This window comes from Electrona antarctica (genome assembly GCF_951216825.1).
Source record: "Electrona antarctica genome assembly, chromosome: 10".
In the NCBI taxonomy this organism is placed as follows: Eukaryota; Metazoa; Chordata; class Actinopteri; order Myctophiformes; family Myctophidae; genus Electrona; species Electrona antarctica.
Genome location: NC_136791.1, coordinates 45,631,980 through 45,776,158, shown reverse-complemented (window position 1 = coordinate 45,776,158; position 144,179 = coordinate 45,631,980).

Below are 144,179 nucleotides of genomic sequence, written 5' to 3'. Positions count from 1 at the left end.
ATGAAAAACAAGGATTTGAAAAAAAGACGAAAATGACTCCGAGACGATGGGCTATAGCCCATGGTCTCGGAGTCATTTTCGTCTTTTTTTCAAATCCTCAAAAATTATGGAAAACGGCATGCTATAGTATGCCGTTCGAGACCATGGGCTATAGCCCATCGCCATGGTCATAAATGATGAAAAACAAGGATTTGAAAAAAAGACGAAAATGACTCCGAGACGATGGGCTATAGCCCATGGTCTCGACTCGAAGTGATTTTCGTCTTTTTTTCAAATCCTCAAAAATGATGGAAAACGGCATGCTATAGTATGCCGTTCGAGACCATGGGCTATAGCCCATCGCCATGGTCATAAATGATGAAAAACAAGGATTTGAAAAAAAGACGAAAATGACTCCGAGACGATGGGCTATAGCCCATGGTCTCGACTCGGAGTGATTTTCGTCTTTTTTTCAAATCCTCAAAAATGATGGAAAACGGCATGCTATAGTATGCCGTTCGAGACCATGGGCTATAGCCCATCCCCATGGTCATAAATGATGAAAAACGAGGATTTGAAAAAAAGTCGAAAATGACTCCGAGACGATGGGCTATAGCCCATGGTCTCGGAGTCATTTTCATCTTTTTTTCAAATCCTCAAAAATGATGGAAAACGGCATGCTATAGTATGCCGTTCGAGACCATGGGCTATAGCCCATCGCCATGGTCATAAATTATGAAAAACGAGGATTTGAAAAAAAGACGAAAATGACTCCGAGACGATGGGCTATAGCCCATGGTCTCGGAGTGATTTTCGTCTTTTTTTCAAATCCTCAAAAATGATGCAAAACGGAATACTATAGCATGCCGTTCGAGACCATGGGCTATAGCCCAGATTCGCCATGGCCATAAATGATGAAAAACAAGGATTTGAAAAAAAGACGAAAATGACTCCGAGACGATGGGCTATAGCCCATGGTCTCGACTCGGAGTGATTTTCGTCTTTTTTTCAAATCCTCAAAAATGATGGAAAACGGCATGCTATAGTATGCCGTTCGAGACCATGGGCTATAGCCCATCCCCATGGTCATAAATGATGAAAAACGAGGATTTGAAAAAAAGACGAAAATGACTCCGAGACGATGGGCTATAGCCCATGGTCTCGGAGTCATTTTCATCTTTTTTTCAAATCCTCAAAAATGATGGAAAACGGCATGCTATAGTATGCCGTTCGAGACCATGGGCTATAGCCCAGATTCGCCATGGTCATAAATTATGAAAAACAAGGATTTGAAAAAAAGACGAAAATGACTCCGAGACGATGGGCTATAGCCCATGGTCTCGGAGTGATTTTCGTCTTTTTTTCAAATCCTCAAAAATGATGGAAAACGGCATGCTATAGTATGCCGTTCGAGACCATAGGCTATAGCCCATCGCCATGGTCATAAATTATGAAAAACGAGGATTTGAAAAAAAAAAGAAAATGACTCCGAGACGATGGGCTATAGCCCATGGTCTCGGAGTGATTTTCGTCTTTTTTTCAAATCCTCAAAAATGATGCAAAACGGCATGCTATAGTATGCCGTTCGAGACCATGGGCTATAGCCCATCGCCATGGTCATAAATTATGAAAAACAAGGATTTGAAAAAAAGACGAAAATGACTCCGAGACGATGGGCTATAGCCCATGGTCTCGGAGTGATTTTCGTCTTTTTTTCAAATCCTCAAAAATGATGAAAAACGGCATGCTATAGTATGCCGTTCGAGACCATGGGCTATAGCCCATCGCCATGGTCATAAATGATGAAAAACGAGGATTTGAAAAAAAGACGAAAATTACTCCGAGTTCATGGGCTATAGCCCATGGTCTCGGAGTGATTTTCGTCTTTTTTTAAAATCCTCAAAAATGATGGAAAACGGCATGCTATAGTATGCCGTTCGAGACCATGGGCTATAGCCCATGCCATGGTCATAAATGATGAAAAACAAGGATTTGAAAAAAAGACGAAAATGACTCCGAGACGATGGGCTATAGCCCATGGTCTCGGAGTGATTTTTTGTCTTTTTTTCAAATCCTCAAAGATGATGCAAAACGGCATGCTATAGTATCCCGTTCGAGACCATGGGCTATAGACCATCGCCATGGTCATAAATGATGAAAAACAAGGATTTGAAAAAAAAAGACGAAAATGACTACGAGACGATGGGCTATAGCCCATGGTCTCGGAGTGATTTTCGTCTTTTTAACAAATCCTCAAAAATGATGGAAAACGGCATGCTATAGTATGCCGTTCGAGACCATGGGCTATAGCCCATCGCCATGGTCATAAATGATGAAAAACAAGGATTTGAAAAAAAGACGAAAATGACTCCGAGACGATGGGCTATAGCCCATGGTCTCGACTCGGAGTGATTTTCGTCTTTTTTTCAAATCCTCAAAAATGATGGAAAACGGCATGCTATAGTATGCAGTTCGAGACCATGGGCTATAGCCCATCCCCATGGTCATAAATGATGAAAAACGAGGATTTGAAAAAAAGACGAAAATGACTCCGAGACGATGGGCTATAGCCCATGGTCTCGGAGTCATTTTCATCTTTTTTTCAAATCCTCAAAAATGATGGAAAACGGCATGCTATAGTATGCCGTTCGAGACCATGGGCTATAGCCCATCGCCATAAATTATGAAAAACGAGGATTTGAAAAAAAGACGAAAATGACTCCGAGACGATGGGCTATAGCCCATGGTCTCGGAGTGATTTTTTGTCTTTTTTTCAAATCCTCAAAGATGATGCAAAACGGCATGCTATAGTATCCCGTTCGAGACCATGGGCTATAGACCATCGCCATGGTCATAAATGATGAAAAACAAGGATTTGAAAAAAAAAGACGAAAATGACTACGAGACGATGGGCTATAGCCCATGGTCTCGGAGTGATTTTCGTCTTTTTAACAAATCCTCAAAAATGATGGAAAACGGCATGCTATAGTATGCCGTTCGAGACCATGGGCTATAGCCCATCGCCATGGTCATAAATGATGAAAAACAAGGATTTGAAAAAAAGACGAAAATGACTCCGAGACGATGGGCTATAGCCCATGGTCTCGACTCGGAGTGATTTTCGTCTTTTTTTCAAATCCTCAAAAATGATGGAAAACGGCATGCTATAGTATGCCGTTCGAGACCATGGGCTATAGCCCATCCCCATGGTCATAAATGATGAAAAACGAGGATTTGAAAAAAAGACGAAAATGACTCCGAGACGATGGGCTATAGCCCATGGTCTCGGAGTCATTTTCATCTTTTTTTCAAATCCTCAAAAATGATGGAAAACGGCATGCTATAGTATGCCGTTCGAGACCATGGGCTATAGCCCATCGCCATAAATTATGAAAAACGAGGATTTGAAAAAAAGACGAAAATGACTCCGAGACGATGGGCTATAGCCCATGGTCTCGGAGTGATTTTCGTCTTTTTTTCAAATCCTCAAAAATGATGCAAAACGGAATACTATAGCATGCCGTTCGAGACCATGGGCTATAGCCCAGATTCGCCATGGCCATAAATGATGAAAAACAAGGATTTGAAAAAAAGACGAAAATGACTACGAGACGATGGGCTATAGCCCATGGTCTCGGAGTGATTTTCGTCTTTTTAACAAATCCTCAAAAATGATGGAAAACGGCATGCTATAGTATGCCGTTCGAGACCATGGGCTATAGCCCATCGCCATGGTCATAAATGATGAAAAACGAGGATTTGAAAAAAAGACGAAAATGACTCCGAGACGATGGGCTATAGCCCATGGTCTCGGAGTCATTTTCGTCTTTTTTTCAAATCCTCAAAAATGATGGAAAACGGCATGCTATAGTATGCCGTTCGAGACCATGGGCTATAGCCCATCGCCATGGTCATAAATTATGAAAAACAAGGATTTGAAAAAAAGACGAAAATGACTCCGAGACGATGGGCTATAGCCCATGGTCTCGGAGTCATTTTCGTCTTTTTTTCAAATCCTCAAAAATTATGGAAAACGGCATGCTATAGTATGCCGTTCGAGACCATGGGCTATAGCCCATCGCCATGGTCATAAATGATGAAAAACAAGGATTTGAAAAAAAGACGAAAATGACTCCGAGACGATGGGCTATAGCCCATGGTCTCGACTCGAAGTGATTTTCGTCTTTTTTTCAAATCCTCAAAAATGATGGAAAACGGCATGCTATAGTATGCCGTTCGAGACCATGGGCTATAGCCCATCGCCATGGTCATAAATGATGAAAAACAAGGATTTGAAAAAAAGACGAAAATGACTCCGAGACGATGGGCTATAGCCCATGGTCTCGACTCGGAGTGATTTTCGTCTTTTTTTCAAATCCTCAAAAATGATGGAAAACGGCATGCTATAGTATGCCGTTCGAGACCATGAGCTATAGCCCATCACCATGGTCATAAATGATGAAAAACGAGGATTTGAAAAAAAGTCGAAAATGACTCCGAGACGATGGGCTATAGCCCATGGTCTCGACTCGGAGTGATTTTCGTCTTTTTAACAAATCCTCAAAAATGATGGAAAACGGCATGCTATAGTATGCCGTTCGAGACCATGGGCTATAGCCCATCGCCATGGTCATAAATGATGAAAAACGAGGATTTGAAAAAAAGACGAAAATGACTCCGAGACGATGGGCTATAGCCCATGGTCTCGGAGTCATTTTCGTCTTTTTTTCAAATCCTCAAAAATGATGGAAAACGGCATGCTATAGTATGCCGTTCGAGACCATGGGCTATAGCCCATCGCCATGGTCATAAATTATGAAAAACAAGGATTTGAAAAAAAGACGAAAATGACTCCGAGACGATGGGCTATAGCCCATGGTCTCGGAGTCATTTTCGTCTTTTTTTCAAATCCTCAAAAATTATGGAAAACGGCATGCTATAGTATGCCGTTCGAGACCATGGGCTATAGCCCATCGCCATGGTCATAAATGATGAAAAACAAGGATTTGAAAAAAAGACGAAAATGACTCCGAGACGATGGGCTATAGCCCATGGTCTCGACTCGAAGTGATTTTCGTCTTTTTTTCAAATCCTCAAAAATGATGGAAAACGGCATGCTATAGTATGCCGTTCGAGACCATGGGCTATAGCCCATCGCCATGGTCATAAATGATGAAAAACAAGGATTTGAAAAAAAGACGAAAATGACTCCGAGACGATGGGCTATAGCCCATGGTCTCGACTCGGAGTGATTTTCGTCTTTTTTTCAAATCCTCAAAAATGATGGAAAACGGCATGCTATAGTATGCCGTTCGAGACCATGAGCTATAGCCCATCACCATGGTCATAAATGATGAAAAACGAGGATTTGAAAAAAAGTCGAAAATGACTCCGAGACGATGGGCTATAGCCCATGGTCTCGGAGTCATTTTCATCTTTTTTTCAAATCCTCAAAAATGATGGAAAACGGCATGCTATAGTATGCCGTTCGAGACCATGGGCTATAGCCCATCGCCATGGTCATAAATTATGAAAAACGAGGATTTGAAAAAAAGACGAAAATGACTCCGAGACGATGGGCTATAGCCCATGGTCTCGGAGTGATTTTCGTCTTTTTTTCAAATCCTCAAAAATGATGCAAAACGGAATACTATAGCATGCCGTTCGAGACCATGGGCTATAGCCCAGATTCGCCATGGCCATAAATGATGAAAAACAAGGATTTGAAAAAAAGACGAAAATGACTACGAGACGATGGGCTATAGCCCATGGTCTCGGAGTGATTTTCGTCTTTTTAACAAATCCTCAAAAATGATGGAAAACGGCATGCTATAGTATGCCGTTCGAGACCATGGGCTATAGCCCATCGCCATGGTCATAAATGATGAAAAACAAGGATTTGAAAAAAAGACGAAAATGACTCCGAGACGATGGGCTATAGCCCATGGTCTCGAATCGGAGTGATTTTCGTCTTTTTTTCAAATCCTCAAAAATGATGGAAAACGGCATGCTATAGTATGCCGTTCGAGACCATGGGCTATAGCCCATCCCCATGGTCATAAATGATGAAAAACGAGGATTTGAAAAAAAGACGAAAATGACTCCGAGACGATGGGCTATAGCCCATGGTCTCGGAGTCATTTTCATCTTTTTTTCAAATCCTCAAAAATGATGGAAAACGGCATGCTATAGTATGCCGTTCGAGACCATGGGCTATAGCCCATCGCCATGGTCATAAATTATGAAAAACGAGGATTTGAAAAAAAGACGAAAATGACTCCGAGACGATGGGCTATAGCCCATGGTCTCGGAGTGATTTTCGTCTTTTTTTCAAATCCTCAAAAATGATGCAAAACGGAATACTATAGCATGCCGTTCGAGACCATGGGCTATAGCCCAGATTCGCCATGGCCATAAATGATGAAAAACAAGGATTTGAAAAAAAGACGAAAATGACTACGAGACGATGGGCTATAGCCCATGGTCTCGGAGTGATTTTCGTCTTTTTAACAAATCCTCAAAAATGATGGAAAACGGCATGCTATAGTATGCCGTTCGAGACCATGGGCTATAGCCCATCGCCATGGTCATAAATTATGAAAAACGAGGATTTGAAAAAAAGACGAAAATGACTCCGAGACGATGGGCTATAGCCCATGGTCTCGGAGTGATTTTCGTCTTTTTTTCAAATCCTCAAAAATGATGCAAAACGGAATACTATAGCATGCCGTTCGAGACCATGGGCTATAGCCCAGATTCGCCATGGCCATAAATGATGAAAAACAAGGATTTGAAAAAAAGACGAAAATGACTACGAGACGATGGGCTATAGCCCATGGTCTCGGAGTGATTTTCGTCTTTTTTTCAAATCCTCAAAAATGATGCAAAACGGAATACTATAGCATGCCGTTCGAGACCATGGGCTATAGCCCATCGCCATGGCCATAAATGATGAAAAACAAGGATTTGAAAAATAGACGAAAATGACTACGAGACGATGGGCTATAGCCCATGGTCTCGGAGTGATTTTCGTCTTTATTTCAAATCCTCAAAAATGATGCAAAACGGCATGCTATAGTATGCCGTTCGAGACCATGGGCTATAGCCCATCGCCATGGTCATAAATTATGAAAAACAAGGATTTGAAAAAAAGACGAAAATGACTCCGAGACGATGGGCTATAGCCCATGGTCTCGGAGTGATTTTCGTCTTTTTTTCAAATCCTCAAAAATGATGGAAAACGGCATGCTATAGTATGCCGTTCGAGACCATAGGCTATAGCCCATCGCCATGGTCATAAATTATGAAAAACGAGGATTTGAAAAAAAGACGAAAATGACTCCGAGACGATGGGCTATAGCCCATGGTCTCGGAGTGATTTTCGTCTTTTTTTCAAATCCTCAAAAATGATGCAAAACGGCATGCTATAGTATGCCGTTCGAGACCATGGGCTATAGCCCATCGCCATGGTCATAAATTATGAAAAACAAGGATTTGAAAAAAAAAAGAAAATGACTCCGAGACGATGGGCTATAGCCCATGGTCTCGGAGTGATTTTCGTCTTTTTTTCAAATCCTCAAAAATGATGCAAAACGGCATGCTATAGTATGCCGTTCGAGACCATGGGCTATAGCCCATCACCATGGTCATAAATTATGAAAAACAAGGATTTAAAAAAAAGACGAAAATGACTCCGAGACGATGGGCTAAAGCCCATGGTCTCGGAGTGATTTTCGTCTTTTTTTCAAATCCTCAAAAATGATGAAAAACGGCATGCTATAGTATGCCGTTCGAGACCATGGGCTATAGCCCATCGCCATGGTCATGATGAAAAACGAGGATTTGAAAAAAAGACGAAAATTACTCCGAGTTCATGGGCTATAGCCCATGGTCTCGGAGTGATTTTCGTCTTTTTTTAAAATCCTCAAAAATGATGGAAAACGGCATGCTATAGTATGCCGTTCGAGACCATGGGCTATAGCCCATGCCATGGTCATAAATGATGAAAAACAAGGATTTGAAAAAAAGACGAAAATGACTCCGAGACGATGGGCTATAGCCCATGGTCTCGGAGTGATTTTCGTCTTTTTTTCAAATCCTCAAAAATGATGGAAAACGGCATGCTATAGTATGCCGTTCTAGACCATGGGCTATAGCCCATCGCCATGGTCATAAATGATGAAAAACAAGGATTTGAAAAAAAGACGAAAATGACTCCGAGACGATGGGCTATAGCCCATGGTCTCGACTCGGAGTGATTTTCGTCTTTTTTTCAAATCCTCAAAAATGATGGAAAACGGCATGCTATAGTATGCCGTTCGAGACCATGGGCTATAGCCCATCCCCATGGTCATAAATGATGAAAAACGAGGATTTGAAAAAAAGTCGAAAATGACTCCGAGACGATGGGCTATAGCCCATGGTCTCGGAGTCATTTTCATCTTTTTTTCAAATCCTCAAAAATGATGGAAAACGGCATGCTATAGTATGCCGTTCGAGACCATGGGCTATAGCCCATCGCCATGGTCATAAATTATGAAAAACGAGGATTTGAAAAAAAGACGAAAATGACTCCGAGACGATGGGCTATAGCCCATGGTCTCGGAGTGATTTTCGTCTTTTTTTCAAATCCTCATAAATGATGCAAAACGGAATACTATAGCATGCCGTTCGAGACCATGGGCTATAGCCCAGATTCGCCATGGCCATAAATGATGAAAAACAAGGATTTGAAAAAAAGACGAAAATGACTACGAGACGATGGGCTATAGCCCATGGTCTCGGAGTGATTTTCGTCTTTTTAACAAATCCTCAAAAATGATGGAAAACGGCATGCTATAGTATGCCGTTCGAGACCATGGGCTATAGCCCATCCCCATGGTCATAAATGATGAAAAACGAGGATTTGAAAAAAAGACGAAAATGACTCCGAGACGATGGGCTATAGCCCATGGTCTCGGAGTCATTTTCATCTTTTTTTCAAATCCTCAAAAATGATGGAAAACGGCATGCTATAGTATGCCGTTCGAGACCATGGGCTATAGCCCATCGCCATGGTCATAAATTATGAAAAACGAGGATTTGAAAAAAAGACGAAAATGACTCCGAGACGATGGGCTATAGCCCATGGTCTCGGAGTGATTTTCGTCTTTTTTTCAAATCCTCAAAAATGATGCAAAACGGAATACTATAGCATGCCGTTCGAGACCATGGGCTATAGCCCAGATTCGCCATGGCCATAAATGATGAAAAACAAGGATTTGAAAAAAAGACGAAAATGACTACGAGACGATGGGCTATAGCCCATGGTCTCGGAGTGATTTTCGTCTTTTTAACAAATCCTCAAAAATGATGGAAAACGGCATGCTATAGTATGCCGTTCGAGACCATGGGCTATAGCCCATCGCCATGGTCATAAATGATGAAAAACGAGGATTTGAAAAAAAGACGAAAATGACTCCGAGACGATGGGCTATAGCCCATGGTCTCGGAGTCATTTTCGTCTTTTTTTCAAATCCTCAAAAATGATGGAAAACGGCATGCTATAGTATGCCGTTCGAGACCATGGGCTATAGCCCATCGCAAAGTCAGTATTTGACTTTTGAAAAGTCAAACGGTGACTTTTCCCGTGGTCTGTCAAAAAGTCGAGGTTTGACTTTTAATTGTGATACTGGGCTGCCCATCGCCATGGTCATAAATTATGAAAAACGAGGATTTGAAAAAAAGACGAAAATGACTCCGAGACGATGGGCTATATATAGCCCATGGTCTCAGTGTGATTTTCGTCTTTTTTTCAAATCCTCAAAAATGATGGAAAACGGCATGCTATAGTATGCCGTTCGAGACCATGGGCTATAGCCCATCGCCATGGTCATAAATTATGAAAAACGAGGATTTGAAAAATAGACGAAAATGACTCCGAGACGATGGGCTATAGCCCATGGTCTCGGAGTGATTTTGTGTATTTTTTTCAAATCCTCAAAGATGATGCAAAACGGCATGCTATAGTATGCCGTTCGAGACCATGGGCTATAGCCCATCGCCATGGTCATAAATTATGAAAAACAAGGATTTGAAAAAAAGACGAAAATGACTCCGAGACGATGGGCTATAGCCCATGGTCTCGGAGTGATTTTCGTCTTTTTTTCAAATCCTCAAAAATGATGGAAAACGGCATGCTATAGTATGCCGTTCGAGACCATGGGCTATAGCCCATCCCCATGGTCATAAATGATGAAAAACGAGGATTTGAAAAAAAGACGAAAATGACTCCGAGACGATGGGCTATATATAGCCCATGGTCTCGGAGTGATTTTCGTCTTTTTTTCAAATCCTCAAAAATGATGGAAAACGGCATGCTATAGTATGCCGTTCGAGACCATGGGCTATAGCCCATCCCCATGGTCATAAATGATGAAAAACGAGGATTTGAAAAAAAGACGAAAATGACTCCGAGACGATGGGCTATAGCCCATGGTCTCGGAGTGATTTTCGTCTTTTTTTCAAATCCTCAAAAATGATGAAAAACGGCATGCTATAGTATGCCGTTCGAGACCATGGGCTATAGCCCATCGCCATGGTCATGATGAAAAACGAGGATTTGAAAAAAAGACGAAAATTACTCCGAGTTCATGGGCTATAGCCCATGGTCTCGGAGTGATTTTCGTCTTTTTTTAAAATCCTCAAAAATGATGGAAAACGGCATGCTATAGTATGCCGTTCGAGACCATGGGCTATAGCCCATGCCATGGTCATAAATGATGAAAAACAAGGATTTGAAAAAAAGACGAAAATGACTCCGAGACGATGGGCTATAGCCCATGGTCTCGGAGTGATTTTCGTCTTTTTTTCAAATCCTCAAAAATGATGGAAAACGGCATGCTATAGTATGCCGTTCTAGACCATGGGCTATAGCCCATCGCCATGGACATAAATGATGAAAAACAAGGATTTGAAAAAAAGACGAAAATGACTCCGAGACGATGGGCTATAGCCCATGGTCTCGACTCGGAGTGATTTTCGTCTTTTTTTCAAATCCTCAAAAATGATGGAAAACGGCATGCTATGGTATGCCGTTCGAGACCATGGGCTATAGCCCATCCCCATGGTCATAAATGATGAAAAACGAGGATTTGAAAAAAAGTCGAAAATGACTCCGAGACGATGGGCTATAGCCCATGGTCTCGGAGTCATTTTCATCTTTTTTTCAAATCCTCAAAAATGATGGAAAACGGCATGCTATAGTATGCCGTTCGAGACCATGGGCTATAGCCCATCGCCATGGTCATAAATTATGAAAAACGAGGATTTGAAAAAAAGACGAAAATGACTCCGAGACGATGGGCTATAGCCCATGGTCTCGGAGTGATTTTGTGTATTTTTTTCAAATCCTCAAAGATGATGCAAAACGGCATGCTATAGTATGCCGTTCGAGACCATGGGCTATAGCCCATCGCCATGGTCATAAATTATGAAAAACAAGGATTTGAAAAAAAGACGAAAATGACTCCGAGACGATGGGCTATAGCCCATGGTCTCGGAGTGATTTTCGTCTTTTTTTCAAATCCTCAAAAATGATGGAAAACGGCATGCTATAGTATGCCGTTCGAGACCATGGGCTATAGCCCATCCCCATGGTCATAAATGATGAAAAACGAGGATTTGAAAAAAAGACGAAAATGACTCCGAGACGATGGGCTATATATAGCCCATGGTCTCGGAGTGATTTTCGTCTTTTTTTCAAATCCTCAAAAATGATGGAAAACGGCATGCTATAGTATGCCGTTCGAGACCATGGGCTATAGCCCATCGCCATGGTCATAAATTATGAAAAACGAGGATTTGAAAAAAAGACGAAAATGACTCCGAGACGATGGGCTATAGCCCATGGTCTCGGAGTGATTTTTTGTCTTTTTTTCAAATCCTCAAAGATGATGCAAAACGGCATGCTATAGTATGCCGTTCGAGACCATGGGCTATAGCCCATCGCCATGGTCATAAATTATGAAAAACAAGGATTTGAAAAAAAGACGAAAATGACTCCGAGACGATGGGCTATAGCCCATGGTCTCGGAGTGATTTTCGTCTTTTTTTCAAATCCTCAAAAATGATGGAAAACGGCATGCTATAGTATGCCGTTCGAGACCATGGGCTATAGCCCATCCCCATGGTCATAAATGATGAAAAACGAGGATTTGAAAAAAAGACGAAAATGACTCCGAGACGATGGGCTATAGCCCATGGTCTCGGAGTGATTTTCGTCTTTTTTTCAAATCCTCAAAAATGATGAAAAACGGCATGCTATAGTATGCCGTTCGAGACCATGGGCTATAGCCCATCGCCATGGTCATGATGAAAAACGAGGATTTGAAAAAAAGACGAAAATTACTCCGAGTTCATGGGCTATAGCCCATGGTCTCGGAGTGATTTTCGTCTTTTTTTAAAATCCTCAAAAATGATGGAAAACGGCATGCTATAGTATGCCGTTCGAGACCATGGGCTATAGCCCATGCCATGGTCATAAATGATGAAAAACAAGGATTTGAAAAAAAGACGAAAATGACTCCGAGACGATGGGCTATAGCCCATGGTCTCGGAGTGATTTTCGTCTTTTTTTCAAATCCTCAAAAATGATGGAAAACGGCATGCTATGGTATGCCGTTCGAGACCATGGGCTATAGCCCATCCCCATGGTCATAAATGATGAAAAACGAGGATTTGAAAAAAAGTCGAAAATGACTCCGAGACGATGGGCTATAGCCCATGGTCTCGGAGTCATTTTCATCTTTTTTTCAAATCCTCAAAAATGATGGAAAACGGCATGCTATAGTATGCCGTTCGAGACCATGGGCTATAGCCCATCGCCATGGTCATAAATTATGAAAAACGAGGATTTGAAAAAAAGACGAAAATGACTCCGAGACGATGGGCTATAGCCCATGGTCTCGGAGTGATTTTCGTCTTTTTTTCAAATCCTCATAAATGATGCAAAACGGAATACTATAGCATGCCGTTCGAGACCATGGGCTATAGCCCAGATTCGCCATGGCCATAAATGATGAAAAACAAGGATTTGAAAAAAAGACGAAAATGACTACGAGACGATGGGCTATAGCCCATGGTCTCGGAGTGATTTTCGTCTTTTTAACAAATCCTCAAAAATGATGGAAAACGGCATGCTATAGTATGCCGTTCGAGACCATGGGCTATAGCCCATCGCCATGGTCATAAATGATGAAAAACAAGGATTTGAAAAAAAGACGAAAATGACTCCGAGACGATGGGCTATAGCCCATGGTCTCGACTCGGAGTGATTTTCGTCTTTTTTTCAAATCCTCAAAAATGATGGAAAACGGCATGCTATAGTATGCCGTTCGAGACCATGGGCTATAGCCCATCCCCATGGTCATAAATGATGAAAAACGAGGATTTGAAAAAAAGACGAAAATGACTCCGAGACGATGGGCTATAGCCCATGGTCTCGGAGTCATTTTCATCTTTTTTTCAAATCCTCAAAAATGATGGAAAACGGCATGCTATAGTATGCCGTTCGAGACCATGGGCTATAGCCCATCGCCATGGTCATAAATTATGAAAAACGAGGATTTGAAAAAAAGACGAAAATGACTCCGAGACGATGGGCTATAGCCCATGGTCTCGGAGTGATTTTCGTCTTTTTTTCAAATCCTCAAAAATGATGCAAAACGGAATACTATAGCATGCCGTTCGAGACCATGGGCTATAGCCCAGATTCGCCATGGCCATAAATGATGAAAAACAAGGATTTGAAAAAAAGACGAAAATGACTACGAGACGATGGGCTATAGCCCATGGTCTCGGAGTGATTTTCGTCTTTTTAACAAATCCTCAAAAATGATGGAAAACGGCATGCTATAGTATGCCGTTCGAGACCATGGGCTATAGCCCATCGCCATGGTCATAAATGATGAAAAACGAGGATTTGAAAAAAAGACGAAAATGACTCCGAGACGATGGGCTATAGCCCATGGTCTCGGAGTCATTTTCGTCTTTTTTTCAAATCCTCAAAAATGATGGAAAACGGCATGCTATAGTATGCCGTTCGAGACCATGGGCTATAGCCCATCGCAAAGTCAGTATTTGACTTTTGAAAAGTCAAACGGTGACTTTTCCCGGGGTCTGTCAAAAAGTCGAGGTTTGACTTTTAATTGTGATACTGGGCTGCCCATCGCCATGGTCATAAATTATGAAAAACGAGGATTTGAAAAAAAGACGAAAATGACTCCGAGACGATGGGCTATATATAGCCCATGGTCTCAGTGTGATTTTCGTCTTTTTTTCAAATCCTCAAAAATGATGGAAAACGGCATGCTATAGTATGCCGTTCGAGACCATGGGCTATAGCCCATCGCCATGGTCATAAATTATGAAAAACGAGGATTTGAAAAATAGACGAAAATGACTCCGAGACGATGGGCTATAGCCCATGGTCTCGGAGTGATTTTGTGTATTTTTTTCAAATCCTCAAAGATGATGCAAAACGGCATGCTATAGTATGCCGTTCGAGACCATGGGCTATAGCCCATCGCCATGGTCATAAATTATGAAAAACAAGGATTTGAAAAAAAGACGAAAATGACTCCGAGACGATGGGCTATAGCCCATGGTCTCGGAGTCATTTTCGTCTTTTTTTCAAATCCTCAAAAATTATGGAAGACGGCATGCTATAGTATGCCGTTCGAGACCATGGGCTATAGCCCATCGCCATGGTCATAAATGATGAAAAACAAGGATTTGAAAAAAAGACGAAAATGACTCCGAGACGATGGGCTATAGCCCATGGTCTCGGAGTGATTTTCGTCTTTTTTTCAAATCCTCAAAAATGATGGAAAACGGCATGCTATAGTATGCCGTTCGAGACCATGGGCTATAGCCCATCCCCATGGTCATAAATGATGAAAAACGAGGATTTGAAAAAAAGACGAAAATGACTCCGAGACGATGGGCTATATATAGCTTATGGTCTCGGAGTGATTTTCGTCTTTTTTTCAAATCCTCAAAAATGATGGAAAATGGCATGCTATAGTATGCCGTTCGAGACCATGGGCTATAGCCCATCGCCATGGTCATAAATTATGAAAAACGAGGATTTGAAAAAAAGACGAAAATGACTCCGAGACGATGGGCTATAGCCCATGGTCTCGGAGTGATTTTTTGTCTTTTTTTCAAATCCTCAAAGATGATGCAAAACGGCATGCTATAGTATGCCGTTCGAGACCATGGGCTATAGCCCATCCCCATGGTCATAAATGATGAAAAACGAGGATTTGAAAAAAAGACGAAAATGACTCCGAGACGATGGGCTATATATAGCCCATGGTCTCGGAGTGATTTTCGTCTTTTTTTCAAATCCTCAAAAATTATGGAAAACGGCATGCTATAGTATGCCGTTCGAGACCATGGGCTATAGCCCATCGCCATGGTCATAAATTATGAAAAACGAGGATTTGAAAAAAAGACGAAAATGACTCCGAGACGATGGGCTATAGCCCATGGTCTCGGAGTGATTTTTTGTCTTTTTTTCAAATCCTCAAAGATGATGCAAAACGGCATGCTATAGTATGCCGTTCGAGACCATGGGCTATAGCCCATCGCCATGGTCATAAATTATGAAAAACAAGGATTTGAAAAAAAGACGAAAATGACTCCGAGACGATGGGCTATAGCCCATGGTCTCGGAGTGATTTTCGTCTTTTTTTCAAATCCTCAAAAATGATGCAAAACGGAATACTATAGCATGCCGTTCGAGACCATGGGCTATAGCCCATCGCCATGGCCATAAATGATGAAAAACAAGGATTTGAAGAAAAGACGAAAATGACTACGAGACGATGGGCTATAGCCCATGGTCTCGGAGTGATTTTCGTCTTTTTTTCAAATCCTCAAAAATGATGCAAAACGGCATGTTATAGTATGCCGTTCGAGACCATGGGCTATAGCCCATCGCCATGGTCATAAATTATGAAAAACAAGGATTTGAAAAAAAGACGAAAATGACTCCGAGTTCATGGGCTATAGCCCATGGTCTCGGAGTGATTTTCGTCTTTTTTTTAAAATCCTCAAAAATGATGGAAAACGGCATGCTATAGTATGCCGTTCGAGACCATGGGCTATAGCCCATGCCATGGTCATAAATGATGAAAAACAAGGATTTGAAAAAAAGACGAAAATGACTCCGAGACGATGGGCTATAGCCCATGGTCTCGGAGTGATTTTCGTCTTTTTTTCAAATCCTCAAAAATGATGGAAAACGGCATGCTATAGTATGCCGTTCGAGACCATGGGCTATAGCCCATCGCCATGGTCATAAATGATGAAAAACAAGGATTTGAAAAAAAGACGAAAATGACTCCGAGACGATGGGCTATAGCCCATGGTCTCGACTCGAAGTGATTTTCGTCTTTTTTTCAAATCCTCAAAAATGATGGATTACGGCATGCTATAGTATGCCGTTCGAGACCATGGGCTATAGCCCATCGCCATGGTCATAAATGATGAAAAACAAGGATTTGAAAAAAAGACGAAAATGACTCCGAGACGATGGGCTATAGCCCATGGTCTCGACTCGGAGTGATTTTCGTCTTTTTTTCAAATCCTCAAAAATGATGGAAAACGGCATGCTATAGTATGCCGTTCGAGACCATGGGCTATAGCCCATCCCCATGGTCATAAATGATGAAAAACGAGGATTTGAAAAAAAGTCGAAAATGACTCCGAGACGATGGGCTATAGCCCATGGTCTCGGAGTCATTTTCATCTTTTTTTCAAATCCTCAAAAATGATGGAAAACGGCATGCTATAGTATGCCGTTCGAGACCATGGGCTATAGCCCATCGCCATGGTCATAAATTATGAAAAACGAGGATTTGAAAAAAAGACGAAAATGACTCCGAGACGATGGGCTATAGCCCATGGTCTCGGAGTGATTTTCGTCTTTTTTTCAAATCCTCAAAAATGATGCAAAACGGAATACTATAGCATGCCGTTCGAGACCATGGGCTATAGCCCAGATTCGCCATGGCCATAAATGATGAAAAACAAGGATTTGAAAAAAAGACGAAAATGACTACGAGACGATGGGCTATAGCCCATGGTCTCGGAGTGATTTTCGTCTTTTTAACAAATCCTCAAAAATTATGGAAAACGGCATGCTATAGTATGCCGTTCGAGACCATGGGCTATAGCCCATCGCCATGGTCATAAATGATGAAAAACAAGGATTTGAAAAAAAGACGAAAATGACTCCGAGACGATGGGCTATAGCCCATGGTCTCGACTCGGAGTGATTTTCGTCTTTTTTTCAAATCCTCAAAAATGATGGAAAACGGCATGCTATAGTATGCCGTTCGAAACCATGGGCTATAGCCCATCCCCATGGTCATAAATGATGAAAACGAGGATTTGAAAAAAAGACGAAAATGACTCCGAGACGATGGGCTATAGCCCATGGTCTCGGAGTCATTTTCATCTTTTTTTCAAATCCTCAAAAATGATGGAAAACGGCATGCTATAGTATGCCGTTCGAGACCATGGGCTATAGCCCATGCCATGGTCATAAATGATGAAAAACAAGGATTTGAAAAAAAGACGAAAATGACTCCGAGACGATGGGCTATAGCCCATGGTCTCGGAGTGATTTTCGTCTTTTTTTCAAATCCTCAAAAATGATGGAAAACGGCATGCTATAGTATGCCGTTCGAGACCATGGGCTATAGCCCATCGCCATGGTCATAAATGATGAAAAACAAGGATTTGAAAAAAAGACGAAAATGACTCCGAGACGATGGGCTATAGCCCATGGTCTCGACTCGAAGTGATTTTCGTCTTTTTTTCAAATCCTCAAAAATGATGGATTACGGCATGCTATAGTATGCCGTTCGAGACCATGGGCTATAGCCCATCGCCATGGTCATAAATGATGAAAAACAAGGATTTGAAAAAAAGACGAAAATGACTCCGAGACGATGGGCTATAGCCCATGGTCTCGACTCGGAGTGATTTTCGTCTTTTTTTCAAATCCTCAAAAATGATGGAAAACGGCATGCTATAGTATGCCGTTCGAGACCATGGGCTATAGCCCAGATTCGCCATGGCCATAAATGATGAAAAACAAGGATTTGAAAAAAAGACGAAAATGACTACGAGACGATGGGCTATAGCCCATGGTCTCGGAGTGATTTTCGTCTTTTTAACAAATCCTCAAAAATTATGGAAAACGGCATGCTATAGTATGCCGTTCGAGACCATGGGCTATAGCCCATCGCCATGGTCATAAATGATGAAAAACAAGGATTTGAAAAAAAGACGAAAATGACTCCGAGACGATGGGCTATAGCCCATGGTCTCGACTCGGAGTGATTTTCGTCTTTTTTTCAAATCCTCAAAAATGATGGAAAACGGCATGCTATTGTATGCCGTTCGAAACCATGGGCTATAGCCCATCCCCATGGTCATAAATGATGAAAACGAGGATTTAAAAAAAAGACGAAAATGACTCCGAGACGATGGGCTATAGCCCATGGTCTCGGAGTCATTTTCATCTTTTTTTCAAATCCTCAAAAATGATGGAAAACGGCATGCTATAGTATGCCGTTCGAGACCATGGGCTATAGCCCATCGCCATGGTCATAAATTATGAAAAACGAGGATTTGAAAAAAAGACGAAAATGACTCCGAGACGATGGGCTATAGCCCATGGTCTCGGAGTGATTTTCGTCTTTTTTTCAAATCCTCAAAAATGATGCAAAACGGAATACTATAGCATGCCGTTCGAGACCATGGGCTATAGCCCAGATTCGCCATGGCCATAAATGATGAAAAACAAGGATTTGAAAAAAAGACGAAAATGACTACGAGACGATGGGCTATAGCCCATGGTCTCGGAGTGATTTTCGTCTTTTTAACAAATCCTCAAAAATGATGGAAAACGGCATGCTATAGTATGCCGTTCGAGACCATGGGCTATAGCCCATCGCCATGGTCATAAATGATGAAAAACAAGGATTTGAAAAAAAGACGAAAATGACTCCGAGACGATGGGCTATAGCCCATGGTCTCGACTCGGAGTGATTTTCGTCTTTTTTTCAAATCCTCAAAAATGATGGAAAACGGCATGCTATAGTATGCCGTTCGAGACCATGGGCTATAGCCCATCCCCATGGTCATAAATGATGAAAAACGAGGATTTGAAAAAAAGACGAAAATGACTCCGAGACGATGGGCTATAGCCCATGGTCTCGGAGTCATTTTCATCTTTTTTTCAAATCCTCAAAAATGATGGAAAACGGCATGCTATAGTATGCCGTTCGAGACCATGGGCTATAGCCCATCGCCATGGTCATAAATTATGAAAAACGAGGATTTGAAAAAAAGACGAAAATGACTCCGAGACGATGGGCTATAGCCCATGGTCTCGGAGTGATTTTCGTCTTTTTTTCAAATCCTCAAAAATGATGCAAAACGGAATACTATAGCATGCCGTTCGAGACCATGGGCTATAGCCCAGATTCGCCATGGCCATAAATGATGAAAAACAAGGATTTGAAAAAAAGACGAAAATGACTACGAGACGATGGGCTATAGCCCATGGTCTCGGAGTGATTTTCGTCTTTTTAACAAATCCTCAAAAATGATGGAAAACGGCATGCTATAGTATGCCGTTCGAGACCATGGGCTATAGCCCATCGCCATGGTCATAAATGATGAAAAACGAGGATTTGAAAAAAAGACGAAAATGACTCCGAGACGATGGGCTATAGCCCATGGTCTCGGAGTCATTTTCGTCTTTTTTTCAAATCCTCAAAAATGATGGAAAACGGCATGCTATAGTATGCCGTTCGAGACCATGGGCTATAGCCCATCGCAAAGTCAGTATTTGACTTTTGAAAAGTCAAACGGTGACTTTTCCCGGGGTCTGTCAAAAAGTCGAGGTTTGACTTTTAATTGTGATACTGGGCTGCCCATCGCCATGGTCATAAATTATGAAAAACGAGGATTTGAAAAAAAGACGAAAATGACTCCGAGACAATGGGCTATATATAGCCCATGGTCTCAGTGTGATTTTCGTCTTTTTTTCAAATCCTCAAAAATGATGGAAAACGGCATGCTATAGTATGCCGTTCGAGACCATGGGCTATAGCCCATCGCCATGGTCATAAATTATGAAAAACGAGGATTTGAAAAATAGACGAAAATGACTCCGAGACGATGGGCTATAGCCCATGGTCTCGGAGTCATTTTCGTCTTTTTTTCAAATCCTCAAAAATTATGGAAAACGGCATGCTATAGTATGCCGTTCGAGACCATGGGCTATAGCCCATCGCCATGGTCATAAATGATGAAAAACAAGGATTTGAAAAAAAGACGAAAATGACTCCGAGACGATGGGCTATAGCCCATGGTCTCGGAGTGATTTTCGTCTTTTTTTCAAATCCTCAAAAATGATGGAAAACGGCATGCTATAGTATGCCGTTCGAGACCATGGGCTATAGCCCATCCCCATGGTCATAAATGATGAAAAACGAGGATTTGAAAAAAAGACGAAAATGACTCCGAGACGATGGGCTATATATAGCCCATGGTCTCGGAGTGATTTTCGTCTTTTTTTCAAATCCTCAAAAATGATGGAAAACGGCATGCTATAGTATGCCGTTCGAGACCATGGGCTATAGCCCATCGCCATGGTCATAAATTATGAAAAACGAGGATTTGAAAAAAAGACGAAAATGACTCCGAGACGATGGGCTATAGCCCATGGTCTCGGAGTGATTTTCGTCTTTTTTTCAAATCCTCAAAAATGATGCAAAACGGAATACTATAGCATGCCGTTCGAGACCATGGGCTATAGCCCATCGCCATGGCCATAAATGATGAAAAACAAGGATTTGAAGAAAAGACGAAAATGACTACGAGACGATGGGCTATAGCCCATGGTCTCGGAGTGATTTTCGCCTTTTTATCAAATCCTCAAAAATGATGGAAAACGGCATGCTATAGTATGCCGTTCGAGACCATGGGCTATAGCCCATCGCCATGGTCATAAATGATGAAAAACGAGGATTTGAAAAAAAGACGAAAATGACTCCGAGACGATGGGCTATAGCCCATGGTCTCGGAGTCATTTTCGTCTTTTTTTCAAATCCTCAAAAATGATGGAAAATGGCATGCTATAGTATGCCGTTCGAGACCATGGGCTATAGCCCATCCCCATGGTCATAAATGATGAAAAACGAGGATTTGAAAAAAAGACGAAAATGACTCCGAGACGATGGGCTATAGCCCATGGTCTCGGAGTGATTTTCGTCTTTTTTTCAAATCCTCAAAAATGATGCAAAACGGAATACTATAGCATGCCGTTCGAGACCATGGGCTATAGCCCAGATTCGCCATGGCCATAAATGATGAAAAACAAGGATTTGAAAAAAAGACGAAAATGACTCCGAGACGATGGGCTATAGCCCATGGTCTCGACTCGGAGTGATTTTCGTCTTTTTTTCAAATCCTCAAAAATGATGGAAAACGGCATGCTATAGTATGCCGTTCGAAACCATGGGCTATAGCCCATCCCCATGGTCATAAATGATGAAAACGAGGATTTGAAAAAAAGACGAAAATGAGTCCGAGACGATGGGCTATAGCCCATGGTCTCGGAGTCATTTTCATCTTTTTTTCAAATCCTCAAAAATGATGGAAAACGGCATGCTATAGTATGCCGTTCGAGACCATGGGCTATAGCCCATCGCCATGGTCATAAATTATGAAAAACGAGGATTTGAAAAAAAGAGGAAAATGACTCCGAGACGATGGGCTATAGCCCATGGTCTCGGAGTGATTTTCGTCTTTTTTTCAAATCCTCAAAAATGATGCAAAACGGAATACTATAGCATGCCGTTCGAGACCATGGGCTATAGCCCAGATTCGCCATGGCCATAAATGATGAAAAACAAGGATTTGAAAAAAAGACGAAAATGACTACGAGACGATGGGCTATAGCCCATGGTCTCGGAGTGATTTTCGTCTTTTTAACAAATCCTCAAAAATGATGGAAAACGGCATGCTATAGTATGCCGTTCGAGACCATGGGCTATAGCCCATCGCCATGGTCATAAATGATGAAAAACGAGGATTTGAAAAAAAGACGAAAATGACTCCGAGACGATGGGCTATAGCCCATGGTCTCGGTGTCATTTTCGTCTTTTTTTCAAATCCTCAAAAAGGATGGAAAACGGCATGCTATAGTATGCCGTTCGAGACCATGGGCTATAGCCCATCGCAAAGTCAGTATTTGACTTTTGAAAAGTCAAACGGTGACTTTTCCCGGGGTCTGTCAAAAAGTCGAGGTTTGACTTTTAATTGTGATACTGGGCTGCCCATCGCCATGGTCATAAATTATGAAAAACGAGGATTTGAAAAAAAGACGAAAATGACTCCGAGACGATGGGCTATATATAGCCCATGGTCTCAGTGTGATTTTCGTCTTTTTTTCAAATCCTCAAAAATGATGGAAAACGGCATGCTATAGTATGCCGTTCGAGACCATGGGCTATAGCCCATCGCCATGGTCATAAATTATGAAAAACGAGGATTTGAAAAAAAGACGAAAATGACTCCGAGACGATGGGCTATAGCCCATGGTCTCGGAGTGATTTTGTGTATTTTTTTCAAATCCTCAAAGATGATGCAAAACGGCATGCTATAGTATGCCGTTCGAGACCATGGGCTATAGCCCATCGCCATGGTCATAAATTATGAAAAACAAGGATTTGAAAAAAAGACGAAAATGACTCCGAGACGATGGGCTATAGCCCATGGTCTCGGAGTGATTTTCGTCTTTTTTTCAAATCCTCAAAAATGATGGAAAACGGCATGCTATAGTATGCCGTTCGAGACCATGGGCTATAGCCCATCCCCATGGTCATAAATGATGAAAAACGAGGATTTGAAAAAAAGACGAAAATGACTCCGAGACGATGGGCTATATATAGCCCATGGTCTCGGAGTGATTTTCGTCTTTTTTTCAAATCCTCAAAAATGATGGAAAACGGCATGCTATAGTATGCCGTTCGAGACCATGGGCTATAGCCCATCGCCATGGTCATAAATTATGAAAAACGAGGATTTGAAAAAAAGACGAAAATGACTCCGAGACGATGGGCTATAGCCCATGGTCTCGGAGTGATTTTTTGTCTTTTTTTCAAATCCTCAAAGATGATGCAAAACGGCATGCTATAGTATGCCGTTCGAGACCATGGGCTATAGCCCATCGCCATGGTCATAAATTATGAAAAACAAGGATTTGAAAAAAAGACGAAAATGACTCCGAGACGATGGGCTATAGCCCATGGTCTCGGAGTGATTTTCGTCTTTTTTTCAAATCCTCAAAAATGATGCAAAACGGAATACTATAGCATGCCGTTCGAGACCATGGGCTATAGCCCATCGCCATGGCCATAAATGATGAAAAACAAGGATTTGAAAAAAAGACGAAAATGACTACGAGACGATGGGCTATAGCCCATGGTCTCGGAGTGATTTTCGCCTTTTTATCAAATCCTCAAAAATGATGGAAAACGGCATGCTATAGTATGCCGTTCGAGACCATGGGCTATAGCCCATCGCCATGGTCATAAATGATGAAAAACGAGGATTTGAAAAAAAGACGAAAATGACTCCGAGACGATGGGCTATAGCCCATGGTCTCGGAGTCATTTTCGTCTTTTTTTCAAATCCTCAAAAATGATGGAAAACGGCATGCTATAGTATGCCGTTCGAGACCATGGGCTATAGCCCATCGCCATGGTCATAAATGATGAAAAACGAGGATTTGAAAAAAAAAAGAAAATGACTCCGAGACGATGGGCTATAGCCCATGGTCTCGGAGTGATTTTCGTCTTTTTTTCAAATCCTCAAAAATGATGCAAAACGGCATGCTATAGTATGCCGTTCGAGACCATGGGCTATAGCCCATCGCCATGGTCATAAATTATGAAAAACAAGGATTTGAAAAAAAGACGAAAATGACTCCGAGTTCATGGGCTATAGCCCATGGTCTCGGAGTGATTTTCGTCTTTTTTTAAAATCCTCAAAAATGATGGAAAACGGCATGCTATAGTATGCCGTTCGAGACCATGGGCTATAGCCCAGATTCGCCATGGCCATAAATGATGAAAAACAAGGATTTGAAAAAAAGACGAAAATGACTACGAGACGATGGGCTATAGCCCATGGTCTCGGAGTGATTTTCGTCTTTTTTTCAAATCCTCAAAAATGATGCAAAACGGAATACTATAGCATGCCGTTCGAGACCATGGGCTATAGCCCATCGCCATGGCCATAAATGATGAAAAACAAGGATTTGAAAAAAAGACGAAAATGACTACGAGACGATGGGCTATAGCCCATGGTCTCGGAGTGATTTTCGTCTTTATTTCAAATCCTCAAAAATGATGCAAAACGGCATGCTATAGTATGCCGTTCGAGACCATGGGCTATAGCCCATCGCCATGGTCATAAATTATGAAAAACAAGGATTTGAAAAAAAGACGAAAATGACTCCGAGACGATGGGCTATAGCCCATGGTCTCGGAGTGATTTTCGTCTTTTTTTCAAATCCTCAAAAATGATGGAAAACGGCATGCTATAGTATGCCGTTCGAGACCATAGGCTATAGCCCATCGCCATGGTCATAAATTATGAAAAACGAGGATTTGAAAAAAAGACGAAAATGACTCCGAGACGATGGGCTATAGCCCATGGTCTCGGAGTGATTTTCGTCTTTTTTTCAAATCCTCAAAAATGATGCAAAACGGCATGCTATAGTATGCCGTTCGAGACCATGGGCTATAGCCCATCGCCATGGTCATAAATTATGAAAAACAAGGATTTGAAAAAAAGACGAAAATGACTCCGAGACGATGGGCTATAGCCCATGGTCTCGGAGTGATTTTCGTCTTTTTTTCAAATCCTCAAAAATGATGAAAAACGGCATGCTATAGTATGCCGTTCGAGACCATGGGCTATAGCCCATCGCCATGGTCATAAATGATGAAAAACGAGGATTTGAAAAAAAGACGAAAATTACTCCGAGTTCATGGGCTATAGCCCATGGTCTCGGAGTGATTTTCGTCTTTTTTTAAAATCCTCAAAAATGATGGAAAACGGCATGCTATAGTATGCCGTTCGAGACCATGGGCTATAGCCCATGCCATGGTCATAAATGATGAAAAACAAGGATTTGAAAAAAAGACGAAAATGACTCCGAGACGATGGGCTATAGCCCATGGTCTCGGAGTGATTTTTTGTCTTTTTTTCAAATCCTCAAAGATGATGCAAAACGGCATGCTATAGTATGCCGTTCGAGACCATGGGCTATAGCCCATCGCCATGGTCATAAATTATGAAAAACAAGGATTTGAAAAAAAGACGAAAATGACTCCGAGACGATGGGCTATAGCCCATGGTCTCGGAGTCATTTTCGTCTTTTTTTCAAATCCTCAAAAATTATGGAAAACGGCATGCTATAGTATGCCGTTCGAGACCATGGGCTATAGCCCATCGCCATGGTCATAAATGATGAAAAACAAGGATTTGAAAAAAAGACGAAAATGACTCCGAGACGATGGGCTATAGCCCATGGTCTCGACTCGGAGTGATTTTCGTCTTTTTTTCAAATCCTCAAAAATGATGGAAAACGGCATGCTATAGTATGCCGTTCGAGACCATGGGCTATAGCCCATCCCCATGGTCATAAATGATGAAAAACGAGGATTTGAAAAAAAGACGAAAATGACTCCGAAACGATGGGCTATATATAGCCCATGGTCTCGGAGTCATTTTCGTCTTTTTTTCTAATCCTCAAAAATTATGGAAAACGGCATGCTATAGTATGCCGTTCGAGACCATGGGCTATAGCCCATCGCCATGGACATACATTATGAAAAACGAGGATTTGAAAAAAAGACGAAAATGACTCCGAGACGATGGGCTATAGCCCATGGTCTCGGAGTGATTTTTTGTCTTTTTTTCAAATCCTCAAAGATGATGCAAAACGGCATGCTATAGTATGCCGTTCGAGACCATGGGCTATAGCCCATCGCCATGGTCATAAATTATGAAAAACAAGGATTTGAAAAAAAGACGAAAATGACTCCGAGACGATGGGCTATAGCCCATGGTCTCGGAGTGATTTTCGTCTTTTTTTCAAATCCTCAAAAATGATGCAAAACGGAATACTATAGCATGCCGTTCGAGACCATGGGCTATAGCCCATCGCCATGGCCATAAATGATGAAAAACAAGGATTTGAAAAAAAGACGAAAATGACTACGAGACGATGGGCTATAGCCCATGGTCTCGGAGTGATTTTCGCCTTTTTATCAAATCCTCAAAAATGATGGAAAACGGCATGCTATAGTATGCCGTTCGAGACCATGGGCTATAGCCCATCGCCATGGTCATAAATGATGAAAAACGAGGATTTGAAAAAAAGACGAAAATGACTCCGAGACGATGGGCTATAGCCCATGGTCTCGGAGTCATTTTCGTCTTTTTTTCAAATCCTCAAAAATGATGGAAAACGGCATGCTATAGTATGCCGTTCGAGACCATGGGCTATAGCCCATCGCCATGGTCATAAATGATGAAAAACGAGGATTTGAAAAAAAAAAGAAAATGACTCCGAGACGATGGGCTATAGCCCATGGTCTCGGAGTGATTTTCGTCTTTTTTTCAAATCCTCAAAAATGATGCAAAACGGCATGCTATAGTATGCCGTTCGAGACCATGGGCTATAGCCCATCGCCATGGTCATAAATTATGAAAAACAAGGATTTGAAAAAAAGACGAAAATGACTCCGAGACGATGGGCTATAGCCCATGGTCTCGGAGTGATTTTCGTCTTTTTTTCAAATCCTCAAAAATGATGAAAAACGGCATGCTATAGTATGCCGTTCGAGACCATGGGCTATAGCCCATCGCCATGGTCATAAATGATGAAAAACGAGGATTTGAAAAAAAGACGAAAATTACTCCGAGTTCATGGGCTATAGCCCATGGTCTCGGAGTGATTTTCGTCTTTTTTTAAAATCCTCAAAAATGATGGAAAACGGCATGCTATAGTATGCCGTTCGAGACCATGGGCTATAGCCCATGCCATGGTCATAAATGATGAAAAACAAGGATTTGAAAAAAAGACGAAAATGACTCCGAGACGATGGGCTATAGCCCAAGGTCTCGGAGTGATTTTTTGTCTTTTTTTCAAATCCTCAAAGATGATGCAAAACGGCATGCTATAGTATGCCGTTCGAGACCATGGGCTATAGCCCATCGCCATGGTCATAAATTATGAAAAACAAGGATTTGAAAAAAAGACGAAAATGACTCCGAGACGATGGGCTATAGCCCATGGTCTCGGAGTCATTTTCGTCTTTTTTTCAAATCCTCAAAAATTATGGAAAACGGCATGCTATAGTATGCCGTTCGAGACCATGGGCTATAGCCCATCGCCATGGTCATAAATGATGAAAAACAAGGATTTGAAAAAAAGACGAAAATGACTCCGAGACGATGGGCTATAGCCCATGGTCTCGACTCGGAGTGATTTTCGTCTTTTTTTCAAATCCTCAAAAATGATGGAAAACGGCATGCTATAGTATGCCGTTCGAGACCATGGGCTATAGCCCATCCCCATGGTCATAAATGATGAAAAACGAGGATTTGAAAAAAAGACGAAAATGACTCCGAGACGATGGGCTATATATAGCCCATGGTCTCGGAGTCATTTTCGTCTTTTTTTCAAATCCTCAAAAATTATGGAAAACGGCATGCTATAGTATGCCGTTCGAGACCATGGGCTATAGCCCATCGCCATGGTCATACATTATGAAAAACGAGGATTTGAAAAAAAGACGAAAATGACTCCGAGACGATGGGCTATAGCCCATGGTCTCGGAGTGATTTTTTGTCTTTTTTTCAAATCCTCAAAGATGATGCAAAACGGCATGCTATAGTATGCCGTTCGAGACCATGGGCTATAGCCCATCGCCATGGTCATAAATTATGAAAAACAAGGATTTGAAAAAAAGACGAAAATGACTCCGAGACGATGGGCTATAGCCCATGGTCTCGGAGTGATTTTCGTCTTTTTTTCAAATCCTCAAAAATGATGCAAAACGGAATACTATAGCATGCCGTTCGAGACCATGGGCTATAGCCCATCGCCATGGCCATAAATGATGAAAAACAAGGATTTGAAAAAAAGACGAAAATGACTACGAGACGATGGGCTATAGCCCATGGTCTCGGAGTGATTTTCGCCTTTTTATCAAATCCTCAAAAATGATGGAAAACGGCATGCTATAGTATGCCGTTCGAGACCATGGGCTATAGCCCATCGCCATGGTCATAAATGATGAAAAACGAGGATTTGAAAAAAAGACGAAAATGACTCCGAGACGATGGGCTATAGCCCATGGTCTCGGAGTCATTTTCGTCTTTTTTTCAAATCCTCAAAAATGATGGAAAACGGCATGCTATAGTATGCCGTTCGAGACCATGGGCTATAGCCCATCGCCATGGTCATAAATGATGAAAAACGAGGATTTGAAAAAAAAAAGAAAATGACTCCGAGACGATGGGCTATAGCCCATGGTCTCGGAGTGATTTTCGTCTTTTTTTCAAATCCTCAAAAATGATGCAAAACGGCATGCTATAGTATGCCGTTCGAGACCATGGGCTATAGCCCATCGCCATGGTCATAAATTATGAAAAACAAGGATTTGAAAAAAAGACGAAAATGACTCCGAGACGATGGGCTATAGCCCATGGTCTCGGAGTGATTTTCGTCTTTTTTTCAAATCCTCAAAAATGATGAAAAACGGCATGCTATAGTATGCCGTTCGAGACCATGGGCTATAGCCCATCGCCATGGTCATAAATGATGAAAAACGAGGATTTGAAAAAAAGACGAAAATTACTCCGAGTTCATGGGCTATAGCCCATGGTCTCGGAGTGATTTTCGTCTTTTTTTAAAATCCTCAAAAATGATGGAAAACGGCATGCTATAGTATGCCGTTCGAGACCATGGGCTATAGCCCATGCCATGGTCATAAATGATGAAAAACAAGGATTTGAAAAAAAGACGAAAATGACTCCGAGACGATGGGCTATAGCCCAAGGTCTCGGAGTGATTTTTTGTCTTTTTTTCAAATCCTCAAAGATGATGCAAAACGGCATGCTATAGTATGCCGTTCGAGACCATGGGCTATAGCCCATCGCCATGGTCATAAATTATGAAAAACAAGGATTTGAAAAAAAGACGAAAATGACTCCGAGACGATGGGCTATAGCCCATGGTCTCGGAGTCATTTTCGTCTTTTTTTCAAATCCTCAAAAATTATGGAAAACGGCATGCTATAGTATGCCGTTCGAGACCATGGGCTATAGCCCATCGCCATGGTCATAAATGATGAAAAACAAGGATTTGAAAAAAAGACGAAAATGACTCCGAGACGATGGGCTATAGCCCATGGTCTCGACTCGGAGTGATTTTCGTCTTTTTTTCAAATCCTCAAAAATGATGGAAAACGGCATGCTATAGTATGCCGTTCGAGACCATGGGCTATAGCCCATCCCCATGGTCATAAATGATGAAAAACGAGGATTTGAAAAAAAGACGAAAATGACTCCGAGACGATGGGCTATATATAGCCCATGGTCTCGGAGTCATTTTCGTCTTTTTTTCAAATCCTCAAAAATTATGGAAAACGGCATGCTATAGTATGCCGTTCGAGACCATGGGCTATAGCCCATCGCCATGGTCATACATTATGAAAAACGAGGATTTGAAAAAAAGACGAAAATGACTCCGAGACGATGGGCTATAGCCCATGGTCTCGGAGTGATTTTTTGTCTTTTTTTCAAATCCTCAAAGATGATGCAAAACGGCATGCTATAGTATGCCGTTCGAGACCATGGGCTATAGCCCATCGCCATGGTCATAAATTATGAAAAACAAGGATTTGAAAAAAAGACGAAAATGACTCCGAGACGATGGGCTATAGCCCATGGTCTCGGAGTGATTTTCGTCTTTTTTTCAAATCCTCAAAAATGATGCAAAACGGAATACTATAGCATGCCGTTCGAGACCATGGGCTATAGCCCATCGCCATGGCCATAAATGATGAAAAACAAGGATTTGAAAAAAAGACGAAAATGACTCCGAGACGATGGGCTATAGCCCATGGTCTCGGAGTGATTTTCGCCTTTTTATCAAATCCTCAAAAATGATGGAAAACGGCATGCTATAGTATGCCGTTCGAGACCATGGGCTATAGCCCATCGCCATGGTCATAAATGATGAAAAACGAGGATTTGAAAAAAAGACGAAAATGACTCCGAGACGATGGGCTATAGCCCATGGTCTCGGAGTGATTTTCGTCTTTTTTTCAAATCCTCAAAAATGATGGAAAACGGCATGCTATAGTATGCCGTTCGAGACCATGGGCTATAGCCCATCCCCATGGTCATAAATGATGAAAAACGAGGATTTGAAAAAAAGACGAAAACGACTCCGAGACGATGGGCTATAGCCCATGGTCTCGACTCGGAGTGATTTTCGTCTTTTTTTCAAATCCTCAAAAATGATGGAAAACGGCATGCTATAGTATGCCGTTCGAGACCATGGGCTATAGCCCATCCCCATGGTCATAAATGATGAAAAACGAGGATTTGAAAAAAAGACGAAAATGACTCCGAGACGATGGGCTATAGCCCATGGTCTCGGAGTGATTTTCATCTTTTTTTCAAATCCTCAAAAATGATGGAAAACGGCATGCTATAGTATGCCGTTCGAGACCATAGGCTATAGCCCATCGCCATGGTCATAAATTATGAAAAACGAGGATTTGAAAAAAAGACGAAAATGACTCCGAGACGATGGGCTATAGCCCATGGTCTCGGAGTCATTTTCGTCTTTTTTTCAAATCCTCAAAAATGATGGAAAACGGCATGCTATAGTATGCCGTTCGAGACCATGGGCTATAGCCCATCGCCATGGTCATAAATGATGAAAAACGAGGATTTGAAAAAAAAAAGAAAATGACTCCGAGACGATGGGCTCCGAGACGATTTATGGTCATAAATGATGAAAAACGAGGATTTGAAAAAAAGACGAAAATGACTCCGAGACGATGGGCTATAGCCCATGGTCTCGGAGTGATTTTCGTCTTTTTTTCAAATCCTCAAAAATGATGGAAAACGGCATGCTATAGTATGCCGTTCGAGACCATGGGCTATAGCCCATCCCCATGGTCATAAATGATGAAAAACGAGGATTTGAAAAAAAGACGAAAACGACTCCGAGACGATGGGCTATAGCCCATGGTCTCGACTCGGAGTGATTTTCGTCTTTTTTTCAAATCCTCAAAAATGATGGAAAACGGCATGCTATAGTATGCCGTTCGAGACCATGGGCTATAGCCCATCCCCATGGTCATAAATGATGAAAAACGAGGATTTGAAAAAAAGACGAAAATGACTCCGAGACGATGGGCTATAGCCCATGGTCTCGGAGTCATTTTCGTCTTTTTTTCAAATCCTCAAAAATGATGGAAAACGGCATGCTATAGTATGCCGTTCGAGACCATGGGCTATAGCCCATCGCCATGGTCATAAATTATGAAAAACGAGGATTTGAAAAAAAGACGAAAATGACTCCGAGACGATGGGCTATAGCCCATGGTCTCGGAGTCATTTTCGTCTTTTTTTCAAATCCTCAAAAATGATGGAAAACGGCATGCTATAGTATGCCGTTCGAGACCATGGGCTATAGCCCATCGCCATGGTCATAAATGATGAAAAACGAGGATTTGAAAAAAAAAAGAAAATGACTCCGAGACGATGGGCTATAGCCCATGGTCTCGGAGTGATTTTCGTCTTTTTTTCAAATCCTCAAAAATGATGCAAAACGGCATGCTATAGTATGCCGTTCGAGACCATGGGCTATAGCCCATCGCCATGGTCATAAATTATGAAAATCAAGGATTTGAAAAAAAGACGAAAATGACTCCGAGACGATGGGCTATAGCCCATGGTCTCGGAGTGATTTTCGTCTTTTTTTCAAATCCTCAAAAATGATGAAAAACGGCATGCTATAGTATGCCGTTCGAGACCATGGGCTATAGCCCATCGCCATGGTCATAAATGATGAAAAACGAGGATTTGAAAAAAAGACGAAAATTACTCCGAGTTCATGGGCTATAGCCCATGGTCTCGGAGTGATTTTCGTCTTTTTTTCAAATCCTCAAAAATGATGGAAAACGGCATGCTATAGTATGCCGTTCGAGACCATGGGCTATAGCCCATCCCCATGGTCATAAATGATGAAAAACGAGGATTTGAAAAAAAGACGAAAACGACTCCGAGACGATGGGCTATAGCCCATGGTCTCGACTCGGAGTGATTTTCGTCTTTTTTTCAAATCCTCAAAAATGATGGAAAACGGCATGCTATAGTATGCCGTTCGAGACCATGGGCTATAGCCCATCCCCATGGTCATAAATGATGAAAAACGAGGATTTGAAAAAAAGACGAAAATGACTCCGAGACGATGGGCTATATATAGCCCATGGTCTCGGAGTCATTTTCGTCTTTTTTTCAAATCCTCAAAAATTATGGAAAACGGCATGCTATAGTATGCCGTTCGAGACCATGGGCTATAGCCCATCGCCATGGTCATACATTATGAAAAACGAGGATTTGAAAAAAAGACGAAAATGACTCCGAGACGATGGGCTATAGCCCATGGTCTCGGAGTGATTTTTTGTCTTTTTTTCAAATCCTCAAAGATGATGCAAAACGGCATGCTATAGTATGCCGTTCGAGACCATGGGCTATAGCCCATCGCCATGGTCATAAATTATGAAAAACAAGGATTTGAAAAAAAGACGAAAATGACTCCGAGACGATGGGCTATAGCCCATGGTCTCGGAGTGATTTTCGTCTTTTTTTCAAATCCTCAAAAATGATGCAAAACGGAATACTATAGCATGCCGTTCGAGACCATGGGCTATAGCCCATCGCCATGGCCATAAATGATGAAAAACAAGGATTTGAAAAAAAGACGAAAATGACTACGAGACGATGGGCTATAGCCCATGGTCTCGGAGTGATTTTCGCCTTTTTATCAAATCCTCAAAAATGATGGAAAACGGCATGCTATAGTATGCCGTTCGAGACCATGGGCTATAGCCCATCGCCATGGTCATAAATGATGAAAAACGAGGATTTGAAAAAAAGACGAAAATGACTCCGAGACGATGGGCTATAGCCCATGGTCTCGGAGTCATTTTCGTCTTTTTTTCAAATCCTCAAAAATGATGGAAAACGGCATGCTATAGTATGCCGTTCGAGACCATGGGCTATAGCCCATCGCCATGGTCATAAATGATGAAAAACGAGGATTTGAAAAAAAAAAGAAAATGACTCCGAGACGATGGGCTATAGCCCATGGTCTCGGAGTGATTTTCGTCTTTTTTTCAAATCCTCAAAAATGATGCAAAACGGCATGCTATAGTATGCCGTTCGAGACCATGGGCTATAGCCCATCGCCATGGTCATAAATTATGAAAAACAAGGATTTGAAAAAAAGACGAAAATGACTCCGAGACGATGGGCTATAGCCCATGGTCTCGGAGTGATTTTCGTCTTTTTTTCAAATCCTCAAAAATGATGAAAAACGGCATGCTATAGTATGCCGTTCTAGACCATGGGCTATAGCCCATCGCCATGGTCATAAATGATGAAAAACGAGGATTTGAAAAAAAGACGAAAATTACTCCGAGTTCATGGGCTATAGCCCATGGTCTCGGAGTGATTTTCGTCTTTTTTTAAAATCCTCAAAAATGATGGAAAACGGCATGCTATAGTATGCCGTTCGAGACCATGGGCTATAGCCCATGCCATGGTCATAAATGATGAAAAACAAGGATTTGAAAAAAAGACGAAAATGACTCCGAGACGATGGGCTATAGCCCAAGGTCTCGGAGTGATTTTTTGTCTTTTTTTCAAATCCTCAAAGATGATGCAAAACGGCATGCTATAGTATGCCGTTCGAGACCATGGGCTATAGCCCATCGCCATGGTCATAAATTATGAAAAACAAGGATTTGAAAAAAAGACGAAAATGACTCCGAGACGATGGGCTATAGCCCATGGTCTCGGAGTCATTTTCGTCTTTTTTTCAAATCCTCAAAAATTATGGAAAACGGCATGCTATAGTATGCCGTTCGAGACCATGGGCTATAGCCCATCGCCATGGTCATAAATGATGAAAAACAAGGATTTGAAAAAAAGACGAAAATGACTCCGAGACGATGGGCTATAGCCCATGGTCTCGACTCGGAGTGATTTTCGTCTTTTTTTCAAATCCTCAAAAATGATGGAAAACGGCATGCTATAGTATGCCGTTCGAGACCATGGGCTATAGCCCATCCCCATGGTCATAAATGATGAAAAACGAGGATTTGAAAAAAAGACGAAAATGACTCCGAGACGATGGGCTATATATAGCCCATGGTCTCGGAGTCATTTTCGTCTTTTTTTCAAATCCTCAAAAATTATGGAAAACGGCATGCTATAGTATGCCGTTCGAGACCATGGGCTATAGCCCATCGCCATGGTCATACATTATGAAAAACGAGGATTTGAAAAAAAGACGAAAATGACTCCGAGACGATGGGCTATAGCCCATGGTCTCGGAGTGATTTTTTGTCTTTTTTTCAAATCCTCAAAGATGATGCAAAACGGCATGCTATAGTATGCCGTTCGAGACCATGGGCTATAGCCCATCGCCATGGTCATAAATTATGAAAAACAAGGATTTGAAAAAAAGACGAAAATGACTCCGAGACGATGGGCTATAGCCCATGGTCTCGGAGTGATTTTCGTCTTTTTTTCAAATCCTCAAAAATGATGCAAAACGGAATACTATAGCATGCCGTTCGAGACCATGGGCTATAGCCCATCGCCATGGCCATAAATGATGAAAAACAAGGATTTGAAAAAAAGACGAAAATGACTCCGAGACGATGGGCTATAGCCCATGGTCTCGGAGTGATTTTCGCCTTTTTATCAAATCCTCAAAAATGATGGAAAACGGCATGCTATAGTATGCCGTTCGAGACCATGGGCTATAGCCCATCGCCATGGTCATAAATGATGAAAAACGAGGATTTGAAAAAAAGACGAAAATGACTCCGAGACGATGGGCTATAGCCCATGGTCTCGGAGTGATTTTCGTCTTTTTTTCAAATCCTCAAAAATGATGGAAAACGGCATGCTATAGTATGCCGTTCGAGACCATGGGCTATAGCCCATCCCCATGGTCATAAATGATGAAAAACGAGGATTTGAAAAAAAGACGAAAACGACTCCGAGACGATGGGCTATAGCCCATGGTCTCGACTCGGAGTGATTTTCGTCTTTTTTTCAAATCCTCAAAAATGATGGAAAACGGCATGCTATAGTATGCCGTTCGAGACCATGGGCTATAGCCCATCCCCATGGTCATAAATGATGAAAAACGAGGATTTGAAAAAAAGACGAAAATGACTCCGAGACGATGGGCTATAGCCCATGGTCTCGGAGTGATTTTCATCTTTTTTTCAAATCCTCAAAAATGATGGAAAACGGCATGCTATAGTATGCCGTTCGAGACCATAGGCTATAGCCCATCGCCATGGTCATAAATTATGAAAAACGAGGATTTGAAAAAAAGACGAAAATGACTCCGAGACGATGGGCTATAGCCCATGGTCTCGGAGTCATTTTCGTCTTTTTTTCAAATCCTCAAAAATGATGGAAAACGGCATGCTATAGTATGCCGTTCGAGACCATGGGCTATAGCCCATCGCCATGGTCATAAATGATGAAAAACGAGGATTTGAAAAAAAAAAGAAAATGACTCCGAGACGATGGGCTCCGAGACGATTTATGGTCATAAATGATGAAAAACGAGGATTTGAAAAAAAGACGAAAATGACTCCGAGACGATGGGCTATAGCCCATGGTCTCGGAGTGATTTTCGTCTTTTTTTCAAATCCTCAAAAATGATGGAAAACGGCATGCTATAGTATGCCGTTCGAGACCATGGGCTATAGCCCATCCCCATGGTCATAAATGATGAAAAACGAGGATTTGAAAAAAAGACGAAAACGACTCCGAGACGATGGGCTATAGCCCATGGTCTCGACTCGGAGTGATTTTCGTCTTTTTTTCAAATCCTCAAAAATGATGGAAAACGGCATGCTATAGTATGCCGTTCGAGACCATGGGCTATAGCCCATCCCCATGGTCATAAATGATGAAAAACGAGGATTTGAAAAAAAGACGAAAATGACTCCGAGACGATGGGCTATAGCCCATGGTCTCGGAGTCATTTTCGTCTTTTTTTCAAATCCTCAAAAATGATGGAAAACGGCATGCTATAGTATGCCGTTCGAGACCATGGGCTATAGCCCATCGCCATGGTCATAAATTATGAAAAACGAGGATTTGAAAAAAAGACGAAAATGACTCCGAGACGATGGGCTATAGCCCATGGTCTCGGAGTCATTTTCGTCTTTTTTTCAAATCCTCAAAAATGATGGAAAACGGCATGCTATAGTATGCCGTTCGAGACCATGGGCTATAGCCCATCGCCATGGTCATAAATGATGAAAAACGAGGATTTGAAAAAAAAAAGAAAATGACTCCGAGACGATGGGCTATAGCCCATGGTCTCGGAGTGATTTTCGTCTTTTTTTCAAATCCTCAAAAATGATGCAAAACGGCATGCTATAGTATGCCGTTCGAGACCATGGGCTATAGCCCATCGCCATGGTCATAAATTATGAAAATCAAGGATTTGAAAAAAAGACGAAAATGACTCCGAGACGATGGGCTATAGCCCATGGTCTCGGAGTGATTTTCGTCTTTTTTTCAAATCCTCAAAAATGATGAAAAACGGCATGCTATAGTATGCCGTTCGAGACCATGGGCTATAGCCCATCGCCATGGTCATAAATGATGAAAAACGAGGATTTGAAAAAAAGACGAAAATTACTCCGAGTTCATGGGCTATAGCCCATGGTCTCGGAGTGATTTTCGTCTTTTTTTCAAATCCTCAAAAATGATGGAAAACGGCATGCTATAGTATGCCGTTCGAGACCATGGGCTATAGCCCATCCCCATGGTCATAAATGATGAAAAACGAGGATTTGAAAAAAAGACGAAAACGACTCCGAGACGATGGGCTATAGCCCATGGTCTCGACTCGGAGTGATTTTCGTCTTTTTTTCAAATCCTCAAAAATGATGGAAAACGGCATGCTATAGTATGCCGTTCGAGACCATGGGCTATAGCCCATCCCCATGGTCATAAATGATGAAAAACGAGGATTTGAAAAAAAGACGAAAATGACTCCGAGACGATGGGCTATAGCCCATGGTCTCGGAGTGATTTTCATCTTTTTTTCAAATCCTCAAAAATGATGGAAAACGGCATGCTATAGTATGCCGTTCGAGACCATGGGCTATAGCCCATCGCCATGGTCATAAATTATGAAAAACGAGGATTTGAAAAATAGACGAAAATGACTCCGAGACGATGGGCTATAGCCCATGGTCTCGGAGTGATTTTCGTCTTTTTTTCAAATCCTCAAAAATGATGCAAAACGGAATACTATAGTATGCCGTTCGAGACCATGGGCTATAGCCCATCGCCATGGTCATAAATTATGAAAAACGAGGATTTGAAAAAAAGACGAAAATGACTCCGAGACGATGGGCTATAGCCCATGGTCTCGGAGTGATTTTGTGTCTTTTTTTCAAATCCTCAAAGATGATGCAAAACGGCATGCTATAGTATGCCGTTCGAGACCATGGGCTATAGCCCATCGCCATGGTCATAAATTATGAAAAACAAGGATTTGAAAAAAAGACGAAAATGACTCCGAGACGATGGGCTATAGCCCATGGTCTCGGAGTCATTTTCGTCTTTTTTTCAAATCCTCAAAAATTATGGAAAACGGCATGCTATAGTATGCCGTTCGAGACCATGGGCTATAGCCCATCGCCATGGTCATAAATGATGAAAAACAAGGATTTGAAAAAAAGACGAAAATGACTCCGAGACGATGGGCTATAGCCCATGGTCTCGACTCGGAGTGATTTTCGTCTTTTTTTCAAATCCTCAAAAATGATGGAAAACGGCATGCTATAGTATGCCGTTCGAGACCATGGGCTATAGCCCATCCCCATGGTCATAAATGATGAAAAACGAGGATTTGAAAAAAAGACGAAAATGACTCCGAGACGATGGGCTATATATAGCCCATGGTCTCGGAGTGATTTTCGTCTTTTTTTCAAATCCTCAAAAATGATGGAAAACGGCATGCTATAGTATGCCGTTCGAGACCATGGGCTATAGCCCATCGCCATGGTCATAAATTATGAAAAACGAGGATTTGAAAAAAAGACGAAAATGACTCCGAGACGATGGGCTATAGCCCATGGTCTCGGAGTGATTTTTTGTCTTTTTTTCAAATCCTCAAAGATGATGCAAAACGGCATGCTATAGTATGCCGTTCGAGACCATGGGCTATAGCCCATCGCCATGGTCATAAATTATGAAAAACAAGGATTTGAAAAAAAGACGAAAATGACTCCGAGACGATGGGCTATAGCCCATGGTCTCGGAGTGATTTTCGTCTTTTTTTCAAATCCTCAAAAATGATGCAAAACGGAATACTATAGCATGCCGTTCGAGACCATGGGCTATAGCCCATCGCCATGGCCATAAATGATGAAAAACAAGGATTTTGAAAAAAAGACGTAAATGACTACGAGACGATGGGCTAAAGCCCATAGTCTCGGAGTGATTTTCGCCTTTTTATCAAATCCTCAAAAATGATGGAAAACGGCATGCTATAGTATGCCGTTCGAGACCATGGGCTATAGCCCATCGCCATGGTCATAAATGATGAAAAACAAGGATTTGAAAAAAAGACGAAAATGACTACGAGACGATGGGCTAAAGCCCATGGTCTCGGAGTGATTTTCGCCTTTTTATCAAATCCTCAAAAATGATGGAAAACGGCATGCTATAGTATGCCGTTCGAGACCATGGGCTATAGCCCATCGCCATGGTCATAAATGATGAAAAACGAGGATTTGAAAAAAAGACGAAAATGACTCCGAGACGATGGGCTATAGCCCATGGTCTCGGAGTGATTTTCGTCTTTTTTTCAAATCCTCAAAAATGATGGAAAACGGCATGCTATAGTATGCCGTTCGAGACCATGGGCTATAGCCCATCCCCATGGTCATAAATGATGAAAAACGAGGATTTGAAAAAAAGACGAAAACGACTCCGAGACGATGGGCTATAGCCCATGGTCTCGACTCGGAGTGATTTTCGTCTTTTTTTCAAATCCTCAAAAATGATGGAAAACGGCATGCTATAGTATGCCGTTCGAGACCATGGGCTATAGCCCATCCCCATGGTCATAAATGATGAAAAACGAGGATTTGAAAAAAAAGACGAAAATGACTCCGAGACGATGGGCTATAGCCCATGGTCTCGGAGTGATTTTCATATTTTTTTCAAATCCTCAAAAATGATGGAAAACGGCATGCTATAGTATGCCGTTCGAGACCATGGGCTATAGCCCATCGCCATGGTCATAAATTATGAAAAACGAGGATTTGAAAAAAAGACGAAAATGACTCCGAGACGATGGGCTATAGCCCATGGTCTCGGAGTGATTTTCGTCTTTTTTTCAAATCCTCAAAAATGATGCAAAACGCAATACTATAGTATGCCGTTCGAGACCATGGGCTATAGCCCATCGCCATGGTCATAAATTATGAAAAACGAGGATTTGAAAAAAAGACGAAAATGACTCCGAGACGATGGGCTATAGCCCATGGTCTCGGAGTGATTTTGTGTCTTTTTTTCAAATCCTCAAAGATGATGCAAAACGGCATGCTATAGTATGCCGTTCGAGACCATGGGCTATAGCCCATCGCCATGGCCATAAATGATGAAAAACAAGGATTTGAAAAAAAGACGAAAATGACTCCGAGACGATGGGCTATAGCCCATGGTCTCGGAGTGATTTTCGCCTTTTTATCAAATCCTCAAAAATGATGGAAAACGGCATGCTATAGTATGCCGTTCGAGACCATGGGCTATAGCCCATCGCCATGGTCATAAATGATGAAAAACGAGGATTTGAAAAAAAGACGAAAATGACTCCGAGACGATGGGCTATAGCCCATGGTCTCGGAGTGATTTTCGTCTTTTTTTCAAATCCTCAAAAATGATGGAAAACGGCATGCTATAGTATGCCGTTCGAGACCATGGGCTATAGCCCATCCCCATGGTCATAAATGATGAAAAACGAGGATTTGAAAAAAAGACGAAAACGACTCCGAGACGATGGGCTATAGCCCATGGTCTCGACTCGGAGTGATTTTCGTCTTTTTTTCAAATCCTCAAAAATGATGGAAAACGGCATGCTATAGTATGCCGTTCGAGACCATGGGCTATAGCCCATCCCCATGGTCATAAATGATGAAAAACGAGGATTTGAAAAAAAGACGAAAATGACTCCGAGACGATGGGCTATAGCCCATGGTCTCGGAGTGATTTTCATCTTTTTTTCAAATCCTCAAAAATGATGGAAAACGGCATGCTATAGTATGCCGTTCGAGACCATAGGCTATAGCCCATCGCCATGGTCATAAATTATGAAAAACGAGGATTTGAAAAAAAGACGAAAATGACTCCGAGACGATGGGCTATAGCCCATGGTCTCGGAGTCATTTTCGTCTTTTTTTCAAATCCTCAAAAATGATGGAAAACGGCATGCTATAGTATGCCGTTCGAGACCATGGGCTATAGCCCATCGCCATGGTCATAAATGATGAAAAACGAGGATTTGAAAAAAAAAAGAAAATGACTCCGAGACGATGGGCTCCGAGACGATTTATGGTCATAAATGATGAAAAACGAGGATTTGAAAAAAAGACGAAAATGACTCCGAGACGATGGGCTATAGCCCATGGTCTCGGAGTGATTTTCGTCTTTTTTTCAAATCCTCAAAAATGATGGAAAACGGCATGCTATAGTATGCCGTTCGAGACCATGGGCTATAGCCCATCCCCATGGTCATAAATGATGAAAAACGAGGATTTGAAAAAAAGACGAAAACGACTCCGAGACGATGGGCTATAGCCCATGGTCTCGACTCGGAGTGATTTTCGTCTTTTTTTCAAATCCTCAAAAATGATGGAAAACGGCATGCTATAGTATGCCGTTCGAGACCATGGGCTATAGCCCATCCCCATGGTCATAAATGATGAAAAACGAGGATTTGAAAAAAAGACGAAAATGACTCCGAGACGATGGGCTATAGCCCATGGTCTCGGAGTCATTTTCGTCTTTTTTTCAAATCCTCAAAAATGATGGAAAACGGCATGCTATAGTATGCCGTTCGAGACCATGGGCTATAGCCCATCGCCATGGTCATAAATTATGAAAAACGAGGATTTGAAAAAAAGACGAAAATGACTCCGAGACGATGGGCTATATATAGCCCATGGTCTCAGTGTGATTTTCGTCTTTTTTTCAAATCCTCAAAAATGATGGAAAACGGCATGCTATAGTATGCCGTTCGAGACCATGGGCTATAGCCCATCGCCATGGTCATAAATTATGAAAAACGAGGATTTGAAAAAAAGACGAAAATGACTCCGAGACGATGGGCTATAGCCCATGGTCTCGGAGTGATTTTGTGTATTTTTTTCAAATCCTCAAAGATGATGCAAAACGGCATGCTATAGTATGCCGTTCGAGACCATGGGCTATAGCCCATCGCCATGGTCATAAATTATGAAAAACAAGGATTTGAAAAAAAGACGAAAATGACTCCGAGACGATGGGCTATAGCCCATGGTCTCGGAGTGATTTTCGTCTTTTTTTCAAATCCTCAAAAATGATGGAAAACGGCATGCTATAGTATGCCGTTCGAGACCATGGGCTATAGCCCATCCCCATGGTCATAAATGATGAAAAACGAGGATTTGAAAAAAAGACGAAAATGACTCCGAGACGATGGGCTATATATAGCCCATGGTCTCGGAGTGATTTTCGTCTTTTTTTCAAATCCTCAAAAATGATGGAAAACGGCATGCTATAGTATGCCGTTCGAGACCATGGGCTATAGCCCATCGCCATGGTCATAAATTATGAAAAACGAGGATTTGAAAAAAAGACGAAAATGACTCCGAGACGATGGGCTATAGCCCATGGTCTCGGAGTGATTTTCGTCTTTTTTTCAAATCCTCAAAAATGATGCAAAACGGAATACTATAGCATGCCGTTCGAGACCATGGGCTATAGCCCATCGCCATGGCCATAAATGATGAAAAACAAGGATTTGAAAAAAAGACGAAAATGACTACGAGACGATGGGCTATAGCCCATGGTCTCGGAGTGATTTTCGCCTTTTTATCAAATCCTCAAAAATGATGGAAAACGGCATGCTATAGTATGCCGTTCGAGACCATGGGCTATAGCCCATCGCCATGGTCATAAATGATGAAAAACGAGGATTTGAAAAAAAGACGAAAATGACTCCGAGACGATGGGCTATAGCCCATGGTCTCGGAGTCATTTTCGTCTTTTTTTCAAATCCTCAAAAATGATGGAAAACGGCATGCTATAGTATGCCGTTCGAGACCATGGGCTATAGCCCATCGCCATGGTCATAAATGATGAAAAACGAGGATTTGAAAAAAAAAAGAAAATGACTCCGAGACGATGGGCTATAGCCCATGGTCTCGGAGTGATTTTCGTCTTTTTTTCAAATCCTCAAAAATGATGCAAAACGGCATGCTATAGTATGCCGTTCGAGACCATGGGCTATAGCCCATCGCCATGGTCATAAATTATGAAAAACAAGGATTTGAAAAAAAGACGAAAATGACTCCGAGTTCATGGGCTATAGCCCATGGTCTCGGAGTGATTTTCGTCTTTTTTTAAAATCCTCAAAAATGATGGAAAACGGCATGCTATAGTATGCCGTTCGAGACCATGGGCTATAGCCCAGATTCGCCATGGCCATAAATGATGAAAAACAAGGATTTGAAAAAAAGACGAAAATGACTACGAGACGATGGGCTATAGCCCATGGTCTCGGAGTGATTTTCGTCTTTTTTTCAAATCCTCAAAAATGATGCAAAACGGAATACTATAGCATGCCGTTCGAGACCATGGGCTATAGCCCATCGCCATGGCCATAAATGATGAAAAACAAGGATTTGAAAAAAAGACGAAAATGACTACGAGACGATGGGCTATAGCCCATGGTCTCGGAGTGATTTTCGTCTTTATTTCAAATCCTCAAAAATGATGCAAAACGGCATGCTATAGTATGCCGTTCGAGACCATGGGCTATAGCCCATCGCCATGGTCATAAATTATGAAAAACAAGGATTTGAAAAAAAGACGAAAATGACTCCGAGACGATGGGCTATAGCCCATGGTCTCGGAGTGATTTTCGTCTTTTTTTCAAATCCTCAAAAATGATGGAAAACGGCATGCTATAGTATGCCGTTCGAGACCATAGGCTATAGCCCATCGCCATGGTCATAAATTATGAAAAACGAGGATTTGAAAAAAAGACGAAAATGACTCCGAGACGATGGGCTATAGCCCATGGTCTCGGAGTCATTTTCGTCTTTTTTTCAAATCCTCAAAAATGATGGAAAACGGCATGCTATAGTATGCCGTTCGAGACCATGGGCTATAGCCCATCACCATGGTCATAAATGATGAAAAACGAGGATTTGAAAAAAAAAAGAAAATGACTCCGAGACGATGGGCTATAGCCCATGGTCTCGGAGTGATTTTCGTCTTTTTTTCAAATCCTCAAAAATGATGCAAAACGGCATGCTATAGTATGCCGTTCGAGACCATGGGCTATAGCCCATCGCCATGGTCATAAATTATGAAAAACAAGGATTTGAAAAAAAGACGAAAATGACTCCGAGACGATGGGCTATAGCCCATGGTCTCGGAGTGATTTTCGTCTTTTTTTCAAATCCTCAAAAATGATGAAAAACGGCATGCTATAGTATGCCGTTCGAGACCATGGGCTATAGCCCATCGCCATGGTCATAAATGATGAAAAACGAGGATTTGAAAAAAAGACGAAAATTACTCCGAGTTCATGGGCTATAGCCCATGGTCTCGGAGTGATTTTCGTCTTTTTTTAAAATCCTCAAAAATGATGGAAAACGGCATGCTATAGTATGCCGTTCGAGACCATGGGCTATAGCCCATGCCATGGTCATAAATGATGAAAAACAAGGATTTGAAAAAAAGACGAAAATGACTCCGAGACGATGGGCTATAGCCCATGGTCTCGGAGTGATTTTTTGTCTTTTTTTCAAATCCTCAAAGATGATGCAAAACGGCATGCTATAGTATGCCGTTCGAGACCATGGGCTATAGCCCATCGCCATGGTCATAAATTATGAAAAACAAGGATTTGAAAAAAAGACGAAAATGACTCCGAGACGATGGGCTATAGCCCATGGTCTCGGAGTCATTTTCGTCTTTTTTTCAAATCCTCAAAAATTATGGAAAACGGCATGCTATAGTATGCCGTTCGAGACCATGGGCTATAGCCCATCGCCATGGTCATAAATGATGAAAAACAAGGATTTGAAAAAAAGACGAAAATGACTCCGAGACGATGGGCTATAGCCCATGGTCTCGACTCGGAGTGATTTTCGTCTTTTTTTCAAATCCTCAAAAATGATGGAAAACGGCATGCTATAGTATGCCGTTCGAGACCATGGGCTATAGCCCATCCCCATGGTCATAAATGATGAAAAACGAGGATTTGAAAAAAAGACGAAAATGACTCCGAAACGATGGGCTATATATAGCCCATGGTCTCGGAGTCATTTTCGTCTTTTTTTCTAATCCTCAAAAATTATGGAAAACGGCATGCTATAGTATGCCGTTCGAGACCATGGGCTATAGCCCATCGCCATGGACATACATTATGAAAAACGAGGATTTGAAAAAAAGACGAAAATGACTCCGAGACGATGGGCTATAGCCCATGGTCTCGGAGTGATTTTTTGTCTTTTTTTCAAATCCTCAAAGATGATGCAAAACGGCATGCTATAGTATGCCGTTCGAGACCATGGGCTATAGCCCATCGCCATGGTCATAAATTATGAAAAACAAGGATTTGAAAAAAAGACGAAAATGACTCCGAGACGATGGGCTATAGCCCATGGTCTCGGAGTGATTTTCGTCTTTTTTTCAAATCCTCAAAAATGATGCAAAACGGAATACTATAGCATGCCGTTCGAGACCATGGGCTATAGCCCATCGCCATGGCCATAAATGATGAAAAACAAGGATTTGAAAAAAAGACGAAAATGACTACGAGACGATGGGCTATAGCCCATGGTCTCGGAGTGATTTTCGCCTTTTTATCAAATCCTCAAAAATGATGGAAAACGGCATGCTATAGTATGCCGTTCGAGACCATGGGCTATAGCCCATCGCCATGGTCATAAATGATGAAAAACGAGGATTTGAAAAAAAGACGAAAATGACTCCGAGACGATGGGCTATAGCCCATGGTCTCGGAGTCATTTTCGTCTTTTTTTCAAATCCTCAAAAATGATGGAAAACGGCATGCTATAGTATGCCGTTCGAGACCATGGGCTATAGCCCATCGCCATGGTCATAAATGATGAAAAACGAGGATTTGAAAAAAAAAAGAAAATGACTCCGAGACGATGGGCTATAGCCCATGGTCTCGGAGTGATTTTCGTCTTTTTTTCAAATCCTCAAAAATGATGCAAAACGGCATGCTATAGTATGCCGTTCGAGACCATGGGCTATAGCCCATCGCCATGGTCATAAATTATGAAAAACAAGGATTTGAAAAAAAGACGAAAATGACTCCGAGACGATGGGCTATAGCCCATGGTCTCGGAGTGATTTTCGTCTTTTTTTCAAATCCTCAAAAATGATGAAAAACGGCATGCTATAGTATGCCGTTCGAGACCATGGGCTATAGCCCATCGCCATGGTCATAAATGATGAAAAACGAGGATTTGAAAAAAAGACGAAAATTACTCCGAGTTCATGGGCTATAGCCCATGGTCTCGGAGTGATTTTCGTCTTTTTTTAAAATCCTCAAAAATGATGGAAAACGGCATGCTATAGTATGCCGTTCGAGACCATGGGCTATAGCCCATGCCATGGTCATAAATGATGAAAAACAAGGATTTGAAAAAAAGACGAAAATGACTCCGAGACGATGGGCTATAGCCCAAGGTCTCGGAGTGATTTTTTGTCTTTTTTTCAAATCCTCAAAGATGATGCAAAACGGCATGCTATAGTATGCCGTTCGAGACCATGGGCTATAGCCCATCGCCATGGTCATAAATTATGAAAAACAAGGATTTGAAAAAAAGACGAAAATGACTCCGAGACGATGGGCTATAGCCCATGGTCTCGGAGTCATTTTCGTCTTTTTTTCAAATCCTCAAAAATTATGGAAAACGGCATGCTATAGTATGCCGTTCGAGACCATGGGCTATAGCCCATCGCCATGGTCATAAATGATGAAAAACAAGGATTTGAAAAAAAGACGAAAATGACTCCGAGACGATGGGCTATAGCCCATGGTCTCGACTCGGAGTGATTTTCGTCTTTTTTTCAAATCCTCAAAAATGATGGAAAACGGCATGCTATAGTATGCCGTTCGAGACCATGGGCTATAGCCCATCCCCATGGTCATAAATGATGAAAAACGAGGATTTGAAAAAAAGACGAAAATGACTCCGAGACGATGGGCTATATATAGCCCATGGTCTCGGAGTCATTTTCGTCTTTTTTTCAAATCCTCAAAAATTATGGAAAACGGCATGCTATAGTATGCCGTTCGAGACCATGGGCTATAGCCCATCGCCATGGTCATACATTATGAAAAACGAGGATTTGAAAAAAAGACGAAAATGACTCCGAGACGATGGGCTATAGCCCATGGTCTCGGAGTGATTTTTTGTCTTTTTTTCAAATCCTCAAAGATGATGCAAAACGGCATGCTATAGTATGCCGTTCGAGACCATGGGCTATAGCCCATCGCCATGGTCATAAATTATGAAAAACAAGGATTTGAAAAAAAGACGAAAATGACTCCGAGACGATGGGCTATAGCCCATGGTCTCGGAGTGATTTTCGTCTTTTTTTCAAATCCTCAAAAATGATGCAAAACGGAATACTATAGCATGCCGTTCGAGACCATGGGCTATAGCCCATCGCCATGGCCATAAATGATGAAAAACAAGGATTTGAAAAAAAGACGAAAATGACTCCGAGACGATGGGCTATAGCCCATGGTCTCGGAGTGATTTTCGCCTTTTTATCAAATCCTCAAAAATGATGGAAAACGGCATGCTATAGTATGCCGTTCGAGACCATGGGCTATAGCCCATCGCCATGGTCATAAATGATGAAAAACGAGGATTTGAAAAAAAGACGAAAATGACTCCGAGACGATGGGCTATAGCCCATGGTCTCGGAGTGATTTTCGTCTTTTTTTCAAATCCTCAAAAATGATGGAAAACGGCATGCTATAGTATGCCGTTCGAGACCATGGGCTATAGCCCATCCCCATGGTCATAAATGATGAAAAACGAGGATTTGAAAAAAAGACGAAAACGACTCCGAGACGATGGGCTATAGCCCATGGTCTCGACTCGGAGTGATTTTCGTCTTTTTTTCAAATCCTCAAAAATGATGGAAAACGGCATGCTATAGTATGCCGTTCGAGACCATGGGCTATAGCCCATCCCCATGGTCATAAATGATGAAAAACGAGGATTTGAAAAAAAGACGAAAATGACTCCGAGACGATGGGCTATAGCCCATGGTCTCGGAGTGATTTTCATCTTTTTTTCAAATCCTCAAAAATGATGGAAAACGGCATGCTATAGTATGCCGTTCGAGACCATAGGCTATAGCCCATCGCCATGGTCATAAATTATGAAAAACGAGGATTTGAAAAAAAGACGAAAATGACTCCGAGACGATGGGCTATAGCCCATGGTCTCGGAGTCATTTTCGTCTTTTTTTCAAATCCTCAAAAATGATGGAAAACGGCATGCTATAGTATGCCGTTCGAGACCATGGGCTATAGCCCATCGCCATGGTCATAAATGATGAAAAACGAGGATTTGAAAAAAAAAAGAAAATGACTCCGAGACGATGGGCTCCGAGACGATTTATGGTCATAAATGATGAAAAACGAGGATTTGAAAAAAAGACGAAAATGACTCCGAGACGATGGGCTATAGCCCATGGTCTCGGAGTGATTTTCGTCTTTTTTTCAAATCCTCAAAAATGATGGAAAACGGCATGCTATAGTATGCCGTTCGAGACCATGGGCTATAGCCCATCCCCATGGTCATAAATGATGAAAAACGAGGATTTGAAAAAAAGACGAAAACGACTCCGAGACGATGGGCTATAGCCCATGGTCTCGACTCGGAGTGATTTTCGTCTTTTTTTCAAATCCTCAAAAATGATGGAAAACGGCATGCTATAGTATGCCGTTCGAGACCATGGGCTATAGCCCATCCCCATGGTCATAAATGATGAAAAACGAGGATTTGAAAAAAAGACGAAAATGACTCCGAGACGATGGGCTATAGCCCATGGTCTCGGAGTCATTTTCGTCTTTTTTTCAAATCCTCAAAAATGATGGAAAACGGCATGCTATAGTATGCCGTTCGAGACCATGGGCTATAGCCCATCGCCATGGTCATAAATTATGAAAAACGAGGATTTGAAAAAAAGACGAAAATGACTCCGAGACGATGGGCTATAGCCCATGGTCTCGGAGTCATTTTCGTCTTTTTTTCAAATCCTCAAAAATGATGGAAAACGGCATGCTATAGTATGCCGTTCGAGACCATGGGCTATAGCCCATCGCCATGGTCATAAATGATGAAAAACGAGGATTTGAAAAAAAAAAGAAAATGACTCCGAGACGATGGGCTATAGCCCATGGTCTCGGAGTGATTTTCGTCTTTTTTTCAAATCCTCAAAAATGATGCAAAACGGCATGCTATAGTATGCCGTTCGAGACCATGGGCTATAGCCCATCGCCATGGTCATAAATTATGAAAATCAAGGATTTGAAAAAAAGACGAAAATGACTCCGAGACGATGGGCTATAGCCCATGGTCTCGGAGTGATTTTCGTCTTTTTTTCAAATCCTCAAAAATGATGAAAAACGGCATGCTATAGTATGCCGTTCGAGACCATGGGCTATAGCCCATCGCCATGGTCATAAATGATGAAAAACGAGGATTTGAAAAAAAGACGAAAATTACTCCGAGTTCATGGGCTATAGCCCATGGTCTCGGAGTGATTTTCGTCTTTTTTTAAAATCCTCAAAAATGATGGAAAACGGCATGCTATAGTATGCCGTTCGAGACCATGGGCTATAGCCCATGCCATGGTCATAAATGATGAAAAACAAGGATTTGAAAAAAAGACAAAAATGACTCCGAGACGATGGGCTATAGCCCATGGTCTCGGAGTGATTTTTTGTCTTTTTTTCAAATCCTCAAAGATGATGCAAAACGGCATGCTATAGTATGCCGTTCGAGACCATGGGCTATAGCCCATCGCCATGGTCATAAATTATGAAAAACAAGGATTTGAAAAAAATACGAAAATGACTCCGAGACGATGGGCTATAGCCCATGGTCTCGGAGTCATTTTCGTCTTTTTTTCAAATCCTCAAAAATTATGGAAAACGGCATGCTATAGTATGCCGTTCGAGACCATGGGCTATAGCCCATCGCCATGGTCATAAATGATGAAAAACAAGGATTTGAAAAAAAGACGAAAATGACTCCGAGACGATGGGCTATAGCCCATGGTCTCGACTCGGAGTGATTTTCGTCTTTTTTTCAAATCCTCAAAAATGATGGAAAACGGCATGCTATAGTATGCCGTTCGAGACCATGGGCTATAGCCCATCCCCATGGTCATAAATGATGAAAAACGAGAATTTGAAAAAAAGACGAAAATGACTCCGAGACGATGGGCTATATATAGCCCATGGTCTCGGAGTCATTTTCGTCTTTTTTTCAAATCCTCAAAAATTATGGAAAACGGCATGCTATAGTATGCCGTTCGAGACCATGGGCTATAGCCCATCGCCATGGTCATACATTATGAAAAACGAGGATTTGAAAAAAAGACGAAAATGACTCCGAGACGATGGGCTATAGCCCATGGTCTCGGAGTGATTTTTTGTCTTTTTTTCAAATCCTCAAAGATGATGCAAAACGGCATGCTATAGTATGCCGTTCGAGACCATGGGCTATAGCCCATCGCCATGGTCATAAATTATGAAAAACAAGGATTTGAAAAAAAGACGAAAATGACTCCGAGACGATGGGCTATAGCCCATGGTCTCGGAGTGATTTTCGTCTTTTTTTCAAATCCTCAAAAATGATGCAAAACGGAATACTATAGCATGCCGTTCGAGACCATGGGCTATAGCCCATCGCCATGGCCATAAATGATGAAAAACAAGGATTTGAAAAAAAGACGAAAATGACTACGAGACGATGGGCTATAGCCCATGGTCTCGGAGTGATTTTCGCCTTTTTATCAAATCCTCAAAAATGATGGAAAACGGCATGCTATAGTATGCCGTTCGAGACCATGGGCTATAGCCCATCGCCATGGTCATAAATGATGAAAAACGAGGATTTGAAAAAAAGACGAAAATGACTCCGAGACGATGGGCTATAGCCCATGGTCTCGGAGTGATTTTCGTCTTTTTTTCAAATCCTCAAAAATGATGGAAAACGGCATGCTATAGTATGCCGTTCGAGACCATGGGCTATAGCCCATCCCCATGGTCATAAATGATGAAAAACGAGGATTTGAAAAAAAGACGAAAACGACTCCGAGACGATGGGCTATAGCCCATGGTCTCGACTCGGAGTGATTTTCGTCTTTTTTTCAAATCCTCAAAAATGATGGAAAACGGCATGCTATAGTATGCCGTTCGAGACCATGGGCTATAGCCCATCCCCATGGTCATAAATGATGAAAAACGAGGATTTGAAAAAAAGACGAAAATGACTCCGAGACGATGGGCTATATATAGCCCATGGTCTCGGAGTGATTTTCATCTTTTTTTCAAATCCTCAAAAATGATGGAAAACGGCATGCTATAGTATGCCGTTCGAGACCATGGGCTATAGCCCATCGCCATGGTCATAAATTATGAAAAACGAGGATTTGAAAAATAGACGAAAATGACTCCGAGACGATGGGCTATAGCCCATGGTCTCGGAGTGATTTTCGTCTTTTTTTCAAATCCTCAAAAATGATGCAAAACGGAATACTATAGTATGCCGTTCGAGACCATGGGCTATAGCCCATCGCCATGGTCATAAATTATGAAAAACGAGGATTTGAAAAAAAGACGAAAATGACTCCGAGACGATGGGCTATAGCCCATGGTCTCGGAGTGATTTTGTGTCTTTTTTTCAAATCCTCAAAGATGATGCAAAACGGCATGCTATAGTATGCCGTTCGAGACCATGGGCTATAGCCCATCGCCATGGTCATAAATTATGAAAAACAAGGATTTGAAAAAAAGACGAAAATGACTCCGAGACGATGGGCTATAGCCCATGGTCTCGGAGTCATTTTCGTCTTTTTTTCAAATCCTCAAAAATTATGGAAAACGGCATGCTATAGTATGCCGTTCGAGACCATGGGCTATAGCCCATCGCCATGGTCATAAATGATGAAAAACAAGGATTTGAAAAAAAGACGAAAATGACTCCGAGACGATGGGCTATAGCCCATGGTCTCGACTCGGAGTGATTTTCGTCTTTTTTTCAAATCCTCAAAAATGATGGAAAACGGCATGCTATAGTATGCCGTTCGAGACCATGGGCTATAGCCCATCCCCATGGTCATAAATGATGAAAAACGAGGATTTGAAAAAAAGACGAAAATGACTCCGAGACGATGGGCTATATATAGCCCATGGTCTCGGAGTGATTTTCGTCTTTTTTTCAAATCCTCAAAAATGATGGAAAACGGCATGCTATAGTATGCCGTTCGAGACCATGGGCTATAGCCCATCGCCATGGTCATAAATTATGAAAAACGAGGATTTGAAAAAAAGACGAAAATGACTCCGAGACGATGGGCTATAGCCCATGGTCTCGGAGTGATTTTTTGTCTTTTTTTCAAATCCTCAAAGATGATGCAAAACGGCATGCTATAGTATGCCGTTCGAGACCATGGGCTATAGCCCATCGCCATGGTCATAAATTATGAAAAACAAGGATTTGAAAAAAAGACGAAAATGACTCCGAGACGATGGGCTATAGCCCATGGTCTCGGAGTGATTTTCGTCTTTTTTTCAAATCCTCAAAAATGATGCAAAACGGAATACTATAGCATGCCGTTCGAGACCATGGGCTATAGCCCATCGCCATGGCCATAAATGATGAAAAACAAGGATTTTGAAAAAAAGACGTAAATGACTACGAGACGATGGGCTAAAGCCCATAGTCTCGGAGTGATTTTCGCCTTTTTATCAAATCCTCAAAAATGATGGAAAACGGCATGCTATAGTATGCCGTTCGAGACCATGGGCTATAGCCCATCGCCATGGTCATAAATGATGAAAAACAAGGATTTGAAAAAAAGACGAAAATGACTACGAGACGATGGGCTAAAGCCCATGGTCTCGGAGTGATTTTCGCCTTTTTATCAAATCCTCAAAAATGATGGAAAACGGCATGCTATAGTATGCCGTTCGAGACCATGGGCTATAGCCCATCGCCATGGTCATAAATGATGAAAAACGAGGATTTGAAAAAAAGACGAAAATGACTCCGAGACGATGGGCTATAGCCCATGGTCTCGGAGTGATTTTCGTCTTTTTTTCAAATCCTCAAAAATGATGGAAAACGGCATGCTATAGTATGCCGTTCGAGACCATGGGCTATAGCCCATCCCCATGGTCATAAATGATGAAAAACGAGGATTTGAAAAAAAGACGAAAACGACTCCGAGACGATGGGCTATAGCCCATGGTCTCGACTCGGAGTGATTTTCGTCTTTTTTTCAAATCCTCAAAAATGATGGAAAACGGCATGCTATAGTATGCCGTTCGAGACCATGGGCTATAGCCCATCCCCATGGTCATAAATGATGAAAAACGAGGATTTGAAAAAAAAGACGAAAATGACTCCGAGACGATGGGCTATAGCCCATGGTCTCGGAGTGATTTTCATATTTTTTTCAAATCCTCAAAAATGATGGAAAACGGCATGCTATAGTATGCCGTTCGAGACCATGGGCTATAGCCCATCGCCATGGTCATAAATTATGAAAAACGAGGATTTGAAAAAAAGACGAAAATGACTCCGAGACGATGGGCTATAGCCCATGGTCTCGGAGTGATTTTCGTCTTTTTTTCAAATCCTCAAAAATGATGCAAAACGCAATACTATAGTATGCCGTTCGAGACCATGGGCTATAGCCCATCGCCATGGTCATAAATTATGAAAAACGAGGATTTGAAAAAAAGACGAAAATGACTCCGAGACGATGGGCTATAGCCCATGGTCTCGGAGTGATTTTGTGTCTTTTTTTCAAATCCTCAAAGATGATGCAAAACGGCATGCTATAGTATGCCGTTCGAGACCATGGGCTATAGCCCATCGCCATGGCCATAAATGATGAAAAACAAGGATTTGAAAAAAAGACGAAAATGACTCCGAGACGATGGGCTATAGCCCATGGTCTCGGAGTGATTTTCGCCTTTTTATCAAATCCTCAAAAATGATGGAAAACGGCATGCTATAGTATGCCGTTCGAGACCATGGGCTATAGCCCATCGCCATGGTCATAAATGATGAAAAACGAGGATTTGAAAAAAAGACGAAAATGACTCCGAGACGATGGGCTATAGCCCATGGTCTCGGAGTGATTTTCGTCTTTTTTTCAAATCCTCAAAAATGATGGAAAACGGCATGCTATAGTATGCCGTTCGAGACCATGGGCTATAGCCCATCCCCATGGTCATAAATGATGAAAAACGAGGATTTGAAAAAAAGACGAAAACGACTCCGAGACGATGGGCTATAGCCCATGGTCTCGACTCGGAGTGATTTTCGTCTTTTTTTCAAATCCTCAAAAATGATGGAAAACGGCATGCTATAGTATGCCGTTCGAGACCATGGGCTATAGCCCATCCCCATGGTCATAAATGATGAAAAACGAGGATTTGAAAAAAAGACGAAAATGACTCCGAGACGATGGGCTATAGCCCATGGTCTCGGAGTGATTTTCATCTTTTTTTCAAATCCTCAAAAATGATGGAAAACGGCATGCTATAGTATGCCGTTCGAGACCATAGGCTATAGCCCATCGCCATGGTCATAAATTATGAAAAACGAGGATTTGAAAAAAAGACGAAAATGACTCCGAGACGATGGGCTATAGCCCATGGTCTCGGAGTCATTTTCGTCTTTTTTTCAAATCCTCAAAAATGATGGAAAACGGCATGCTATAGTATGCCGTTCGAGACCATGGGCTATAGCCCATCGCCATGGTCATAAATGATGAAAAACGAGGATTTGAAAAAAAAAAGAAAATGACTCCGAGACGATGGGCTCCGAGACGATTTATGGTCATAAATGATGAAAAACGAGGATTTGGAAAAAAGACGAAAATGACTCCGAGACGATGGGCTATAGCCCATGGTCTCGGAGTGATTTTCGTCTTTTTTTCAAATCCTCAAAAATGATGGAAAACGGCATGCTATAGTATGCCGTTCGAGACCATGGGCTATAGCCCATCCCCATGGTCATAAATGATGAAAAACGAGGATTTGAAAAAAAGACGAAAACGACTCCGAGACGATGGGCTATAGCCCATGGTCTCGACTCGGAGTGATTTTCGTCTTTTTTTCAAATCCTCAAAAATGATGGAAAACGGCATGCTATAGTATGCCGTTCGAGACCATGGGCTATAGCCCATCCCCATGGTCATAAATGATGAAAAACGAGGATTTGAAAAAAAGACGAAAATGACTCCGAGACGATGGGCTATAGCCCATGGTCTCGGAGTCATTTTCGTCTTTTTTTCAAATCCTCAAAAATGATGGAAAACGGCATGCTATAGTATGCCGTTCGAGACCATGGGCTATAGCCCATCGCCATGGTCATAAATTATGAAAAACGAGGATTTGAAAAAAAGACGAAAATGACTCCGAGACGATGGGCTATAGCCCATGGTCTCGGAGTCATTTTCGTCTTTTTTTCAAATCCTCAAAAATGATGGAAAACGGCATGCTATAGTATGCCGTTCGAGACCATGGGCTATAGCCCATCGCCATGGTCATAAATGATGAAAAACGAGGATTTGAAAAAAAAAAGAAAATGACTCCGAGACGATGGGCTATAGCCCATGGTCTCGGAGTGATTTTCGTCTTTTTTTCAAATCCTCAAAAATGATGCAAAACGGCATGCTATAGTATGCCGTTCGAGACCATGGGCTATAGCCCATCGCCATGGTCATAAATTATGAAAATCAAGGATTTGAAAAAAAGACGAAAATGACTCCGAGACGATGGGCTATAGCCCATGGTCTCGGAGTGATTTTCGTCTTTTTTTCAAATCCTCAAAAATGATGAAAAACGGCATGCTATAGTATGCCGTTCGAGACCATGGGCTATAGCCCATCGCCATGGTCATAAATGATGAAAAACGAGGATTTGAAAAAAAGACGAAAATTACTCCGAGTTCATGGGCTATAGCCCATGGTCTCGGAGTGATTTTCGTCTTTTTTTAAAATCCTCAAAAATGATGGAAAACGGCATGCTATAGTATGCCGTTCGAGACCATGGGCTATAGCCCATGCCATGGTCATAAATGATGAAAAACAAGGATTTGAAAAAAAGACAAAAATGACTCCGAGACGATGGGCTATAGCCCATGGTCTCGGAGTGATTTTTTGTCTTTTTTTCAAATCCTCAAAGATGATGCAAAACGGCATGCTATAGTATGCCGTTCGAGACCATGGGCTATAGCCCATCGCCATGGTCATAAATTATGAAAAACAAGGATTTGAAAAAAATACGAAAATGACTCCGAGACGATGGGCTATAGCCCATGGTCTCGGAGTCATTTTCGTCTTTTTTTCAAATCCTCAAAAATTATGGAAAACGGCATGCTATAGTATGCCGTTCGAGACCATGGGCTATAGCCCATCGCCATGGTCATAAATGATGAAAAACAAGGATTTGAAAAAAAGACGAAAATGACTCCGAGACGATGGGCTATAGCCCATGGTCTCGACTCGGAGTGATTTTCGTCTTTTTTTCAAATCCTCAAAAATGATGGAAAACGGCATGCTATAGTATGCCGTTCGAGACCATGGGCTATAGCCCATCCCCATGGTCATAAATGATGAAAAACGAGAATTTGAAAAAAAGACGAAAATGACTCCGAGACGATGGGCTATATATAGCCCATGGTCTCGGAGTCATTTTCGTCTTTTTTTCAAATCCTCAAAAATTATGGAAAACGGCATGCTATAGTATGCCGTTCGAGACCATGGGCTATAGCCCATCGCCATGGTCATACATTATGAAAAACGAGGATTTGAAAAAAAGACGAAAATGACTCCGAGACGATGGGCTATAGCCCATGGTCTCGGAGTGATTTTTTGTCTTTTTTTCAAATCCTCAAAGATGATGCAAAACGGCATGCTATAGTATGCCGTTCGAGACCATGGGCTATAGCCCATCGCCATGGTCATAAATTATGAAAAACAAGGATTTGAAAAAAAGACGAAAATGACTCCGAGACGATGGGCTATAGCCCATGGTCTCGGAGTGATTTTCGTCTTTTTTTCAAATCCTCAAAAATGATGCAAAACGGAATACTATAGCATGCCGTTCGAGACCATGGGCTATAGCCCATCGCCATGGCCATAAATGATGAAAAACAAGGATTTGAAAAAAAGACGAAAATGACTACGAGACGATGGGCTATAGCCCATGGTCTCGGAGTGATTTTCGCCTTTTTATCAAATCCTCAAAAATGATGGAAAACGGCATGCTATAGTATGCCGTTCGAGACCATGGGCTATAGCCCATCGCCATGGTCATAAATGATGAAAAACGAGGATTTGAAAAAAAGACGAAAATGACTCCGAGACGATGGGCTATAGCCCATGGTCTCGGAGTGATTTTCGTCTTTTTTTCAAATCCTCAAAAATGATGGAAAACGGCATGCTATAGTATGCCGTTCGAGACCATGGGCTATAGCCCATCCCCATGGTCATAAATGATGAAAAACGAGGATTTGAAAAAAAGACGAAAACGACTCCGAGACGATGGGCTATAGCCCATGGTCTCGACTCGGAGTGATTTTCGTCTTTTTTTCAAATCCTCAAAAATGATGGAAAACGGCATGCTATAGTATGCCGTTCGAGACCATGGGCTATAGCCCATCCCCATGGTCATAAATGATGAAAAACGAGGATTTGAAAAAAAGACGAAAATGACTCCGAGACGATGGGCTATAGCCCATGGTCTCGGAGTGATTTTCATCTTTTTTTCAAATCCTCAAAAATGATGGAAAACGGCATGCTATAGTATGCCGTTCGAGACCATGGGCTATAGCCCATCGCCATGGTCATAAATTATGAAAAGCGAGGATTTGAAAAATAGACGAAAATGACTCCGAGACGATGGGCTATAGCCCATGGTCTCGGAGTGATTTTCGTCTTTTTTTCAAATCCTCAAAAATGATGCAAAACGGAATACTATAGTATGCCGTTCGAGACCATGGGCTATAGCCCATCGCCATGGTCATAAATTATGAAAAACGAGGATTTGAAAAAAAGACGAAAATGACTCCGAGACGATGGGCTATAGCCCATGGTCTCGGAGTGATTTTGTGTCTTTTTTTCAAATCCTCAAAGATGATGCAAAACGGCATGCTATAGTATGCCGTTCGAGACCATGGGCTATAGCCCATCGCCATGGTCATAAATTATGAAAAACAAGGATTTGAAAAAAAGACGAAAATGACTCCGAGACGATGGGCTATAGCCCATGGTCTCGGAGTCATTTTCGTCTTTTTTTCAAATCCTCAAAAATTATGGAAAACGGCATGCTATAGTATGCCGTTCGAGACCATGGGCTATAGCCCATCGCCATGGTCATAAATGATGAAAAACAAGGATTTGAAAAAAAGACGAAAATGACTCCGAGACGATGGGCTATAGCCCATGGTCTCGACTCGGAGTGATTTTCGTCTTTTTTTCAAATCCTCAAAAATGATGGAAAACGGCATGCTATAGTATGCCGTTCGAGACCATGGGCTATAGCCCATCCCCATGGTCATAAATGATGAAAAACGAGGATTTGAAAAAAAGACGAAAATGACTCCGAGACGATGGGCTATATATAGCCCATGGTCTCGGAGTGATTTTCGTCTTTTTTTCAAATCCTCAAAAATGATGGAAAACGGCATGCTATAGTATGCCGTTCGAGACCATGGGCTATAGCCCATCGCCATGGTCATAAATTATGAAAAACGAGGATTTGAAAAAAAGACGAAAATGACTCCGAGACGATGGGCTATAGCCCATGGTCTCGGAGTGATTTTTTGTCTTTTTTTCAAATCCTCAAAGATGATGCAAAACGGCATGCTATAGTATGCCGTTCGAGACCATGGGCTATAGCCCATCGCCATGGTCATAAATTATGAAAAACAAGGATTTGAAAAAAAGACGAAAATGACTCCGAGACGATGGGCTATAGCCCATGGTCTCGGAGTGATTTTCGTCTTTTTTTCAAATCCTCAAAAATGATGCAAAACGGAATACTATAGCATGCCGTTCGAGACCATGGGCTATAGCCCATCGCCATGGCCATAAATGATGAAAAACAAGGATTTTGAAAAAAAGACGTAAATGACTACGAGACGATGGGCTAAAGCCCATAGTCTCGGAGTGATTTTCGCCTTTTTATCAAATCCTCAAAAATGATGGAAAACGGCATGCTATAGTATGCCGTTCGAGACCATGGGCTATAGCCCATCGCCATGGTCATAAATGATGAAAAACAAGGATTTGAAAAAAAGACGAAAATGACTACGAGACGATGGGCTAAAGCCCATGGTCTCGGAGTGATTTTCGCCTTTTTATCAAATCCTCAAAAATGATGGAAAACGGCATGCTATAGTATGCCGTTCGAGACCATGGGCTATAGCCCATCGCCATGGTCATAAATGATGAAAAACGAGGATTTGAAAAAAAGACGAAAATGACTCCGAGACGATGGGCTATAGCCCATGGTCTCGGAGTGATTTTCGTCTTTTTTTCAAATCCTCAAAAATGATGGAAAACGGCATGCTATAGTATGCCGTTCGAGACCATGGGCTATAGCCCATCCCCATGGTCATAAATGATGAAAAACGAGGATTTGAAAAAAAGACGAAAACGACTCCGAGACGATGGGCTATAGCCCATGGTCTCGACTCGGAGTGATTTTCGTCTTTTTTTCAAATCCTCAAAAATGATGGAAAACGGCATGCTATAGTATGCCGTTCGAGACCATGGGCTATAGCCCATCCCCATGGTCATAAATGATGAAAAACGAGGATTTGAAAAAAAAGACGAAAATGACTCCGAGACGATGGGCTATAGCCCATGGTCTCGGAGTGATTTTCGTCTTTTTTTCAAATCCTCAAAAATGATGCAAAACGCAATACTATAGTATGCCGTTCGAGACCATGGGCTATAGCCCATCGCCATGGTCATAAATTATGAAAAACGAGGATTTGAAAAAAAGACGAAAATGACTCCAAGACGATGGGCTATATATAGCCCATGGTCTCGGAGTGATTTTCGTCTTTTTTTTCAAATCCTCAAAAATGATGGAAAACGGCATGCTATAGTATGCCGTTCGAGACCATGGGCTATAGCCCATCGCCATGGTCATTATGAAAAACGAGGATTTGAAAAAAAGACGAAAATGACTCCGAGACGATGGGCTATAGCCCATGGTCTCGGAGTGATTTTGTGTCTTTTTTTCAAATCCTCAAAGATGATGCAAAACGGCATGCTATAGTATGCCGTTCGAGACCATGGGCTATAGCCCATCGCCATGGTCATAATTTATGAAAAACAAGGATTTGAAAAAAAGACGAAAATGACTCCGAGACGATGGGCTATAGCCCATGGTCTCGGAGTGATTTTCGTCTTTTTAACAAATCCTCAAAAATGATGGAAAACGGCATGCTATAGTATGCCGTTCGAGACCATGGGCTATAGCCCATCGCCATGGTCATAAATTATGAAAAACGAGGATTTGAAAAAAAGACGAAAATGACTCCGAGACGATGGGCTATAGCCCATGGTCTCGGAGTGATTTTGTGTCTTTTTTTCAAATCCTCAAAGATGATGCAAAACGGCATGCTATAGTATGCCGTTCGAGACCATGGGCTATAGCCCATCGCCATGGTCATAAATTATGAAAAACAAGGATTTGAAAAAAAGACGAAAATGACTCCGAGACGATGGGCTATAGCCCATGGTCTCGGAGTCATTTTCGTCTTTTTTTCAAATCCTCAAAAATTATGGAAAACGGCATGCTATAGTATGCCGTTCGAGACCATGGGCTATAGCCCATCGCCATGGTCATTATGAAAAACGAGGATTTGAAAAAAAGACGAAAATGACTCCGAGACGATGGGCTATAGCCCATGGTCTCGGAGTGATTTTGTGTCTTTTTTTCAAATCCTCAAAGATGATGCAAAACGGCATGCTATAGTATGCCGTTCGAGACCATGGGCTATAGCCCATCGCCATGGTCATTATGAAAAACGAGGATTTGAAAAAAAGACGAAAATGACTCCGAGACGATGGGCTATAGCCCATGGTCTCGGAGTGATTTTCGTCTTTTTAACAAATCCTCAAAAATGATGGAAAACGGCATGCTATAGTATGCCGTTCGAGACCATGGGCTATAGCCCATCGCCATGGTCATAAATGATGAAAAACGAGGATTTGAAAAAAAGACGAAAATGACTCCGAGACGATGGGCTATAGCCCATGGTCTCGGAGTCATTTTCGTCTTTTTTTCAAATCCTCAAAAATTATGGAAAACGGCATGCTATAGTATGCCGTTCGAGACCATGGGCTATAGCCCATCGCCATGGTCATAAATTATGAAAAACGAGGATTTGAAAAAAAGACGAAAATGACTCCGAGACGATGGGCTATAGCCCATGGTCTCGGAGTGATTTTGTGTCTTTTTTTCAAATCCTCAAAGATGATGCAAAACGGCATGCTATAGTATGCCGTTCGAGACCATGGGCTATAGCCCATCGCCATGGTCATAAATTATGAAAAACAAGGATTTGAAAAAAAGACGAAAATGACTCCGAGACGATGGGCTATAGCCCATGGTCTCGGAGTCATTTTCGTCTTTTTTTCAAATCCTCAAAAATTATGGAAAACGGCATGCTATAGTATGCCGTTCGAGACCATGGGCTATAGCCCATCGCCATGGTCATAAATGATGAAAAACAAGGATTTGAAAAAAAGACGAAAATGACTCCGAGACGATGGGCTATAGCCCATGGTCTCGACTCGGAGTGATTTTCGTCTTTTTTTCAAATCCTCAAAAATGATGGAAAACGGCATGCTATAGTATGCCGTTCGAGACCATGGGCTATAGCCCATCCCCATGGTCATAAATGATGAAAAACGAGGATTTGAAAAAAAGACGAAAATGACTCCGAGACGATGGGCTATATATAGCCCATGGTCTCGGAGTGATTTTGTGTCTTTTTTTCAAATCCTCAAAGATGATGCAAAACGGCATGCTATAGTATGCCGTTCGAGACCATGGGCTATAGCCCATCGCCATGGTCATAAATTATGAAAAACAAGGATTTGAAAAAAAGACGAAAATGACTCCGAGACGATGGGCTATAGCCCATGGTCTCGGAGTGATTTTCGTCTTTTTTTCAAATCCTCAAAAATGATGCAAAACGGAATACTATAGCATGCCGTTCGAGACCATGGGCTATAGCCCATCGCCATGGCCATAAATGATGAAAAACAAGGATTTGAAAAAAAGACGAAAATGACTACGAGACGATGGGCTATAGCCCATGGTCTCGGAGTGATTTTCGCCTTTTTATCAAATCCTCAAAAATGATGGAAAACGGCATGCTATAGTATGCCGTTCGAGACCATGGGCTATAGCCCATCGCCATGGTCATAAATGATGAAAAACGAGGATTTGAAAAAAAGACGAAAATGACTCCGAGACGATGGGCTATAGCCCATGGTCTCGGAGTCATTTTCGTCTTTTTTTCAAATCCTCAAAAATGATGGAAAACGGCATGCTATAGTATGCCGTTCGAGACCATGGGCTATAGCCCATCGCAAAGTCAGTATTTTACTTTTGAAAAGTCAAACGGTGACTTTTCCCGGGGTCTGTCAAAAAGTCGAGGTTTGACTTTTAATTGTGATACTGGGCTGCCCATCGCCATGGTCATAAATTATGAAAAACGAGGATTTGAAAAAAAGACGAAAATTACTCCAAGACGATGGGCTATAGCCCATGGTCTCGACTCGGAGTGATTTTCGTCTTTTTTTCAAATCCTCAAAAATGATGGAAAACGGCATGCTATAGTATGCCGTTCGAGACCATGGGCTATAGCCCATCGCCATGGTCATAAATTATGAAAAACGAGGATTTGAAAAAAAGACGAAAATGACTCCGAGACGATGGGCTATAGCCCATGGTCTCGGAGTGATTTTCGTCTTTTTTTCAAATCCTCAAAAATGATGCAAAACGGAATACTATAGCATGCCGTTCGAGACCATGGGCTATAGCCCATCGCCATGGCCATAAATGATGAAAAACGAGGATTTGAAAAAAAGACGAAAATGACTCCGAGACGATGGGCTATAGCCCATGGTCTCGGAGTCATTTTCGTCTTTTTTTCAAATCCTCAAAAATGATGGAAAACGGCATGCTATAGTATGCCGTTCGAGACCATGGGCTATAGCCCATCGCAAAGTCAGTATTTGACTTTTGAAAAGTCAAACGGTGACTTTTCCCGGGGTCTGTCAAAAAGTCGAGGTTTGACTTTTAATTGTGATACTGGGCTGCCCATCGCCATGGTCATAAATTATGAAAAACGAGGATTTGAAAAAAAGACGAAAATGACTCCAAGACGATGGGCTATAGCCCATGGTCTCGACTCGGAGTGATTTTCGTCTTTTTTTCAAATCCTCAAAAATGATGGAAAACGGCATGCTATAGTATGCCGTTCGAGACCATGGGCTATAGCCCATCCCCATGGTCATAAATGATGAAAAACGAGGATTTGAAAAAAAGACGAAAATGACTCCGAGACGATGGGCTATATATAGCCCATGGTCTCGGAGTGATTTTCGTCTTTTTTTCAAATCCTCAAAAATGATGGAAAACGGCATGCTATAGTATGCCGTTCGAGACCATGGGCTATAGCCCATCGCCATGGTCATAAATTATGAAAAACGAGGATTTGAAAAAAAGACGAAAATTACTCCGAGACGATGGGCTATAGCCCATGGTCTCGGAGTGATTTTTTGTCTTTTTTTCAAATCCTCAAAGATGATGCAAAACGGCATGCTATAGTATGCCGTTCGAGACCATGGGCTATAGCCCATCGCCATGGTCATAAATTATGAAAAACAAGGATTTGAAAAAAAGACGAAAATGCCCCTGAGACGATGGGCTATAGCCCATGGTCTCGGAGTGATTTTCGTCTTTTTTTCAAATCCTCAAAAATGATGCAAAACGGAATACTATAGCATGCCGTTCGAGACCATGGGCTATAGCCCATCGCCATGGCCATAAATGATGAAAAACAAGGATTTGAAAAAAAGACGAAAATGACTACGAGACGATGGGCTATAGCCCATGGTCTCGGAGTGATTTTCGCCTTTTTATCAAATCCTCAAAAATGATGGAAAACGGCATGCTATAGTATGCCGTTCGAGACCATGGGCTATAGCCCATCGCCATGGTCATAAATTATGAAAAACGAGGATTTGAAAAAAAGACGAAAATGACTCCGAGACGATGGGCTATAGCCCATGGTCTCGGAGTCATTTTCGTCTTTTTTTCAAATCCTCAAAAATGATGGAAAACGGCATGCTATAGTATGCCGTTCGAGACCATGGGCTATAGCCCATCGCAAAGTCAGTATTTGACTTTTGAAAAGTCAAACGGTGACTTTTCCCGGGGTCTGTCAAAAAGTCGAGGTTTGACTTTTAATTGTGATACTGGGCTGCCCATCGCCATGGTCATAAATTATGAAAAACGAGGATTTGAAAAAAAGACGAAAATGACTCCAAGACGATAGGCTATAGCCCATGGTCTCGACTCGGAGTGATTTTCGTCTTTTTTTCAAATCCTCAAAAATGATGGAAAACGGCATGCTATAGTATGCCGTTCGAGACCATGGGCTATAGCCCATCGCCATGGTCATAAATTATGAAAAACGAGGATTTGAAAAAAAGACGAAAATGACTCCGAGACGATGGGCTATAGCCCATGGTCTCGGAGTGATTTTCGTCTTTTTTTCAAATCCTCAAAAATGATGCAAAACGGAATACTATAGCATGCCGTTCGAGACCATGGGCTATAGCCCATCGCCATGGCCATAAATGATGAAAAACGAGGATTTGAAAAAAAGACGAAAATGACTCCGAGACGATGGGCTATAGCCCATGGTCTCGGAGTCATTTTCGTCTTTTTTTCAAATCCTCAAAAATGATGGAAAACGGCATGCTATAGTATGCCGTTCGAGACCATGGGCTATAGCCCATCGCAAAGTCAGTATTTGACTTTTGAAAAGTCAAACGGTGACTTTTCCCGGGGTCTGTCAAAAAGTCGAGGTTTGACTTTTAATTGTGATACTGGGCTGCCCATCGCCATGGTCATAAATTATGAAAAACGAGGATTTGAAAAAAAGACGAAAATGACTCCAAGACGATGGGCTATAGCCCATGGTCTCGACTCGGAGTGATTTTCGTCTTTTTTTCAAATCCTCAAAAATGATGGAAAACGGCATGCTATAGTATGCCGTTCGAGACCATGGGCTATAGCCCATCCCCATGGTCATAAATGATGAAAAACGAGGATTTGAAAAAAAGACGAAAATGACTCCGAGACGATGGGCTATATATAGCCCATGGTCTCGGAGTGATTTTCGTCTTTTTTTCAAATCCTCAAAAATGATGGAAAACGGCATGCTATAGTATGCCGTTCGAGACCATGGGCTATAGCCCATCGCCATGGTCATAAATTATGAAAAACGAGGATTTGAAAAAAAGACGAAAATTACTCCGAGACGATGGGCTATAGCCCATGGTCTCGGAGTGATTTTTTGTCTTTTTTTCAAATCCTCAAAGATGATGCAAAACGGCATGCTATAGTATGCCGTTCGAGACCATGGGCTATAGCCCATCGCCATGGTCATAAATTATGAAAAACAAGGATTTGAAAAAAAGACGAAAATGCCCCTGAGACGATGGGCTATAGCCCATGGTCTCGGAGTGATTTTCGTCTTTTTTTCAAATCCTCAAAAATGATGCAAAACGGAATACTATAGCATGCCGTTCGAGACCATGGGCTATAGCCCATCGCCATGGCCATAAATGATGAAAAACAAGGATTTGAAAAAAAGACGAAAATGACTACGAGACGATGGGCTATAGCCCATGGTCTCGGAGTGATTTTCGCCTTTTTATCAAATCCTCAAAAATGATGGAAAACGGCATGCTATAGTATGCCGTTCGAGACCATGGGCTATAGCCCATCGCCATGGTCATAAATTATGAAAAACGAGGATTTGAAAAAAAGACGAAAATGACTCCGAGACGATGGGCTATAGCCCATGGTCTCGGAGTCATTTTCGTCTTTTTTTCAAATCCTCAAAAATGATGGAAAACGGCATGCTATAGTATGCCGTTCGAGACCATGGGCTATAGCCCATCGCAAAGTCAGTATTTGACTTTTGAAAAGTCAAACGGTGACTTTTCCCGGGGTCTGTCAAAAAGTCGAGGTTTGACTTTTAATTGTGATACTGGGCTGCCCATCGCCATGGTCATAAATTATGAAAAACGAGGATTTGAAAAAAAGACGAAAATGACTCCAAGACGATAGGCTATAGCCCATGGTCTCGACTCGGAGTGATTTTCGTCTTTTTTTCAAATCCTCAAAAATGATGGAAAACGGCATGCTATAGTATGCCGTTCGAGACCATGGGCTATAGCCCATCCCCATGGTCATAAATGATGAAAAACAAGGATTTGAAAAAAAGACGAAAATGACTCCGAGACGATGGGCTATATATAGCCCATGGTCTCGGAGTGATTTTCGTCTTTTTTTCAAATCCTCAAAAATGATGGAAAACGGCATGCTATAGTATGCCGTTCGAGACCATGGGCTATAGCCCATCGCCATGGTCATAAATTATGAAAAACGAGGATTTGAAAAAAAGACGAAAATGACTCCGAGACGATGGGCTATAGCCCATGGTCTCGGAGTGATTTTTTGTCTTTTTTTCAAATCCTCAAAGATGATGCAAAACGGCATGCTATAGTATGCCGTTCGAGACCATGGGCTATAGCCCATCGCCATGGTCATAAATTATGAAAAACAAGGATTTGAAAAAAAGACGAAAATGACTCCGAGACGATGGGCTATAGCCCATGGTCTCGGAGTGATTTTCGTCTTTTTTTCAAATCCTCAAAAATGATGCAAAACGGAATACTATAGCATGCCGTTCGAGACCATGGGCTATAGCCCATCGCCATGGCCATAAATGATGAAAAACAAGGATTTGAAAAAAAGACGAAAATGACTACGAGACGATGGGCTATAGCCCATGGTCTCGGAGTGATTTTCGCCTTTTTATCAAATCCTCAAAAATGATGGAAAACGGCATGCTATAGTATGCCGTTCGAGACCATGGGCTATAGCCCATCGCCATGGTCATAAATTATGAAAAACGAGGATTTGAAAAAAAGACGAAAATGACTCCGAGACGATGGGCTATAGCCCATGGTCTCGGATTCATTTTCGTCTTTTTTTCAAATCCTCAAAAATGATGGAAAACGGCATGCTATAGTATGCCGTTCGAGACCATGGGCTATAGCCCATCGCCATGGTCATAAATTATGAAAAACGAGGATTTGAAAAAAAGACGAAAATGACTCCGAGACGATGGGCTATAGCCCATGGTCTCGGAGTGATTTTGTGTCTTTTTTTCAAATCCTCAAAGATGATGCAAAACGGCATGCTATAGTATGCCGTTCGAGACCATGGGCTATAGCCCATCGCCATGGTCATAAATTATGAAAAACAAGGATTTGAAAAAAAGACGAAAATGACTCCGAGACGATGGGCTATAGCCCATGGTCTCGGAGTCATTTTCGTCTTTTTTTCAAATCCTCAAAAATTATGGAAAACGGCATGCTATAGTATGCCGTTCGAGACCATGGGCTATAGCCCATCGCCATGGTCATAAATGATGAAAAACAAGGATTTGAAAAAAAGACGAAAATGACTCCGAGACGATGGGCTATAGCCCATGGTCTCGACTCGGAGTGATTTTCGTCTTTTTTTCAAATCCTCAAAAATGATGGAAAACGGCATGCTATAGTATGCCGTTCGAGACCATGGGCTATAGCCCATCCCCATGGTCATAAATGATGAAAAACGAGGATTTGAAAAAAAGACGAAAATGACTCCGAGACGATGGGCTATATATAGCCCATGGTCTCGGAGTGATTTTCGTCTTTTTTTCAAATCCTCAAAAATGATGGAAAACGGCATGTTATAGTATGCCGTTCGAGACCATGGGCTATAGCCCATCGCCATGGTCATAAATTATGAAAAACGAGGATTTGAAAAAAAGACGAAAATGACTCCGAGACGATGGGCTATAGCCCATGGTCTCGGAGTGATTTTTTGTCTTTTTTTCAAATCCTCAAAGATGATGCAAAACGGCATGCTATAGTATGCCGTTCGAGACCATGGGCTATAGCCCATCGCCATGGTCATAAATTATGAAAAACAAGGATTTGAAAAAAAGACGAAAATGACTCCGAGACGATGGGCTATAGCCCATGGTCTCGGAGTGATTTTCGTCTTTTTTTCAAATCCTCAAAAATGATGCAAAACGGAATACTATAGCATGCCGTTCGAGACCATGGGCTATAGCCCATCGCCATGGCCATAAATGATGAAAAACAAGGATTTGAAAAAAAGACGAAAATGACTACGAGACGATGGGCTATAGCCCATGGTCTCGGAGTGATTTTCGCCTTTTTATCAAATCCTCAAAAATGATGGAAAACGGCATGCTATAGTATGCCGTTCGAGACCATGGGCTATAGCCCATCGCCATGGTCATAAATGATGAAAAACGAGGATTTGAAAAAAAGACGAAAATGACTCCGAGACGATGGGCTATAGCCCATGGTCTCGGAGTCATTTTCGTCTTTTTTTCAAATCCTCAAAAATGATGGAAAACGGCATGCTATAGTATGCCGTTCGAGACCATGGGCTATAGCCCATCGCCATGGTCATAAATGATGAAAAACGAGGATTTGAAAAAAAGACGAAAATGACTCCGAGACGATGGGCTATAGCCCATGGTCTCGGAGTCATTTTCGTCTTTTTTTCAAATCCTCAAAAATGATGGAAAACGGCATGCTATAGTATGCCGTTCGAGACCATGGGCTATAGCCCATCGCAAAGTCAGTATTTGACTTTTGAAAAGTCAAACGGTGACTTTTCCCGGGGTCTGTCAAAAAGTCGAGGTTTGACTTTTAATTGTGATACTGGGCTGCCCATCGCCATGGTCATAAATTATGAAAAACGAGGATTTGAAAAAAAGACGAAAATGACTCCAAGACGATGGGCTATAGCCCATGGTCTCGACTCGGAGTGATTTTCGTCTTTTTTTCAAATCCTCAAAAATGATGGAAAACGGCATGCTATAGTATGCCGTTCGAGACCATGGGCTATAGCCCATCGCCATGGTCATAAATTATGAAAAACGAGGATTTGAAAAAAAGACGAAAATGACTCCGAGACGATGGGCTATAGCCCATGGTCTCGGAGTGATTTTTTGTCTTTTTTTCAAATCCTCAAAGATGATGCAAAACGGCATGCTATAGTATGCCGTTCGAGACCATGGGCTATAGCCCATCGCCATGGTCATAAATTATGAAAAACAAGGATTTGAAAAAAAGACGAAAATGACTCCGAGACGATGGGCTATAGCCCATGGTCTCGGAGTGATTTTCGTCTTTTTTTCAAATCCTCAAAAATGATGCAAAACGGAATACTATAGCATGCCGTTCGAGACCATGGGCTATAGCCCATCGCCATGGCCATAAATGATGAAAAACAAGGATTTGAAAAAAAGACGAAAATGACTACGAGACGATGGGCTATAGCCCATGGTCTCGGAGTGATTTTCGCCTTTTTATCAAATCCTCAAAAATGATGGAAAACGGCATGCTATAGTATGCCGTTCGAGACCATGGGCTATAGCCCATCGCCATGGTCATAAATGATGAAAAACGAGGATTTGAAAAAAAGACGAAAATGACTCCGAGACGATGGGCTATAGCCCATGGTCTCGGAGTGATTTTTTGTCTTTTTTTCAAATCCTCAAAGATGATGCAAAACGGCATGCTATAGTATGCCGTTCGAGACCATGGGCTATAGCCCATCGCCATGGTCATAAATTATGAAAAACAAGGATTTGAAAAAAAGACGAAAATGACTCCGAGACGATGGGCTATAGCCCATGGTCTCGGAGTGATTTTCGTCTTTTTTTCAAATCCTCAAAAATGATGCAAAACGGAATACTATAGCATGCCGTTCGAGACCATGGGCTATAGCCCATCGCCATGGCCATAAATGATGAAAAACAAGGATTTGAAAAAAAGACGAAAATGACTACGAGACGATGGGCTATAGCCCATGGTCTCGGAGTGATTTTCGCCTTTTTATCAAATCCTCAAAAATGATGGAAAACGGCATGCTATAGTATGCCGTTCGAGACCATGGGCTATAGCCCATCGCCATGGTCATAAATGATGAAAAACGAGGATTTGAAAAAAAGACGAAAATGACTCCGAGACGATGGGCTATAGCCCATGGTCTCGGAGTAATTTTCGTCTTTTTTTCAAATCCTCAAAAATGATGGAAAACGGCATGCTATAGTATGCCGTTCGAGACCATGGGCTATAGCCCATCGCAAAGTCAGTATTTGACTTTTGAAAAGTCAAACGGTGACTTTTCCCGGGGTCTGTCAAAAAGTCGAGGTTTGACTTTTAATTGTGATACTGGGCTGCCCATCGCCATGGTCATAAATTATGAAAAACGAGGATTTGAAAAAAAGACGAAAATGACTCCAAGACGATGGGCTATAGCCCATGGTCTCGACTCGGAGTGATTTTCGTCTTTTTTTCAAATCCTCAAAAATGATGGAAAACGGCATGCTATAGTATGCCGTTCGAGACCATGGGCTATAGCCCATCCCCATGGTCATAAATGATGAAAAACGAGGATTTGAAAAAAAGACGAAAATGACTCCGAGACGATGGGCTATATATAGCCCATGGTCTCGGAGTGATTTTCGTCTTTTTTTCAAATCCTCAAAAATGATGGAAAACGGCATGCTATAGTATGCCGTTCGAGACCATGGGCTATAGCCCATCGCCATGGTCATAAATTATGAAAAACGAGGATTTGAGAAAAAGACGAAAATTACTCCGAGACGATGGGCTATAGCCCATGGTCTCGGAGTGATTTTTTGTCTTTTTTTCAAATCCTCAAAGATGATGCAAAACGGCATGCTATAGTATGCCGTTCGAGACCATGGGCTATAGCCCATCGCCATGGTCATAAATTATGAAAAACAAGGATTTGAAAAAAAGACGAAAATGACTCCGAGACGATGGGCTATAGCCCATGGTCTCGGAGTGATTTTCGTCTTTTTTTCAAATCCTCAAAAATGATGCAAAACGGAATACTATAGCATGCCGTTCGAGACCATGGGCTATAGCCCATCGCCATGGCCATAAATGATGAAAAACAAGGATTTGAAAAAAAGACGAAAATGACTACGAGACGATGGGCTATAGCCCATGGTCTCGGAGTGATTTTCGCCTTTTTATCAAATCCTCAAAAATGATGGAAAACGGCATGCTATAGTATGCCGTTCGAGACCATGGGCTATAGCCCATCGCCATGGTCATAAATTATGAAAAACGAGGATTTGAAAAAAAGACGAAAATGACTCCGAGACGATGGGCTATAGCCCATGGTCTCGGAGTCATTTTCGTCTTTTTTTCAAATCCTCAAAAATGATGGAAAACGGCATGCTATAGTATGCCGTTCGAGACCATGGGCTATAGCCCATCGCAAAGTCAGTATTTGACTTTTGAAAAGTCAAACGGTGACTTTTCCCGGGGTCTGTCAAAAAGTCGAGGTTTGACTTTTAATTGTGATACTGGGCTGCCCATCGCCATGGTCATAAATTATGAAAAACGAGGATTTGAAAAAAAGACGAAAATGACTCCAAGACGATGGGCTATAGCCCATGGTCTCGACTCGGAGTGATTTTCGTCTTTTTTTCAAATCCTCAAAAATGATGGAAAACGGCATACTATAGTATGCCGTTCGAGACCATGGGCTATAGCCCATCCCCATGGTCATAAATGATGAAAAACAAGGATTTTAAAAAAAGACGAAAATGACTCCGAGACGATGGGCTATATATAGCCCATGGTCTCGGAGTGATTTTCGTCTTTTTTTCAAATCCTCAAAAATGATGGAAAACGGCATGCTATAGTATGCCGTTCGAGACCATGGGCTATAGCCCATCGCCATGGTCATAAATTATGAAAAACGAGGATTTGAAAAAAAGACGAAAATGACTCCGAGACGATGGGCTATAGCCCATGGTCTCGGAGTGATTTTTTGTCTTTTTTTCAAATCCTCAAAGATGATGCAAAACGGCATGCTATAGTATGCCGTTCGAGACCATGGGCTATAGCCCATCGCCATGGTCATAAATTATGAAAAACAAGGATTTGAAAAAAAGACGAAAATGACTCCGAGACGATGGGCTATAGCCCATGGTCTCGGAGTGATTTTCGTCTTTTTTTCAAATCCTCAAAAATGATGCAAAACGGAATACTATAGCATGCCGTTCGAGACCATGGGCTATAGCCCATCGCCATGGCCATAAATGATGAAAAACAAGGATTTGAAAAAAAGACGAAAATGACTACGAGACGATGGGCTATAGCCCATGGTCTCGGAGTGATTTTCGCCTTTTTATCAAATCCTCAAAAATGATGGAAAACGGCATGCTATAGTATGCCGTTCGAGACCATGGGCTATAGCCCATCGCCATGGTCATAAATTATGAAAAACGAGGATTTGAAAAAAAGACGAAAATGACTCCGAGACGATGGGCTATAGCCCATGGTCTCGGAGTCATTTTCGTCTTTTTTTCAAATCCTCAAAAATGATGGAAAACGGCATGCTATAGTATGCCGTTCGAGACCATGGGCTATAGCCCATCGCAAAGTCAGTATTTGACTTTTGAAAAGTCAAACGGTGACTTTTCCCGGGGTCTGTCAAAAAGTCGAGGTTTGACTTTTAATTGTGATACTGGGCTGCCCATCGCCATGGTCATAAATTATGAAAAACGAGGATTTGAAAAAAAGACGAAAATGACTCCAAGACGATGGGCTATAGCCCATGGTCTCGACTCGGAGTGATTTTCGTCTTTTTTTCAAATCCTCAAAAATGATGGAAAACGGCATGCTATAGTATGCCGTTCGAGACCATGGGCTATAGCCCATCCCCATGGTCATAAATGATGAAAAACGAGGATTTGAAAAAAAGACGAAAATGACTCCGAGACGATGGGCTATATATAGCCCATGGTCTCGGAGTGATTTTCGTCTTTTTTTCAAATCCTCAAAAATGATGGAAAACGGCATGCTATAGTATGCCGTTCGAGACCATGGGCTATAGCCCATCGCCATGGTCATAAATTATGAAAAACGAGGATTTGAAAAAAAGACGAAAATGACTCCGAGACGATGGGCTATAGCCCATGGTCTCGGAGTGATTTTTTGTCTTTTTTTCAAATCCTCAAAGATGATGCAAAACGGCATGCTATAGTATGCCGTTCGAGACCATGGGCTATAGCCCATCGCCATGGTCATAAATTATGAAAAACAAGGATTTGAAAAAAAGACGAAAATGACTCCGAGACGATGGGCTATAGCCCATGGTCTCGGAGTGATTTTCGTCTTTTTTTCAAATCCTCAAAAATGATGCAAAACGGAATACTATAGCATGCCGTTCGAGACCATGGGCTATAGCCCATCGCCATGGCCATAAATGATGAAAAACAAGGATTTGAAAAAAAGACGAAAATGACTACGAGACGATGGGCTATAGCCCATGGTCTCGGAGTGATTTTCGTCTTTTTTTCAAATCCTCAAAAATGATGGAAAACGGCATGCTATAGTATGCCGTTCGAGACCATGGGCTATAGCCCATCGCCATGGTCATAAATTATGAAAAACGAGGATTTGAAAAAAAGACGAAAATGACTCCGAGACGATGGGCTATAGCCCATGGTCTCGGAGTCATTTTCGTCTTTTTTTCAAATCCTCAAAAATGATGGAAAACGGCATGCTATAGTATACCGTTCGAGACCATGGGCTATAGCCCATCGCAAAGTCAGTATTTGACTTTTGAAAAGTCAAACGGTGACTTTTCCCGGGGTCTGTCAAAAAGTCGAGGTTTGACTTTTAATTGTGATACTGGGCTGCCCATCGCCATGGTCATAAATTATGAAAAACGAGGATTTGAAAAAAAGACGAAAATGACTCCAAGACGATGGGCTATAGCCCATGGTCTCGACTCGGAGTGATTTTCGTCTTTTTTTCAAATCCTCAAAAATGATGGAAAACGGCATGCTATAGTATGCCGTTCGAGACCATGGGCTATAGCCCATCCCCATGGTCATAAATGATGAAAAACGAGGATTTGAAAAAAAGACGAAAATGACTCCGAGACGATGGGCTATATATAGCCCATGGTCTCGGAGTGATTTTCGTCTTTTTTTCAAATCCTCAAAAATGATGGAAAACGGCATGCTATAGTATGCCGTTCGAGACCATGGGCTATAGCCCATCGCCATGGTCATAAATTATGAAAAACGAGGATTTGAAAAAAAGACGAAAATGACTCCGAGACGATGGGCTATAGCCCATGGTCTCGGAGTGATTTTTTGTCTTTTTTTCAAATCCTCAAAGATGATGCAAAACGGCATGCTATAGTATGCCGTTCGAGACCATGGGCTATAGCCCATCGCCATGGTCATAAATTATGAAAAACAAGGATTTGAAAAAAAGACGAAAATGACTCCGAGACGATGGGCTATAGCCCATGGTCTCGGAGTGATTTTCGTCTTTTTTTCAAATCCTCAAAAATGATGCAAAACGGAATACTATAGCATGCCGTTCGAGACCATGGGCTATAGCCCATCGCCATGGCCATAAATGATGAAAAACAAGGATTTGAAAAAAAGACGAAAATGACTACGAGACGATGGGCTATAGCCCATGGTCTCGGAGTGATTTTCGTCTTTTTTTCAAATCCTCAAAAATGATGGAAAACGGCATGCTATAGTATGCCGTTCGAGACCATGGGCTATAGCCCATCGCCATGGTCATAAATTATGAAAAACGAGGATTTGAAAAAAAGACGAAAATGACTCCGAGACGATGGGCTATAGCCCATGGTCTCGGAGTCATTTTCGTCTTTTTTTCAAATCCTCAAAAATGATGGAAAACGGCATGCTATAGTATGCCGTTCGAGACCATGGGCTATAGCCCATCGCAAAGTCAGTATTTGACTTTTGAAAAGTCAAACGGTGACTTTTCCCGGGGTCTGTCAAAAAGTCGAGGTTTGACTTTTAATTGTGATACTGGGCTGCCCATCGCCATGGTCATAAATTATGAAAAACGAGGATTTGAAAAAAAGACGAAAATGACTCCAAGACGATGGGCTATAGCCCATGGTCTCGACTCGGAGTGATTTTCGTCTTTTTTTCAAATCCTCAAAAATGATTGAAAACGGCATGCTATAGTATGCCGTTCGAGACCATGGGCTATAGCCCATCCCCATGGTCATAAATGATGAAAAACGAGGATTTGAAAAAAAGACGAAAATGACTCCGAGACGATGGGCTATATATAGCCCATGGTCTCGGAGTGATTTTCGTCTTTTTTTCAAATCCTCAAAAATGATGGAAAACGGCATGCTATAGTATGCCGTTCGAGACCATGGGCTATAGCCCATCGCCATGGTCATAAATTATGAAAAACGAGGATTTGAAAAAAAGACGAAAATGACTCCGAGACGATGGGCTATAGCCCATGGCCTCGGAGTGATTTTTTGTCTTTTTTTCAAATCCTCAAAGATGATGCAAAACGGCATGCTATAGTATGCCGTTCGAGACCATGGGCTATAGCCCATCGCCATGGTCATAAATTATGAAAAACAAGGATTTGAAAAAAAGACGAAAATGACTCCGAGACGATGGGCTATAGCCCATGGTCTCGGAGTGATTTTCGCCTTTTTATCAAATCCTCAAAAATGATGGAAAACGGCATGCTATAGTATGCCGTTCGAGACCATGGGCTATAGCCCATCGCCATGGTCATAAATTATGAAAAACGAGGATTTGAAAAAAAGACGAAAATGACTCCGAGACGATGGGCTATAGCCCATGGTCTCGGAGTCATTTTCGTCTTTTTTTCAAATCCTCAAAAATGATGGAAAACGGCATGCTATAGTATGCCGTTCGAGACCATGGGCTATAGCCCATCGCAAAGTCAGTATTTGACTTTTGAAAAGTCAAACGGTGACTTTTCCCGGGGTCTGTCAAAAAGTCGAGGTTTGACTTTTAATTGTGATACTGGGCTGCCCATCGCCATGGTCATAAATTATGAAAATCGAGGATTTGAAAAAAAGACGAAAATGACTCCAAGACGATGGGCTATAGCCCATGGTCTCGACTCGGAGTGATTTTCGTCTTTTTTTCAAATCCTCAAAAATGATGGAAAACGGCATGCTATAGTATGCCGTTCGAGACCATGGGCTATAGCCCATCCCCATGGTCATAAATGATGAAAAACGAGGATTTGAAAAAAAGACGAAAATGACTCCGAGACGATGGGCTATATATAGCCCATGGTCTCGGAGTGATTTTCGTCTTTTTTTCAAATCCTCAAAAATGATGGAAAACGGCATGCTATAGTATGCCGTTCGAGACCATGGGCTATAGCCCATCGCCATGGTCATAAATTATGAAAAACGAGGATTTGAAAAAAAGACGAAAATGACTCCGAGACGATGGGCTATAGCCCATGGTCTCGGAGTGATTTTTTGTCTTTTTTTCAAATCCTCAAAGATGATGCAAAACGGCATGCTATAGTATGCCGTTCGAGACCATGGGCTATAGCCCATCGCCATGGTCATAAATTATGAAAAACAAGGATTTGAAAAAAAGAAGAAAATGACTCCGAGACGATGGGCTATAGCCCATGGTCTCGGAGTGATTTTCGTCTTTTTTTCAAATCCTCAAAAATGATGCAAAACGGAATACTATAGCATGCCGTTCGAGACCATGGGCTATAGCCCATCGCCATGGTCATAAATTATGAAAAACGAGGATTTGAAAAAAAGACGAAAATGACTCCGAGACGATGGGCTATAGCCCATGGTCTCGGAGTCATTTTCGTCTTTTTTTCAAATCCTCAAAAATGATGGAAAACGGCATGCTATAGTATGCCGTTCGAGACCATGGGCTATAGCCCATCGCAAAGTCAGTATTTGACTTTTGAAAAGTCAAACGGTGACTTTTCCCGGGGTCTGTCAAAAAGTCGAGGTTTGACTTTTAATTGTGATACTGGGCTGCCCATCGCCATGGTCATAAATTATGAAAAACGAGGATTTGAAAAAAAGACGAAAATGACTCCAAGACGATGGGCTATAGCCCATGGTCTCGACTCGGAGTGATTTTCGTCTTTTTTTCAAATCCTCAAAAATGATGGAAAACGGCATGCTATAGTATGCCGTTCGAGACCATGGGCTATAGCCCATCCCCATGGTCATAAATGATGAAAAACGAGGATTTGAAAAAAAGACGAAAATGACTCCGAGACGATGGGCTATATATAGCCCATGGTCTCGGAGTGATTTTCGTCTTTTTTTCAAATCCTCAAAAATGATGGAAAACGGCATGCTATAGTATGCCGTTCGAGACCATGGGCTATAGCCCATCGCCATGGTCATAAATTATGAAAAACGAGGATTTGAAAAAAAGACGAAAATGACTCCGAGACGATGGGCTATAGCCCATGGTCTCGGAGTGATTTTTTGTCTTTTTTTCAAATCCTCAAAGATGATGCAAAACGGCATGCTATAGTATGCCGTTCGAGACCATGGGCTATAGCCCATCGCCATGGTCATAAATTATGAAAAACAAGGATTTGAAAAAAAGAAGAAAATGACTCCGAGACGATGGGCTATAGCCCATGGTCTCGGAGTGATTTTCGTCTTTTTTTCAAATCCTCAAAAATGATGCAAAACGGAATACTATAGCATGCCGTTCGAGACCATGGGCTATAGCCCATCGCCATGGTCATAAATTATGAAAAACGAGGATTTGAAAAAAAGACGAAAATGACTCCGAGACGATGGGCTATAGCCCATGGTCTCGGAGTCATTTTCGTCTTTTTTTCAAATCCTCAAAAATGATGGAAAACGGCATGCTATAGTATGCCGTTCGAGACCATGGGCTATAGCCCATCGCAAAGTCAGTATTTGACTTTTGAAAAGTCAAACGGTGACTTTTCCCGGGGTCTGTCAAAAAGTCGAGGTTTGACTTTTAATTGTGATACTGGGCTGCCCATCGCCATGGTCATAAATTATGAAAAACGAGGATTTGAAAAAAAGACGAAAATGACTCCAAGACGATGGGCTATAGCCCATGGTCTCGACTCGGAGTGATTTTCGTCTTTTTTTCAAATCCTCAAAAATGATGGAAAACGGCATGCTATAGTATGCCGTTCGAGACCATGGGCTATAGCCCATCCCCATGGTCATAAATGATGAAAAACGAGGATTTGAAAAAAAGACGAAAATGACTCCGAGACGATGGGCTATATATAGCCCATGGTCTCGGAGTGATTTTCGTCTTTTTTTCAAATCCTCAAAAATGATGGAAAACGGCATGCTATAGTATGCCGTTCGAGACCATGGGCTATAGCCCATCGCCATGGTCATAAATTATGAAAAACGAGGATTTGAAAAAAAGACGAAAATGACTCCGAGACGATGGGCTATAGCCCATGGTCTCGGAGTGATTTTTTGTCTTTTTTTCAAATCCTCAAAGATGATGCAAAACGGCATGCTATAGTATGCCGTTCGAGACCATGGGCTATAGCCCATCGCCATGGTCATAAATTATGAAAAACAAGGATTTGAAAAAAAGAAGAAAATGACTCCGAGACGATGGGCTATAGCCCATGGTCTCGGAGTGATTTTCGTCTTTTTTTCAAATCCTCAAAAATGATGCAAAACGGAATACTATAGCATGCCGTTCGAGACCATGGGCTATAGCCCATCGCCATGGTCATAAATTATGAAAAACGAGGATTTGAAAAAAAGACGAAAATGACTCCGAGACGATGGGCTATAGCCCATGGTCTCGGAGTCATTTTCGTCTTTTTTTCAAATCCTCAAAAATGATGGAAAACGGCATGCTATAGTATGCCGTTCGAGACCATGGGCTATAGCCCATCGCCATGGTCATAAATTATGAAAAACGAGGATTTGAAAAAAAGACGAAAATGACTCCGAGACGATGGGCTATAGCCCATGGTCTCGGAGTGATTTTTTGTCTTTTTTTCAAATCCTCAAAGATGATGCAAAACGGCATGCTATAGTATGCCGTTCGAGACCATGGGCTATAGCCCATCGCCATGGTCATAAATTATGAAAAACAAGGATTTGAAAAAAAGACGAAAATGACTCCGAGACGATGGGCTATAGCCCATGGTCTCGGAGTGATTTTCGTATTTTTTTCAAATCCTCAAAAATGATGCAAAACGGAATACTATAGCATGCCGTTCGAGACCATGGGCTATAGCCCATCGCCATGGTCATAAATTATGAAAAACGAGGATTTGAAAAAAAGACGAAAATGACTCCGAGACGATGGGCTATAGCCCATGGTCTCGGAGTCATTTTCGTCTTTTTTTCAAATCCTCAAAAATGATGGAAAACGGCATGCTATAGTATGCCGTTCGAGACCATGGGCTATAGCCCATCGCAAAGTCAGTATTTGACTTTTGAAAAGTCAAACGGTGACTTTTCCCGGGGTCTGTCAAAAAGTCGAGGTTTGACTTTTAATTGTGATACTGGGCTGCCCATCGCCATGGTCATAAATTATGAAAAACGAGGATTTGAAAAAAAGACGAAAATGACTCCAAGACGATGGGCTATAGCCCATGGTCTCGACTCGGAGTGATTTTCGTCTTTTTTTCAAATCCTCAAAAATGATGGAAAACGGCATGCTATAGTATGCCGTTCGAGACCATGGGCTATAGCCCATCCCCATGGTCATAAATGATGAAAAACGAGGATTTGAAAAAAAGACGAAAATGACTCCGAGACGATGGGCTATATATAGCCCATGGTCTCGGAGTGATTTTCGTCTTTTTTTCAAATCCTCAAAAATGATGGAAAACGGCATGCTATAGTATGCCGTTCGAGACCATGGGCTATAGCCCATCGCCATGGTCATAAATTATGAAAAACGAGGATTTGAAAAAAAGACGAAAATGACTCCGAGACGATGGGCTATAGCCCATGGTCTCGGAGTGATTTTTTGTCTTTTTTTCAAATCCTCAAAGATGATGCAAAACGGCATGCTATAGTATGCCGTTCGAGACCATGGGCTATAGCCCATCGCCATGGTCATAAATTATGAAAAACAAGGATTTGAAAAAAAGACGAAAATGACTCCGAGACGATGGGCTATAGCCCATGGTCTCGGAGTGATTTTCGTCTTTTTTTCAAATCCTCAAAAATGATGCAAAACGGAATACTATAGCATGCCGTTCGAGACCATGGGCTATAGCCCATCGCCATGGTCATAAATTATGAAAAACGAGGATTTGAAAAAAAGACGAAAATGACTCCGAGACGATGGGCTATAGCCCATGGTCTCGGAGTCATTTTCGTCTTTTTTTCAAATCCTCAAAAATGATGGAAAACGGCATGCTATAGTATGCCGTTCGAGACCATGGGCTATAGCCCATCGCCATGGTCATAAATTATGAAAAACGAGGATTTGAAAAAAAGACGAAAATGACTCCGAGACGATGGGCTATAGCCCATGGTCTCGGAGTGATTTTTTGTCTTTTTTTCAAATCCTCAAAGATGATGCAAAACGGCATGCTATAGTATGCCGTTCGAGACCATGGGCTATAGCCCATCGCCATGGTCATAAATTATGAAAAACAAGGATTTGAAAAAAAGACGAAAATGACTCCGAGACGATGGGCTATAGCCCATGGTCTCGGAGTGATTTTCGCCTTTTTATCAAATCCTCAAAAATGATGGAAAACGGCATGCTATAGTATGCCGTTCGAGACCATGGGCTATAGCCCATCGCCATGGTCATAAATTATGAAAAACGAGGATTTGAAAAAAAGACGAAAATGACTCCGAGACGATGGGCTATAGCCCATGGTCTCGGAGTCATTTTCGTCTTTTTTTCAAATCCTCAAAAATGATGGAAAACGGCATGCTATAGTATGCCGTTCGAGACCATGGGCTATAGCCCATCGCAAAGTCAGTATTTGACTTTTGAAAAGTCAAACGGTGACTTTTCCCGGGGTCTGTCAAAAAGTCGAGGTTTGACTTTTAATTGTGATACTGGGCTGCCCATCGCCATGGTCATAAATTATGAAAATCGAGGATTTGAAAAAAAGACGAAAATGACTCCAAGACGATGGGCTATAGCCCATGGTCTCGACTCGGAGTGATTTTCGTCTTTTTTTCAAATCCTCAAAAATGATGGAAAACGGCATGCTATAGTATGCCGTTCGAGACCATGGGCTATAGCCCATCCCCATGGTCATAAATGATGAAAAACGAGGATTTGAAAAAAAGACGAAAATGACTCCGAGACGATGGGCTATATATAGCCCATGGTCTCGGAGTGATTTTCGTCTTTTTTTCAAATCCTCAAAAATGATGGAAAACGGCATGCTATAGTATGCCGTTCGAGACCATGGGCTATAGCCCATCGCCATGGTCATAAATTATGAAAAACGAGGATTTGAAAAAAAGACGAAAATGACTCCGAGACGATGGGCTATAGCCCATGGTCTCGGAGTGATTTTTTGTCTTTTTTTCAAATCCTCAAAGATGATGCAAAACGGCATGCTATAGTATGCCGTTCGAGACCATGGGCTATAGCCCATCGCCATGGTCATAAATTATGAAAAACAAGGATTTGAAAAAAAGAAGAAAATGACTCCGAGACGATGGGCTATAGCCCATGGTCTCGGAGTGATTTTCGTCTTTTTTTCAAATCCTCAAAAATGATGCAAAACGGAATACTATAGCATGCCGTTCGAGACCATGGGCTATAGCCCATCGCCATGGTCATAAATTATGAAAAACGAGGATTTGAAAAAAAGACGAAAATGACTCCGAGACGATGGGCTATAGCCCATGGTCTCGGAGTCATTTTCGTCTTTTTTTCAAATCCTCAAAAATGATGGAAAACGGCATGCTATAGTATGCCGTTCGAGACCATGGGCTATAGCCCATCGCAAAGTCAGTATTTGACTTTTGAAAAGTCAAACGGTGACTTTTCCCGGGGTCTGTCAAAAAGTCGAGGTTTGACTTTTAATTGTGATACTGGGCTGCCCATCGCCATGGTCATAAATTATGAAAAACGAGGATTTGAAAAAAAGACGAAAATGACTCCAAGACGATGGGCTATAGCCCATGGTCTCGACTCGGAGTGATTTTCGTCTTTTTTTCAAATCCTCAAAAATGATGGAAAACGGCATGCTATAGTATGCCGTTCGAGACCATGGGCTATAGCCCATCCCCATGGTCATAAATGATGAAAAACGAGGATTTGAAAAAAAGACGAAAATGACTCCGAGACGATGGGCTATATATAGCCCATGGTCTCGGAGTGATTTTCGTCTTTTTTTCAAATCCTCAAAAATGATGGAAAACGGCATGCTATAGTATGCCGTTCGAGACCATGGGCTATAGCCCATCGCCATGGTCATAAATTATGAAAAACGAGGATTTGAAAAAAAGACGAAAATGACTCCGAGACGATGGGCTATAGCCCATGGTCTCGGAGTGATTTTTTGTCTTTTTTTCAAATCCTCAAAGATGATGCAAAACGGCATGCTATAGTATGCCGTTCGAGACCATGGGCTATAGCCCATCGCCATGGTCATAAATTATGAAAAACAAGGATTTGAAAAAAAGAAGAAAATGACTCCGAGACGATGGGCTATAGCCCATGGTCTCGGAGTGATTTTCGTCTTTTTTTCAAATCCTCAAAAATGATGCAAAACGGAATACTATAGCATGCCGTTCGAGACCATGGGCTATAGCCCATCGCCATGGTCATAAATTATGAAAAACGAGGATTTGAAAAAAAGACGAAAATGACTCCGAGACGATGGGCTATAGCCCATGGTCTCGGAGTCATTTTCGTCTTTTTTTCAAATCCTCAAAAATGATGGAAAACGGCATGCTATAGTATGCCGTTCGAGACCATGGGCTATAGCCCATCGCCATGGTCATAAATTATGAAAAACGAGGATTTGAAAAAAAGACGAAAATGACTCCGAGACGATGGGCTATAGCCCATGGTCTCGGAGTGATTTTTTGTCTTTTTTTCAAATCCTCAAAGATGATGCAAAACGGCATGCTATAGTATGCCGTTCGAGACCATGGGCTATAGCCCATCGCCATGGTCATAAATTATGAAAAACAAGGATTTGAAAAAAAGACGAAAATGACTCCGAGACGATGGGCTATAGCCCATGGTCTCGGAGTGATTTTCGTATTTTTTTCAAATCCTCAAAAATGATGCAAAACGGAATACTATAGCATGCCGTTCGAGACCATGGGCTATAGCCCATCGCCATGGTCATAAATTATGAAAAACGAGGATTTGAAAAAAAGACGAAAATGACTCCGAGACGATGGGCTATAGCCCATGGTCTCGGAGTCATTTTCGTCTTTTTTTCAAATCCTCAAAAATGATGGAAAACGGCATGCTATAGTATGCCGTTCGAGACCATGGGCTATAGCCCATCGCAAAGTCAGTATTTGACTTTTGAAAAGTCAAACGGTGACTTTTCCCGGGGTCTGTCAAAAAGTCGAGGTTTGACTTTTAATTGTGATACTGGGCTGCCCATCGCCATGGTCATAAATTATGAAAAACGAGGATTTGAAAAAAAGACGAAAATGACTCCAAGACGATGGGCTATAGCCCATGGTCTCGACTCGGAGTGATTTTCGTCTTTTTTTCAAATCCTCAAAAATGATGGAAAACGGCATGCTATAGTATGCCGTTCGAGACCATGGGCTATAGCCCATCCCCATGGTCATAAATGATGAAAAACGAGGATTTGAAAAAAAGACGAAAATGACTCCGAGACGATGGGCTATATATAGCCCATGGTCTCGGAGTGATTTTCGTCTTTTTTTCAAATCCTCAAAAATGATGGAAAACGGCATGCTATAGTATGCCGTTCGAGACCATGGGCTATAGCCCATCGCCATGGTCATAAATTATGAAAAACGAGGATTTGAAAAAAAGACGAAAATGACTCCGAGACGATGGGCTATAGCCCATGGTCTCGGAGTGATTTTTTGTCTTTTTTTCAAATCCTCAAAGATGATGCAAAACGGCATGCTATAGTATGCCGTTCGAGACCATGGGCTATAGCCCATCGCCATGGTCATAAATTATGAAAAACAAGGATTTGAAAAAAAGACGAAAATGACTCCGAGACGATGGGCTATAGCCCATGGTCTCGGAGTGATTTTCGTCTTTTTTTCAAATCCTCAAAAATGATGCAAAACGGAATACTATAGCATGCCGTTCGAGACCATGGGCTATAGCCCATCGCCATGGTCATAAATTATGAAAAACGAGGATTTGAAAAAAAGACGAAAATGACTCCGAGACGATGGGCTATAGCCCATGGTCTCGGAGTCATTTTCGTCTTTTTTTCAAATCCTCAAAAATGATGGAAAACGGCATGCTATAGTATGCCGTTCGAGACCATGGGCTATAGCCCATCGCCATGGTCATAAATTATGAAAAACGAGGATTTGAAAAAAAGACGAAAATGACTCCGAGACGATGGGCTATAGCCCATGGTCTCGGAGTGATTTTTTGTCTTTTTTTCAAATCCTCAAAGATGATGCAAAACGGCATGCTATAGTATGCCGTTCGAGACCATGGGCTATAGCCCATCGCCATGGTCATAAATTATGAAAAACAAGGATTTGAAAAAAAGACGAAAATGACTCCGAGACGATGGGCTATAGCCCATGGTCTCGGAGTGATTTTCGTCTTTTTTTCAAATCCTCAAAAATGATGCAAAACGGAATACTATAGCATGCCGTTCGAGACCATGGGCTATAGCCCATCGCCATGGTCATAAATTATGAAAAACGAGGATTTGAAAAAAAGACGAAAATGACTCCGAGACCATGGGCTATAGCCCATGGTCTCGGAGTCATTTTCGTCTTTTTTTCAAATCCTCAAAAATGATGGAAAACGGCATGCTATAGTATGCCGTTCGAGACCATGGGCTATAGCCCATCGCAAAGTCAGTATTTGACTTTTGAAAAGTCAAACGGTGACTTTTCCCGGGGTCTGTCAAAAAGTCGAGGTTTGACTTTTAATTGTGATACTGGGCTGCCCATCGCCATGGTCATAAATTATGAAAAACGAGGATTTGAAAAAAAGACGAAAATGACTCAAAGACGATGGGCTATAGCCCATGGTCTCGACTCGGAGTGATTTTCGTCTTTTTTTCAAATCCTCAAAAATGATGGAAAACGGCATGCTATAGTATGCCGTTCGAGACCATGGGCTATAGCCCATCCCCATGGTCATAAATGATGAAAAACGAGGATTTGAAAAAAAGACGAAAATGACTCCGAGACGATGGGCTATATATAGCCCATGGTCTCGGAGTGATTTTCGTCTTTTTTTCAAATCCTCAAAAATGATGGAAAACGGCATGCTATAGTATGCCGTTCGAGACCATGGGCTATAGCCCATCGCCATGGTCATAAATTATGAAAAACGAGGATTTGAAAAAAAGACGAAAATGACTCCGAGACGATGGGCTATAGCACCATGGTCTCGGAGTGATTTTTTGTCTTTTTTTCAAATCCTCAAAGATGATGCAAAACGGCATGCTATAGTATGCCGTTCGAGACCATGGGCTATAGCCCATCGCCATTGTGGAAATATCCAGGATATTGGGATGTGTTAATGTTTAATAAATATGTTGTGGAAGTGACAGTGACATGCACCTAAGCTCAAAGCTGCCTAGGACCCCTGTCAGACCCCTGGCAGCTGCTGGAGGAACAAGATAAGAGTGTGAATTCCGACACCCTGCGGGGGTAGTAATGTTGCCCACTGCCGGTGAAGAGCAACAACATGTCCCAATGACTGTGTTTAACTATAAAACATTATGCCTGCATTATCTAAGGTGGAGATGTCCAGTGCCTAAAAGGAATGTAAATGATTAATGTGTTAAACCCTAAACTCTCATAAACCAGTTGAGAGTAGAGTGGGGAAATAGACCATTCCCCAACCCATGTAATTACCATACCATGGCTACAGTAAACCTCACAGCAGGGTGCTCCGGCCATGTGCTAGCACATGGCAGGTAATACTTCCTGGTTTTAAACCAATAGTAAGGTTAAGGACTGTTGCCACAGTGCCCAGCAGCCAATTGAATGTTAGCTGATGTGAACCTGCCCACAGGGCAGGTCTAAGGAAACAGAGGGTTTAAATGGCCTTGCGCCAGTTTCAATAGGTTAGATTCAGCAACCAAGGAAGAATCCACACCTCATGTAACCACATGGACATGATGAACAACAACTCACATTAGACCAATGGTAATTATTGATACATAATGCAAACTATTAATAATCAATGAATAATGTGTTATCCATGTGTTGTAACCTGCCTGTAATTGACGAATGCTATGTGTATCTCTGTCTTCATCTGTAACAGGTTTTTTACCTAAACGAAACTAAACGAACCTAACTAACTAGTTAAAACTAACTAAACGTCTAACCTAAACTGGGTTAAAACTAACCCTTAAACCAATCCTAGATAAATAGTTCATGTGTTTAAATGTATGTTTGTTAAACGACAATAAAAGTATAAAAGACATTTGAGTTATATTATTTAGACAGTTTGAGTAAAGACATACTCTTTTGTGCAGTTGTGGCCTTTCAGTAGGCGTAGCTATGGACCATGATGCTATCAACTTAGCAAGTTAAATCGTGGATAGCTATAGATCTGAACAGTAAAAAACCATAGCGTGCGATTACTATCGTAATCGCGGTAAACTTTACTAAAACAAACGCTCCAAATGAGCAAGGTTAGTGTGCAATTATCAACTTAATCGCGGTAACTTTACTAACAATTTTAAACCAGTAGCCTTGTAAAACTAAATAGTTCAAAGCACGGTTAATGAAGCCACGGCTAGACTCAAAAGTCTCAAGCATAGATGGTAAATAGCCTGATGTACTAACCACAGGCCTTGTAAAATGTACAATCAAAGTAACTCCAGCGTAAAACAGTACATAGCTAAAAATCCAGTTTAGCACAGAGCTCTGAAGAAGCCAGCAAACCATAGGATATAAAGCGTTACTGTAAAGCTAAAAGGTTGCTAACCTAAACACAGGCGACAATGTGATCCAAGTTCTGGGTTTTGATGGCTACTCCAGAGTCAATGTCTATTCCAGCCTCTGATTCCAAGCAAGCTGAATGTCATTGATTCAGGAGTGATTATTGTAACTAAGAGCTGGGCCATTATTGTTCCCAGTTTCCTCCTGGCTTTCAACCAGGGGAAAATGGCCGCCAGAGCAAAGCTAATTTGCTAAAACCATTAGCCTATTGTCTGGTGCCTTCTACTCTGAAACACTTCTAAACCTAGCCATGAGCGGGGGAAGGGCAGAGTAACCAGGCAGAGCAACAAGGCTCAAATAATGGCAACTATTGCCTCCTCACTCTAAACACTTCGGGGGAAGGGTAGAGTTTGGTTAACAGGCAACAACTCCTGTTATCAGCAGGGGTGGGGGAAGGTCGTAAAGACAACCCAAATGCTAATTGCAGCACCAAAGGATGCATGCAGTCAGGGAATGACACAGACCACTAAGGCTAAAACTAATTGAGTAAAATAAGGGAGGCAGGTATTATTAGCAATGAAATGTGAAACCACTTTTAACTATAATTCCCAGCTTAAATTAGACCAGAACCGTAACAGAAGGAAAAATACTGTAAACGCTAAACTGGCTAAAATCCCCTGTGTCAATGCTATAAAACTATAAAACCGTGAGAGCGCTTACTAAAATCCCAAAGAGTCAAATAAGTTTGATAGGTGAAGTAAAGATGGCTTTAATCAGCGAGTTAAAAGTTAGAAGCAAAGAGGCGCAATCAATATTCAATAATTTAGCGGCTGAGTGTGAAATAAGTCTGCCACAAAAATCTCCCAACACTGCAAAAGCGGACACATTTGGTAGACTCAAAATAGCTTACGGGAAATTAGCGGATAGTTATACCGACTATTCCGAGGAATTGAGAGAAACTAATTTATCACAAAGTGCTTTGCAAGTAAATAGTGAGCTCCATGACTGCACGACTAAATACTATAACATGAGGAAATTGTTACTGGATTCAGTGTGGTTACAAGTGGAACCACAATGGTCAAACTTGTCTGACACAATAAACAAATTGATTAGTTCAGAGACAAGGGAACCAATGGCATCAAATGCATTAGATAAAGCTCTCGATGTTTTGAATTTAATATTACAGGACACCAAATCCTTAATAAGTCCGAAAAGGTCAATTCAAATGCTCTCTGACTATAAAAGGCTTGTCCGAGGAAGAGACAGGCTTAACCTGCAAGCCGCTCAGGCTGACCACGATCTAGGGCCAATAAAAATAGGGTCACTAACACAAAAGATCCAGGTCACAGCAGCGGAGCAGGAGGTCAGCGGGGTCAAGGAAGACGACACCGGAGACGTCACCTCCGGACCAGCGGGGGAGGAAACGGACGGAAGGCGACAGACGCCTGACCGCCCTCTCACCCCAACAGATGACGTCACCCAGCGAGCCCCAGGGGGGCCCGCCACTACGTCAGCGGAGGACAGCCAGGCTCCCAACGGGGTACCAAAACAGCAGGGAACCTGCTGTGTCCTACCAGAAGACTACGCCAGGTCAGCAGCACCGGAGGAGCATGAAGCCTGCGGTGGCCACACAGTGGACACCAGCCGGGCGCCCTCAACAGCCGTGCAAGCGACAGGCCCAGTGTCCGACGTGGGAAATGAGACGCCGACAGCCACTACGTCGGTGCACATTGACCAGACTCCCAACACAGCACCGGAGGCCAGGGTGGGTCCAAAGGAAGAAACCACCCAGCGAGCTGCCGGGGCCAGCACAGCGCACGCTGTCACGGCGTCCGTCGCGGGAGACAACAGGAAGTCGACCGCCACAGAACAGTGGCGCACGCCACAGCAATCCCTCGCCTCGGAAGGGCGAGATGACATCAGAGCGGCAGACCTAGGTGAGACGAAACCGTCCTCCACCAGTGCAAGCAGCGGCCTGACACCCACAGAATCCACCCTGTCAAGGCATAAGCCCTTGAGTTTCACCAGGGCGGAGTCTGCGACGATCGCCCTGCTATGCCTACCCATGCCAGCAACCACTGCAGTAGTCCACCCCACAACAGCGACCACCACAACGTATCCCCTCCCGTCCGGCGAGGGTAAAGGTGGTCAGCTGGGGGGACCGCCCACAGCCAAACCACGTGGAAGCTGGGGAAAGCTTTGCAAAGCAGCGCTCTCCATCACAAGCCCTGCAGCCATCGGTAAGGTCACAATAAAACCTGCCGATGACACCGATGGCAGAGGGAAAGTTAAGATGAAATTGTGCAATGTCTGCGAATTACGTCATGAATGACGAACGCACACACACACATGCCACCCCCCCCTAACACAGGGAGGGGGGCCAGGACGCGCACCAATCCCCCCCCCCAACAACAGCAGCCCAGAAGATGGCCGCCAGAAAGAATGTTGACAATTGGGGGAGCACGCGCACACACACACACACACACACACACACACACACCCCCCCCCCCCTAACACAGGGAGGGGGGCCTCCAGTGGGACCCATTGCAAAATGTCAGTAAGAGACAATGGGAAATTGTGTTTTAAACAGTTGTGTGATTGTGAATTGTATTACAAGTTAACATTACAGAATACATAAACATTCCCCGGTTAACGAGTACAAACCAGAAAGTATAAAGTAACTCATAACTAGGGTAAAATGGTAAATTAATGTGTGGTATAAAATAATGTTAACGCTTCCTTTCCAGCAAGGGAAAAGCCTGGGTGGAAGGTGTGAATCGTGACACTTACTTAGTTGCCACACACAAACTGACAGCCCATGTCAATGACAGGGACAAAATAGTGTGTAGTATCAATGGTTGAAATGTGATGACTTTGTGTTTGCAGGCCAGTTTGAAATCATTGCCTAAAAAACCTTTAAGGTGACCAAATCGAAGTGCCATGCTAAATTACACATTAGTTACTAAACACACAAAATCCAAGGGCTTTTACGAAAAGACAGTAAAGTAAACCAGAACCCTTGTGAAATCTTATCTCCAATCTGCTCAGGACCAAGCAAGTTTATGAGGGGTAATAAATGGCAGGAACCAACCTGCTTCTAAAATGTAACAAATTAAGTAGTGATCCACGAAGATATCACAAGTCAAGGTATTTGTTTGAACAAAGTGGAATCAAATTAAACAGAATTACAAGTAAGGAAACAAACAGGAACCTTAGAATGAGTAACTAATTCTGAAAAGATAAAACAAAGAACAATATTATAATTCCTTAACCAGTCAGTTCAAAGGCATGTTAAGCTAATCATAGTATAACTACTCCAAAGTCAATGTCTATTCCAGCCTCTGATTCCAAGCAAGCTGAAATGTCATTTGATTCAGGGGTGATTTCCCATTTTCCTCCTGGCTTTCAACCAGGTGAAAATGGCTTTGTGTTTATCAAACCCCCCCCCCCTCGGCAGATAATCAATGCGTCGAAAACCAAACCCTTTATAAACGAAATGAGTGTTTGAAGAACCTCTTCAATAGGTTTATGAATAGGTTCTTGCGGGGGGTGTGGAAATATCCAGGATATTGGGATGTGTTAATGTTTAATAAATATGTTGTGGAAGTGACAGTGACATGCACCTAAGCTCAAAGCTGCCTAGGACCCCTGTCAGACCCCTGGCAGCTGCTGGAGGAACAAGATAAGAGTGTGAATTCCGACACCCTGCAGGGGTAGTAATGTTGCCCACTGCCGGTGAAGAGCAACAACATGTCCCAATGACTGTGTTTAACTATAAAACATTATGCCTGCATTATCTAAGGTGGAGATGTCCAGTGCCTAAAAGGAATGTAAATGATTAATGTGTTAAACCCTAAACTCTCATAAACCAGTTGAGAGTAGAGTGGGGAAATAGACCATTCCCCAACCCATGTAATTACCATACCATGGCTACAGTAAACCTCACAGCAGGGTGCTCCGGCCATGTGCTAGCACATGGCAGGTAATACTTCCTGGTTTTAAACCAATAGTAAGGTTAAGGACTGTTGCCACAGTGCCCAGCAGCCAATTGAATGTTAGCTGATGTGAACCTGCCCACAGGGCAGGTCTAAGGAAACAGAGGGTTTAAATGGCCTTGCGCCAGTTTCAATAGGTTAGATTCAGCAACCAAGGAAGAATCCACACCTCATGTAACCACATGGACATGATGAACAACAACTCACATTAGACCAATGGTAATTATTGATACATAATGCAAACTATTAATAATCAATGAATAATGTGTTATCCATGTGTTGTAACCTGCCTGTAATTGACGAATGCTATGTGTATCTCTGTCTTCATCTGTAACAGGTTTTTTACCTAAACGAAACTAAACGAACCTAACTAACTAGTTAAAACTAACTAAACGTCTAACCTAAACTGGGTTAAAACTAACCCTTAAACCAATCCTAGATAAATAGTTCATGTGTTTAAATGTATGTTTGTTAAACGACAATAAAAGTATAAAAGACATTTGAGTTATATTATTTAGACAGTTTGAGTAAAGACATACTCTTTTGTGCAGTTGTGGCCTTTCAGTAGGCGTAGCTATGGACCATGATGCTATCAACTTAGCAAGTTAAATCGTGGATAGCTATAGATCTGAACAGCCATGGTCATAAATTATGAAAAACAAGGATTTGAAAAAAAGACGAAAATGACTCCGAGACGATGGGCTATAGCCCATGGTCTCGGAGTGATTTTCGTCTTTTTTTCAAATCCTCAAAAATGATGCAAAACGGAATACTATAGCATGCCGTTCGAGACCATGGGCTATAGCCCATCGCCATGGCCATAAATGATGAAAAACAAGGATTTGAAAAAAAGACGAAAATGACTACGAGACGATGGGCTATAGCCCATGGTCTCGGAGTGATTTTCGTCTTTTTTTCAAATCCTCAAAAATGATGGAAAACGGCATGCTATAGTATGCCGTTCGAGACCATGGGCTATAGCCCATCGCCATGGTCATAAATTATGAAAAACGAGGATTTGAAAAAAAGACGAAAATGACTCCGAGACGATGGGCTATAGCCCATGGTCTCGGAGTCATTTTCGTCTTTTTTTCAAATCCTCAAAAATGATGGAAAACGGCATGCTATAGTATGCCGTTCGAGACCATGGGCTATAGCCCATCGCCATGGTCATAAATTATGAAAAACGAGGATTTGAAAAAAAGACGAAAATGACTCCGAGACGATGGGCTATAGCCCATGGTCTCGGAGTCATTTTCGTCTTTTTTTCAAATCCTCAAAAATGATGGAAAACGGCATGCTATAGTATGCCGTTCGAGACCATGGGCTATAGCCCATCGCAAAGTCAGTATTTGACTTTTGAAAAGTCAAACGGTGACTTTTCCCGGGGTCTGTCAAAAAGTCGAGGTTTGACTTTTAATTGTGATACTGGGCTGCCCATCGCCATGGTCATACATTATGAAAAACGAGGATTTGAAAAAAAGACGAAAATGACTCCAAGACGATGGGCTATAGCCCATGGTCTCGACTCGGAGTGATTTTCGTCTTTTTTTCAAATCCTCAAAAATGATGGAAAACGGCATGCTATAGTATGCCGTTCGAGACCATGGGCTATAGCCCATCCCCATGGTCATAAATGATGAAAAACGAGGATTTGAAAAAAAGACGAAAATGACTCCGAGACGATGGGCTATATATAGCCCATGGTCTCGGAGTGATTTTCGTCTTTTTTTCAAATCCTCAAAAATGATGGAAAACGGCATGCTATAGTATGCCGTTCGAGACCATGGGCTATAGCCCATCGCCATGGTCATAAATTATGAAAAACGAGGATTTGAAAAAAAGACGAAAATGACTCCGAGACGATGGGCTATAGCCCATGGTCTCGGAGTGATTTTTTGTCTTTTTTTCAAATCCTCAAAGATGATGCAAAACGGCATGCTATAGTATGCCGTTCGAGACCATGGGCTATAGCCCATCGCCATGGTCATAAATTATGAAAAACAAGGATTTGAAAAAAAGACGAAAATGACTCCGAGACGATGGGCTATAGCCCATGGTCTCGGAGTGATTTTCGTCTTTTTTTCAAATCCTCAAAAATGATGCAAAACGGAATACTATAGCATGCCGTTCGAGACCATGGGCTATAGCCCATCGCCATGGCCATAAATGATGAAAAACAAGGATTTGAAAAAAAGACGAAAATGACTACGAGACGATGGGCTATAGCCCATGGTCTCGGAGTGATTTTCGCCTTTTTATCAAATCCTCAAAAATGATGGAAAACGGCATGCTATAGTATGCCGTTCGAGACCATGGGCTATAGCCCATCGCCATGGTCATAAATTATGAAAAACGAGGATTTGAAAAAAAGACGAAAATGACTCCGAGACGATGGGCTATAGCCCATGGTCTCGGAGTCATTTTCGTCTTTTTTTCAAATCCTCAAAAATGATGGAAAACGGCATGCTATAGTATGCCGTTCGAGACCATGGGCTATAGCCCATCGCAAAGTCAGTATTTGACTTTTGAAAAGTCAAACGGTGACTTTTCCCGGGGTCTGTCAAAAAGTCGAGGTTTGACTTTTAATTGTGATACTGGGCTGCCCATCGCCATGGTCATAAATTATGAAAAACGAGGATTTGAAAAAAAGACGAAAATGACTCCAAGACGATGGGCTATAGCCCATGGTCTCGACTCGGAGTGATTTTCGTCTTTTTTTCAAATCCTCAAAAATGATGGAAAACGGCATGCTATAGTATGCCGTTCGAGACCATGGGCTATAGCCCATCGCCATGGTCATAAATTATGAAAAACGAGGATTTGAAAAAAAGACGAAAATGACTCCGAGACGATGGGCTATAGCCCATGGTCTCGGAGTGATTTTTTGTCTTTTTTTCAAATCCTCAAAGATGATGCAAAACGGCATGCTATAGTATGCCGTTCGAGACCATGGGCTATAGCCCATCGCCATGGTCATAAATTATGAAAAACAAGGATTTGAAAAAAAGACGAAAATGACTCCGAGACGATGGGCTATAGCCCATGGTCTCGGAGTGATTTTCGTCTTTTTTTCAAATCCTCAAAAATGATGCAAAACGGAATACTATAGCATGCCGTTCGAGACCATGGGCTATAGCCCATCGCCATGGTCATAAATTATGAAAAACGAGGATTTGAAAAAAAGACGAAAATGACTCCGAGACGATGGGCTATAGCCCATGGTCTCGGAGTCATTTTCGTCTTTTTTTCAAATCCTCAAAAATGATGGAAAACGGCATGCTATAGTATGCCGTTCGAGACCATGGGCTATAGCCCATCGCAAAGTCAGTATTTGACTTTTGAAAAGTCAAACGGTGACTTTTCCCGGGGTCTGTCAAAAAGTCGAGGTTTGACTTTTAATTGTGATACTGGGCTGCCCATCGCCATGGTCATAAATTATGAAAAACGAGGATTTGAAAAAAAGACGAAAATGACTCCAAGACGATGGGCTATAGCCCATGGTCTCGACTCGGAGTGATTTTCGTCTTTTTTTCAAATCCTCAAAAATGATGGAAAACGGCATGCTATAGTATGCCGTTCGAGACCATGGGCTATAGCCCATCCCCATGGTCATAAATGATGAAAAACGAGGATTTGAAAAAAAGACGAAAATGACTCCGAGACGATGGGCTATATATAGCCCATGGTCTCGGAGTGATTTTCGTCTTTTTTTCAAATCCTCAAAAATGATGGAAAACGGCATGCTATAGTATGCCGTTCGAGACCATGGGCTATAGCCCATCGCCATGGTCATAAATTATGAAAAACGAGGATTTGAAAAAAAGTCGAAAATGACTCCGAGACGATGGGCTATAGCCCATGGTCTCGGAGTGATTTTTTGTCTTTTTTTCAAATCCTCAAAGATGATGCAAAACGGAATACTATAGCATGCCGTTCGAGACCATGGGCTATAGCCCATCGCCATGGCCATAAATGATGAAAAACAAGGATTTGAAAAAAAGACGAAAATGACTACGAGACGATGGGCTATAGCCCATGGTCTCGGAGTGATTTTCGCCTTTTTATCAAATCCTCAAAAATGATGGAAAACGGCATGCTATAGTATGCCGTTCGAGACCATGGGCTATAGCCCATCGCCATGGTCATAAATTATGAAAAACGAGGATTTGAAAAAAAGACGAAAATGACTCCGAGACGATGGGCTATAGCCCATGGTCTCGGAGTCATTTTCGTCTTTTTTTCAAATCCTCAAAAATGATGGAAAACGGCATGCTATAGTATGCCGTTCGAGACCATGGGCTATAGCCCATCGCAAAGTCAGTATTTGACTTTTGAAAAGTCAAACGGTGACTTTTCCCGGGGTCTGTCAAAAAGTCGAGGTTTGACTTTTAATTGTGATACTGGGCTGCCCATCGCCATGGTCATAAATTATGAAAAACGAGGATTTGAAAAAAAGACGAAAATGACTCCAAGACGATGGGCTATAGCCCATGGTCTCGACTCGGAGTGATTTTCGTCTTTTTTTCAAATCCTCAAAAATTATGGAAAACGGCATGCTATAGTATGCCGTTCGAGACCATGGGCTATAGCCCATCCCCATGGTCATAAATGATGAAAAACGAGGATTTGAAAAAAAGACGAAAATGACTCCGAGACGATGGGCTATATATAGCCCATGGTCTCGGAGTGATTTTCGTCTTTTTTTCAAATCCTCAAAAATGATGGAAAACGGCATGCTATAGTATGCCGTTCGAGACCATGGGCTATAGCCCATCGCCATGGTCATAAATTATGAAAAACGAGGATTTGAAAAAAAGACGAAAATGACTCCGAGACGATGGGCTATAGCCCATGGTCTCGGAGTGATTTTTTGTCTTTTTTTCAAATCCTCAAAGATGATGCAAAACGGCATGCTATAGTATGCCGTTCGAGACCATGGGCTATAGCCCATCGCCATGGTCATAAATTATGAAAAACAAGGATTTGAAAAAAAGACGAAAATGACTCCGAGACGATGGGCTATAGCCCATGGTCTCGGAGAGATTTTCGTCTTTTTTTCAAATCCTCAAAAATGATGCAAAACGGAATACTATAGCATGCCGTTCGAGACCATGGGCTATAGCCCATCGCCATGGTCATAAATTATGAAAAACGAGGATTTGAAAAAAAGACGAAAATGACTCCGAGACGATGGGCTATAGCCCATGGTCTCGGAGTCATTTTCGTCTTTTTTTCAAATCCTCAAAAATGATTGAAAACGGCATGCTATAGTATGCCGTTCGAGACCATGGGCTATAGCCCATCGCAAAGTCAGTATTTGACTTTTGAAAAGTCAAACGGTGACTTTTCCCGGGGTCTGTCAAAAAGTCGAGGTTTGACTTTTAATTGTGATACTGGGCTGCCCATCGCCATGGTCATAAATTATGAAAAACGAGGATTTGAAAAAAAGACGAAAATGACTCCAAGACGATGGGCTATAGCCCATGGTCTCGACTCGGAGTGATTTTCGTCTTTTTTTCAAATCCTCAAAAATGATGGAAAACGGCATGCTATAGTATGCCGTTCGAGACCATGGGCTATAGCCCATCCCCATGGTCATAAATGATGAAAAACGAGGATTTGAAAAAAAGAGGAAAATGACTCCGAGACGATGGGCTATATATAGCCCATGGTCTCGGAGTGATTTTCGTATATTTTTCAAATCCTCAAAAATGATGGAAAACGGCATGCTATAGTATGCCGTTCGAGACCATGGGCTATAGCCCATCGCCATGGTCATAAATTATGAAAAACGAGGATTTGAAAAAAAGACGAAAATGACTCCGAGACGATGGGCTATAGCCCATGGTCTCGGAGTGATTTTTTGTCTTTTTTTCAAATCCTCAAAGATGATGCAAAACGGCATGCTATAGTATGCCGTTCGAGACCATGGGCTATAGCCCATCGCCATGGTCATAAATTATGAAAAACAAGGATTTGAAAAAAAGACGAAAATGACTCCGAGACGATGGGCTATAGCCCATGGTCTCGGAGTGATTTTCGTCTTTTTTTCAAATCCTCAAAAATGATGCAAAACGGAATACTATAGCATGCCGTTCGAGACCATGGGCTATAGCCCATCGCCATGGTCATAAATTATGAAAAACGAGGATTTGAAAAAAAGACGAAAATGACTCCGAGACGATGGGCTATAGCCCATGGTCTCGGAGTGATTTTCGTCTTTTTTTCAAATCCTCAAAAATGATGCAAAACGGAATACTATAGCATGCCGTTCGAGACCATGGGCTATACCCCATCGCCATGGCCATAAATGATGAAAAACAAGGATTTGAAAAAAAGACGAAAATGACTACGAGACGATGGGCTATAGCCCATGGTCTCGGAGTGATTTTCGTCTTTTTTTCAAATCCTCAAAAATGATGGAAAACGGCATGCTATAGTATGCCGTTCGAGACCATGGGCTATAGCCCATCGCCATGGTCATAAATTATGAAAAACGAGGATTTGAAAAAAAGACGAAAATGACTCCGAGACGATGGGCTATAGCCCATGGTCTCGGAGTCATTTTCGTCTTTTTTTCAAATCCTCAAAAATGATGGAAAACGGCATGCTATAGTATGCCGTTCGAGACCATGGGCTATAGCCCATCGCAAAGTCAGTATTTGACTTTTGAAAAGTCAAACGGTGACTTTTCCCGGGGTCTGTCAAAAAGTCGAGGTTTGACTTTTAATTGTGATACTGGGCTGCCCATCGCCATGGTCATAAATTATGAAAAACGAGGATTTGAAAAAAAGACGAAAATGACTCCAAGACGATGGGCTATAGCCCATGGTCTCGACTCGGAGTGATTTTCGTCTTTTTTTCAAATCCTCAAAAATGATGGAAAACGGCATGCTATAGTATGCCGTTCGAGACCATGGGCTATAGCCCATCCCCATGGTCATAAATGATGAAAAACGAGGATTTGAAAAAAAGACGAAAATGACTCCGAGACGATGGGCTATATATAGCCCATGGTCTCGGAGTGATTTTCGTCTTTTTTTCAAATCCTCAAAAATGATGGAAAACGGCATGCTATAGTATGCCGTTCGAGACCATGGGCTATAGCCCATCGCCATGGTCATAAATTATGAAAAACGAGGATTTGAAAAAAAGACGAAAATGACTCCGAGACGATGGGCTATAGCCCATGGTCTCGGAGTGATTTTCGTCTTTTTTTCAAATCCTCAAAAATGATGCAAAACGGAATACTATAGCATGCCGTTCGAGACCATGGGCTATACCCCATCGCCATGGCCATAAATGATGAAAAACAAGGATTTGAAAAAAAGACGAAAATGACTACGAGACGATGGGCTATAGCCCATGGTCTCGGAGTGATTTTCGTCTTTTTTTCAAATCCTCAAAAATGATGGAAAACGGCATGCTATAGTATGCCGTTCGAGACCATGGGCTATAGCCCATCGCCATGGTCATAAATTATGAAAAACGAGGATTTGAAAAAAAGACGAAAATGACTCCGAGACGATGGGCTATAGCCCATGGTCTCGGAGTCATTTTCGTCTTTTTTCAAATCCTCAAAAATGATGGAAAACGGCATGCTATAGTATGCCGTTCGAGACCATGGGCTATAGCCCATCGCAAAGTCAGTATTTGACTTTTGAAAAGTCAAACGGTGACTTTTCCCGGGGTCTGTCAAAAAGTCGAGGTTTGACTTTTAATTGTGATACTGGGCTGCCCATCGCCATGGTCATAAATTATGAAAAACGAGGATTTGAAAAAAAGACGAAAATGACTCCAAGACGATGGGCTATAGCCCATGGTCTCGACTCGGAGTGATTTTCGTCTTTTTTTCAAATCCTCAAAAATGATGGAAAACGGCATGCTATAGTATGCCGTTCGAGACCATGGGCTATAGCCCATCCCCATGGTCATAAATGATGAAAAACGAGGATTTGAAAAAAAGACGAAAATGACTCCGAGACGATGGGCTATATATAGCCCATGGTCTCGGAGTGATTTTCGTCTTTTTTTCAAATCCTCAAAAATGATGGAAAACGGCATGCTATAGTATGCCGTTCGAGACCATGGGCTATAGCCCATCGCCATGGTCATAAATTATGAAAAACGAGGATTTGAAAAAAAGACGAAAATGACTCCGAGACGATGGGCTATAGCCCATGGTCTCGGAGTGATTTTTTGTCTTTTTTTCAAATCCTCAAAGATGATGCAAAACGGCATGCTATAGTATGCCGTTCGAGACCATGGGCTATAGCCCATCGCCATGGTCATAAATTATGAAAAACAAGGATTTGAAAAAAAGACGAAAATGACTCCGAGACGATGGGCTATAGCCCATGGTCTCGGAGTGATTTTCGTCTTTTTTTCAAATCCTCAAAAATGATGCAAAACGGAATACTATAGCATGCCGTTCGAGACCATGGGCTATAGCCCATCGCCATGGCCATAAATGATGAAAAACAAGGATTTGAAAAAAAGACGAAAATGACTACGAGACGATGGACTATAGCCCATGGTCTCGGAGTGATTTTCGCCTTTTTATCAAATCCTCAAAAATGATGGAAAACGGCATGCTATAGTATGCCGTTCGAGACCATGGGCTATAGCCCATCGCCATGGTCATAAATTATGAAAAACGAGGATTTGAAAAAAAGACGAAAATGACTCCGAGACGATGGGCTATAGCCCATGGTCTCGTAGTCATTTTCGTCTTTTTTTCAAATCCTCAAAAATGATGGAAAACGGCATGCTATAGTATGCCGTTCGAGACCATGGGCTATAGCCCATCGCAAAGTCAGTATTTGACTTTTGAAAAGTCAAACGGTGACTTTTCCCGGGGTCTGTCAAAAAGTCGAGGTTTGACTTTTAATTGTGATACTGGGCTGCCCATCGCCATGGTCATAAATTATGAAAAACGAGGATTTGAAAAAAAGACGAAAATGACTCCAAGACGATGGGCTATAGCCCATGGTCTCGACTCGGAGTGATTTTCGTCTTTTTTTCAAATCCTCAAAAATGATGGAAAACGGCATGCTATAGTATGCCGTTCGAGACCATGGGCTATAGCCCATCCCCATGGTCATAAATGATGAAAAACGAGGATTTGAAAAAAAGACGAAAATGACTCCGAGACGATGGGCTATATATAGCCCATGGTCTCGGAGTCATTTTCTTCTTTTTTTCAAATCCTCAAAAATGATGGAAAACGGCATGCTATAGTATGCCGTTCGAGACCATGGGCTATAGCCCATCGCAAAGTCAGTATTTGACTTTTGAAAAGTCAAACGGTGACTTTTCCCGGGATCTGTCAAAAAGTCGAGGTTTGACTTTTAATTGTGATACTGGGCTGCCCATCGCCATGGTCATAAATTATGAAAAACGAGGATTTGAAAAAAAGACGAAAATGACTCCAAGACGATGGGCTATATATAGCCCATGGTCTCGGAGTGATTTTCGTCTTTTTTTCAAATCCTCAAAAATGATGGAAAACGGCATGCTATAGTATGCCGTTCGAGACCATGGGCTATAGCCCATCGCCATGGTCATAAATTATGAAAAACGAGGATTTGAAAAAAAGACGAAAATGACTCCGAGACGATGGGCTATAGCCCATGGTCTCGGAGTGATTTTGTGTCTTTTTTTCAAATCCTCAAAGATGATGCAAAACGGCATGCTATAGTATGCCGTTCGAGACCATGGGCTATAGCCCATCGCCATGGTCATAAATTATGAAAAACAAGGATTTGAAAAAAAGACGAAAATTACTCCGAGACGATGGGCTATAGCCCATGGTCTCGGAGTGATTTTCGTCTTTTTTTCAAATCCTCAAAAATGATGCAAAACGGAATACTATAGCATGCCGTTCGAGACCATGGGCTATAGCCCATCGCCATGGCCATAAATGATGAAAAACAAGGATTTGAAAAAAAGACGAAAATGACTACGAGACGATGGGCTATAGCCCATGGTCTCGGAGTGATTTTCGTCTTTTTAACAAATCCTCAAAAATGATGGAAAACGGCATGCTATAGTATGCCGTTCGAGACCATGGGCTATAGCCCATCGCCATGGTCATAAATGATGAAAAACGAGGATTTGAAAAAAAGACGAAAATGACTCCGAGACGATGGGCTATAGCCCATGGTCTCGGAGTCATTTTCGTCTTTTTTTCAAATCCTCAAAAATGATGGAAAACGGCATGCTATAGTATGCCGTTCGAGACCATGGGCTATAGCCCATCGCCATGGTCATAAATTATGAAAAACGAGGATTTGAAAAAAAGACGAAAATGACTCCGAGACGATGGGCTATAGCCCATGGTCTCGGAGTGATTTTGTGTCTTTTTTTCAAATCCTCAAAGATGATGCAAAACGGCATGCTATAGTATGCCGTTCGAGACCATGGGCTATAGCCCATCCCCATGGTCATAAATGATGAAAAACGAGGATTTGAAAAAAAGACGAAAATGACTCCGAGACGATGGGCTATATATAGCCCATGGTCTCGGAGTGATTTTCGTCTTTTTTTCAAATCCTCAAAAATGATGGAAAACGGCATGCTATAGTATGCCGTTCGAGACCATGGGCTATAGCCCATCGCCATGGTCATAAATGATGAAAAACGAGGATTTGAAAAAAAGACGAAAATGACTCCGAGACGATGGGCTATAGCCCATGGTCTCGGAGTGATTTTTTGTCTTTTTTTCAAATCCTCAAAGATGATGCAAAACGGCATGCTATAGTATGCCGTTCGAGACCATGGGCTATAGCCCATCGCCATGGTCATAAATTATGAAAAACAAGGATTTGAAAAAAAGACGAAAATGACTCCGAGACGATGGGCTATAGCCCATGGTCTCGGAGTGATTTTCGTCTTTTTTTCAAATCCTCAAAAATGATGCAAAACGGAATACTATAGCATGCCGTTCGAGACCATGGGCTATAGCCCATCGCCATGGCCATAAATGATGAAAAACAAGGATTTGAAAAAAAGACGAAAATGACTACGAGACGATGGGCTATAGCCCATGGTCTCGGAGTGATTTTCGCCTTTTTATCAAATCCTCAAAAATGATGGAAAACGGCATGCTATAGTATGCCGTTCGAGACCATGGGCTATAGCCCATCGCCATGGTCATAAATGATGAAAAACAAGGATTTGAAAAAAAGACGAAAATGACTCCGAGGCGATGGGCTATAGCCCATGGTCTCGACTCGGAGTGATTTTCGTCTTTTTTTCAAATCCTCAAAAATGATGGAAAACGGCATGCTATAGTATGCCGTTCGAGACCATGGGCTATAGCCCATCCCCATGGTCATAAATGATGAAAAACGAGGATTTGAAAAAAAGACGAAAATGACTCCGAGACGATGGGCTATAGCCCATGGTCTCGGAGTCATTTTCATCTTTTTTTCAAATCCTCAAAAATGATGGAAAACGGCATGCTATAGTATGCCGTTCGAGACCATGGGCTATAGCCCATCGCCATGGTCATAAATTATGAAAAACGAGGATTTGAAAAAAAGACGAAAATGACTCCGAGACGATGGGCTATAGCCCATGGTCTCGGAGTGATTTTCGTCTTTTTTTCAAATCCTCAAAAATGATGCAAAACGGAATACTATAGCATGCCGTTCGAGACCATGGGCTATAGCCCAGATTCGCCATGGCCATAAATGATGAAAAACGAGGATTTGAAAAAAAGACGAAAATGACTCCGAGACGATGGGCTATAGCCCATGGTCTCGGAGTCATTTTCGTCTTTTTTTCAAATCCTCAAAAATGATGGAAAACGGCATGCTATAGTATGCCGTTCGAGACCATGGGCTATAGCACATCGCAAAGTCAGTATTTGACTTTTGAAAAGTCAAACGGTGACTTTTCCCGGGGTCTGTCAAAAAGTCGAGGTTTGACTTTTAATTGTGATACTGGGCTGCCCATCGCCATGGTCATAAATTATGAAAAACGAGGATTTGAAAAAAAGACGAAAATGACTCCAAGACGATGGGCTATATATAGCCCATGGTCTCGGAGTGATTTTCGTCTTTTTTTCAAATCCTCAAAAATGATGGAAAACGGCATGCTATAGTATGCCGTTCGAGACCATGGGCTATAGCCCATCGCCATGGTCATAAATTATGAAAAACGAGGATTTGAAAAAAAGACGAAAATGACTCCGAGACGATGGGCTATAGCCCATGGTCTCGGAGTGATTTTTTGTCTTTTTTTCAAATCCTCAAAGATGATGCAAAACGGCATGCTATAGTATGCCGTTCGAGACCATGGGCTATAGCCCATCGCCATGGTCATAAATTATGAAAAACAAGGATTTGAAAAAAAGACGAAAATGACTCCGAGACGATGGGCTATAGCCCATGGTCTCGGAGTGATTTTCGTCTTTTTTTCAAATCCTCAAAAATGATGCAAAACGGAATACTATAGTATGCCGTTCGAGACCATGGGCTATAGCCCATCGCCATGGTCATAAATTATGAAAAACGAGGATTTGAAAAAAAGACGAAAATGACTCCGAGACCATGGGCTATAGCCCATGGTCTCGGAGTGATTTTGTGTCTTTTTTTCAAATCCTCAAAGATGATGCAAAACGGCATGCTATAGTATGCCGTTCGAGACCATGGGCTATAGCCCATCGCCATGGTCATAAATTATGAAAAACAAGGATTTGAAAAAAAGACGAAAATGACTCCGAGACGATGGGCTATAGCCCATGGTCTCGGAGTGATTTCCGTCTTTTTTTCAAATCCTCAAAAATGATGCAAAACGGAATACTATAGCATGCCGTTCGAGACCATGGGCTATAGCCCATCGCCATGGCCATAAATGATGAAAAACAAGGATTTGAAAAAAAGACGAAAATGACTACGAGACGATGGGCTATAGCCCATGGTCTCGGAGTGATTTTCGTCTTTTTAACAAATCCTCAAAAATGATGGAAAACGGCATGCTATAGTATGCCGTTCGAGACCATGGGCTATAGCCCATCGCCATGGTCATAAATGATGAAAAACGAGGATTTGAAAAAAAGACGAAAATGACTCCGAGACGATGGGCTATAACCCATGGTCTCGGAGTCATTTTCGTCTTTTTTTCAAATCCTCAAAAATGATGGAAAACGGCATGCTATAGTATGCCGTTCGAGACCATGGGCTATAGCCCATCGCCATGGTCATAAATTATGAAAAACGAGGATTTGAAAAAAAGACGAAAATGACTCCGAGACGATGGGCTATAGCCCATGGTCTCGGAGTGATTTTGTGTCTTTTTTTCAAATCCTCAAAGATGATGCAAAACGGCATGCTATAGTATGCCGTTCGAGACCATGGGCTATAGCCCATCGCCATGGTCATAAATTATGAAAAACAAGGATTTGAAAAAAAGACGAAAATGACTCCGAGACGATGGGCTATATATAGCCCATGGTCTCGACTCGGAGTGATTTTCGTCTTTTTTTCAAATCCTCAAAAATGATGGAAAACGGCATGCTATAGTATGCCGTTCGAGACCATGGGCTATAGCCCATCCCCATGGTCATAAATGATGAAAAACGAGGATTTGAAAAAAAGACGAAAATGACTCCGAGACGATGGGCTATATATAGCCCATGGTCTCGGAGTGATTTTCGTCTTTTTTTCAAATCCTCAAAAATGATGGAAAACGGCATGCTATAGTATGCCGTTCGAGACCATGGGCTATAGCCCATCGCCATGGTCATAAATGATGAAAAACGAGGATTTGAAAAAAAGACGAAAATGACTCCGAGACGATGGGCTATATATAGCCCATGGTCTCGGAGTGATTTTCGTCTTTTTTTCAAATCCTCAAAAATGATGGAAAACGGCATGCTATAGTATGCCGTTCGAGACCATGGGCTATAGCCCATCGCCATGGTCATAAATGATGAAAAACGAGGATTTGAAAAAAAGACGAAAATGACTCCGAGACGATGGGCTATAGCCCATGGTCTCGGAGTGATTTTTTGTCTTTTTTTCAAATCCTCAAAGATGATGCAAAACGGCATGCTATAGTATGCCGTTCGAGACCATGGGCTATAGCCCATCGCCATGGTCATAAATTATGAAAAACAAGGATTTGAAAAAAAGACGAAAATGACTCCGAGACGATGGGCTATAGCCCATGGTCTCGGAGTGATTTTCGTCTTTTTTTCAAATCCTCAAAAATGATGCAAAACGGAATACTATAGCATGCCGTTCGAGACCATGGGCTATAGCCCATCGCCATGGCCATAAATGATGAAAAACAAGGATTTGAAAAAAAGACGAAAATGACTACGAGACGATGGGCTATAGCCCATGGTCTCGGAGTGATTTTCGCCTTTTTATCAAATCCTCAAAAATGATGGAAAACGGCATGCTATAGTATGCCGTTCGAGACCATGGGCTATAGCCCATCGCCATGGTCATAAATGATGAAAAACGAGGATTTGAAAAAAAGACGAAAATGACTCCGAGACGATGGGCTATAGCCCATGGTCTCGGAGTCATTTTCGTCTTTTTTTCAAATCCTCAAAAATGATGGAAAACGGCATGCTATAGTATGCCGTTCGAGACCATGGGCTATAGCCCATCGCCATGGTCATAAATTATGAAAAACGAGGATTTGAAAAAAAGACGAAAATGACTCCGAGACGATGGGCTATAGCCCATGGTCTCGGAGTGATTTTGTGTCTTTTTTTCAAATCCTCAAAGATGATGCAAAACGGCATGCTATAGTATGCCGTTCGAGACCATGGGCTATAGCCCATCGCCATGGTCATAAATTATGAAAAACAAGGATTTGAAAAAAAGACGAAAATGACTCCGAGACGATGGGCTATAGCCCATGGTCTCGGAGTCATTTTCGTCTTTTTTTCAAATCCTCAAAAATTATGGAAAACGGCATGCTATAGTATGCCGTTCGAGACCATGGGCTATAGCCCATCGCCATGGTCATAAATGATGAAAAACAAGGATTTGAAAAAAAGACGAAAATGACTCCGAGACGATGGGCTATAGCCTATGGTCTCGGAGTCATTTTCGTCTTTTTTCCAAATCCTCAAAAATGATGGAAAACGGCATGCTATAGTATGCCGTTCGAGACCATGGGCTATAGCCCATCGCAAAGTCAGTATTTGACTTTTGAAAAGTCAAACGGTGACTTTTCCCGGGGTCTGTCAAAAAGTCGAGGTTTGACTTTTAATTGTGATACTGGGCTGCCCATCGCCATGGTCATAAATTATGAAAAACGAGGATTTGAAAAAAAGACGAAAATGACTCCAAGACGATGGGCTATATATAGCCCATGGTCTCGGAGTGATTTTCGTCTTTTTTTCAAATCCTCAAAAATGATGGAAAACGGCATGCTATAGTATGCCGTTCGAGACCATGGGCTATAGCCCATCGCCATGGTCATAAATTATGAAAAACGAGGATTTGAAAAAAAGACGAAAATGACTCCGAGACGATGGGCTATAGCCCATGGTCTCGGAGTGATTTTTTGTCTTTTTTTCAAATCCTCAAAGATGATGCAAAACGGCATGCTATAGTATGCCGTTCGAGACCATGGGCTATAGCCCATCGCCATGGTCATAAATTATGAAAAACAAGGATTTGAAAAAAAGACGAAAATGACTCCGAGACGATGGGCTATAGCCCATGGTCTCGGAGTGATTTTCGTCTTTTTTTCAAATCCTCAAAAATGATGCAAAACGGAATACTATAGTATGCCGTTCGAGACCATGGGCTATAGCCCATCGCCATGGTCATAAATTATGAAAAACGAGGATTTGAAAAAAAGACGAAAATGACTCCGAGACCATGGGCTATAGCCCATGGTCTCGGAGTGATTTTGTGTCTTTTTTTCAAATCCTCAAAGATGATGCAAAACGGCATGCTATAGTATGCCGTTCGAGACCATGGGCTATAGCCCATCGCCATGGTCATAAATTATGAAAAACAAGGATTTGAAAAAAAGACGAAAATGTCTCCGAGACGATGGGCTATAGCCCATGGTCTCGGAGTGATTTTCGTCTTTTTTTCAAATCCTCAAAAATGATGCAAAACGGAATACTATAGCATGCCGTTCGAGACCATGGGCTATAGCCCATCGCCATGGCCATAAATGATGAAAAACAAGGATTTGAAAAAAAGACGAAAATGACTACGAGACGATGGGCTATAGCCCATGGTCTCGGAGTGATTTTCGTCTTTTTAACAAATCCTCAAAAATGATGGAAAACGGCATGCTATAGTATGCCGTTCGAGACCATGGGCTATAGCCCATCGCCATGGTCATAAATGATGAAAAACGAGGATTTGAAAAAAAGACGAAAATGACTCCGAGACGATGGGCTATAACCCATGGTCTCGGAGTCATTTTCGTCTTTTTTTCAAATCCTCAAAAATGATGGAAAACGGCATGCTATAGTATGCCGTTCGAGACCATGGGCTATAGCCCATCGCCATGGTCATAAATTATGAAAAACGAGGATTTGAAAAAAAGACGAAAATGACTCCGAGACGATGGGCTATAGCCCATGGTCTCGGAGTGATTTTGTGTCTTTTTTTCAAATCCTCAAAGATGATGCAAAACGGCATGCTATAGTATGCCGTTCGAGACCATGGGCTATAGCCCATCGCCATGGTCATAAATTATGAAAAACAAGGATTTGAAAAAAAGACGAAAATGACTCCGAGACGATGGGCTATAGCCCATGGTCTCGGAGTCATTTTCGTCTTTTTTTCAAATCCTCAAAAATTATGGAAAACGGCATGCTATAGTATGCCGTTCGAGACCATGGGCTATAGCCCATCGCCATGGTCATAAATGATGAAAAACAAGGATTTGAAAAAAAGACGAAAATGACTCCGAGACGATGGGCTATATATAGCCCATGGTCTCGACTCGGAGTGATTTTCGTCTTTTTTTCAAATCCTCAAAAATGATGGAAAACGGCATGCTATAGTATGCCGTTCGAGACCATGGGCTATAGCCCATCCCCATGGTCATAAATGATGAAAAACGAGGATTTGAAAAAAAGACGAAAATGACTCCGAGACGATGGGCTATATATAGCCCATGGTCTCGGAGTGATTTTCGTCTTTTTTTCAAATCCTCAAAAATGATGGAAAACGGCATGCTATAGTATGCCGTTCGAGACCATGGGCTATAGCCCATCGCCATGGTCATAAATGATGAAAAACGAGGATTTGAAAAAAAGACGAAAATGACTCCGAGACGATGGGCTATAGCCCATGGTCTCGGAGTGATTTTCGTCTTTTTTTCAAATCCTCAAAAATGATGCAAAACGGAATACTATAGCATGCCGTTCGAGACCATGGGCTATAGCCCATCGCCATGGCCATAAATGATGAAAAACAAGGATTTGAAAAAAAGACGAAAATGACTACGAGACGATGGGCTATAGCCCATGGTCTCGGAGTGATTTTCGCCTTTTTATCAAATCCTCAAAAATGATGGAAAACGGCATGCTATAGTATGCCGTTCGAGACCATGGGCTATAGCCCATCGCCATGGTCATAAATGATGAAAAACGAGGATTTGAAAAAAAGACGAAAATGACTCCGAGACGATGGGCTATAGCCCATGGTCTCGGAGTCATTTTCGTCTTTTTTTCAAATCCTCAAAAATGATGGAAAACGGCATGCTATAGTATGCCGTTCGAGACCATGGGCTATAGCCCATCGCAAAGTCAGTATTTGACTTTTGAAAAGTCAAACGGTGACTTTTCCCGGGGTCTGTCAAAAAGTCGAGGTTTGACTTTTAATTGTGATACTGGGCTGCCCATCGCCATGGTCATAAATTATGAAAAACGAGGATTTGAAAAAAAGACGAAAATGACTCCAAGACGATGGGCTATATATAGCCCATGGTCTCGGAGTGATTTTCGTCTTTTTTTTCAAATCCTCAAAAATGATGGAAAACGGCATGCTATAGTATGCCGTTCGAGACCATGGGCTATAGCCCATCGCCATGGTCATAAATTATGAAAAACGAGGATTTGAAAAAAATACGAAAATGACTCCGAGACGATGGGCTATAGCCCATGGTCTCGGAGTGATTTTGTGTCTTTTTTTCAAATCCTCAAAGATGATGCAAAACGGCATGCTATAGTATGCCGTTCGAGACCATGGGCTATAGCCCATCGCCATGGTCATAAATTATGAAAAACAAGGATTTGAAAAAAAGACGAAAATGACTCCGAGACGATGGGCTATAGCCCATGGTCTCGGAGTGATTTTCGTCTTTTTTTCAAATCCTCAAAAATGATGCAAAACGGAATACTATAGCATGCCGTTCGAGACCATGGGCTATAGCCCATCGCCATGGCCATAAATGATGAAAAACAAGGATTTGAAAAAAAGACGAAAATGACTACGAGACGATGGGCTATAGCCCATGGTCTCGGAGTGATTTTCGTCTTTTTAACAAATCCTCAAAAATGATGGAAAATGGCATGCTATAGTATGCCGTTCGAGACCATGGGCTATAGCCCATCGCCATGGTCATAAATGATGAAAAACGAGGATTTGAAAAAAAGACGAAAATGACTCCGAGACGATGGGCTATAGCCCATGGTCTCGGAGTCATTTTCGTCTTTTTTCAAATCCTCAAAAATGATGGAAAACGGCATGCTATAGTATGCCGTTCGAGACCATGGGCTATAGCCCATCGCCATGGTCATAAATGATGAAAAACAAGGATTTGAAAAAAAGACGAAAATGACTCCGAGACGATGGGCTATAGCCCATGGTCTCGACTCGGAGTGATTTTCGTCTTTTTTTCAAATCCTCAAAAATGATGGAAAACGGCATGCTATAGTATGCCGTTCGAGACCATGGGCTATAGCCCATCCCCATGGTCATAAATGATGAAAAACGAGGATTTGAAAAAAAGACGAAAATGACTCCGAGACGATGGGCTATATATAGCCCATGGTCTCGGAGTGATTTTCGTCTTTTTTTCAAATCCTCAAAAATGATGGAAAACGGCATGCTATAGTATGCCGTTCGAGACCATGGGCTATAGCCCATCGCCATGGTCATAAATGATGAAAAACGAGGATTTGAAAAAAAGACGAAAATGACTCCGAGACGATGGGCTATAGCCCATGGTCTCGGAGTGATTTTTTGTCTTTTTTTCAAATCCTCAAAGATGATGCAAAACGGAATGCTATAGTATGCCGTTCGAGACCATGGGCTATAGCCCATCGCCATGGTCATAAATTATGAAAAACAAGGATTTGAAAAAAAGACGAAAATGACTCCGAGACGATGGGCTATAGCCCATGGTCTCGGAGTGATTTTCGTCTTTTTTTCAAATCCTCAAAAATGATGCAAAACGGAATACTATAGCATGCCGTTCGAGACCATGGGCTATAGCCCATCGCCATGGCCATAAATGATGAAAAACAAGGATTTGAAAAAAAGACGAAAATGACTACGAGACGATGGGCTATAGCCCATGGTCTCGGAGTGATTTTCGCCTTTTTATCAAATCCTCAAAAATGATGGAAAACGGCATGCTATAGTATGCCGTTCGAGACCATGGGCTATAGCCCATCGCCATGGTCATAAATGATGAAAAACGAGGATTTGAAAAAAAGACGAAAATGACTCCGAGACGATGGGCTATAGCCCATGGTCTCGGAGTCATTTTCGTCTTTTTTTCAAATCCTCAAAAATGATGGAAAACGGCATGCTATAGTATGCCGTTCGAGACCATGGGCTATAGCCCATCGCAAAGTCAGTATTTGACTTTTGAAAAGTCAAACGGTGACTTTTCCCGGGGTCTGTCAAAAAGTCGAGGTTTGACTTTTAATTGTGATACTGGGCTGCCCATCGCCATGGTCATAAATTATGAAAAACGAGGATTTGAAAAAAAGACGAAAATGACTCCGAGACGATGGGCTATATATAGCCCATGGTCTCGGTGTGATTTTCGTCTTTTTTTCAAATCCTCAAAAATGATGGAAAACGGCATGCTATAGTATGCCGTTCGAGACCATGGGCTATAGCCCATCGCCATGGTCATAAATTATGAAAAACGAGGATTTGAAAAAAAGACGAAAATGACTCCGAGACGATGGGCTACAGCCCATGGTCTCGGAGTGATTTTGTGTCTTTTTTTCAAATCCTCAAAGATGATGCAAAACGGCATGCTATAGTATGCCGTTCGAGACCATGGGCTATAGCCCATCGCCATGGTCATAAATTATGAAAAACAAGGATTTGAAAAAAAGACGAAAATGACTCCGAGACGATGGGCTATAGCCCATGGTCTCGGAGTGATTTTCGTCTTTTTTTCAAATCCTCAAAAATGATGCAAAACGGAATACTATAGCATGCCGTTCGAGACCATGGGCTATAGCCCATCGCCATGGCCATAAATGATGAAAAACAAGGATTTGAAAAAAAGACGAAAATGACTACGAGACGATGGGCTATAGCCCATGGTCTCGGAGTGATTTTCGCCTTTTTATCAAATCCTCAAAAATGATGGAAAACGGCATGCTATAGTATGCCGTTCGAGACCATGGGCTATAGCCCATCGCCATGGTCATAAATGATGAAAAACGAGGATTTGAAAAAAAGACGAAAATGACTCCGAGACGATGGGCTATAGCCCATGGTCTCGGAGTCATTTTCGTCTTTTTTTCAAATCCTCAAAAATGATGGAAAACGGCATGCTATAGTATGCCGTTCGAGACCATGGGCTATAGCCCATCGCAAAGTCAGTATTTGACTTTTGAAAAGTCAAACGGTGACTTTTCCCGGGGTCTGTCAAAAAGTCGAGGTTTGACTTTTAATTGTGATACTGGGCTGCCCATCGCCATGGTCATAAATTATGAAAAACGAGGATTTGAAAAAAAGACGAAAATGACTCCGAGACGATGGGCTATATATAGCCCATGGTCTCGGTGTGATTTTCGTCTTTTTTTCAAATCCTCAAAAATGATGGAAAACGGCATGCTATAGTATGCCGTTCGAGACCATGGGCTATAGCCCATCGCCATGGTCATAAATTATGAAAAACGAGGATTTGAAAAAAAGACGAAAATGACTCCGAGACGATGGGCTACAGCCCATGGTCTCGGAGTGATTTTGTGTCTTTTTTTCAAATCCTCAAAGATGATGCAAAACGGCATGCTATAGTATGCCGTTCGAGACCATGGGCTATAGCCCATCGCCATGGTCATAAATTATGAAAAACAAGGATTTGAAAAAAAGACGAAAATGACTCCGAGACGATGGGCTATAGCCCATGGTCTCGGAGTGATTTTCGTCTTTTTTTCAAATCCTCAAAAATGATGCAAAACGGAATACTATAGCATGCCGTTCGAGACCATGGGCTATAGCCCATCGCCATGGCCATAAATGATGAAAAACAAGGATTTGAAAAAAAGACGAAAATGACTACGAGACGATGGGCTATAGCCCATGGTCTCGGAGTGATTTTCGCCTTTTTATCAAATCCTCAAAAATGATGGAAAACGGCATGCTATAGTATGCCGTTCGAGACCATGGGCTATAGCCCATCGCCATGGTCATAAATGATGAAAAACGAGGATTTGAAAAAAAGACGAAAATGACTCCGAGACGATGGGCTATAGCCCATGGTCTCGGAGTGATTTTCGTCTTTTTTTCAAATCCTCAAAAATGATGCAAAACGGAATACTATAGCATGCCGTTCGAGACCATGGGCTATAGCCCATCGCCATGGCCATAAATGATGAAAAACAAGGATTTGAAAAAAAGACGAAAATGACTCCGAGACGATGGGCTATAGCCCATGGTCTCGACTCGGAGTGATTTTCGTCTTTTTTTCAAATCCTCAAAAATGATGGAAAACGGCATGCTATAGTATGCCGTTCGAGACCATGGGCTATAGCCCATCGCCATGGTCATAAATGATGAAAAACGAGGATTTGAAAAAAAGACGAAAATGACTCCGAGACGATGGGCTATAGCCCATGGTCTCGACTCGGAGTGATTTTCGTCTTTTTTTCAAATCCTCAAAAATGATGGAAAACGGCATGCTATAGTATGCCGTTCGAGACCATGGGCTATAGCCCATCCCCATGGTCATAAATGATGAAAAACGAGGATTTGAAAAAAAGACGAAAATGACTCCGAGACGATGGGCTATAGCCCATGGTCTCGGAGTCATTTTCATATTTTTTTCAAATCCTCAAAAATGATGGAAAACGGCATGCTATAGTATGCCGTTCGAGACCATGGGCTATAGCCCATCCCCATGGTCATAAATGATGAAAAACGAGGATTTGAAAAAAAGACGAAAATGACTCCGAGACGATGGGCTATAGCCCATGGTCTCGGAGTGATTTTCGTCTTTTTTTCAAATCCTCAAAAATGATGCAAAACGGAATACTATAGCATGCCGTTCGAGACCATGGGCTATAGCCCAGATTCGCCATGGCCATAAATGATGAAAAACAAGGATTTGAAAAAAAGACGAAAATGACTACGAGACGATGGGCTATAGCCCATGGTCTCGGAGTCATTTTCGTCTTTTTTTCAAATCCTCAAAAATGATGGAAAACGGCATGCTATAGTATGCCGTTCGAGACCATGGGCTATAGCCCATCGCAAAGTCAGTATTTGACTTTTGAAAAGTCAAACGGTGACTTTTCCCGGGGTCTGTCAAAAAGTCGAGGTTTGACTTTTAATTGTGATACTGGGCTGCCCATCGCCATGGTCATAAATTATGAAAAACGAGGATTTGAAAAAAAGACGAAAATGACTCCGAGACGATGGGCTATATATAGCCCATGGTCTCGGTGTGATTTTCGTCTTTTTTTCAAATCCTCAAAAATGATGGAAAACGGCATGCTATAGTATGCCGTTCGAGACCATGGGCTATAGCCCATCGCCATGGTCATAAATTATGAAAAACGAGGATTTGAAAAAAAGACGAAAATGACTCCGAGACGATGGGCTACAGCCCATGGTCTCGGAGTGATTTTGTGTCTTTTTTTCAAATCCTCAAAGATGATGCAAAACGGCATGCTATAGTATGCCGTTCGAGACCATGGGCTATAGCCCATCGCCATGGTCATAAATTATGAAAAACAAGGATTTGAAAAAAAGACGAAAATGACTCCGAGACGATGGGCTATAGCCCATGGTCTCGGAGTGATTTTCGTCTTTTTTTCAAATCCTCAAAAATGATGCAAAACGGAATACTATAGCATGCCGTTCGAGACCATGGGCTATAGCCCATCGCCATGGCCATAAATGATGAAAAACAAGGATTTGAAAAAAAGACGAAAATGACTACGAGACGATGGGCTATAGCCCATGGTCTCGGAGTGATTTTCGCCTTTTTATCAAATCCTCAAAAATGATGGAAAACGGCATGCTATAGTATGCCGTTCGAGACCATGGGCTATAGCCCATCGCCATGGTCATAAATGATGAAAAACGAGGATTTGAAAAAAAGACGAAAATGACTCCGAGACGATGGGCTATAGCCCATGGTCTCGGAGTCATTTTCGTCTTTTTTTCAAATCCTCAAAAATGATGGAAAACGGCATGCTATAGTATGCCGTTCGAGACCATGGGCTATAGCCCATCGCAAAGTCAGTATTTGACTTTTGAAAAGTCAAACGGTGACTTTTCCCGGGGTCTGTCAAAAAGTCGAGGTTTGACTTTTAATTGTGATACTGGGCTGCCCATCGCCATGGTCATAAATTATGAAAAACGAGGATTTGAAAAAAAGACGAAAATGACTCCGAGACGATGGGCTATATATAGCCCATGGTCTCGGTGTGATTTTCGTCTTTTTTTCAAATCCTCAAAAATGATGGAAAACGGCATGCTATAGTATGCCGTTCGAGACCATGGGCTATAGCCCATCGCCATGGTCATAAATTATGAAAAACGAGGATTTGAAAAAAAGACGAAAATGACTCCGAGACGATGGGCTATAGCCCATGGTCTCGGAGTGATTTTCGTCTTTTTTTCAAATCCTCAAAGATGATGCAAAACGGCATGCTATAGTATGCCGTTCGAGACCATGGGCTATAGCCCATCGCCATGGCCATAAATGATGAAAAACAAGGATTTGAAAAAAAGACGAAAATGACTACGAGACGATGGGCTATAGCCCATGGTCTCGGAGTGATTTTCGCCTTTTTATCAAATCCTCAAAAATGATGGAAAACGGCATGCTATAGTATGCCGTTCGAGACCATGGGCTATAGCCCATCGCCATGGTCATAAATGATGAAAAACGAGGATTTGAAAAAAAGACGAAAATGACTCCGAGACGATGGGCTATAGCCCATGGTCTCGGAGTGATTTTCGTCTTTTTTTCAAATCCTCAAAAATGATGCAAAACGGAATACTATAGCATGCCGTTCGAGACCATGGGCTATAGCCCATCGCCATGGCCATAAATGATGAAAAACAAGGATTTGAAAAAAAGACGAAAATGACTCCGAGACGATGGGCTATAGCCCATGGTCTCGACTCGGAGTGATTTTCGTCTTTTTTTCAAATCCTCAAAAATGATGGAAAACGGCATGCTATAGTATGCCGTTCGAGACCATGGGCTATAGCCCATCGCCATGGTCATAAATGATGAAAAACGAGGATTTGAAAAAAAGACGAAAATGACTCCGAGACGATGGGCTATAGCCCATGGTCTCGACTCGGAGTGATTTTCGTCTTTTTTTCAAATCCTCAAAAATGATGGAAAACGGCATGCTATAGTATGCCGTTCGAGACCATGGGCTATAGCCCATCCCCATGGTCATAAATGATGAAAAACGAGGATTTGAAAAAAAGACGAAAATGACTCCGAGACGATGGGCTATAGCCCATGGTCTCGGAGTCATTTTCATATTTTTTTCAAATCCTCAAAAATGATGGAAAACGGCATGCTATAGTATGCCGTTCGAGACCATGGGCTATAGCCCATCCCCATGGTCATAAATGATGAAAAACGAGGATTTGAAAAAAAGACGAAAATGACTCCGAGACGATGGGCTATAGCCCATGGTCTCGGAGTGATTTTCGTCTTTTTTTCAAATCCTCAAAAATGATGCAAAACGGAATACTATAGCATGCCGTTCGAGACCATGGGCTATAGCCCAGATTCGCCATGGCCATAAATGATGAAAAACAAGGATTTGAAAAAAAGACGAAAATGACTACGAGACGATGGGCTATAGCCCATGGTCTCGGAGTGATTTTCGTCTTTTTAACAAATCCTCAAAAATGATGGAAAACGGCATGCTATAGTATGCCGTTCGAGACCATGGGCTATAGCCCATCGCCATGGTCATAAATGATGAAAAACGAGGATTTGAAAAAAAGACGAAAATGACTCCGAGACGATGGGCTATAGCCCATGGTCTCGGAGTCATTTTCGTCTTTTTTTCAAATCCTCAAAAATGATGGAAAACGGCATGCTATAGTATGCCGTTCGAGACCATGGGCTATAGCCCATCGCCATGGTCATAAATGATGAAAAACAAGGATTTGAAAAAAAGACGAAAATGACTCCGAGACGATGGGCTATAGCCCATGGTCTCGACTCGGAGTGATTTTCGTCTTTTTTTCAAATCCTCAAAAATGATGGAAAACGGCATGCTATAGTATGCCGTTCGAGACCATGGGCTATAGCCCATCCCCATGGTCATAAATGATGAAAAACGAGGATTTGAAAAAAAGACGAAAATGACTCCGAGCCCATGGTCTCGGAGTGATTTTCGCCTTTTTTTCAAATCCTCAAAAATGATGGAAAACGGCATGCTATAGTATGCCGTTCGAGACCATGGGCTATAGCCCATCGCCATGGTCATAAATGATGAAAAACGAGGATTTGAAAAAAAGACGAAAATGACTCCGAGACGATGGGCTATAGCCCATGGTCTCGGAGTGATTTTTTGTCTTTTTTTCAAATCCTCAAAGATGATGCAAAACGGCATGCTATAGTATGCCGTTCGAGACCATGGGCTATAGCCCATCGCCATGGTCATAAATTATGAAAAACAAGGATTTGAAAAAAAGACGAAAATGACTCCGAGACGATGGGCTATAGCCCATGGTCTCGGAGTGATTTTCGTCTTTTTTTCAAATCCTCAAAAATGATGCAAAACAGAATACTATAGCATGCCGTTCGAGACCATGGGCTATAGCCCATCGCCATGGCCATAAATGATGAAAAACAAGGATTTGAAAAAAAGTCGAAAATGACTACGAGACGATGGGCTATAGCCCATGGTCTCGGAGTGATTTTCGCCTTTTTATCAAATCCTCAAAAATGATGGAAAACGGCATGCTATAGTATGCCGTTCGAGACCATGGGCTATAGCCCATCGCCATGGTCATAAATGATGAAAAACGAGGATTTGAAAAAAAGACGAAAATGACTCCGAGACGATGGGCTATAGCCCATGGTCTCGGAGTGATTTTCGTCTTTTTTTCAAATCCTCAAAAATGATGGAAAACGGCATGCTATAGTATGCCGTTCGAGACCATGGGCTATAGCCCATCCCCATGGTCATAAATGATGAAAAACGAGGATTTGAAAAAAAGACGAAAATGACTCCGAGACGATGGGCTATATATAGCCCATGGTCTCGGAGTGATTTTCGTCTTTTTTTCAAATCCTCAAAAATTATGGAAAACGGCATGCTATAGTATGCCGTTCGAGACCATGGGCTATAGCCCATCGCCATGGTCATAAATTATGAAAAACGAGGATTTGAAAAAAAGACGAAAATGACTCCGAGACGATGGGCTATAGCCCATGGTCTCGGAGTGATTTTTTGTCTTTTTTTCAAATCCTCAAAGATGATGCAAAACGGCATGCTATAGTATGCCGTTCGAGACCATGGGCTATAGCCCATCGCCATGGTCATAAATTATGAAAAACAAGGATTTGAAAAAAAGACGAAAATGACTACGAGACGATGGGCTATAGCCCATGGTCTCGGAGTGATTTTCGCCTTTTTATCAAATCCTCAAAAATGATGGAAAACGGCATGCTATAGTATGCCGTTCGAGACCATGGGCTATAGCCCATCGCCATGGTCATAAATGATGAAAAACGAGGATTTGAAAAAAAGACGAAAATGACTCCGAGACGATGGGCTATAGCCCATGGTCTCGGAGTCATTTTCGTCTTTTTTTCAAATCCTCAAAAATGATGCAAACGGCATGCTATAGTATGCCGTTCGAGACCATGGGCTATAGCCCATCGCAAAGTCAGTATTTGACTTTTGAAAAGTCAAACGGTGACTTTTCCCGGGGTCTGTCAAAAAGTCGAGGTTTGACTTTTAATGGTGATACTGGGCTGCCCATCGCCATGGTCATAATGAAAAACGAGGATTTGAAAAAAAGACGAAAATGACTCCGAGACGATGGGCTATATATAGCCCATGGTCTCGGTGTGATTTTCGTCTTTTTTTCAAATCCTCAAAAATGATGGAAAACGGCATGCTATAGTATGCCGTTCGAGACCATGGGCTATAGCCCATCGCCATGGTCATAAATTATGAAAAACGAGGATTTGAAAAAAAGACGAAAATGACTCCGAGACGATGGGCTATAGCCCATGGTCTCGGAGTGATTTTGTGTCTTTTTTTCAAATCCTCAAAGATGATGCAAAACGGCATGCTATAGTATGCCGTTCGAGACCATGGGCTATAGCCCATCGCCATGGTCATAAATTATGAAAAACAAGGATTTGAAAAAAAGACGAAAATGACTCCGAGACGATGGGCTATAGCCCATGGTCTCGGAGTCAAAAATTATGGAAAACGGCATGCTATAGTATGCCGTTCGAGACCATGGGCTATAGCCCATCGCCATGGTCATAAATGATGAAAAACAAGGATTTGAAAAAAAGACGAAAATGACTCCGAGACGATGGGCTATAGCCCATGGTCTCGACTCGGAGTGATTTTCGTCTTTTTTTCAAATCCTCAAAAATGATGGAAAACGGCATGCTATAGTATGCCGTTCGAGACCATGGGCTATAGCCCATCCCCATGGTCATAAATGATGAAAAACGAGGATTTGAAAAAAAGACGAAAATGACTCCGAGACGATGGGCTATATATAGCCCATGGTCTCGGAGAGATTTTCGTCTTTTTTTCAAATCCTCAAAAATGATGCAAAACGGCATGCTATAGTATGCCGTTCGAGACCATGGGCTATAGCCCATCGCCATGGTCATAAATTATGAAAAACAAGGATTTGAAAAAAAGACGAAAATGACTCCGAGACGATGGGCTATAGCCCATGGTCTCGGAGTGATTTTCGTCTTTTTTTCAAATCCTCAAAAATGATGCAAAACGGAATACTATAGCATGCCGTTCGAGACCATGGGCTATAGCCCATCGCCATGGCCATAAATGATGAAAAACAAGGATTTGAAAAAAAGACGAAAATGACTACGAGACGATGGGCTATAGCCCATGGTCTCGGAGCGATTTTCGCCTTTTTATCAAATCCTCAAAAATGATGGAAAACGGCATGCTATAGTATGCCGTTCGAGACCATGGGCTATAGCCCATCACCATGGTCATAAATGATGAAAAACGAGGATTTGAAAAAAAGACGAAAATGACTCCGAGACAATGGGCTATAGCCCATGGTCTCGGAGTGATTTTCGTCTTTTTTTCAAATCCTCAAAAATGATGGAAAACGGCATGCTATAGTATGCCGTTCGAGACCATGGGCTATAGCCCATCGCCATGGTCATAAATGATGAAAAACAAGGATTTGAAAAAAAGACGAAAATGACTCCGAGACGATGGGCTATAGCCCATGGTCTCGACTCGGAGTGATTTTCGTCTTTTTTTCAAATCCTCAAAAATGATGGAAAACGGCATGCTATAGTATGCCGTTCGAGACCATGGGCTATAGCCCATCCCCATGGTCATAAATGATGAAAAACGAGGATTTGAAAAAAAGACGAAAATGACTCCGAGACGATGGGCTATAGCCCATGGTCTCGACTCGGAGTGATTTTCGTCTTTTTTTCAAATCCTCAAAAATGATGGAAAACGGCATGCTATAGTATGCCGTTCGAGACCATGGGCTATAGCCCAGATTCGCCATGGCCATAAATGATGAAAAACAAGGATTTGAAAAAAAGACGAAAATGACTACGAGACGATGGGCTATAGCCCATGGTCTCGGAGTGATTTTCGTCTTTTTAACAAATCCTCAAAAATGATGGAAAACGGCATGCTATAGTATGCCGTTCGAGACCATGGGCTATAGCCCATCGCCATGGTCATAAATGATGAAAAACGAGGATTTGAAAAAAAGACGAAAATGACTCCGAGACGATGGGCTATAGCCCATGGTCTCGGAGTGATTTTGTGTCTTTTTTTCAAATCCTCAAAGATGATGCAAAACGGCATGCTATAGTATGCCGTTCGAGACCATGGGCTATAGCCCATCGCCATGGTCATAAATTATGAAAAACAAGGATTTGAAAAAAAGACGAAAATGACTCCGAGACCATGGGCTATAGCCCATGGTCTCGGAGTCGTTTTCGTCTTTTTTTCAAATCCTCAAAAATTATGGAAAACGGCATGCTATAGTATGCCGTTCGAGACCATGGGCTATAGCCCATCGCCATGGTCATAAATGATGAAAAACAAGGATTTGAAAAAAAGACGAAAATGACTCCGAGACGATGGGCTATATAGCCCATGGTCTCGACTCGGAGTGATTTTCGTCTTTTTTTCAAATCCTCAAAAATGATGGAAAACGGCATGCTATAGTATGCCGTTCGAGACCATGGGCTATAGCCCATCCCCATGGTCATAAATGATGAAAAACGAGGATTTGAAAAAAAGACGAAAATGACTCCGAGACGATGGGCTATAGCCCATGGTCTCGGAGTGATTTTTTGTCTTTTTTTCAAATCCTCAAAGATGATGCAAAACGGCATGCTATAGTATGCCGTTCGAGACCATGGGCTATAGCCCATCGCCATGGTCATAAATTATGAAAAACAAGGATTTGAAAAAAAGACGAAAATGACTCCGAGACGATGGGCTATAGCCCATGGTCTCAGAGTGATTTTCGTCTTTTTTTCAAATCCTCAAAAATGATGCAAAACGGAATACTATAGCATGCCGTTCGAGACCATGGGCTATAGCCCATCGCCATGGCCATAAATGATGAAAAACAAGGATTTGAAAAAAAGACGAAAATGACTACGAGACGATGGGCTATAGCCCATGGTCTCGGAGTGATTTTCGCCTTTTTATCAAATCCTCAAAAATGATGGAAAACGGCATGCTATAGTATGCCGTTCGAGACCATGGGCTATAGCCCATCGCCATGGTCATAAATGATGAAAAACGAGGATTTGAAAAAAAGACGAAAATGACTCCGAGACGATGGGCTATAGCCCATGGTCTCGGAGTCATTTTCGTCTTTTTTTCAAATCCTCAAAAATGATGGAAAACGGCATGCTATAGTATGCCGTTCGAGACCATGGGCTATAGCCCATCGCCATGGTCATAAATTATGAAAAACAAGGATTTGAAAAAAAGACGAAAATGACTCCGAGACCATGGGCTATAGCCCATGGTCTCGGAGTCATTTTCGTCTTTTTTTCAAATCCTCAAAAATTATGGAAAACGGCATGCTATAGTATGCCGTTCGAGACCATGGGCTATAGCCCATCGCCATGGTCATAAATGATGAAATATAAGGATTTGAAAAAAAGACGAAAATGACTCCGAGACGATGGGCTATAGCCCATGGTCTCGACTCGGAGTGATTTTCGTCTTTTTTTCAAATCCTCAAAAATGATGGAAAACGGCATGCTATAGTATGCCGTTCGAGACCATGGGCTATAGCCCATCGCCATGGTCATAAATTATGAAAAACGAGGATTTGAAAAAAAGACGAAAATGACTCCGAGACGATGGGCTATAGCCCATGGTCTCGGAGTGATTTTTTGTCTTTTTTTCAAATCCTCAAAGATGATGCAAAACTTGCAAAAATTCGAAAATGACTCCGAGACGATGGGCTATAGCCCATGGTCTCGGAGTGATTTTCGTCTTTTTTTCAAATCCTCAAAAATGATGCAAAACGGAATACTATAGCATGCCGTTCGAGACCATGGGCTATAGCCCATCGCCATGGCCATAAATGATGAAAAACGAGGATTTGAAAAAAAGACGAAAATGACTCCGAGACGATGGGCTATATATAGCCCATGGTCTCGGAGTGATTTTCGTCTTTTTTTCAAATCCTCAAAAATGATGGAAAACGGCATGCTATAGTATGCCGTTCGAGACCATGGGCTATAGCCCAGATTCGCCATGGCCATAAATGATGAAAAACAAGGATTTGAAAAAAAGACGAAAATGACTACGAGACGATGGGCTATAGCCCATGGTCTCGGAGTGATTTTCGTCTTTTTAACAAATCCTCAAAAATGATGGAAAACGGCATGCTATAGTATGCCGTTCGAGACCATGGGCTATAGCCCATCGCCATGGTCATAAATGATGAAAAACGAGGATTTGAAAAAAAGACGAAAATGACTCCGAGACGATGGGCTATAGCCCATGGTCTCGGAGTCATTTTCGTCTTTTTTTCAAATCCTCAAAAATGATGGAAAACGGCATGCTATAGTATGCCGTTCGAGACCATGGGCTATAGCCCATCGCCATGGTCATAAATTATGAAAAACAAGGATTTGAAAAAAAGACGAAAATGACTCCGAGACCATGGGCTATAGCCCATGGTCTCGGAGTCATTTTCGTCTTTTTTTCAAATCCTCAAAAATTATGGAAAACGGCATGCTATAGTATGCCGTTCGAGACCATGGGCTATAGCCCATCGCCATGGTCATAAATGATGAAATATAAGGATTTGAAAAAAAGACGAAAATGACTCCGAGACGATGGGCTATAGCCCATGGTCTCGACTCGGAGTGATTTTCGTCTTTTTTTCAAATCCTCAAAAATGATGGAAAACGGCATGCTATAGTATGCCGTTCGAGACCATGGGCTATAGCCCATCGCCATGGTCATAAATTATGAAAAACGAGGATTTGAAAAAAAGACGAAAATGACTCCGAGACGATGGGCTATAGCCCATGGTCTCGGAGTGATTTTTTGTCTTTTTTTCAAATCCTCAAAGATGATGCAAAACTTGCAAAAATTCGAAAATGACTCCGAGACGATGGGCTATAGCCCATGGTCTCGGAGTGATTTTCGTCTTTTTTTCAAATCCTCAAAAATGATGCAAAACGGAATACTATAGCATGCCGTTCGAGACCATGGGCTATAGCCCATCGCCATGGCCATAAATGATGAAAAACAAGGATTTGAAAAAAAGACGAAAATGACTACGAGACGATGGGCTATAGCCCATGGTCTCGGAGTGATTTTCGCCTTTTTATCAAATCCTCAAAAATGATGGAAAACGGCATGCTATAGTATGCCGTTCGAGACCATGGGCTATAGCCCATCGCCATGGTCATAAATGATGAAAAACGAGGATTTGAAAAAAAGACGAAATGACTCCGAGACGATGGGCTATAGCCCATGGTCTCGGAGTCATTTTCGTCTTTTTTTCAAATCCTCAAAAATGATGGAAAACGGCATGCTATAGTATGCCGTTCGAGACCATGGGCTATAGCCCATCGCCATGGTCATAAATTATGAAAAACGAGGATTTGAAAAAAAGACGAAAATGACTCCGAGACGATGGGCTATAGCCCATGGTCTCGGAGTGATTTTGTGTCTTTTTTTCAAATCCTCAAAGATGATGCAAAACGGCATGCTATAGTATGCCGTTCGAGACCATGGGCTATAGCCCATCGCCATGGTCATAAATTATGAAAAACAAGGATTTGAAAAAAAGACGAAAATGACTCCGAGACGATGGGCTATAGCCCATGGTCTCGGAGTCATTTTCGTCTTTTTTTCAAATCCTCAAAAATTATGGAAAACGGCATGCTATAGTATGCCGTTCGAGACCATGGGCTATAGCCCATCGCCATGGTCATAAATGATGAAAAACAAGGATTTGAAAAAAAGACGAAAATGACTCCGAGACGATGGGCTATAGCCCATGGTCTCGACTCGGAGTGATTTTCGTCTTTTTTTCAAATCCTCAAAAATGATGGAAAACGGCATGCTATAGTATGCCGTTCGAGACCATGGGCTATAGCCCATCCCCATGGTCATAAATGATGAAAAACGAGGATTTGAAAAAAAGACGAAAATGACTCCGAGACGATGGGCTATATATAGCCCATGGTCTCGGAGTGATTTTCGTCTTTTTTTCAAATCCTCAAAAATGATGGAAAACGGCATGCTATAGTATGCCGTTCGAGACCATGGGCTATAGCCCAGATTCGCCATGGCCATAAATGATGAAAAACAAGGATTTGAAAAAAAGACGAAAATGACTACGAGACGATGGGCTATAGCCCATGGTCTCGGAGTGATTTTCGTCTTTTTAACAAATCCTCAAAAATGATGGAAAACGGCATGCTATAGTATGCCGTTCGAGACCATGGGCTATAGCCCATCGCCATGGTCATAAATGATGAAAAACGAGGATTTGAAAAAAAGACGAAAATGACTCCGAGACGATGGGCTATAGCCCATGGTCTCGGAGTCATTTTCGTCTTTTTTTCAAATCCTCAAAAATGATGGAAAACGGCATGCTATAGTATGCCGTTCGAGACCATGGGCTATAGCCCATCGCCATGGTCATAAATTATGAAAAACAAGGATTTGAAAAAAAGACGAAAATGACTCCGAGACCATGGGCTATAGCCCATGGTCTCGGAGTCATTTTCGTCTTTTTTTCAAATCCTCAAAAATTATGGAAAACGGCATGCTATAGTATGCCGTTCGAGACCATGGGCTATAGCCCATCGCCATGGTCATAAATGATGAAATATAAGGATTTGAAAAAAAGACGAAAATGACTCCGAGACGATGGGCTATAGCCCATGGTCTCGACTCGGAGTGATTTTCGTCTTTTTTTCAAATCCTCAAAAATGATGGAAAACGGCATGCTATAGTATGCCGTTCGAGACCATGGGCTATAGCCCATCGCCATGGTCATAAATTATGAAAAACGAGGATTTGAAAAAAAGACGAAAATGACTCCGAGACGATGGGCTATAGCCCATGGTCTCGGAGTGATTTTCGTCTTTTTTTCAAATCCTCAAAAATGATGCAAAACGGCATGCTATAGTATGCCGTTCGAGACCATGGGCTATAGCCCATCGCCATGGCCATAAATTATGAAAAACAAGGATTTGAAAAAAAGACGAAAATGACTACGAGACGATGGGCTATAGCCCATGGTCTCGGAGTGATTTTCGCCTTTTTATCAAATCCTCAAAAATGATGGAAAACGGCATGCTATAGTATGCCGTTCGAGACCATGGGCTATAGCCCATCGCCATGGCCATAAATGATGAAAAACGAGGATTTGAAAAAAAGACGAAAATGACTACGAGACGATGGGCTATAGCCCATGGTCTCGGAGTGATTTTCGTCTTTTTTTCAAATCCTCAAAAATGATGGAAAACGGCATGCTATAGTATGCCGTTCGAGACCATGGGCTATAGCCCATCGCCATGGCCATAAATGATGAAAAACAAGGATTTGAAAAAAAGACGAAAATGACTACGAGACGATGGGCTATAGCCCATGGTCTCGAGACGATGGGCTATAGCCCATGGCCCATGGTCTCGGAGTCATTTTCGTCTTTTTTTCAAATCCTCAAAAATGATGGAAAACGGCATGCTATAGTATGCCGTTCGAGACCATGGGCTATAGCCCATCGCCATGGTCATAAATTATGAAAAACGAGGATTTGAAAAAAAGACGAAAATGACTCCGAGACGATGGGCTATAGCCCATGGTCTCGGAGTGATTTTGTGTATTTTTTTCAAATCCTCAAAGATGATGCAAAACGGCATGCTATAGTATGCCGTTCGAGACCATGGGCTATAGCCCATCGCCATGGTCATAAATTATGAAAAACAAGGATTTGAAAAAAAGACGAAAATGACTCCGAGACGATGGGCTATAGCCCATGGTCTCGGAGTGATTTTCGCCTTTTTATCAAATCCTCAAAAATGATGGAAAACGGCATGCTATAGTATGCCGTTCGAGACCATGGGCTATAGCCCATCCCCATGGTCATAAATGATGAAAAACGAGGATTTGAAAAAAAGACGAAAATGACTCCGAGACGATGGGCTATAGCCCATGGTCTCGGAGTCATTTTCATCTTTTTTTCAAATCCTCAAAAATGATGGAAAACGGCATGCTATAGTATGCCGTTCGAGACCATGGGCTATAGCCCATCCCCATGGTCATAAATGATGAAAAACGAGGATTTGAAAAAAAGACGAAAATGACTCCGAGACGATGGGCTATATATAGCCCATGGTCTCGGAGTGATTTTCGTCTTTTTTTCAAATCCTCAAAAATGATGGAAAACGGCATGCTATAGTATGCCGTTCGAGACCATGGGCTATAGCCCATCGCCATGGTCATAAATGATGAAAAACGAGGATTTGAAAAAAAGACGAAAATGACTCCGAGACGATGGGCTATAGCCCATGGTCTCGGAGTGATTTTGTGTCTTTTTTTCAAATCCTCAAAGATGATGCAAAACGGCATGCTATAGTATGCCGTTCGAGACCATGGGCTATAGCCCATCGCCATGGTCATAAATTATGAAAAACAAGGATTTGAAAAAAAGACGAAAATGACTCCGAGACGATGGGCTATAGCCCATGGTCTCGGAGTGATTTTCGTCTTTTTTTCAAATCCTCAAAAATGATGCAAAACGGAATACTATAGCATGCCGTTCGAGACCATGGGCTATAGCCCAGATTCGCCATGGCCATAAATGATGAAAAACAAGGATTTGAAAAAAAGACGAAAATGACTACGAGACGATGGGCTATAGCCCATGGTCTCGGAGTGATTTTCGTCTTTTTTTCAAATCCTCAAAAATGATGGAAAACGGCATGCTATAGTATGCCGTTCGAGACCATGGGCTATAGCCCATCCCCATGGTCATAAATGATGAAAAACGAGGATTTGAAAAAAAGACGAAAATGACTCCGAGACGATGGGCTATATATAGCCCATGGTCTCGGAGCGATTTTCGTCTTTTTTTCAAATCCTCAAAAATGATGGAAAACGGCATGCTATAGTATGCCGTTCGAGACCATGGGCTATAGCCCATCGCCATGGTCATAAAATATGAAAAACGAGGATTTGAAAAAAAGACGAAAATGACTCCGAGACGATGGGCTATAGCCCATGGTCTCGGAGTGATTTTTTGTCTTTTTTTCAAATCCTCAAAGATGATGCAAAACGGCATGCTATAGTATGCCGTTCGAGACCATGGGCTATAGCCCATCGCCATGGTCATAAATTATGAAAAACAAGGATTTGAAAAAAAGACGAAAATGACTCCGAGACGATGGGCTATAGCCCATGGTCTCGGAGTGATTTTCGTCTTTTTTTCAAATCCTCAAAAATGATGCAAAACGGAATACTATAGCATGCCGTTCGAGACCATGGGCTATAGCCCATCGCCATGGCCATAAATGATGAAAAACAAGGATTTGAAAAAAAGACGAAAATGACTACGAGACGATGGGCTATAGCCCATGGTCTCGGAGTGATTTTCGCCTTTTTATCAAATCCTCAAAAATGATGGAAAACGGCATGCTATAGTATGCCGTTCGAGACCATGGGCTATAGCCCATCGCCATGGTCATAAATTATGAAAAACGAGGATTTGAAAAAAAGACGAAAATGACTCCGAGACGATGGGCTATAGCCCATGGTCTCGGAGTGATTTTTTGTCTTTTTTTCAAATCCTCAAAGATGATGCAAAACGGCATGCTATAGTATGCCGTTCGAGACCATGGGCTATAGCCCATCGCCATGGTCATAAATTATGAAAAACAAGGATTTGAAAAAAAGACGAAAATGACTCCGAGACGATGGGCTATAGCCCATGGTCTCGGAGTGATTTTCGTCTTTTTTTCAAATCCTCAAAAATTATGCAAAACGGAATACTATAGCATGCCGTTCGAGACCATGGGCTATAGCCCATCGCCATGGCCATAAATGATGAAAAACAAGGATTTGAAAAAAAGACGAAAATGACTACGAGACGATGGGCTATAGCCCATGGTCTCGGAGTCATTTTCGTCTTTTTTTCAAATCCTCAAAAATGATGGAAAACGGCATGCTATAGTATGCCGTTCGAGACCATGGGCTATAGCCCATCGCCATGGTCATAAATTATGAAAAACGAGGATTTGAAAAAAAGACGAAAATGACTCCGAGACGATGGGCTATAGCCCATGGTCTCGGAGTCATTTTCGTCTTTTTTTCAAATCCTCAAAAATTATGGAAAACGGCATGCTATAGTATGCCGTTCGAGACCATGGGCTATAGCCCATCGCCATGGTCATAAATTATGAAAAACGAGGATTTGAAAAAAAGACGAAAATGACTCCGAGACGATGGGCTATATATAGCCCATGGTCTCGGAGTGATTTTCGTCTTTTTTTCAAATCCTCAAAAATTATGGAAAACGGCATGCTATAGTATGCCGTTCGAGACCATGGGCTATAGCCCATCGCCATGGTCATAAATTATGAAAAACGAGGATTTGAAAAAAAGACGAAAATGACTCCGAGACGATGGGCTATAGCCCATGGTCTCGGAGTGATTTTTTGTCTTTTTTTCAAATCCTCAAAGATGATGCAAAACGGCATGCTATAGTATGCCGTTCGAGACCATGGGCTATAGCCCATCGCCATGGTCATAAATTATGAAAAACAAGGATTTGAAAAAAAGACGAAAATGACTACGAGACGATGGGCTATAGCCCATGGTCTCGGAGTGATTTTCGCCTTTTTATCAAATCCTCAAAAATGATGGAAAACGGCATGCTATAGTATGCCGTTCGAGACCATGGGCTATAGCCCATCGCCATGGTCATAAATGATGAAAAACGAGGATTTGAAAAAAAGACGAAAATGACTCCGAGACGATGGGCTATAGCCCATGGTCTCGGAGTCATTTTCGTCTTTTTTTCAAATCCTCAAAAATGATGCAAACGGCATGCTATAGTATGCCGTTCGAGACCATGGGCTATAGCCCATCGCAAAGTCAGTATTTGACTTTTGAAAAGTCAAACGGTGACTTTTCCCGGGTTCTGTCAAAAAGTCGAGGTTTGACTTTTAATGGTGATACTGGGCTGCCCATCGCCATGGTCATAATGAAAAACGAGGATTTGAAAAAAAGACGAAAATGACTCCGAGACGATGGGCTATATATAGCCCATGGTCTCGGTGTGATTTTCGTCTTTTTTTCAAATCCTCAAAAATGATGGAAAACGGCATGCTATAGTATGCCGTTCGAGACCATGGGCTATAGCCCATCGCCATGGTCATAAATTATGAAAAACGAGGATTTGAAAAAAAGACGAAAATGACTCCGAGACGATGGGCTATAGCCCATGGTCTCGGAGTGATTTTGTGTCTTTTTTTCAAATCCTCAAAGATGATGCAAAACGGCATGCTATAGTATGCCGTTCGAGACCATGGGCTATAGCCCATCGCCATGGTCATAAATTATGAAAAACAAGGATTTGAAAAAAAGACGAAAATGACTCCGAGACGATGGGCTATAGCCCATGGTCTCGGAGTCATTTTCGTCTTTTTTTCAAATCCTCAAAAATTATGGAAAACGGCATGCTATAGTATGCCGTTCGAGACCATGGGCTATAGCCCATCGCCATGGTCATAAATGATGAAAAACAAGGATTTGAAAAAAAGACGAAAATGACTCCGAGACGATGGGCTATAGCCCATGGTCTCGACTCGGAGTGATTTTCGTCTTTTTTTCAAATCCTCAAAAATGATGCAAAACGGAATACTATAGCATGCCGTTCGAGACCATGGGCTATAGCCCAGATTCGCCATGGCCATAAATGATGAAAAACAAGGATTTGAAAAAAAGACGAAAATGACTACGAGACGATGGGCTATAGCCCATGGTCTCGGAGTGATTTTCGTCTTTTTTTCAAATCCTCAAAAATGATGGAAAACGGCATGCTATAGTATGCCGTTCGAGACCATGGGCTATAGCCCATCCCCATGGTCATAAATGATGAAAAACGAGGATTTGAAAAAAAGACGAAAATGACTCCGAGACGATGGGCTATATATAGCCCATGGTCTCGGAGTGATTTTCGTCTTTTTTTCAAATCCTCAAAAATGATGGAAAACGGCATGCTATAGTATGCCGTTCGAGACCATGGGCTATAGCCCATCGCCATGGTCATAAATTATGAAAAACGAGGATTTGAAAAAAAGACGAAAATGACTCCGAGACGATGGGCTATAGCCCATGGTCTCGGAGTGATTTTTTGTCTTTTTTTCAAATCCTCAAAGATGATGCAAAACGGCATGCTATAGTATGCCGTTCGAGACCATGGGCTATAGCCCATCGCCATGGTCATAAATTATGAAAAACAAGGATTTGAAAAAAAGACGAAAATGACTCCGAGACGATGGGCTATAGCCCATGGTCTCGGAGTGATTTTCGTCTTTTTTTCAAATCCTCAAAAATGATGCAAAACGGAATACTATAGCATGCCGTTCGAGACCATGGGCTATAGCCCATCGCCATGGCCATAAATGATGAAAAACAAGGATTTGAAAAAAAGACGAAAATGACTACGAGACGATGGGCTATAGCCCATGGTCTCGGAGTGATTTTCGCCTTTTTATCAAATCCTCAAAATTGATGGAAAACGGCATGCTATAGTATGCCGTTCGAGACCATGGGCTATAGCCCATCGCCATGGTCATAAATGATGAAAAACGAGGATTTGAAAAAAAGACGAAAATGACTCCGAGACGATGGGCTATAGCCCATGGTCTCGGAGTCATTTTCGTCTTTTTTTCAAATCCTCAAAAATGATGGAAAACGGCATGCTATAGTATGCCGTTCGAGACCATGGGCTATAGCCCATCGCCATGGTCATAAATTATGAAAAACGAGGATTTGAAAAAAAGACGAAAATGACTCCGAGACGATGGGCTATAGCCCATGGTCTCGGAGTCATTTTCGTCTTTTTTTCAAATCCTCAAAAATGATGGAAAACGGCATGCTATAGTATGCCGTTCGAGACCATGGGCTATAGCCCATCGCCATGGTCATAAATTATGAAAAACGAGGATTTGAAAAAAAGACGAAAATGACTCCGAGACGATGGGCTATAGCCCATGGTCTCGGAGTCATTTTCGTCTTTTTTTCAAATCCTCAAAAATTATGGAAAACGGCATGCTATAGTATGCCGTTCGAGACCATGGGCTATAGCCCATCGCCATGGTCATAAATTATGAAAAACGAGGATTTGAAAAAAAGACGAAAATGACTCCGAGACGATGGGCTATATATAGCCCATGGTCTCGGAGTGATTTTCGTCTTTTTTTCAAATCCTCAAAAATTATGGAAAACGGCATGCTATAGTATGCCGTTCGAGACCATGGGCTATAGCCCATCGCCATGGTCATAAATTATGAAAAACGAGGATTTGAAAAAAAGACGAAAATGACTCCGAGACGATGGGCTATAGCCCATGGTCTCGGAGTGATTTTTTGTCTTTTTTTCAAATCCTCAAAGATGATGCAAAACGGCATGCTATAGTATGCCGTTCGAGACCATGGGCTATAGCCCATCGCCATGGTCATAAATTATGAAAAACAAGGATTTGAAAAAAAGACGAAAATGACTACGAGACGATGGGCTATAGCCCATGGTCTCGGAGTGATTTTCGCCTTTTTATCAAATCCTCAAAAATGATGGAAAACGGCATGCTATAGTATGCCGTTCGAGACCATGGGCTATAGCCCATCGCCATGGTCATAAATGATGAAAAACGAGGATTTGAAAAAAAGACGAAAATGACTCCGAGACGATGGGCTATAGCCCATGGTCTCGGAGTCATTTTCGTCTTTTTTTCAAATCCTCAAAAATGATGCAAACGGCATGCTATAGTATGCCGTTCGAGACCATGGGCTATAGCCCATCGCAAAGTCAGTATTTGACTTTTGAAAAGTCAAACGGTGACTTTTCCCGGGGTCTGTCAAAAAGTCGAGGTTTGACTTTTAATGGTGATACTGGGCTGCCCATCGCCATGGTCATAATGAAAAACGAGGATTTGAAAAAAAGACGAAAATGACTCCGAGACGATGGGCTATATATAGCCCATGGTCTCGGTGTGATTTTCGTCTTTTTTTCAAATCCTCAAAAATGATGGAAAACGGCATGCTATAGTATGCCGTTCGAGACCATGGGCTATAGCCCATCGCCATGGTCATAAATTATGAAAAACGAGGATTTGAAAAAAAGACGAAAATGACTCCGAGACGATGGGCTATAGCCCATGGTCTCGGAGTGATTTTGTGTCTTTTTTTCAAATCCTCAAAGATGATGCAAAACGGCATGCTATAGTATGCCGTTCGAGACCATGGGCTATAGCCCATCGCCATGGTCATAAATTATGAAAAACAAGGATTTGAAAAAAAGACGAAAATGACTCCGAGACGATGGGCTATAGCCCATGGTCTCGGAGTCATTTTCGTCTTTTTTTCAAATCCTCAAAAATTATGGAAAACGGCATGCTATAGTATGCCGTTCGAGACCATGGGCTATAGCCCATCGCCATGGTCATAAATGATGAAAAACAAGGATTTGAAAAAAAGACGAAAATGACTCCGAGACGATGGGCTATAGCCCATGGTCTCGACTCGGAGTGATTTTCGTCTTTTTTTCAAATCCTCAAAAATGATGGAAAACGGCATGCTATAGTATGCCGTTCGAGACCATGGGCTATAGCCCATCCCCATGGTCATAAATGATGAAAAACGAGGATTTGAAAAAAAGACGAAAATGACTCCGAGACGATGGGCTATATATAGCCCATGGTCTCGGAGTGATTTTCGTCTTTTTTTCAAATCCTCAAAAATGATGCAAAACGGCATGCTATAGTATGCCGTTCGAGACCATGGGCTATAGCCCATCGCCATGGTCATAAATTATGAAAAACAAGGATTTGAAAAAAAGACGAAAATGACTCCGAGACGATGGGCTATAGCCCATGGTCTCGGAGTGATTTTCGTCTTTTTTTCAAATCCTCAAAAATGATGCAAAACGGAATACTATAGCATGCCGTTCGAGACCATGGGCTATAGCCCATCGCCATGGCCATAAATGATGAAAAACAAGGATTTGAAAAAAAGACGAAAATGACTACGAGACGATGGGCTATAGCCCATGGTCTCGGAGCGATTTTCGCCTTTTTATCAAATCCTCAAAAATGATGGAAAACGGCATGCTATAGTATGCCGTTCGAGACCATGGGCTATAGCCCATCGCCATGGTCATAAATGATGAAAAACGAGGATTTGAAAAAAAGACGAAAATGACTCCGAGACAATGGGCTATAGCCCATGGTCTCGGAGTGATTTTCGTCTTTTTTTCAAATCCTCAAAAATGATGGAAAACGGCATGCTATAGTATGCCGTTCGAGACCATGGGCTATAGCCCATCGCCATGGTCATAAATGATGAAAAACAAGGATTTGAAAAAAAGACGAAAATGACTCCGAGACGATGGGCTATAGCCCATGGTCTCGACTCGGAGTGATTTTCGTCTTTTTTTCAAATCCTCAAAAATGATGGAAAACGGCATGCTATAGTATGCCGTTCGAGACCATGGGCTATAGCCCATCCCCATGGTCATAAATGATGAAAAACGAGGATTTGAAAAAAAGACGAAAATGACTCCGAGACGATGGGCTATAGCCCATGGTCTCGACTCGGAGTGATTTCCGTCTTTTTTTCAAATCCTCAAAAATGATGGAAAACGGCATGCTATAGTATGCCGTTCGAGACCATGGGCTATAGCCCAGATTCGCCATGGCCATAAATGATGAAAAACAAGGATTTGAAAAAAAGACGAAAATGACTACGAGACGATGGGCTATAGCCCATGGTCTCGGAGTGATTTTCGTCTTTTTAACAAATCCTCAAAAATGATGGAAAACGGCATGCTATAGTATGCCGTTCGAGACCATGGGCTATAGCCCATCGCCATGGTCATAAATGATGAAAAACGAGGATTTGAAAAAAAGACGAAAATGACTCCGAGACGATGGGCTATAGCCCATGGTCTCGGAGTCATTTTCGTCTTTTTTTCAAATCCTCAAAAATGATGGAAAACGGCATGCTATAGTATGCCGTTCGAGACCATGGGCTATAGCCCATCGCCATGGTCATAAATTATGAAAAACGAGGATTTGAAAAAAAGACGAAAATGACTCCGAGACGATGGGCTATAGCCCATGGTCTCGGAGTGATTTTGTGTCTTTTTTTCAAATCCTCAAAGATGATGCAAAACGGCATGCTATAGTATGCCGTTCGAGACCATGGGCTATAGCCCATCGCCATGGTCATAAATTATGAAAAACAAGGATTTGAAAAAAAGACGAAAATGACTCCGAGACCATGGGCTATAGCCCATGGTCTCGGAGTCATTTTCGTCTTTTTTTCAAATCCTCAAAAATTATGGAAAACGGCATGCTATAGTATGCCGTTCGAGACCATGGGCTATAGCCCATCGCCATGGTCATAAATGATGAAAAACAAGGATTTGAAAAAAAGACGAAAATGACTCCGAGACGATGGGCTATAGCCCATGGTCTCGACTCGGAGTGATTTTCGTCTTTTTTTCAAATCCTCAAAAATGATGGAAAACGGCATGCTATAGTATGCCGTTCGAGACCATGGGCTATAGCCCATCCCCATGGTCATAAATGATGAAAAACGAGGATTTGAAAAAAAGACGAAAATGACTCCGAGACGATGGGCTATAGCCCATGGTCTCGGAGTGATTTTTTGTCTTTTTTTCAAATCCTCAAAGATGATGCAAAACGGCATGCTATAGTATGCCGTTCGAGACCATGGGCTATAGCCCATCGCCATGGTCATAAATTATGAAAAACAAGGATTTGAAAAAAAGACGAAAATGACTCCGAGACGATGGGCTATAGCCCATGGTCTCAGAGTGATTTTCGTCTTTTTTTCAAATCCTCAAAAATGATGCAAAACGGAATACTATAGCATGCCGTTCGAGACCATGGGCTATAGCCCATCGCCATGGCCATAAATGATGAAAAACAAGGATTTGAAAAAAAGACGAAAATGACTACGAGACGATGGGCTATAGCCCATGGTCTCGGAGTGATTTTCGCCTTTTTATCAAATCCTCAAAAATGATGGAAAACGGCATGCTATAGTATGCCGTTCGAGACCATGGGCTATAGCCCATCGCCATGGTCATAAATGATGAAAAACGAGGATTTGAAAAAAAGACGAAAATGACTCCGAGACGATGGGCTATAGCCCATGGTCTCGGAGTCATTTTCGTCTTTTTTTCAAATCCTCAAAAATGATGGAAAACGGCATGCTATAGTATGCCGTTCGAGACCATGGGCTATAGCCCATCGCCATGGTCATAAATTATGAAAAACGAGGATTTGAAAAAAAGACGAAAATGACTCCGAGACGATGGGCTATAGCCCATGGTCTCGGAGTGATTTTGTGTCTTTTTTTCAAATCCTCAAAGATGATGCAAAACGGCATGCTATAGTATGCCGTTCGAGACCATGGGCTATAGCCCATCGCCATGGTCATAAATTATGAAAAACAAGGATTTGAAAAAAAGACGAAAATGACTCCGAGACGATGGGCTATAGCCCATGGTCTCGGAGTCATTTTCGTCTTTTTTTCAAATCCTCAAAAATTATGGAAAACGGCATGCTATAGTATGCCGTTCGAGACCATGGGCTATAGCCCATCGCCATGGTCATAAATGATGAAAAACAAGGATTTGAAAAAAAGACGAAAATGACTCCGAGACGATGGGCTATATATAGCCCATGGTCTCGGAGTGATTTTCGTCTTTTTTTCAAATCCTCAAAAATGATGGAAAACGGCATGCTATAGTATGCCGTTCGAGACCATGGGCTATAGCCCATCGCCATGGTCATAAATTATGAAAAACGAGGATTTGAAAAAAAGACGAAAATGACTCCGAGACGATGGGCTATAGCCCATGGTCTCGGAGTGATTTTTTGTCTTTTTTTCAAATCCTCAAAGATGATGCAAAACTTGCAAAAATTCGAAAATGACTCCGAGACGATGGGCTATAGCCCATGGTCTCGGAGTGATTTTCGTCTTTTTTTCAAATCCTCAAAAATGATGCAAAACGGAATACTATAGCATGCCGTTCGAGACCATGGGCTATAGCCCATCGCCATGGCCATAAATGATGAAAAACAAGGATTTGAAAAAAAGACGAAAATGACTACGAGACGATGGGCTATAGCCCATGGTCTCGGAGTGATTTTCGCCTTTTTATCAAATCCTCAAAAATGATGGAAAACGGAATACTATAGTATGCCGTTCGAGACCATGGGCTATAGCCCATCGCCATGGCCATAAATGATGAAAAACGAGGATTTGAAAAAAAGACGAAATGACTCCGAGACGATGGGCTATAGCCCATGGTCTCGGAGTCATTTTCGTCTTTTTTTCAAATCCTCAAAAATGATGGAAAACGGCATGCTATAGTATGCCGTTCGAGACCATGGGCTATAGCCCATCGCCATGGTCATAAATTATGAAAAACGAGGATTTGAAAAAAAGACGAAATGACTCCGAGACGATGGGCTATAGCCCATGGTCTCGGAGTCATTTTCGTCTTTTTTTCAAATCCTCAAAAATTATGGAAAACGGCATGCTATAGTATGCCGTTCGAGACCATGGGCTATAGCCCATCGCCATGTTCATAAATTATGAAAAACAAGGATTTGAAAAAAAGACGAAAATGACTCCGAGACGATGGGCTATAGCCCATGGTCTCGACTCGGAGTGATTTTCGTCTTTTTTTCAAATCCTCAAAAATGATGGAAAACGGCATGCTATAGTATGCCGTTCGAGACCATGGGCTATAGCCCATCCCCATGGTCATAAATGATGAAAAACGAGGATTTGAAAAAAAGACGAAAATGACTCCGAGACGATGGGCTATATATAGCTCATGGTCTCGGAGTGATTTTCGTCTTTTTTTCAAATCCTCAAAAATGATGGAAAACGGCATGCTATAGTATGCCGTTCGAGACCATGGGCTATAGCCCAGATTCGCCATGGCCATAAATGATGAAAAACAAGGATTTGAAAAAAAGACGAAAATGACTACGAGACGATGGGCTATAGCCCATGGTCTCGGAGTGATTTTCGTCTTTTTAACAAATCCTCAAAAATGATGGAAAACGGCATGCTATAGTATGCCGTTCGAGACCATGGGCTATAGCCCATCGCCATGGTCATAAATGATGAAAAACGAGGATTTGAAAAAAAGACGAAAATGACTCCGAGACGATGGGCTATAGCCCATGGTCTCGGAGTCATTTTCGTCTTTTTTTCAAATCCTCAAAAATGATGGAAAACGGCATGCTATAGTATGCCGTTCGAGACCATGGGCTATAGCCCATCGCCATGGTCATAAATTATGAAAAACAAGGATTTGAAAAAAAGACGAAAATGACTCCGAGACCATGGGCTATAGCCCATGGTCTCGGAGTCATTTTCGTCTTTTTTTCAAATCCTCAAAAATTATGGAAAACGGCATGCTATAGTATGCCGTTCGAGACCATGGGCTATAGCCCATCGCCATGGTCATAAATGATGAAATATAAGGATTTGAAAAAAAGACGAAAATGACTCCGAGACGATGGGCTATAGCCCATGGTCTCGACTCGGAGTGATTTTCGTCTTTTTTTCAAATCCTCAAAAATGATGGAAAACGGCAAGCTATAGTATGCCGTTCGAGACCATGGGCTATAGCCCATCCCCATGGTCATAAATGATGAAAAACGAGGATTTGAAAAAAAGACGAAAATGACTCCGAGACGATGGGCTATAGCCCATGGTCTCGGAGTGATTTTTTGTCTTTTTTTCAAATCCTCAAAGATGATGCAAAACGGCATGCTATAGTATGCCGTTCGAGACCATGGGCTATAGCCCATCGCCATGGTCATAAATTATGAAAAACAAGGATTTGAAAAAAAGACGAAAATGACTCCGAGACGATGGGCTATAGCCCATGGTCTCGGAGTGATTTTCGTCTTTTTTTCAAATCCTCAAAAATGATGCAAAACGGAATACTATAGCATGCCGTTCGAGACCATGGGCTATAGCCCATCGCCATGGCCATAAATGATGAAAAACAAGGATTTGAAAAAAAGACGAAAATGACTACGAGACGATGGGCTATAGCCCATGGTCTCGGAGTGATTTTCGCCTTTTTATCAAATCCTCAAAAATGATGGAAAACGGCATGCTATAGTATGCCGTTCGAGACCATGGGCTATAGCCCATCGCCATGGTCATAAATTATGAAAAACGAGGATTTGAAAAAAAGACGAAAATGACTCCGAGACGATGGGCTATAGCCCATGGTCTCGGAGTGATTTTGTGTCTTTTTTTCAAATCCTCAAAGATGATGCAAAACGGCATGCTATAGTATGCCGTTCGAGACCATGGGCTATAGCCCATCGCCATGGTCATAAATTATGAAAAACAAGGATTTGAAAAAAAGACGAAAATGACTACGAGACGATGGGCTATAGCCCATGGTCTCGGAGTGATTTTCGCCTTTTTATCAAATCCTCAAAAATGATGGAAAACGGCATGCTATAGTATGCCGTTCGAGACCATGGGCTATAGCCCATCGCCATGGTCATAAATGATGAAAAACGAGGATTTGAAAAAAAGACGAAATGACTCCGAGACGATGGGCTATAGCCCATGGTCTCGGAGTCATTTTCGTCTTTTTTTCAAATCCTCAAAAATGATGGAAAACGGCATGCTATAGTATGCCGTTCGAGACCATGGGCTATAGCCCATCGCCATGGTCATAAATTATGAAAAACGAGGATTTGAAAAAAAGACGAAAATGACTCCGAGACGATGGTCTCGGAGTGATTTTGTGTCTTTTTTTCAAATCCTCAAAGATGATGCAAAACGGCATGCTATAGTATGCCGTTCGAGACCATGGGCTATAGCCCATCGCCATGGTCATAAATTATGAAAAACAAGGATTTGAAAAAAAGACGAAAATGACTCCGAGACGATGGGCTATAGCCCATGGTCTCGGAGTCATTTTCGTCTTTTTTTCAAATCCTCAAAAATTATGGAAAACGGCATGCTATAGTATGCCGTTCGAGACCATGGGCTATAGCCCATCGCCATGGTCATAAATGATGAAAAACAAGGATTTGAAAAAAAGACGAAAATGACTCCGAGACGATGGGCTATAGCCCATGGTCTCGACTCGGAGTGATTTTCGTCTTTTTTTCAAATCCTCAAAAATGATGGAAAACGGCATGCTATAGTATGCCGTTCGAGACCATGGGCTATAGCCCATCCCCATGGTCATAAATGATGAAAAACGAGGATTTGAAAAAAAGACGAAAATGACTCCGAGACGATGGGCTATATATAGCCCATGGTCTCGGAGTGATTTTCGTCTTTTTTTCAAATCCTCAAAAATGATGGAAAACGGCATGCTATAGTATGCCGTTCGAGACCATGGGCTATAGCCCAGATTCGCCATGGCCATAAATGATGAAAAACAAGGATTTGAAAAAAAGACGAAAATGACTACGAGACGATGGGCTATAGCCCATGGTCTCGGAGTGATTTTCGTCTTTTTAACAAATCCTCAAAAATGATGGAAAACGGCATGCTATAGTATGCCGTTCGAGACCATGGGCTATAGCCCATCGCCATGGTCATAAATGATGAAAAACGAGGATTTGAAAAAAAGACGAAAATGACTCCGAGACGATGGGCTATAGCCCATGGTCTCGGAGTCATTTTCGTCTTTTTTTCAAATCCTCAAAAATGATGGAAAACGGCATGCTATAGTATGCCGTTCGAGACCATGGGCTATAGCCCATCGCCATGGTCATAAATTATGAAAAACAAGGATTTGAAAAAAAGACGAAAATGACTCCGAGACCATGGGCTATAGCCCATGGTCTCGGAGTCATTTTCGTCTTTTTTTCAAATCCTCAAAAATTATGGAAAACGGCATGCTATAGTATGCCGTTCGAGACCATGGGCTATAGCCCATCGCCATGGTCATAAATGATGAAATATAAGGATTTGAAAAAAAGACGAAAATGACTCCGAGACGATGGGCTATAGCCCATGGTCTCGACTCGGAGTGATTTTCGTCTTTTTTTCAAATCCTCAAAAATGATGGAAAACGGCATGCTATAGTATGCCGTTCGAGACCATGGGCTATAGCCCATCCCCATGGTCATAAATGATGAAAAACGAGGATTTGAAAAAAAGACGAAAATGACTCCGAGACGATGGGCTATAGCCCATGGTCTCGGAGTGATTTTTTGTCTTTTTTTCAAATCCTCAAAGATGATGCAAAACGGCATGCTATAGTATGCCGTTCGAGACCATGGGCTATAGCCCATCGCCATGGTCATAAATTATGAAAAACAAGGATTTGAAAAAAAGACGAAAATGACTCCGAGACGATGGGCTATAGCCCATGGTCTCGGAGTGATTTTCGTCTTTTTTTCAAATCCTCAAAAATGATGCAAAACGGAATACTATAGCATGCCGTTCGAGACCATGGGCTATAGCCCATCGCCATGGCCATAAATGATGAAAAACAAGGATTTGAAAAAAAGACGAAAATGACTACGAGACGATGGGCTATAGCCCATGGTCTCGGAGTGATTTTCGCCTTTTTATCAAATCCTCAAAAATGATGGAAAACGGCATGCTATAGTATGCCGTTCGAGACCATGGGCTATAGCCCATCGCCATGGTCATAAATGATGAAAAACGAGGATTTGAAAAAAAGACGAAAATGACTCCGAGACGATGGGCTATAGCCCATGGTCTCGGAGTCATTTTCGTCTTTTTTTCAAATCCTCAAAAATGATGGAAAACGGCATGCTATAGTATGCCGTTCGAGACCATGGGCTATAGCCCATCGCCATGGTCATAAATTATGAAAAACGAGGATTTGAAAAAAAGACGAAAATGACTCCGAGACGATGGGCTATAGCCCATGGTCTCGGAGTGATTTTGTGTCTTTTTTTCAAATCCTCAAAGATGATGCAAAACGGCATGCTATAGTATGCCGTTCGAGACTATGGGCTATAGCCCATCGCCATGGTCATAAATTATGAAAAACAAGGATTTGAAAAAAAGACGAAAATGACTCCGAGACGATGGGCTATAGCCCATGGTCTCGGAGTCATTTTCGTCTTTTTTTCAAATCCTCAAAAATTATGGAAAACGGCATGCTATAGTATGCCGTTCGAGACCATGGGCTATAGCCCATCCCCATGGTCATAAATGATGAAAAACGAGGATTTGAAAAAAAGACGAAAATGACTCCGAGACGATGGGCTATATATAGCCCATGGTCTCGGAGTGATTTTCGTCTTTTTTTCAAATCCTCAAAAATGATGGAAAACGGCATGCTATAGTATGCCGTTCGAGACCATGGGCTATAGCCCATCGCCATGGTCATAAATTATGAAAAACGAGGATTTGAAAAAAAGACGAAAATGACTCCGAGACGATGGGCTATAGCCCATGGTCTCGGAGTGAGTTTTTGTCTTTTTTTCAAATCCTCAAAGATGATGCAAAACGGCATGCTATAGTATGCCGTTCGAGACCATGGGCTATAGCCCATCGCCATGGTCATAAATTATGAAAAACAAGGATTTGAAAAAAAGACGAAAATGACTCCGAGACGATGGGCTATAGCCCATGGTCTCGGAGTGATTTTCGTCTTTTTTTCAAATCCTCAAAAATGATGCAAAACGGAATACTATAGCATGCCGTTCGAGACCATGGGCTATAGCCCATCGCCATGGCCATAAATGATGAAAAACAAGGATTTGAAAAAAAGACGAAAATGACTACGAGACGATGGGCTATAGCCCATGGTCTCGGAGTGATTTTCGCCTTTTTATCAAATCCTCAAAAATGATGGAAAACGGCATGCTATAGTATGCCGTTCGAGACCATGGGCTATAGCCCATCGCCATGGTCATAAATGATGAAAAACGAGGATTTGAAAAAAAGACGAAATGACTCCGAGACGATGGGCTATAGCCCATGGTCTCGGAGTCATTTTCGTCTTTTTTTCAAATCCTCAAAAATGATGGAAAACGGCATGCTATAGTATGCCGTTCGAGACCATGGGCTATAGCCCATCGCCATGGTCATAAATTATGAAAAACGAGGATTTGAAAAAAAGACGAAAATGACTCCGAGACGATGGGCTATAGCCCATGGTCTCGGAGTGATTTTGTGTATTTTTTTCAAATCCTCAAAGATGATGCAAAACGGCATGCTATAGTATGCCGTTCGAGACCATGGGCTATAGCCCATCGCCATGGTCATAAATTATGAAAAACAAGGATTTGAAAAAAAGACGAAAATGACTCCGAGACGATGGGCTATAGCCCATGGTCTCGGAGTCATTTTCGTCTTTTTTTCAAATCCTCAAAAATTATGGAAAACGGCATGCTATAGTATGCCGTTCGAGACCATGGGCTATAGCCCATCGCCATGGTCATAAATGATGAAAAACAAGGATTTGAAAAAAAGACGAAAATGACTCCGAGACGATGGGCTATAGCCCATGGTCTCGACTCGGAGTGATTTTCGTCTTTTTTTCAAATCCTCAAAAATGATGGAAAACGGCATGCTATAGTATGCCGTTCGAGACCATGGGCTATAGCCCATCCCCATGGTCATAAATGATGAAAAACGATGATTTGAAAAAAAGACGAAAATGACTCCGAGACGATGGGCTATATATAGCCCATGGTCTCGGAGTGATTTTCGTCTTTTTTTCAAATCCTCAAAAATGATGGAAAACGGCATGCTATAGTATGCCGTTCGAGACCATGGGCTATAGCCCATCGCCATGGTCATAAATTATGAAAAACGAGGATTTGAAAAAAAGACGAAAATGACTCCGAGACGATGGGCTATAGCCCATGGTCTCGGAGTGATTTTTTGTCTTTTTTTCAAATCCTCAAAGATGATGCAAAATGGCATGCTATAGTATGTCGTTCGAGACCATGGGCTATAGCCCATCGCCATGGTCATAAATTATGAAAAACAAGGATTTGAAAAAAAGACGAAAATGACTCCGAGACGATGGGCTATAGCCCATGGTCTCGGAGTGATTTTCGTCTTTTTTTCAAATCCTCAAAAATGATGCAAAACGGAATACTATAGCATGCCGTTCGAGACCATGGGCTATAGCCCATCGCCATGGCCATAAATGATGAAAAACAAGGATTTGAAAAAAAGACGAAAATGACTACGAGACGATGGGCTATAGCCCATGGTCTCGGAGTGATTTTCGCCTTTTTATCAAATCCTCAAAAATGATGGAAAACGGCATGCTATAGTATGCCGTTCGAGACCATGGGCTATAGCCCATCGCCATGGTCATAAATGATGAAAAACGAGGATTTGAAAAAAAGACGAAAATGACTCCGAGACGATGGGCTATAGCCCATGGTCTCGGAGTGATTTTCGTCTTTTTTTCAAATCCTCAAAAATGATGCAAAACGGAATACTATAGCATTCCG